A 144,179-nucleotide genomic window follows, 5' to 3' on the forward strand; every position below is an offset into this window, starting at 1 on the left:
TCCTACTTCTAGTACCTTTAAACTAAATCAGCAAATGGCTCTAATAATAATTGTTAGAAATGCTTTAGAATAATTGAGAGGGGGGGTGAATCAGTTATTCAAGGTCCAAATATCCAATTAAAAATTTTCATCAAGCAAAGTGAGCCTATTAAACTATTCATTCATCCAAGCTTAAGCTTTCCTACTTAGCAAGTTATTGTAAATCAACATGCAAGCATAACACATGAAAAGATCAACACATAACATAGTGATTTATCTGGAAACCCCATTTTTGAAAAACCACCAATAACATGCTACTCAATTCTCACTCTTTTGAAGTGATGCCCTGTGAAAGGCCTGCCCTATTAAAGGCTACAACAAACTGTTAAATGTGACCTAGTTAAAGGATTTAACCACATTGTTAGCAGTGGGCCTAGTTAGAGGAATTTTAAACATTCACTTGGAATGTCACCCTATTAAAGGATTTACAAATGGCAATTAGACCAACCTAATTCCATAGGACTTTTACCCTAGCTTGTACAATTGTTAGAGAGTAACAAAAAGGGCTTTTGACCTGATACAACTCACAACTTAACTTGTAGATTTCATATCACAATTCAGCTCTTCACAATTTTCTTGGCTTTAAGTCTCTACAACTCTGATAGCTTGTCCTCCTTTCAAGCTTTGTCTCCTTGAGTCTTCATGCTCAATGTACTAGTGCAATTTTCTTTCTGACCACTTATCGAAGCAAAGTCTTTGTGCTCTGTTCTTCCTTCTCCTCTTGATGTCTTCTCCTTGACACCTTTCAACCACTTCACAATTTTTGGCACCCTAGCAACTCTTACTTCTTGGCTTATGACTCCTTAAATAGAAGTCTGGAATTGCTTTTCTCGCTCAATTCTTCCCTCCTTTAATCTTAGTTCGAATGGATAGGTAAGATTAATTGAATCTAACCCATATCTTATTCCTTCTAGAGACATCATGAAGAATCCTCTTGAATTTGCTCAAAAATGGTTTACATAAAATTTTGTGCCACCAGCTCATCATCCTTATCCTCGAACTAGTTCACAAAATTTAAGGTAAGAAACTTGTCGACTTAGATTTGGTGAATCTTTGACTTTTCCAATAATGTAGCAACTCGACACTATTGAAATTCTTGTGCTCAGCACATACTGTATTACTCAGCATCAACTACATTTTACTAATGCTCAAAACCTACTATGAATTCACTTGACGTCCTCTAAGTTTTACTGATGCTTGGCACCTGTTACTTTTCTCGGTACCTAAACATGCTCGGCTCCTTCTATATCACTTGGCACACACTAGATTTTTCATTTTCTTGCCACTAACTGAAAATCTACTTGGCTCAATGTAGCTTGCTCGGCACTCACTAATGAACTTAATTAAGCTTTCTAGACAACCTTCTTGCAACTTATTCTTCCAATGTTTCTAAGTGTGGCCAGCCTTTGTATCTTCAAGTATGTTGTAAATACATCATTTTACCATTATCTTAACTGATCATTGCACTTCATTACAAAACCATAACTCAACCTTTCCCTTAGGTACTCTTGTTACATCTTGTTGATTAAATCTTCTTCATCAATCATCTAAGTGATAGTACTTGGATCTTATAAGCAATTGTCATTCCAACAAACAATAGGTTTGACATCAATGACAAAACAATGATTGAAAATATTCTTTATCAACAATCTCCCTCTTTGCAACAATCTCCCTCTTTGATAGTATTCATTTTCAATCACATTTCCAACATATATATGGATGATTCACAACATTTGGAGTCACCTTTGAAGAAGCCTTGATGAATCTTGAAAAGTTTCTTATCTGATGCAAAGAACATAATCTATCACTTAATAGTGAGAAATGTTTCATGCTCACGCAGGAAGGAGTGGTACTTGGTCATTCCATATCAGTTGCAAGAATACAAGTGGATCTGGCTAAGATACAGATAATTCTAGCATTGCGCATACCTACAAAATCAAAGAATGTAAGATCTTTTTTGGGTCATGCTAGCTATTATAGGTGTTTCATAAGATATTTCAATAAAATAACTAGTCCCTTATATATATTGTTGACTAAGGAATTTGAGTTCATTTTGACACCCAAATGTAATAAAGCCTTCATGTAGGTTAAGAAACTCCTTATAATAGCACCAATTCTAAAGGGATTGGATTGGTTGATTCCTTTTCATACTCATGTTGATGCATTAGACTATGTTATAGGTGTTGTACTAGGACAAAAGCTTGCTAATCTTTAAAATGCCATCTACTGTATTAGTAAAAGCCTTCATGGACCTGAACTAAATTACATAGTAACTGAAAAAGAGCTTTTAGTTGTAGTCTATGCATTGAACAAGTTTAGACATGTAATTGGATATCCTATTTTTGTTCATATTGACACTCAACTATAAGGTACTTCATGAACAAACCTGTTATAACTGGTAGATTGGAAAGATTCCTTTTGTTCTTATAGGAGTTTGATATTACCATTATTGATAAGCCAGGCAAGTCCAACATAGTTATTGATTATATGTCTAGGTAATGAAGATCTAACTCCCATTGAAGATACCTTTCCAAATGGCAACTCATACACCAAGGTATGCAGACATAGCAAACTATTTGGCTGTAAATAGAATGCAGGAAAGAGAATAGCACAAAAGTAACTGACTATTGGATATTATTGTCCAACATTACATAAGGATACAGTAACTTATACAACCAACTGTGATAAATTCTAGAGGATAGGTCACACAACTAAAATTGTTGAGGTGTCACTCAATTACAGATTGTAGTAACACCTTTTGACAAGTGGGGTATGGACTTCATAGGTCTAATTGACCCACCATCAAGTGGAAAATCCTACATCTTAGTATGTACAAATTGTGTAACCAAGTGAGTGGAAGTTTGGGCATTGAAAAATACAAGAGATGATAAGGTAGCTAAATTCTTATGTGAAGAAATATTCACCCACTATGGAGTTCCCAAAGAACTTATCACAAATTAAGGAGCCCAATTTACATCAAACTTGATCACTAAAGTTATGAAAGAATATAGCATAAGGCATCGCAAATCTAGTCCCTATCACCCTCAAGAAAATGTGCAAGCAGAGGTCACCAATAGAGAAATTGAAGCCATTTTGACTAAGACAATGCACGTACACGAGAAGGATTGGAATAACAGATTAATTGAAGCTGTATGGGCATATCGAACTACATGGAAGACAACCACTAGCTTTACTCCATTTGAACTTGTGCATGGAAAAGTAGCAATGTTTCTTATTAAATTTCAACATAAAACCTTGAACACTACTTTGGAAGTAAACATTAGTCTTCCTACAACACAACAAGAGAGACTTCTCCACTTGAACTCACTAGATGAAATGAGAAAAATAGCATTAGAAAAAATGGAGATCATTCAGCAACAGTGAAAGAAGTGGCATGATGCACATATCCGTAATAAACAATTCCAAGTAGGAGATTGGGCTCTTCTATATGATTCTCATTTCAAAGAGAATCTAGGGAAGTTACAAACTCAATGGTTAGGGCCTTATGAAATTCAGTATGTCTTTGACACTCGAGCAATCCAGCTGACAACTATTGATCTTGTCCATTTCAAATTGCTTGTAAAAATTCATAGGTTGCGCCTCTATCACAAGTCACAAACTAAAGAGGAGTTTTTCCAACAGTTCCAACTACACAATTTCCCAACTAACACACTTCCTACAATAGAAGGTTTTGACCTCTTGCCTGCAACTCTTCAATAACAACTCCTTCGAGCATGCCCATAATAAACACTTTATGTCCACATAAAGTTCAAATTCTTCATTCACCTTCTAATTTCTTCTTTTTCAACCCATCTCATTTCTTTCTTCCATCCACCCATCTTCTACATCATCATTTTGCAACATTTTCAATAACACTATGAGTTTGCTAACGGATGTTGTTATTGTTGACCTCCAACTCTTGCCACCTTTTGACACGTGCAATGATCAATTAAGCAGGTATAATATTTTCAAAAAATTATTCATTTATAGAACATAGATTTTTTTGGTTATATTTATTACTCCCTTATACATATTATTGTGACATTATGCCAATTCCATACCCTGTGCCAATCATGAAAAGTGAGGACACTTGTCCATATTTCATAGGGGGCAGGGAAGGTTACTTATTCCCAATGGTATACTTATTTATTTATTATAGATCTTCATATTTGTTCATCCTCTTTAAAACCCAATTGCCATAGTACACAAGTGTAATGTGTTGTACTCTTACTCTTGAATAATTCCTTACTTTAAAGCTATGATATGACCCAAATTCAATTTTTATGTGAACGAGTTTAATTTTGGGAAGATTTTCATGTATCTATGATTTATTTTCATTAAACCCACATTATTATTACTCATGACGTATTGTTCATGACAGAAATTAGTAGAAAAGAATGTGAAATGTGAAAAGGTATGTGATTTTGAAAAACAAAAGGAAGCTTGAATTTATAGAAGGGAAGAAGGTAATAGTGCAAGTAGAGCAGAGTCTAAAATTGACAACGTACAAATGGGAGGACAATTGCAGCGACGTGAACTGGTGGAGCAGAGTGCTTTACTTTTAGATGTGGAGGTAGTGAGAAGATTTAATGCATGTGGTTGGTTAGGGTATTTTCTAAAGCTAACAGAGTTTGATGATGAAGCAACCACTAAATTTATATGTACATTTGAGGAAGGAGAAGCAACGGCATGGGGATTGATAGTTGTTACAATAGAAGAATGGATAGCAAATGTAACCAGCTTACCAGCAGTAGGAGAACACTACCCTAATGCACATGATGCAAGGTTAGCTAGGGCACAATTTTTCATACCAACTAACCCTCCAATGGATGTAACCAAGCAGGGTAACAAAAGAATGTCTCTTCTACCACCATACAATGAGTTAGTTGTACACATTATCAGGTATTTTACCTTCAAAGGAAGATTTTCATATTTGTATGCACATCATTTTAAGTTGCTCAGTTATCTACGGCATAATTTTCCAGTGAATGTTCCCCATTTCTTGTACAATATGTTATGTATTAGTTCTGAGGAAACCTAAAAAGGGAAAGACAACTATTTTACTCACCATGCCCTAATCAAATTTCTTATAGAGAGATCTCTTAGGGATGCCTCTCCTATGTCATGGGCCAAATTTTTCCAGTGTAAAACCTTGCAACCTCAGGCTACCCCTAATGAGCATCCCAATGAAGAAAATGTAGTCCATATTGATGCAACTATTGAGCAAAGTAGTCAAGATGCTAAAACTATAAATGTGCAAAATAATGTTTCCTTACCCACTCAAAAGAGAAATGTACCTACCTCCACTTGAGAAAAGAGGAAATGGAAAGTACAAGAATAAACCTCAGCTTCAGTAGCACAAAAACAAAACCCCTTTGCTAAAATAACAAAGAGAAAAAGGTATATTCCTGCAACAACCAATCCTGCAGCATCTACTCCAATCATGCCTAAACCAAAATGGACCTGTAAAATGGTCAAATCTAAGGAGGTTCTTGTGCATAGAAGCCCTCACATGCAAGGTTGACTATCCCTAGTTTCCACTAAAAAACCAAATGCCCCAATTTTAAAGTCTCATATAGAATCAGTAGTTGAAAATATTCCAGATGACTCTCCTATGCAATTGGAACCCCAAAATGTGGAAACACATGAAAAAAATTATCAATGAGATACCACAAGAGAATCAGGAAACGTATAAATCAAACCCCACTATTGTTCCAAGAAAAGTCCCTAGCAATGATCAACCCACCATGCTTCCAGTCCTTGTATATTATAATGTCTCTCTTATACCTTATATGTTAGAAATGCTTTAGAATAACTAAGAGGGGGGGTGAATCAGTTATTCAAGGTCCAAATGTCCAAATAAAACTTTTTGATCAAGTGAGCCCATTAAACTATTTATGCATCCAAGCTTAAAATTTCTTACTTAGCAAGTTACTAAAAATCAACATGCAAAAATAACACATGAAGAATCAACACATAACAAAGTGATTTGCGTGGAAACCCAATTTGAGAAAAACCATCAGTAACATGCTACTCAATTGTCACTCTTTTGAACTGATGCCCTGTGAAAGGCCTATCCTATTAAAGGCTAAAACACACTGTTAAATGTGACCTAGTTAAAGGATTTAAATACCCTATTAGAAGTGGGCTTGGTTTGAGGAGTTTAGAACATTCACTTGGAATGCCACCCTGTTAAAGAATTTACAAATGGTTGTCAAACCAACCTAAGTCCATAAGATTTTACCCTAACTGATACAATTGTTGGAGAGTAACAATAAGGGCTTTTGACCTGATACAACTCATAACTTAACTTGCAGATTTCAAATCTCTATTCAACTCACAACATTGACTAGCTTTCAGTCTCTTTAGCTCTGATAGCTTGTCCTCCTTTTAAGGATTTTCTTCTTGAGTCTCCATGCTTGATGTACCAATGCAATCTCCTATATGGCCATTTAACAAAGTAGAGTCTTTGTGCTCTATTGTTCCTTCTTCTCGATGCCTTCTCCTTGACACCCTTCAACAACTTTGACCTAGCCACTCTTTCTTCTTGGCCTGTGACTCCTTAAATAGAAGTCTAGAATACTTTTCCTTCTTGAATCTTCCTACTTTTAATTTCAGATTGAATGGATTAGGTAGGATTCAATGAATCTACCCCATATTGTGTTCCTTCTAGAAACATCATGAAAAATCCTCCTGAATTCGCCCAAAAATGGTTTACCTAAAATTTTGTGCCACCATCTCATCATCCTTATCCTCCATCTAGTTCACAAAATTTAAGGTAACAAACTTGTCAGCTTAGATTTGGCAAATCTATGACTTTGGAAATAATAATACAGCTCGGCACTATTGAAATTCTAGTGCTTGGCACATACTGTGTTACTTAGCACCAACTATGTTTTACTAATGCTCGGCACCTACTATGGATTCACTTAGCATCCACTAAGTTTTTTTGATACTTGGCACCTATTACTTGCTTGGAACTTGAACTTGCTCGGCTCCTTCTATTTCACTCAGCACACACTAGATTTTGCATGTGCTCAGCACTAACTGAAAATCTGCTCGGCATGAACTAGCTTGCTCGGGACTCACTAATGAACTTAGTCAAGCTTTGTAGATAGCCTTGTTACAACTTATATTTCTAAAGTTTCTAAGTGTGGCCAACCTCTGTATCTTCAAGTGTATTATCAATACATCATTTTACCATTGTCTTAATTGATCCTTGCACTTCATTACAAAACCATACCTCAACCTTTCTCTTAAGTACTTTTGTTACATCTTATTGATTAAATCCTCTTCATTAATCAACTAAGTGATACTACTTAGATCTTATAAGAAATTGTCATTCTAGCAAATAGTAGGTTTGACATCAGTGACAACAATGATTGAAATCAACAATCTTCCTCTTTGGCATTGATGGCAAACCAAACTAATCAACCAAGTTATCAAAATGATAACTAGGTTAAAATAATAAATCAAATGCCAAAAAGAAATTTTGTTACCATTTCTATTTTCATAAACTTCACATCTCCCTCTCTTATCTTCTATCTTGATTTCTTTGCTTCTACTTCTCCCTCTTAGTTGTTTTTGTTTCCTTTCTCTTTCCTTTCTACTATTTCTTCTCCTTTTACATGTCTAATCAATTCCTCTATGACTCCCTCCTTTTTGTCGCTTACCACTTTGATCAACTTTTCTCTTCTTAACTACTATTTCTCCCTCTTACATTCTGTTTCTTTAAATGTGCCATGCCATTTCTCCCTCTCCACAGTATTTCTTCCTCTATATGAATTGATCAGTTTCTACTATTCTAGTATCAGCTACTTCTCCCTTTGTCCATTTGATTCTGTAGATTTGATCAGTTTCTACTATGCTTCCCTCTTTGACAACAATGCCAAAGACATATTATTTTAGCATCTTAACATGTAAGTATAGCATCTTCAAGAACTTCAATGTCTCCCTTTGTCACTTTGATTGTGACTAATTTGAAACTTCAACACTTTAGTTACTTCAGGCAAAAACCTAAAGTATCCTCTGTATCAATTTGTAAAATTTAAACATACAATTCGCTTGATGTAGGGTAATTTTCTTATTTCTCAAACAACCTTGGATAGGGGTATCACCCCTAACTTACTTCTAAGATACTCAAATGCATCTTTAGGAAGTGCTTTTGTGAAGATATCAGCAATTTGTTCCTTTGAGTTGACATATTCCATCCTTGCTTGTCTTCTACCAATTCTCTTATGTAGTGATACTTAATTACAATATGCTTTGTTTTGGCATGCATCATAGGATTCTTTGATATTTTGATGGCATTTGTGTTATCACAATAGAGTATCATAGGTTCTGTCATCTCTTCCTTCATACCTTGCAATAAATTTTTGATCCATACAATATTGGTGCAGTTGATAGCAGCAACAACAGATTTAGCTTTTGTTGTGGAGTGTAAGGTGCAACTTTGCTTTTTGCTAGTCCAAGTAACCAATCTTTTACCTAATAAAAGTGCTCCTCCATTGGTACTTTTTTCTGTCATCAATATTACCTCCCTAGTCGGCATCAGTGTAGGCTTTCAACTTAAACTTTTCACTCCTCTTGTAGTATAATACAAAGTCATCTATTCCTTTTAGGTACCTCTATATTATTTTTACTGCCATTAGATGATTTTCTCTTGAGTTAGTGGAAATCTTGCCACTATTCCAATAGCTAATGCAATGTCTGGTCTACTATGCACAACATACTGTAACTTTCCAATCATTGATCTATACATTGTTTGATTTACTTCAACTAACTCATCATTCTTGGATAACTTATGTCTTGTTACCATTGGTGTACTAACTAGTTTTGAATCTTCTAAATCAAATGTCTTGAATATCTCCTTAATGTATTTTGATTGGGTCACAAATATGCCATGTTTATGTTGGTGTACTTGCAATCCATCAAAGAAATTGATTTTCCCAAACATTGACATTTCAAACTCATGTTTCATTTGATCAGCAAAATCTTTGCATAGGGCATCGTTTCCTCCAAATATTATATCATCAAGAAAGATTTTAGATATCAGAATATCATTGCCTTTTTCTGCCTTGATATACAGTTTCTTGTTGTCATCTATTCTCTCAAATCCAATCTTCACAAGATATTTGTGTAGTTTCTCATATCATGCTCTAGGTGCTTGCTTCAAACCATAGAGTGTTTTATGTAGTTTGTAAACCATATCCTTGTTGTTGTTATCAACAAATCCCTTTGGTTGTTCTATGTAGACTTCCTCTTCCAGTATACCATTCAGAAAGGTAGATTTTACATCCATTTGGTAGACTTTGAAACCTTTGTAGGCAGCATATGAAAGTAGTGTTCTCACTCCTTCCATCCTTGTAGCAGGGGCAAATGTTTCCCCATAGTCTAGTCCCTCTTCTTGTGCATAACCCTTGCAAATTAGTCTGGCCTTATTTCTTGTGATCTCACCATTCTCATCTAGCTTGTTTCTAAATACCCATTTGGTACCAATCACATTTTTATCAACTGGTCTTGGAACTAAGGTCCAGGTTTTGTTCTTCTCTATCTGATCTATCTCTTCTTCCATAGCTTTATGCCAATTATCATCTTGTAGCACATCTTTCAATGTTTTGGGTTTAATCTTGCTCAGCAGACATGATTCATTTCTTAGTCTATTCCTTGTTATTGGCATTGCTTCCCCTTCACCAATGATTTTTTTAGTAGGGTGATGTCTTCTCACATACTTGGACAGTCTTGGTTTTGTCCTTCTTTCCATTTTTGATCTTTCAGCTTCAAAGTCACTATGCACATTTCTTTCAAATATTTCATCATCTCTTTCATGTGTACTAATTTTAGAATTAGAATGTACATTATCTTTATTCTACAACTCAACTTTTAAATGCAGCTCGACATTTACTGGTTGTGATTCGGCTAATACTGAAATTTGTTACTAATTCCCAACCTGATTGGTAGCTTCTTCTTCAATAGCCATCCCTTCATAGAAGTATACAAAGGATTTGTATTCATCTAGTTTATTGATTTCATCAACTTGAGCTTCTGCATGTTCATCAAAATTTACATTTGCACTTTCCACAATCTTGTTAGTGTTAGTATTTAAACGCTTATATGCTTTACTTCTAGTGGAATATCCAAGGAATATGCCTTCATCATTCTTTGCATCAAACTTGTCATTTCTAGAATCTTTAAGAACATAGCATTTACAACCAAATACTTTGAAATGTTTTACATTGGGTGAGTGACCATACCATAATTCAAAAGGTGATGCATTTGTACCTTTCTTGACTTGTACTCTATTCAGGGTGTAGATAGTTGTACTTACAGCCTCTCTCCTATACTTCAGAGTAACATTTTTCTTCACCATTAATGTTTTGGTACAATTTATCACTGATCTATTCCTTCTTTCTCCAATACCATTCTAAGGTGGAGTTCTTGGTGCTGATGTTTGTCTTTTAATTCCTTTTTCAGTGCAAAATGTCTCAAACTCTTTTGATGTGAACTCTCCTCCTTCGTCTGATCTTAGGCACTTCAGACTCTTTCCTGTTTCTTTCTCAACCTTGGCCAAATACCACTTAAACATTTGAAATGCATCATATTTTTGTTTTAAGAACATGGCAGTCATCATCCTAGAGTAGTCATCCACAAACAACATTATGTATCTGTCTCCTTGGTAGCTTTGCACTTCTATTGGGCCACATAAATCAGTATGCACTAACTTTAGTACTTCTTAGGAAGTGTAGGTTTTGCTTTTGAAACTTATTTTGGTCATCTTTCCTAGTTGACATTGTTTGCACATTGTATTTTCAGGCTTCTTTAATTTAGGCAAACCTCTTATTTTCTTCATTTTACTAATGCTAATCAGATTATCAAAGTTAACATGACAAAGTCTTTTATGCCATAACCATACATCATCAAATCTAACAATAAAACTAGATGCATCTTCCATATCTAGGTAAAATAGATTACTCCTAGTTTGTTCACCCTTTCCTATCAAATTTTCATCAATGTCATAGATTTTGGCAGATTTGTTTCCAAATTCCACTTTGCAACCTATGTTGCCTAATTGTGACACACTCAACAAATTGTAGTTCAATCCTTCAACATAATATGCATTATCACATAAAAAAATTTCTATAAGTTTAATAGAATCTTTTCCTTTGATTTGACATAGAGCATCATTTCCAAATCTAACACTATTTCTATCATATTGAGTAAAGGTAACAAACTTACTTTTGTCTCCTGTCATGTGATGTGAGCATCCACTATCTATGAACCATTTGTCATTTTTTTCACATAGGTTACCAGTGTTGTTGCCTCATCTTCATATGACTCATCCTTCATGTTTAAATAGACTACGTCATCATCATTTTCATCAAAATCCTCTTCTTCAACAATGTAACACTTTTTGTCTTTGTCTTCATAATCTTTGTTATCATCTTCTCTTTTGTTCTTGTTCTTGTTGCCTTCTTTGTAATTATTCTTCTATGTACATCTTGTTGCAATATGTCTTACTTCGTTGCAATTAAAAAAAAAGATAGGAAGCTTACCTTTGAACTTACCTTTGCCTTTGTGAAATCTTCTAGCCAGCAATGCTTCCAATTGTTCCACGTCTTCTTCATTTGTGTTGTTATCACTGGATGCATACTTTACCTTTTTCTTCTTCTTCTTTGGTTTCACCTCCTTAGTGTCTTTCAATGATAACTTAGCCTTGAAAGTAGATTCAAGATTTTCAGGTCTATATTTTTTTAAGTTGGACAACTCAAATGCAGTGAGTCTTTCTACTATACCTTCAAAAGTTATAGTGAGTCTTCCTACTATACCTGGTTTTCTATTACACATCTTAATTCTTGTATGGTTGAAACTCTAATAGCATAGATGGGGAGCAAGGTTCTTGAGAATTTTCTATTGATAGTATCATCTTCTAAATGACCACCCAAATTTCTTATTGCCCTAACTACTTCTTTCATTCTAGAGGCATATTGAGCAGCCTTCTCACCTTCCTCCATTTTCATGTCATCAAACTTTCCTCTAAGGCTTTCTCTTTTTTCTCTTTGAACATTTTGATCTCCTCCATACATATCAGTCAAGGATTTCTATATTTGGAATGTAGAGTCACATCCCTTGATGTCATCAAATTTAGCATAATTGGGAGCAAAGGCAATCCCTAGCATTGTTTGATTGTGCTCCTTCTTTTTCTTCATATCTTCTGTAGTGGGTACAACTAGATCAACATGTTTTACTTCAATTGAGGTTTGTGCATGATCACTTATTGATCCAAGGTGCAACTTCATCAAATTTTGACATGCAGTGAAGTTATCTCTGTTGAGCTTAGAAACTTCTCTCTTGGACATCTTTGATCTTCTTGCTTCTAGTAAATTTAAACCAAATCAATAGATGGCTCTAATACCAATTGTTAGAAATGCTTTAGAATAACTGGGGGGGGTGAATCAGTTATTCAAAGTCCAAATGGCCAAATAAAACTTTTTCATCAAGTAAAGTGAGCCCATTAAACTATTTATGCATCCAAGCTTAAACTTTCCTACTTAGCAAGTTACTGAAAATCAACATGCAAGAATAACACATGAAGATTCAACACATAACACAATGATTTACATGGAAACATAATTTGGGAAAAACCACTAGTAACATACTACTCAATTCTCACTCTTCTGAAGTGATGCCCTATGAAAGGCTTTCCCTATTAAAGGCTACATCACACTATTAAATGTGACCTAGTTAAAGGATTTAACCACCCTATTAGAAGTGGGCCTTGTTAGAGTAGTTTAGAACATTCAATTGGAATGCCACCCTGTTAAAGGATTTACAAATTATTGTTAAACCAACCTAAGTCCATAAGATTTTACCCTAACTGATACAATTGTTAGAGAGTAACAACAAGGGCTTTTGACCTGATACAACTCATAACTTAACTTGCAGATTTTAGATCTCTGTTTAGCTCACAACATTGCCTGGATTTCAGTCTCTTCAGCTATGATAGCTTGTCCTCCTTTCAAGCTTTGTCTCCTTGAGTCTCCATTCTTGATGTACTAGTGCAATCTCCTATATGGCCACTTAACAAAGTAGAGTCTCTGTGCTATGTTCTTCCTTCTTCTCGATGCCTTCTCCTTTACACCCTTCAACAACTTTGACCTAGCCACTCTTGCTTCTTGGCCTATGACTCCTTAAATAGAAGTTTGGAATATTTTTCCTTCTCGAATCTTCCTACTTTTAATTTTAGATCGAATGGATTAGGTAGGATTCAATGCATCTACCCCATATCTTGTTCCTTCTAAAAACATCATGAAGAATCCTCCTGAATTTGCCCAAAAATGGTTTATCTAAAATTTTGTGCCACCAACTCATCATCCTTATCCTCCATGTAGTTCACAAAATTCAAGGTAACAAACTTGTTGACTCAGATTTGGAAAATCTTTGACTTTTCAAATAACGTAGCAACTCGGCACTATTAAAATTTTGGTGCTTGGCACATACTGTGTTACTCGACACCAACTACATTTTACTGATGCTTGGCACCTACTATGGATTCACTCAGCATCCACTAAGTTTTTATGATGCTCAACACCTATTACTTGCTTGGCACCTGAACTTGCTCAACTCCTTTTGTTTCACTCGGCACACACTAGATTTTGCATTTGCTCAGCACTAACTAAAAATCTACTCAGCATGAACTAGCTTGCTCAGTGCTCACTAATAAACTTAGTCAAGCTTTGTAGACAGCCTTGTTACAACTTATACTTCTAAAGTTTATAAGTGTGGCCAACCTCTGTATCTTCAAGTGTATTATCAATACATCATTTTACCATTGTCTTAACTGATCTGTACACTTCATTACAAAACCATAACTCAACCTTTCCCTTAGGTACTTTTGTTACATCTTGTTGATTAAATCCTCTTCATCAATCAACTAAGTGATAGTACTTGGATCTTATAAGCAATTTTCATTCCAACAAATAGCAGGTTTGACATCAATGACAAAACAATGATTGAAATCAACAATCTCCCTCTTTGCAGACAATCTTCCTTCTTCAACAATGATCTTTTCAATCAGATTTCCAACATTATAAATCCTCTTGGTACACCCAACATTTCTAGCAAGTTGCCAAAGAACAAAAGATGAAATCTAAGGCTCAAGAATTTCCTTCATCTACAATTCAATTGATATTATTTGGTCTATACAATCATTTTATTTTTCAAAAAGCTTTGTGGGGCCAAGAAAGAGATCAAATGTAGAAGGTAATATTTGATAGAGATGAGAAAATTGAATCATTGAAAGAGCAACTTGAGAAATAGAAATAGCAGATGAATAAAGCTTTAAATTTAGTTGACCAGGTAATGGCCTGTAGACCACCACCAAGAGTGTATGTCATTTGTTTGAAGGAATGGTTTCTCTTATTTCAATTAATGATGACAATAAGAGATATTGATTGTTAATTTAAAAATGCTCAAGATTTTTATAATGTGTACTAGACTTTTCCTTCATGGCAAAAGAATTTTTTGTGTGAACTCTATTTGTATAATTTCATAATTCCACATGAGACAAAGTGGAACCCTCTGCTTTACATAGGGGATATTCACCTTAGATCTTTAATGTCCTGGATGCATAATGAGGCAAATTATGATAGGTAGTTGGATACCTATAGACAACTTGAGAAGTATAAACCATTACCACTATGGGTTGAATCTCATAAGCCTTATGACCTTTTGAGGGATTGGTTTAGATTAAACTGTGGGAGACCAAAACTAGAAATCAAGGAGAAAGTGTTTGCAAAAAGGGAAAAGGTTTATAGAGAATACCAAACACTTCCAAATTTTGCACAGCAAAGAGCAATTGCAGGGCTTAGAAATTGATGGAATCGACTGCCAGAAGCTTTCAAAAAGGTTGAACCACATAAACCTATCAATTATGAGGCAGCAGTTAATGGGGTGGCTAAATATATGCAATTGGGAAGGAAAAGTATAAAAGATTTATAGATGTCATTAACCTTTCAGCCTCCTACCCTTCGTTGGCCTTTGTATGAAAATAATGCTACCAGACTAGACCCATTGGTTGAAGAACACTTAGGTGAACATTGGAGATGCACTAGAGGATATTTCTACAATTTCAGAAGTGGGAAGCAGGGGAAGACTATTGTGGAATATTTCAGAGCCATGGCAAAGAAGTATAATTCTTGAGGACAAGCATCAAAATTATTAGGGTGTAGATGATGAGGCTAATTATTGCCTCTATTTTATGATAATTTTAAAATACTTTGTTTTCATATTGCTAAGACATTTGTGAACTTGTGTTTAGCTGAACCTGTGATTAAGTCCAGATAGAACCATTAACCTATATGTCATCTATTGCCAATATTATATATATAATGTAGTATTTCATATAATCATCAAAATGTGTGTTCTAATATTTGAATTTAATTTGATTATTCTTGTTTGCAAATGTTTTTGCATCATAAATAACTTGATAGGAAAGAAGGTAGAGATGGAAGAATCATAACAATATTAGAGGACATGTCTGCTACAAAGGAGGAGTCATTATTTCATGAATGCAGGAATGAAAAGTTGCTATATTTGCTCTACGTTTACTATTGTGTTGACTTGGTTATTTATACTTTATTGTTTGTATCATGAACTATTATGTTTCCTTCTTTTTCTCTGGCAAATTTGCAATCAATTTATTTTTGTTTCAAAATAAGTGTCGATCCTCTATATATAGTGATTGGATCAATAATTTTAGAAGTTGGAAAAAGTTTATGAAAAGAAACTGTTGACTTTCATGGTGAAATTTTTTCACAGTTTTTATGTATTGTTCTCATGTAAGGAATTTTGGAACATAATGAAATAATCCTTGGTTTACATTCTATGTCAGTAGCTTAGAAGAAGTTGACCAAGGGGGCTCACTTGGGAGGTAGATTAGACTAGAGTAGTGTAGATTTACTTCCAACATTTTCAGTATTTCAAGTAGAATTTGTAAGTTTCTTCCTATAGCATCATACTTTGTGAGTGTTTCTACAACATCTGTGAGAATAGTTATAATGAATGGTCTGAGTTGGAATATAGGTTAGCATTTAATTGCATTTCTAGTATTTATTTCAGTGAAGATTTAAATTTGTTAGTTTCCTACAGCACTAGTGTAGGTTGTTTCCTTGCATTTGACTTTCCTACAGCATAAGAGAAATGACTCTTTAAGAAGCCTAGTGCACATACTGTGTCAAACATTTCAAGTATACGTCCCTAGGTTGAGAAATTAAATGCACCTCATGGTAGGGAGAATAATCCTTAGATTGAATATACTATTCCTACGTAATTCCTTGAGCATGATTATCACACACCTATTGTGAGGCAAACCGTCACCATCTATTAGCCCTTGTTAGGCCTATTCACCCATATTGGTAACCTTGAACATTTTGATATGTTTTTTATTCAAACTTCATTTAAATGGCTCTACTGGCCATGGTTACTTTTGATCGCTTTTGTAAAATGAAAGGGATAGATCACTCTCCCCATAAAAATGTTGAAAGCACCATCATTGCATGTAATCCTGTCTTTAATCGATATATCAAAGAATGTGTGGTGAGTCATGTGTTGCTTCTTAGACCCAATTGCATTTTTAAGGAGATTGCATTTAGATGTTGATAATTTTGTCAAGCAACATTGAAAACTTTTTACATTTTACAACGAATTGCACCCAAACCATTTCAAACCTCATATAATAGGTCCAATATGACTTGAAAATGTTCCCAACACCTAAGAACACCAAATTATACCCTTACCCCCTTGTCTAGTTTGACCATGATGGCTTATATATGCAACTCAGGCCAATGGTTTTACAATTTGGGTCATTATTACATATCACTTGTTCTATAAATCTATATTTTGGATTAATTTGTGATGCAGGAGCATCTTGCATCCAAAATAAAAGGGGCATGTTGAAAGTAAAATTTAAAATAAAAATAAATAAATAAAATAAAAATTGTGGACTAGAGAGAAAGTGACAAAAATTAGAGGAGAAATAATTAAAAAAATAAAAAAGGGGAAAAAGGAGAAAAGAAAGAAAAAAAAGAATCTCTATTTTCGAAATGCATAGGTGGTGTAATAGAAAAATAAAATAAAAATGGTTGTCATTCCATTTACCGAGTTGTGTAGGTGAAATTCTAGAAGGTTGTGGATATTGTGTAGGTGGAATCCTAAAAGGTTGTGGATATTGTGTAGATGGAATTCTAGAAGGTTGTGGTAAATCATGCATTGGGTGGTAAGTGCCTATTTAAGCAAGGCATATGAGCATTTCTAATCAATCTTTGGAAGGTCAAGCTTCAAGGTGTGCAAGCTCTTACAGTGTAGCTCTTCAAGTAGAAGTTCTTGGGTGGAAGCTTTGGAGGTGAAGGCTCTTAGTTGGGAAGTTCTTCTTAGTGAAGCTCTTGGCGTGAAGAATTTGTAAACTTCTTTTTGAAGAAGTCATATCTATGATATCATCTTGTGGATGTTGTAAGGATTTTCAAGTATAATAAAATTTCTTGGGAAGCATTTCATCTCTTTTTCTCCATATTGTTGCATTTTTGGTTATGAGTTGGTAGGGTGGTGTGGCCCCTGCATCAATTTGTTTCATCTATCTTAGTTTTAGGCAATGCAGAAGGAGGCCCTAGGTCAATATGCAATCTCAATTGATATGCATAGGACAATAGGTAGAGCTAAAAAATGCAACATGGTTGCATTTTTTATATAGGTCATTAAAGTAAATGTGTTGCAATTTTTCAACTCTGCCTATTGTCCATGCATATGGAACATTGTTGCACACACATTCTCGATTTAGAGTGGTTGAATCCTATTTTAAATGAGAGGGAGAGAAACCAAAGACATATGGATGCTTAAGTGGCTATAGATAATGATTCTTTACTATTTACATTCTATCGCTAAGTTCCTTTTTGACTATTTCTACATTCTACATTTTGATGTTGTTAAAAGTAATGTTTTGTTTCCTTCGTTGAAATGTTTCATGCCTTCATTCACTAAAATTGATCTCTGCTAATTGCACCCATATTGGTAACATGTTGAGCTCAGTTTTCTCCAAGTTGTTGTTATAATGCTAATAGATCATGATTTTGTTGTTTTTGGTTGCAGGGTACTGAGCAGCAGAACTGATAAACTTAAGCTGGAGTGCCCAAGTTTGACAATATTGATACTTGAGGTTTGTTACTGCACTAACAATCCCTTTTATTAATTTATGATCTAGTTAAAACAAGTATGGTTTTAATTTCCCTGTTAAAAGGATTCTAGTTATAACTTATTTTTGTATCATATCATTATTGTCTCTCATAGGCATTATTGTCATTATTGTAGATGGGGATGCTCAAAATTTGAAGTCTCCAACATGGTTGGATTGCTTTTTTTAAATGACAGGGATCGATCACTCTCCCCATAGATATGTTGAAAGAACCATCATTGCATGTAATCATGTCTTTAATCGATATATCAAAGAATGTGTGGTGAGTCATGTGTTGCTTCTGAGAATGTTTGTTTCACTTACTCTTTCATAGCAATCTTAGTTTTCATTGGTAAAAAGAAATTAGATTGCAATATGTGCAAGATATTTTTAAAATGACAAGGTGAATAGATACTTTCTTACTAACACAGGCCAAGTTGGAAGAAGCTACCAAAATATATTATTTCAAGAAGATTTTTATTCATCCTGATTCTTCTCAAGTTTCTGTTATGTACACTAAATATGAAACTCCAATATTAATTCAAACTTTCACTTTTCTTTTCCTAGGTTTCCCTTTTACTCCTAGGGTTTGTCTTCCATGATAGTCACAACAACACTCAAAGTGATGACTCAAGTCTAAGGGCACTCTATACTTTTTCAAATGATGGATTTATCACAAATACTAACAATCAAAACTCCTTGCAAATTTTGGACACACAAACTGCAATTTTGTGGCTTTTAGCCTTCTTTCCAACTAGGTCTCTCTTAGCAACTTTTCCTCTAAAATAAGGGTAGGTTGTGAACTTAGAAACTTTTTTGGTTGATTTAACCTACTCAAGTGCAACACTTTCACTTCCCCAAATACCAAGAACCAATCTCACTCCTACAACACAAACACTTACAAACAACACTTTAACCTAATTGTTCATGTTAAGCTAGGGCTTGATAGAAATGTTTTAAATTGGGTGCATGAAATCAAACCATTGGCTTGGTTATCTTCTACAGAATTAATTTGAGCCAATACATCTGAAATATCAAGTGTAATTAAAAAATAATAAATCAAATTGTTCAATTATCAACCATTAGGTATCTAGCTACATTCGAGAAACAAAATAACACATTGACATGAACCATGAAAATCAACCTAGGCTGGCTTATGTGGTAAATGTGTTGTACCTTGATTCATTCCCTTAACTTCCAACTTAGTATCCCATTTTATGAATTCCATTAGATCTCTCTCTCTCTCTCTCTTCATGGAATGAAGCCTTCAAGGTATTGGGGTGTGTTGGTAGCTCCAACAGTTTCCAAGGTCTTCTCCTTGTGGGAATAGTCATACGGGTCTTAACAAGGGCTAGGTTGGAAGAAATTGCTAGAGCATGAATTATCATGAAGGCCAAAGAAATCAGCAGATGTGGTGGACTTTGATAAGAATGTCCTTAGAGAGAAGCATCGGGAGAGGTTCTGCTTTGAAAGTTTGTCATTTAGCACTTACTACATCTAATTGATGCTCAAGGGGTAAAGGATGTCACTCAAACAAAGACTACTATAGTGGACTATTCATTCTTATCAAAGATGAGTTCATGTGGTTCATTTGAACTTCTATTTATGAAAATTGGGTCAACGAATTTGACTTATAATTTGAACAGTTGAATCCTGATAGAAACGTCTACTTATTCAAAGCAACATTCTTTAGTAGAACACTTGGCTAGATCATATTTTAACTACTCATAAATATTTCACTTTATTTGACAATAGACTGTCATAAACACTCTCTTTTTTTTACTTGTGGTCAACCTTTGTTAAACCCTTTTAAGAAATAGACAATGTGGATGTGCTTGTGAGTGCTCTTTTTTGGTAGAAGTAGAGAAGTTAAAAAGTGTTGTACTGTTCGATATTGCAATAATGTAGAGGCAATTCCTTTTGGTTCCTCTTTTGGGCATCCCTAGAGAATTATAATTCATTCATCTAGATGTTACATTGAAATCCTGATTAAACTCATAAATGTAGCATTGTGGTAAAAAATAATTATCCATTTCTTAATGATAAAAGAATTGGATGTGAATTATGAAAGAGAGCAAATCGATAAGGAGAGAGGATGAGCCAAAAGGCTGAACAAAAGAGATCAGGTTGTGTTGAGGCTGATAGAAGAGAGATTAAACAAGATGAACACAACTAAAGGAGTTGAAATGAACTCATAGATAGATGGAAGCCAAACCCCATGATTGAAGGGTTTGTGGAGTATTGGCAATGAAGCAAACAAAAGAATCAGTTAGTGATCAACAATGAAGCACAAAAAGGCACAATTTAGCTTCATTGTTGTAGTCTTATCTATTCATCTTCACTATTTTGGATGAAACAAGGCACAATATACATAGGTTAATTGCCTTAACCAAACAGTACTATTGATGACTATGATATACCAATAACATATGTAACAATAATATGATTCCCAACTCAATAGGAACCAAGGGTTTGGACTCATATGAATTTTATTAGCCTAATACAGTGAGCCCATTTAGTGGCAATATTATAGTCATCCATGCTTGATACAATGATAAGAAATCACAACATATTTGGTGAATATACAATTCGATCTAATCATAGACTATTTTATTTTATTTTTTAAACTATGGTTGTCAAAATTTTGACTCCTAATAGTTGCTATTTTGACGACGCCTATTGTCGATTGCATGAAAAACTTGTCAATAAAAATCTCAATGTTGTTGATATTTTGACATTGCTTTTTGTTGAGGGCATGGAAAGCTCATCAATAGAAATTTCCTAAATGTTGATCTTTCAACTAGAATGGTTGTCTATAACAATTTCATAATTGTCAAACTTTCGACATTTTGTACTATTGGTCTAATGCTAATGTATGACAGAGATTGGGATGATTTTTGACTGAGTAGTCGATCAATATATCAACAGCCCTAGATTAAGTCAAAATTTTGATGAAATCATAGCAACAATATTTGTTGACCTTTGAGCATCGAAATATCGACCAATGCTCGTCAAAAAATAGGCTCAAATTTACTAGTGAAACTTTGGCAACAAGTCCTTAAGATACTTAGTTGGTGATATAACAATCTTGTCCTTATTTTGTGTTATTTACAAACCAAGAAAGAAATCCATTTCTCCTATCATAGAAATTTCAAGTTCACTCTTCATCTCTTCAAAAAACTTGTTACTCCTTTCATCATTGCCACTAAAGATGATATCACCAACAAAGACTTCAGTATCAAAATACCTTCAAGATTAGTTCTCAAATACAAATTTCTATCTACACTACCTTTACTGAAAAAGTTGTAAAAGATATAAGTTCAATTTTGCATACCAAGCTCTTAGAATTTGCTTCAAGCTAAGACATACAATGCTTTCTTCAACTTGCATACCATATCTTCAGCTAAGACATACAATGCTTTCTTCAACTTGCATACCATATCTTCAAGTTCCATCAAAGGAAATTCATTAGTTTTCTCTATGTGCACTTCTTCCTCAAGTTCAATGTTTAGGAATGCATACTTCACATCTATCTAATTGACCTTAAAGTCCTTATGAGTTGTATAAGCTAAAAATTAATATTATTGCATCAATTCTGACCATACAAGAAAATGTCTCCTTAAAATGTATGGCTTCCTTTTACAAGTACCCTTTACAAAGTAATCTCGCTTTATTTCTCACAACTTCACCTTGTTCATTCATTTTATTCTTGAATATCTACTCGGTTCCTATAACATTTTTAATCTTTAGGCCTAGGAATCAATTCCCATGTATTGTTCTTTTAAATTTGTTCCAAGTCTTCCTGTACTGCTTCAACTCATGATTCATCTCTACAAGATTCATCAACACTTTTAGGCTCAACTCATAACATCAAACACCTGTGTCCTTTCTCTAGTCATCCCACCACTACTTGCATTACCAATAATTTGATCCTAGAAGTAATCCCAAAGAATTTTTCTTATTCTTGACTCTAGTTTTGATTTGCTTCATTATTCGAATCAGTCAACTGTCCTTTCTTGTATCTAAAATCTATCATCAATTTTCACATTAGCACTTTCAATTATCTTTCTCAATCTTAGATTATAACATATATATTCTTTTATTTTTGTTGAATATGCAAGGAATATACCTTCATTACTTCTAGAATCAAATTTTCCTATTTTGTCACCTCTTCTGATATAACACTTGCTACCAAAGATTCTAAAATACTTAATTGATGGTAAATAACCAAACCAAAGTTCATAAGAAGTTTTACTTGTACCATGTATAATCTATACTCTTTTAAACATCTAAACTATTGTGGTAACTGCTTCTCTCCAATGAACATGAGGCACCTTACCTTCAAGCATCATAGTCCTTATAGTATCAAGTATTGATCTATTTCTTCTTTCTGCAACCCAATCTATTGTGGAGTCCTAGGAGCAAGTGTATGTTTAAAAATTTCATGATTTTCACAATATGCATTGAATCTATCTTATGTGTAATGAAAGGTACATTGTGGATGTCATAATGAAGAGACTTCTCCTTGTGGGAAGCTATAGTTCTCATAAGTCTATTTTTAAGAGAAGATGGTTAAATGAATTCACCCAACTAGATAGACAACCACTCTTCTTGCCTTAAAATTGTTTAGTGGTCACAACTTTTCTTCGGTGTGTCAAGAGTTACATTTCTCACTTTAGTGTTGATGGCTATGTGTATTTTGTTACTATTATAGGGGGAAGCTACAACCCCATTGAGTTGAGACAATTAGACGACTTCAAGAATATGCAACATTTGCAGGGAGGATGGATTGATAGACTTGATGAGGGGGTTTTTGCATAGTTTGCTAGTTCCTTGGATGAAATAAGGGTTTCATTTGGGGGCATTCCTTTTGAAACTAGTGAAGAGGTCATTGCTAAAGCTAGTAGCTTTCTACAGAGAGTATAGAATGGAATAAGACTAGTATAGTGGACAATGATAACCTTAACATGTTATTCATGGGAAATGAGGCTCCAATTAAGAGGTAGGGCATATATGATAGGTTGGAGCTACCCTCTGCTTTGAACAAGGTAAATTATTTATTATGAGTTATTTTACATTGCAAGGGCATTTTAAAGTTTACTATTATTACCATATGTTGCTTCTTAATTGCTTTAGGAATTATTGTATCTCTCTTTTTAATTTTTCATGTTGAATTCACTTAAGAACTTTGTCTCTAAGGTCAAGGACAATATCCATCAGTATAAGAAACCAACTTACACCCAGAAAGGTCTCATTTTTAGGCTTTCCAATTTTCACCTTTTCATTTTCTCTCCTAAACCCATCATTGTCTATGAGGCCCTTATGTCACAGTTCCCCCCACCTACTCGCATTATTGACATGCCTGACCAAACTAAGAAAAAAGGTATTGAAAAAACAAGAGCTAGGAAAATTGCCTCCTGCTTGAGCATCACTAAAACTCTCAATTTTGACTTTGTTGCCCATGAGATTGGCCTAATGGACAAAGATTCCTCACCATCTACCTCTAAGAGGCAAGGTGTGAACTCTTCCCCCAACCCGAAATCCAAATTCTTTGTTCAGAAGGTTAGTTTATATGGTGATGAGGAAAGGGAGGAGCATGATATCCCTTGTAGATCTAATATATTGGCTAATAGTTTTGTAAAGAAAGGAAAAAGCTACTTGTGGAATACAATTCTAAGAAAGACACAAAAAAGGACTAAGGTTGTCGATGATGGGGCTAAGAAAATCAACAACATTAAGGATATTGATATGGAGACCAGTTATAGTAACAACTACAATAAATCTATGTCCAATGCTCAACTTGTACCTATAAAAAAATGAAGGATGAACCTATTGATCTTAGTACCAATATGCCACCCAATGAGGAGAAATCTATCATTTCTGCCTATGATGTAGCTTCACCACTTATTTGGCAAGCTTTCATAAGGAGGTGGATGGTCTTAAGAACAAAGTGACTGATTTTGAAAGGAAGCTTTGAAGCATCTCCAAATTCAATCTTAGTGTTATGCACAACTCAACAAACTCTACATTTGTTGCAACACAATATGTTGGGCAAAGAGTACAAGAGGAATGTCTCTACATGGATTTGTTTAAATTTACCATCAACAATTGGTCCAATATGTTGCATCAATCAGACAGTGATATTAAATCTCATAGGGTTTGGACCCCTCACGATTTCTTAGGACTTTCCTCTATATTCTTGGTTCTAGCTAGAGTGACTCTTTGAATTCTAGTTTCACTACAACTTTGATTGTGCTAGTATGTTTTTAGATAGTTTATCAATTTGTTCTCTTTTAACTAATAGTACCCAATAGAATGGTGCTAACTTTCATGTGCATAGGTTATTGACCTATGGCCATTATTATCTTTTATTAATTCCATTATAGTCATCTTTTAATGTTTATCAATTGTGATTGTATACCCTTGGGTTGTTGAACTGTGAGGGGTCAACACCTTAATTTTTGCTACTAATAAAGATTAAAAATATATTTATCATTATTAACTTTCTCATAAATATTTGATATTAATAATAATTAATTTAACGAAGTAGAAAGAGAGATAATTTTGTTAAAATAGTTGGTTGAAAGAAATTCATAAATTCATGCCTCAAAAAGAGAACACAACGATGACCATGGGTGCCCCTTTGAAATCCTTACGGACATTAAAAGAAATTAGGCAAACATATAGAGTTCCAGTCTTAAGAGAAGACATTTAACAAACGTCTTAAACAAGAGCTTTTTTTTAAAAAAATTATATTTATAAATAATTCGTATGCATATTTTTTATTTAATCAACATCACAAGATATAGCATTAATATTTTATAATATTGATGTAATAGTTTTAGGAAAAACTTGTTATAATAATTATATTTTTCAAATAAATATAATTTTTTTCAAATAGTTCTCTTACATATAATAAACCTCCTTCCACTTATTAAATTATTTTAATTTTCTCATGTTTATAATAATTCCTCAATTTGAATTTCCTTTGTTAATAGATATGCAACCATATTTTAATGTCATTTTAGAAAATTAAGTAATTCTAATTTTATTCCCGAATAAATAGCATTGCAATTACTTTTTAATATAATTTTCTTCCATTTCATTATGGCTATGAAATTATAATGTTCAATCAATTATCATATCTTGTTTTTTATATGAATTGTCACCCTCTGTGTTATCTTATGCTGCATAACCAATGAAGGAAACTATGCTGAGACAACTTCAAAATCTAGATTATAGCCTTCAACCAAATATCTGTTTTTGACGCCTTCTTATGATTGGCTGATGAAATTATACTCTCGGGTGCATGAGCTCTCTTTAACTATTTCTATGTTGTAAATACCACATCCATAATAGACCACATAGTTCAATCGTAGACTAGTATTTGTTTTCATCCTATCCTAGTAAGTGCTGCTCAATTCTTGAAGCCATAAAACAGCTTTCCGACTTGTTCTAAACCAATTACTTTATTAGGAATCTCAGCCTTCGTAATGAGAAGTAGAACCTTAAAAAAAGCCTCTTGCTTATCAAATATAAGAACCGTTTCCAATAATAATAAAATAAAATTTAATGATTGTGACTTTAGCATTCTGACCGACATTTGCTCCTTCACAGTACAGAAAAGTAGGGACAAAGGAGACTGAAAAAAAACAATTTAAACCTATATTTCCACAAGGATTTCATATACGTTCAAAAACCCTTCTTGCAGCAGCTATGGTGAAATCTATATCCTGTTCACTGTGGGCTAGACTGGTAAAACCAGCTTCAAATTGGGAGGGAGCAAGGTATACACCTTCTTCCAACATGCCTCTAAAATACCTTGCGAATTTGGCAGTGTCGCTCTTTTTAGCATCTGTAAAATTGTGTACAGGCCCCTCAGTAAAAAAAATGCCAAACATTCCACTAATGTGTGCACCACAGACTTCGTGACCTGCATTCCTCCCAGCTTCAACCAGACCTTGTACTAAACGACCGGTAATTTTATCCAAGTACTCGTAACAACCAGGTTGTTGCAACCTTTGAAGAGTGTTTATACCTGCAGTCATTGCAAGTGGGTTTCCACTTAATGTTCCAGCCTGGTACATTGGGCCTGCAGGGGCTACCATCTCCATTATTTCTCTTCTGCCTCCATATGCCCCAACAGGAAGTCCTCCACCAATTATCTTCCCAAGTGTTGTAAGATCTGGAATGATGCCAAAATACTCTTGGGCGCCTCCGTATGCTATTCTGAAGCCTGTCATAACCTCATCAAAGGCCAGAAGTGCTCCTTCTGCGTTTGTAAGCTCCCTCAGCCTTTCCAAGAATCCCTTTTTCGGAACAATAAACCCTGAATTGCCTACCACAGGCTCAAGAATCACAGCAGCAATTTGTCCGTTGTTTTCACTGAACAGTTTCTCTACAGCTTGTATATCATTGAAGGGTGCAGTAAGAGTCTCATATGTAGCAGCTTTTGGGACACCAGGGGAGTCAGGGAGCCCAAGAGTTGCAACACCGCTGCCTGCTTTCACCAAGAAAGGATCTGCGTGACCATGGTAACAACCATCAAACTTAATTATCATCTCTCTCCGAGTAAATGCCCGTGCCAAACGTAACATGCCCATGCATGCTTCTGTTCCTGAATTGACAAACCTGACCATCTCTATGCTAGGGACTGCCTTTATAACCATCTCTGCCAGAATATTTTCTGCCACACATGGTGCACCAAAGCTGGTTCCCTTCTTTAGGGTTTCAATCAGAGCAGCATTCACCTGCAAAGAGAAACCGTAGTATGAGAACAATGGCCATTTATAATGCTTTTTGCAAAAGGGAAACCTAATCCAGAAAATAGTTTTCTCCATTTCAATTTTATCAATTAGTCTTCACTCCATAGAAAACCACCACAAATGTGAATAGAAACACATCCCATGATCTAATCCATACCTGACAGACCAATATACATTTTAACAGAGAATAAACACTTCTAAAAGATATCTAGAACACCAAAAGTAAGTATTTTAACAGAGAATAAACACTTCTAAAAGATATCTAGAACACCAAAAGTAAGTCTAGTCACAAACAACTTTTGAGGGAGGTACCTGAAAATTCACAAAACATGGCTGGAAACAAAACAAAAAATTTAGTATAGCAATTATCTTGATAGCCCAGAAAACATGTAACATTTGTAGAGGGAAAGGAGAACATGTAAGATTGTAACAGAATATCAATGGGTAATAATTATGACATGCTAAGCTTCTATCATAAGATGATGTTCCCGATGTTTAGATAGCAATTATATAAGGATTTCCACATCAGCCACGCTCCCACATGTTTCTGGAACCTGATCAGTAGCAAGTCCACATTCCCTATCAACAAACAAAGCAATTGATGCGGCAAAATCATTCTCACTAATTTTAAAATCTGAATCAATTTCTCTCAACATAGCTTTAATGACGATCTTCCCAAATAATAAATGCAGTTATTAGAATATCTAAACACACGGAGATACTACCACTCTTTAATCTGCTACAAACAACCCTCATTGCCTCAAGTAGTTGTTGGCATTAAGATTCAACTTTTAAGATCAAACTCATCACAACCGCAAGAGGCTCACCATTCGAGCCCATCAACAACTCAGTAGATTTTAATAGAATGTGTTTCCAAACATCACTCCCAACATCCAGTTGAACTAATGACCCCAAAATAGATAGACGTAATTCAAGTTCTGTATCTGGATTCTGAAGGCAATCCAACAATGCATATGCAGCCAAAGAGTGCTCAAAATAATCTACCAGCTTTGATGCTAGTAAAATACGATCCCAACTCCAAATGTTTTGGAGCTCTTTCCAAAAAGAAATGTTTTGTGGTGACTGGAACCTTGCAGAACTGCTCCATTTAGTGCCCATCAATGTACAACCTTTTGCAAATAATTCGGCATTGTCAAACATATGATGAATGATGCCTTGAATCCTATGCTTGTTATTCCAACTCTATGCAAATCTAACTCCTCACAGAAAGCTCATGGTTAAGGGGGAAAGATATATGCCAACACTTCAGAAACCTATGATTGCAAATAGCCTGGATTCCAATCATGCCAAAGTTGTGCGGCAAAATGGAGATTTTGTGCTTGAATATTTTTATTTATTTTACTTGCATTAAGGAAGTGGGCCACACCATAAAATGATATCCATGCCAAATGTACTCTCCTGCTATTAATTACTTTCACTATCCTTCAAAGCAACGATCAACACAATCCAAAAATAAATCAGTAAACATTAGATTATTGGAATCTCTGATAGAACGTTAAACAATGTTGCCTATGAGACATTTGCGGTAACTACGATTCAAACCATAAGACATTCAACTGCCTCAAATATGTTATTCCCCACTTTAGTGTTTGATGATCTGTCTGTAATGCTCCCCATCAAAATCTGAATACCTCAAAGGCTCAAACAACACAACCTATGTATTAGAATATTATTGTTACAATAATCCAAATGTTTATGCCAATTGAAAGATGAATGGCTTGATGTATGATCAGCAATATAATCTCACAAGCGAGATATTTCCCGTCCCAACACGATAGCTCTGATTTGTATAATAAAATAGAAAATCACATTTTTCTTTTTGATGTCGTCTCCAGTTTTGATGATTGATCTCCTATCCAATTCTTGTGCCTGAACCTTTGACCCTTAGATATACCTCCGTTTTGGGGTTTCATTAACCTTGCACTTTCATTTACGGCAGAGATACTTAGCAAATCTGCCAAATTAGCTCACTGCATGGAATTTATGTAAATATGATGGCGGTCAGCAATGACCCATCGTAAACAATAGTAGTAGCCACATGGCTGAATCAAAGGCCTCTCTTTACGTGCTCTTGAATTATTCTGAACAACAAACAACGAATCTGTCTAGGTTTTAGTCGAAGACCTACTTTTGATGCTGATGGCCTTCCAATATACAATGACATTTTAAGACATTTTCATCTTGACATCGTTTCTAGTATATCTGGCAATACCATCACTTTTTCTGTAGACCCTTTTCTTTAATCCAGTTTGTTATGGCTTTTTATCAAAAAAATATTGTTACCAATTAGAGTTCACTATCATTAAAGTGCACAACTGCTACAAAATGTAGATGAAGAGATACCAGTAAATTTAGCCTAAATCAAAGCACAAATGTTCTTCATGAAAATGTATCTCTTTCAATACTCCCGACAACATATATCGACTCACCAGCAATAGTGCAAAAAAGAATATTGAATATAAATGTCAAAGATATCATTGTCAATACTCAATGAGTGATGTAGTACTTCCCTTCAAAAGTATGAAACACACATATACCAGGTTAAGCTGCCAATATGACACGAGCTGCCAAGATAAAGATAAATCAGCTAATTTGATATAAAAATATGCCTACGCCTAGGTTGGAGCAGTCCCAGGTCTTTGATAAAAATGTGACCAAATACAAAGAGGCTCCAAACAATAATAGTGTGCCTTCGCAAATTGACAAGAGAGTATGTTGCTAAGGTAAGAAAGATTGACAAGGGCAAGAAGATATAGAATCAAAGTATAAAAAATCCACTGCCGATACAGATCATACCTTCATCCAATATTGCACCATGGACATTGATGGTTAAGGCCACTGCCTTAATGTGCTATTTGTCCACTTGACAATTTCAGAAGCTATTTGGATGGATAGTTAAGCAACTTAAATTTATGGCCAAGAAATCAGTAATTGGAATAGCAACATTATCACACCATTTCATTGCCTCTCCTATTGGGTTGAATCCATCTTACAAAAGATTAGGTCCATGAAATGATCTTGCACTGATACCAAGTTTTAAAAATTAGGATCTTATTTCAATTCTTATTAAAATCCATAAACTGATTCTTCCTTCATATTTGTGGATGGTGCCCCATTACCACGGGCATTACTTTTTCATAAAATATATATTATTATAATAATATAATATTGAACAATATAATAATCATATTATTAATAATTAATATAGTATAATATAACATAATATAATATAATGATTATTATATTTATATAATATTGTGGGGTCAGAAAATGGAAGCAAACCAACCCCACGTGAGTGAAAGGGGGAATATCAAGATCCACCCTTTTGACTAGATTTGATTGATACAAGAGGAAGTACCAGTTCAAAACCTAGTGGACAAGAGGATGAATAGCTCGGGTTTACTTCCCTCTCACCCCTATCTTAAGAGGATTTTTAGGAAAGATGTAACAATAAAGCAATGCTGAAATGGAAAGTATGGAAATGAAAAGGGGAGGATAATATCTTATGGAATACAAACCATAAAATTTGTTTTCGACTGATGTCAAAAGTTGTTGTAATCCAAGATCTAGGCTGAAAGATGCAAGGCGGACAAAGCCGAGAAATCTTTCGACAATCTGTTAGGGGCAAAATTCTGCATCAGGGGTGAATTTGGCCCTAATGGAACGTGTCCAATGCTGATTCTGATTTTGCAATTCTGCTAAACAGAAAAAAGAGTACTCCGATCTACAACTTGTTTGTCAATCCGGGATCCGAAACCTGCAAAACCAAGGATTTGTTTTTGTTGTTTGTTGGGGGATTTGCCTCAATCAAACCCCAGTTTAAGAATTAACCTTGAACTGAGATAATTGAAAAGAAATGTTTGCAAGTCTTAATGATAGATCTAACATGAAGCAATGTAAATCTATGAATATGCTTTTGAATTTGGAATGTAATTAAATATGTCCATCTAATAGCCTCGACTCAACTTCAAAAACCTTAGAAAGGAAATTTTAAAAAAAATGACAAAACCTTCTTGAATGTATGTGCTTGAAGTCCGCCTTTGTAGATCTTGAAAGGATGGATGTGGAAGATTGAACGAAGGATCTTGGATGTTGAAAATGCAATAGAATATCTAGCATAAACTCCTTCAATAGCTTGAATACATGAATCCTTGATCTTCAATAGAGAAATAGCTTGAACACCTTGAATGCTTGAGCACAGGTGCTTGAACTTGTGAATGCATGATATGATTGATAGATGCTTGTGATATGAAAAATAGAGCAAATGTAAGGGTTTATAAAAGGCTCGGAATTGACTAAATTGACTAACTCCCGCAGGCTGACCAACCTAGGAATTAACACCCAAACGTCTCTAAACACGGGATCTGAAGGTCAGAACCAAAGTGGAGCCTCATCATGGGTGAAATTCTCCCCTAATTGGGTCCATCAAGGGCGAAATTTCGCCCCGACGATCAGAAGCAGAAACCCCTGGGGTTGTCTCAGGGCTCTAAAACAAGTCCGAAAATTCCAAAATCAAGTCCAAATTCCGAGGAAATTCTATTTTGGTGCAAGGAGAAAATTTCAAATGGATGAATGCATGAAAAGGAGGGATCTAGGATTAATAGATCCTACCTTGGACTTAACACTATGAAAATAGGAGCTTTAAAGAGGATCTATTAGGTTTTACCCCAATTCCACCTAGGGGGAAGGACGAAAAAGAGAAGATGAGATGAAAGATAAGAGGAAATTGATGATATCGCATTAAACAAGTGTTAAACCTTCATTAAATTGGAGTGTTTCCAATTTAAGATGGTACAATTAGTCCCCACTTTAGCAAAAAGTGTGGCTCAAACCACGCTTGTGGTAAAGTAGAGAGCAGAAGAAGAAGAAGAAGAAGAAACCCGCAAATCTCAACAAGATAGGACATCACTTAATAAAAGAGAACAAGCCACCAAGGCTAAGGGTCCTAACTCCACATACATGCACGAGGATACAAAGAAAACAATACAACAAAAGACTAAATCACAGCAAAGGAGTTAGTACTAAAAACAATCCCAAATCAACTAGTGAGAAAATTCTCAGCTAAAGAAACATCTCTCCCACTAATATCATATTTGGAAAGCCATTACAAGAGCATAAGTGATGACATAAGAAGTGCAAGAGCAATATCATTAATCAAAATAGCTTCTCGATCTATCTCTACTAGCATGAAAGCAAAAGAGATAAAAAAGAAAAAAAGAAAAAAAGTGATTACCTCGCCCAGTAGAGTGCCCACCCCACTGTGAATCACCAAGAGAACTATTGCAAAAGATGGCGTTGAAACAGTCTAACAGGATGGTAACCCACTAGTCAACCCACCAAAGTTTCATCCATAGATTAACATCCATTGTATTACCATGGTATGGTTATGTGTAAAAGATGCATTACCCATGTATGGGACTTAGCATGTTGTGTTTGAATGTGTTACCTATATTGGGACTTAGCAAGTTGTTATGCGTTACCCAAATATAAGATTTAGCATATATGTCTGTATACGTTACCCATGAATGAGATTTAGCAAGTTTCTCTGCATTACCCAGTATGAGATTTAGCATATGTGTATTTGTATGTGCAAAAAGGTATGAAGTAGCAATGCATAGCTTCAAGAATGACTTAAAAAGCATACCTAGCATCTAGGGCTAAAGTACTCTAAGCCATGCTCATTATCCGTATTCGCCACCTCATGCAAGAGGAACTATGTAAAAGGAAGGCATATATATGCCCCCCTCCTTATCGTGCCTATGTTAAATAGGTATGAGAAGGAAGAAAAAGAGAATACCTGCTTGCACAAGGTGATATCCTTTTAGCAACAATGTGGACTATGTTCATAACGAAGAGTCGTGACTCCTACCATTTATGAACATAGACAATTGTGAGGAAGATATATCGCTTATGAAAAGAGGATCCTCAAAAAGAAGAAATCTTAATAATAGGACGTCCACTTAAGAGGAGTGTTTGATTAAGATAATGTCTCCAAGAAGAAGGGAAGAAGAAGAAGAATGCACCTATTCAGCCCCTTATGTGTATATAGGTGAAATAGGGATCCTTGGATGAAGGATTACAATCTCCAAAGAAGGGAAAGTGTATATAATGGAAATGGCTTTGCTTGATAAAGAAGAGTTGATGACCTAGGACATGCACCTCTTGTAAAAGAGAGAATCCATAGTCAAGCCACAATTCTTCATAAACAAAGAACAATGTCACATAAACAAGTTCCACATAAGCTTGAAGAAAGTAGATCCATAAAAGAAAGAGATTAAGAAAATACAAAGACCCTTGCCCCCCGAGCATGAGACAAGGAATCCATACTAGATTATACATTCAAATCTTGAAGAACATAAGAATGAGATAGGCAAAAACCGATAGTCATGCATAAAATGCCAACATCTAACATCCAACAAGAGAAATATAATAGCATACTATAGAGCACCCAATTCTAAACAATATAAGAATAATTAGAAAAGAGGGATAAAAGGGAAACTATAGAGGATAGGAATATGAGAAGCATTAAAATCATAAAAATGAATTATACTTTGCTAAACAAAAACACATAGCGATGCATATAGCAAAGAGAACATACCTATCGATAAAAACGTCTCATAAAACAATATCCATATGTAGGAAAGAGAGAAAAAAGGAAGAAGCCATTATAAATCTAGAGAGCATCTTACAGAGATAAGGTACCATGCGAAATAAATGTGAATGTACAAGAGATGGCAAAATCTTCTTTTCTTATAAGATTTCAAAGAAGCTGATGGAGAAAAAGAGGAAAGGATCTCACAAGAAAGAATGAAACCTTGCCCCCCAATGAAGGACAAGGGAAGGAAACCTATTAAGAGATTCCAAAGACACATTATTCAATATAACAGGTAATCTACACTGATAGGTGAAGATCAAAGACCAAGTGAAATCATGTAAAAATCGTAACACCTCACGTGTATAAGGAATAATACCCATTGAAGCCTTTTCTTTAACATATAAGCGAAAATGAAAATAGTCGGTGATATTGTGATCATTATTGTAATGAAATGGACAAGAATACACAAAAAGGCAATCTTCAAGAGGTATAGCAGACTTCTTGGATTCAGCAATAACTATTTGAATGTACACCTTAAGCCAAATCTTGACGAGTATCAAGATAATCAAGATCTGGACTAGGTAAGAGAAGATGAAGAGGAGGTTGTCCAGTATATTCTTGCACTATATCAGAAGGAGAGTATCCAAGACCATGCTTGTTCAACTTAGAAGACACATGAATAGGATTTTTAAGACACTATTCATTAATACCAAGTCCTAAAGCTCGTGTAACCCTGTTCAACAACCATGTGATAACCTTTAGGATAGTTATTTGTCAGATCTTCAACAGGAGGAGATCCCAGGAGGAATAAAAGGGTCCTTATACTTAACCCTATTACAAGTAACAGGAGGAGAGATAGGCTCCTCAAGGAAAGTAGAAACATCCTCATCATGAACTAAAGTTTGAGCTTGAACATAAGTTAAAGAAGTGCTAGGAGAAGAGGAAGGAGAAGAGGGAGAATTAGCCAAAGGATTAGGAGGGTTACGATGAGGATGAGAAGCATCCTCAACTAAGGTTCTCACATAATCCAGAAAGGTGATAAGCCAACCAAGAAAAAATATCCGTCAACTACATAATAGCATAAGCAAGGAGAGTATGAAGAGCCATAAACATTATAAAGTGCATTAAACTCTCATTAACATCATAAGTGCTATAAAGAGATGCCAGATATAGAGTATTGAAAAAGATAACCATACACCAAAATATCTTCATAATGAAAGATGTATGCAAACAAAGGAATAAAAGGACCTAACTCCAAGGAAAGAAGACACAAGTTGGGTTCACCAATAAATGTGGAGTCAGTAAATGGAAGCAAACCAACCCCACAAGAGTGGAAGGGGGAATACCAAGATCCATCCTTTTGACTAGAGTTGACTGATACAAGAGGAAGTACTAGTTCAAAACTTAGTGGACAAGAGGATGAATAGCTCAAATTTACTTCCCTCTCACCCCCACCGTAAGAGGATTTAGATGTAAAAACAAAGCAATGCTGAAATGGAAAGTATGGAAATGAAAAGGGGAGGATAATATCTTATGGAATACAAACCTGAAAATTTTGTTGTCAAATGATGTCAAAACTTGTAATCTGAGACCTAGATTGAAAGCTACAAGGCGGACAAAACCGAGAAATCTTTTGGTGATCTGTCGGGGGCAAAATTCTACATTAGGGGTGAAATTCAGCGCTGATGGAAAGTGTCCAACGCTGATTCTGATTTTGCAGCTTTGCTAAACAGCAAAAACAGTACTCCGATCTGCAACCTGTTCGTCAATCTGGGATCCTAGACCTGCAAAACCAAGGGTTTGTTTTTGTTGTTTGTTGGGGGGGTTTGCCTCAGTCATGTTGGGTAGATATTTTGCAACCAATAGTTTTGAGTAAAATCAAGTCGCAAAATAAGATGACCAGCCATAGCGTGTGAGATAGAGTCTCTCCTACCTTATAGGGAAGGCTCCCCTTCTCACTGTTCGTTGGATCAACTCAAGGTAAGCAAGAAGTTGAGAGATTTTGTAAAGTGGTGTTCCCAATATTCTTTCCTCTTAACTTTCAAGAAAGAATCCACTTACCCGCGGTGCGAGTAATGGGCAAGATGAAACCTCAAACTACACCTCTATCTAAAGTTGTAAAAGGTGATACCAATAAACCGACACTAACTCAAAGGCTAGCTAAAAGCATACCAATTTGGCTCTAAGTCCTATTTTAACCTATTCTATAAGAATAACCTTTACCATTGGGGCATAAAGACTTCCAGAAGTAGGGAATTCTAACTACTTTTCGTAAATTTGAGATGGTAATACAAGTTATAGTCAAAGCTCCTAGTCTATGTATTGCCACAACCCCTCCTAGTCAAAGCTTTGGCTTTGATTGCTTCTTAAATCACTATGCTATATTATTGAACAAACAATAATAACATGAATCAAAGACAATAGGCACAAATTACAGTCAAAGCTTCTAATGTGCTCTATCACAATTGCTTCATTTATTCACTTTTCTCATAAATTTGTACTACACAATCAAAGTTACGCTTGCACAAGTCTGGTAGAGCTTTCTTGCATACAACAAAAGATGATTTTAAAATGAAGGGACACTCCTTTATATAGGCAAAGGAGTTGATAAAAAAATGGAGGAAAAAGTGGAAGCAACTCAACAAACTTTGACTTGGTCTAACTAAGAGAGAAATTATTGGGTTGCATGCAACTACACATGCAACTCGCATTGCATGTAATTACATCCTTTCATTCAATACATCCTTTTCAATTACGAACATGAAAGAAGAAGAAGAGGAAAGACGAAAAAGAATTGAACCAATCCTAGGGATTGTTCTGAAGGGCCTTGTACTTGGCGATGCAATCCCAAATGATAACAAGATTGGGAGTTCATGTATTTTGTGTCACTGCATTCACCTTGATAACTATGGTGTTGCATCTTTTGATAACCTCTGACTCTCTTTGATGAATTGTCCATTGTCATTTGAAAACTTGATGTGATTAAGCTTTTTCTCGTTCAAGTTGTCGTGAATTCTCCTTTTATAGATCAGCACAAACTGGAGTCTCTGACACTTTGAAAACCTTCTTGACAATGTCTAGATGTAAACTCAGAATAATTTTCCATCAGGACATTTAACTTTTTTTTTTTGAAAGAAAGTACTTAGCGCATTCCCACACGAACTCAGGTTCTCAGACAACCATCAGGAAAATGGAGACCAAATGAATTAAAAAATTTTGAAGCACGCTTTCTTTACTGGATGTCTTCATTCTTTATAGAACCTCTGACATATCTTGACTTGTTGCAACATGAAAGTTTCAATGGGATTGAATCCTTGAGAACTTTTGGGATTTGAGTTACAATGACGAATCCATGAGTGGATATTCTAAGTATCGATTAGACACTTATGGAACACATGTGATGGCTGTAAATGAACCGGAAAGCATATGTATTTGGATGGAAAGGGCCAAAGTCAGACTTGGAAGGATGAATATGCTTTGAAACATGAAAGTGGAATGCATGGGAATGTGTGTAAATGAAAATTCTTGACTTTTTAAAAAGTTACTTAGGCTTTCAAAATGTCATTGTGCGGAAAGTGGATTACATGGATATGCAACATGTAATGAAGAATGGAAAGTGAGATGACATGCGAATGCCGATGATAATGAGCTTGCATGTAAGTGCGTGTGAAGGATGAGATGAAAAACATGTAATCGCATTTGATGAATGAGATGCAAAGTGTTGTGAAATGAAAGGATGGAAATGGACCTTTTTTGTGTGATTACATGTTTTAAATATGCAACATAGACCCAAACGCACCTTTTAGAGGCCATAAAACATGTAATGGGCTCTCCCAAGGGAAAAATGCACCTTTTTGGTGCATATGCATGTTTTAAAAACATGTTTTTTTCCCAAAAACGAGTTTGGGGAGTGCAATTACATGTCTTTGGTGCAAAAACTCAACTTTTTGGTGCAAAGACATGTTTAAGTGACATGCATATGCAACTCAAGGCAAAAGCTCACCTTTTTGGTGCATATGCATATAACACATGCAACTCATCTTTTTGATGTCATTGCATATTTTAAGTGAGTTTACATGCAATGGCATAAAAAAGGTCCACTTCTAAGTGATTTTACACTTTAAGTTGAGTTTTACATGCGATGGCATGAAAAAGGTCCACTTTTTAGTAATTTTTACACATTTAAATAATTTTAATAAGCATGTGACAATTTAATTTTGATAAAATATTACTTAAGTGAGACATAAATTATATTTACATTATCATATTAACAATATAATGTGTAAACATAATTTAATAAGTAATATTTACTAGAGCATTTGATTTAAATGTCAAAAATTAAATTGAACTATATAGTTAATATAATCACTTAAGTGAAAAATCAAAAACCAACTCAACTTAAAAATATAACATAAAGTGCACTATGGTTACTTTAAGTGAGAATTTCATTGATAAAGTAACTTAAAAATATAACATAAAGTGAATTTAAGTTGTATTTTTTCAAAAAGTGAATGTCAAATTAAAAATATAATATGATATTTTTAATTCGTGGAGTTGCATCAAAAAGATCCATTTTTTGGGCACTAAAATGACCATATATTTTGAGTGACAACTCCAATTAAGCCCCAAGTTAGAGCAAATCAAAGGGGAAACCGAAAGCAATGAATTGAGCAAAACCAAAGGACTAAAAATCAAGAAACGCACATTCAAAAACAAAAGAAAGGACGTTGAGGGCCTAAAAAATAAGCATAGGCTCAACAAACAGAAAAACGAATAAAATTTGACAAAAGCCTTCGGTAAAATGATTCATTATATTAATTGGAGTTGATTGGTTGATCAATACTAACCAATTAAATAACGAACTAAACTCAAAGAAATGGGAAACTAAGTTGAAAAAGTTTGGTACTGTTACCCGCATTTTGTGGTGACAAAATGCAGGACAAGTCAAACCCCAATTTAGGAATTAACCTTGAATTGAGATAATTGAAATGAAATGCTTGCAAGTAGTAATGACAGATCTAACATGAAGCAATGTAAATTTATGAATATGCTCTTGAATTTGGAATGTAATCAAATATGTCGATGTAATAGCCATTACTCAACTTGAAAACCCCTAGAAAGGACATCAAAGTAGCCCAAAACCTTCTTGAATGTATGTTCTTGAAGTCCGCCTTTATAGATCTTGAACAATGAATGTGGAAGATGCAACAAAGGATCTTAAATGTATGAAGGGAGATCTTGAGTGTTGAAAATGCGATAGAAGATCTAGCATAAACTCCTTCAATAGCTTGAATGCATGAATCCTTAATCTTCAATGGGGAAATAGCTTGAATGCCTTGAATGCTTGAGAACTTGAATGCTTGAGCGAGGGTGCTTGAACTTGTGAATGCATGATATGATTGATTGATGCTTGTGATATGAAAAATTGAGCAAACGGAAGGGTTTATAAAGGGCTCGGAATTGACTAACTCTCGCAGGCTGACCAACCTAGGAATTAACACCCGAACATCCCAGAATATGGGACTTGAAGGATAGACCCAAAATAGGACCTTATCGGGGGGGGGGGGGAAATACGCCCCTGATTGGGTCCATCAAGGACAATATCTGCCCCTAATGATCAAAGGAAGAAACCCTCAGATGTCTTGGGGGTCCAAAACAGATATCGAAATCTCAAAATCAAGTCTAGATTCCGAGGAAATCCTATTTTGCTGCAAGGAGAAAATTCCAAGTGAATGAATGCATGAAAAGGAGGGACCTAGGGGAAATAGATCCTACCTTGAGCTTATCACTATAAAAATATGAGCTTTAAAGAGGATATATTAGGTTTTAACCCAATTCCACCTAGAGGTAAGGACGGAAAAGAGAAGAAGAGATGAAAGAGAAGAGGAGATTGATGATCTCGCATTAAATAGGTGCTAAACTTTTATTAAATTGGAGTGCTTCCAATTAAAGACAGTACAAAAATAGTACATATAATTATATTGATATAATAATTATATTTTCAATTCAATATAATACAATTAATATTAATGCAATAGTTATATTATCACAACCTTTATGTTATCTATGTTGGCCTAAGAAATCCGACCATAGCTACACTAACATCAACATTCACTCTTAGCTAGGGAGGAATCCTTAGATTGATAACTACTACTTCGTCCTCCTAATGCTATCTTCAACAACTAACTTAATTAATTAATTAATGTCTCAAATAATACTTCATATTACTTGAGACATCATTGTGAATCAGATATGTAAGTCTCATAGAGCTAACTTCAACAGCTAGTTGCATTGGTGCATTATCAAAATGACCCTATCATATGGCTCTCCGGTGGGTGATACACAACTTGCCACTTATATTGGTGTGTTATCATTGGTCTTTGTTTACAAGTTGTCTTCGTCATTTAGCATGCTCGCTTACAACTTGTTTGTGGGATGCAATTCAACAACAATTTAGGGTTTTCTCAGTAGGGAGAATCCCATGTGGACAAAACTCCCACAAGCAAGCCATGTAATCTCTCTCTACTTTAGCTTGCATTCTCTTGTCATGATATGCTCACTAAAGTGGGGTGAAATGTAATGTCATAAATTTGCACCCTAGTGTAATTTGACATTATATAGTTTATGTAACTTAAAATATGATGTTCCACATTAACCTTTGCACCCTTCAACCTTGTCACCACCCATTTAAAATCTTGGCCACATGACATAGACAACCCAGGATGCACGTGCACTGCAAAGACGTCCACACGGCACACACTCATCCTATGATTGCAGTGTACAAAGAGTCATTGAGGCATTGCAAATTGCCACCCTTGTAGCATAACACCCATTTCCACCCCCCACTAATGACCAAATTCAACCTCGGCCATTATATCTCCATTTTGAAGCTTCATTTTTCCTTCTTCGGAATCTCTATACACTTGTGGACCCACTCCTTGGCTTCTTTCATTGTCCTTGGCTCTCCAACTTTACGTTGACTCTCCTACAAGCTTATGATTGCATTGGAACAACTTGCAATACTTTGGCTTCGATTACTCTTGTTGTTCGACCTTCATTCTACTAGGCTCCAGCTTCGTCCATAGCTTAAAATATGATATTCCACATTAACCTTTACACCCTTCCATTTAACCTTCTCACCAACCATTTAAAATCTTGGCCACATGACTTATACAACCCACGATACGTGTGCACTGCAAAGACATCCACAAGGTGCACACTTGTCCTATGATTGTAGCGTATAGAGTGTCATTGAGGCATTACAAACTGCCACCCTTGCATTGTAATACCCATTTCCATCGCCCATTGATGCCAGATTCAAACTCAACCATTATATCTCCATTTTGAAGCTTCATTTTTCCTTCACGCTCTCTACACACATATGGATCCACTCCTTGGCTTCTTTCCTTATCCTTGGCTCTCCTACAAAGCTTATGCTTACGTTGGAGCAACTTGCAATACTTTGGCTTCGATCATTGTTGTTGTTCGACCTTCATTCTATAGGGCTCTAGCTTAGTGATTTTGAAGGGAGTCTCTATCTCATTTATCTTTGTATTATGATAACACATCATAGCTTCTTCACCATTTCTTGCAATATTGTGTTCATTGTTTTATCTATCTTATCTTTAGAGTTATCTAACACCATTTTATCTTGTCTATATCAGCTTCTATGGAGGTGAAAACACTAAAACAGGGATCTAATTGAGGCAAGTCTCCAAATAACCACCCAATATTTCTTTTTGTTTCATGTGTGCAAGTTTTGTAGGAAAAGCAAGAGGGGCATCTTATCTCCCTTGTCAAATTTCTACATCCGTGTATTTTTCTTTTGCATCACCCCATTTCATAGTTAAATTGTTTTCTACATTTTGTTAATCTCGTAATCTATTTTCTAATATTTTAGATTTTGTTCTTTTTGTCAAAACCTTTGTACTCTTCCCATTACTAGACAAAATATGTCATGCATGCATCTTACATGCGTGTTATTGTACTTAACCCATGCACATGTCTAGGTAGTGAGCTTGCAAAATTAGATATTAACCATGGTAGCTTTCTTTTTTGGTTTCCATAGTAAGAATATTATTGTTTTGTAGTACTGAAAAGTTATTTGGGTTTCTCGCATTTCATGTCTTAATTGTTTTAGGTCTCTTTATCATATTGGTTTGTTTTGATACCCTAACTCACTAGAACACTAGCAAAAGTGAGGTGGTGCAAGGGATAGTTCATATGTTGAGACTTTAATTGGTCTTGGGGTTGGTGAACTTTTCCTTCACAAATAGAGAAAATGGAGATTTCAAGGCAACCGGACACAATCAACTAGAGATTCATAGCTTCAAGAATTTTAGTAGTAACTTCAGCTTAAAAAGCTCTATTGCTGACCAAGAGAGCGTGAGTTCAATTTGGAACCATATCTGAAACTACTTAAAGTAAAAAAAAACTCAAATGCTTTTATAGTTGATTCAGCAATGCAAAATCTCAATGATTAATCAAAATGCATATATATTTAAATTTGTATTATTAGGCCTATAATCTGTCCTCTTTATCTAGGGAAGGATGAAGCAACTTCCATTTTCTCTTGACCTACTCTTTTGCCTAATAATTATGGAGCTCTCTAGCAACTAATTCATCAAGAAATGTCAATGAACAAGGATCAAGAAATCATCAAAGCAACCACCTAAATTCTCTTTTGCGCACCTCTACAAAGTGGTATCAAGCAACCCAATAATGGTCAATGTGGTAGTTTTCAAACATTAAAAAAAATCCATCCTCAACAATTTTGTAAAAGGTATTGCTTTGTGCACATAGTGGCCAAGAGTATCGTGTCATGGCTAAGAATCCTCTTAAATCCTTGAAGTTTTTGGTAGTGACTTGTCTTTAACAAGTGAGATCCTCTTTGGGTCAACTTTTGCACCCTCATGCAATACATGTCATAGTACTTGATTTCTTTTACTCAAAATCCGTGTTCTGTGGGGACATGTCTCCCCTACCCCCCTTCCCCCACACAAACACAAAAAAAAAAAAAAAAAGTCCACATACCCTATATGGGAACCTTTCTAAGACTTGGGAACTTGGGGGAAACGTCCCCCTACAGCAACACTATTACCTCCACAGAGGATGCTATTGGGTAGCATGCTATTATTGGCATGAATGTCTTAGGGAGATTGTAAGGGATGTTTTGGAGATGATTGAGTGCTTATGTGATGCATTCATGACTTGGTTTGTCAATAATGTCAACATATCAGCTTTCTGTTGCAGAGACAATTTTATTTGGCAAGGTTTTTGGTTGCTGATTTGCTTTCAGCGAAGTTAACAATGTATTTTCGGATGCTTCTAGATGCTATGGTTTAGTTCGTAAAAAGAGTCATGAAGTTTTCAGTGAGTTTCAAAAGAGTGGTTGTAGGACAATTTGTAGGAAACTGCATTTTGTTGTTTGTGTTGTATCTTTTTGGTGAGTTTGAAGCTTGTTCAACAAGCTCGGATATTTGTCAGAGACATGTTGCTGAAGCTATGTTCAAGATGGAAAAATTTAGTTTTCATTCTATGAAGACTTGTGAAGGATAATGTGCAAATCATTCTTTGGAAACCGACTATATTTTGTAATTGATGTATTTTGCTTTATAACGTGTGGAACCTAATTGTAATATCTTATGATGGTCTTATATTATTCATTGTACATTGGGAAAGCCTTAAGGCCGTCTCAATTAGTTATTAGGACTTGGTATAAAGGAAAGATGTTTCCTTGGTTGTAAGTATCTTTGTTGGTCAGTGAGATCATATTATTACGATAATAGATAGTCATCTATTATTAGTTAAGGGTAATCTATTGTAAATATCTAGTTAGCTTTAGTTTTCTTTTGTTTTTTTAGCTTTCTCTGTTAGAATAGAATGTTTCTATTATTTACGATCATTTCCTAAGGAAACATCGTTGTATTCTTTTGTATATATTGACCTTTCGACCTCTATTAATAACAAGCGAAGTATTTTACCAATTACTTCTATAATACATATGCAGTCATATGTATGTTATGCAAGCTTTGGATGTAAATTTGTTGAGGTCAGAGTAGAGTTTGATGCTGAGGATAAATGGTGAACTTCAAAGGAACTGCATTGGCAAGATAAGTTGTTGTTTCAATCAGTTCGTTTTTCTTAGATAGGTTATCCTAAATTGTTTAGTGAAAATAGTTCTAAAGCAATTTGGATAGTGGGTTCAACTATCTTCTTATTAACTCCTAACAAGGTTGGAACAACTCCTATCAATGTTGGAATCTCCTAACAGAGATTCAAAGTCTCCTAACAGGGAATCATATGTATTGATTGTGATTCATTTGACTCCTAACAAGGTCACACCCTTTCACAAGGAACTTTCTATATTAGTACGTCATCTTGTGGGCATCATTTCCATCGGGGTTTTCCCTCTGATCAAGGGTTTCCCTAGTTAACATATCTTGTGTCACTTTGCATGGTTGTCTTCTTGTGGTTATTGCATCTATTGTTTACATATTTCAGTTTGGTTAAAGTTATTTAAAGTGCATAACTAATTCACCTCCCTCACCCCCTCCCCTCCCCCCCCACCGCAATTATATTGGTGGACTTTACTTACTAACAATTGGTATCAAAGCCTTGAGTCCTTGAAGGAAAAAGTTAATAGCTTAAGGAGCTCTATGGCTACATTCAAGAAAGAAAGTCCAAAATTTGATGGAGTGAACTATGAAAACTGGAAGGAAATGATGAAGACTCACTTGCTATGCATGGGAGCAGATTATTGGTTGAGTACAAGAGAAAAGAAGAATTTGATAGAAGAGAAGGATTTGGCATCTTGTTTAGAATAAGACAAAGATCTATTCATGTAGAATATGTATGTTAAAGAGGCATTGTTATCAGATCTTCCTAAACCAAAGTATGTTGAGGTAAAAGGTTTATATCTTGCACATAAAATTTGGATTAAATTACAAAATATGTTTTGTAATAACCGTGGCCGGTCATAACCTTGACAAATACTAATATTCTTTGCTAATCAGTTGTTTGACATTTTTTCAAACAGTTTGCAAGCTAGCTCTCCAACAAGACAATTAACGGTTGCGATTTCAAGCTATGTAGTTGCCAAATGAAGCAGTTTCTTAATTATAAATAATTTCCAAAAGGAAGAGCCAACTCTATGTCTAATAAAAAACCAGCTCAATGTATTTTAAATTTAAATAACTTCACTTATTTCTCAAAACCTTCAGCACTTATTACATTCACAAATTTTAATGCTTTATTTGAAGCACAAGTATCAACACTGGAATAACAATTGGAACCTGATTTAAGCAATTGAATAACTTGACTTAGTGTTATGAATTCCACCTTGAATCGTGGTATCAAAACTCAGGAAAAAGCCACAAAGGCACAAAAAGCAAATATATATTCAAGTGTGTTTTCCCAATGAAATGAGCTCTCATTTATAACTTTCGTTGGCCAAAGTTTCCTAAAAAACTCGACTTTAGAAATTGTGGAAGTTTCCTAAAAGAACTTAACACTAGAAACTTTCCAACAGGCTTTTTAGAAACATCTCTTAAAGTCATTATTATAATAATGCAACTCAATAATAAATAAATAAGAGCTCATGCAATTATTAACTTAATTTACTGCAGGTGACGACCAATTGCCAAAGCCACCCATTGCACTGCCAAAAATAGACCTACTAAAAATAATAAATCTACAACTGGGACCCCCAAAACACCTTGTCAACTCAAGAGGGTCACTGTGATGAGCTAACTCCATCAACTGCATAGATCTGCCAAAAACGGGGACATTACATGTTTGAAGGAGATAAATTTGCAAATAAGTCTAGATTACAGAACTGGAAGAATCTGTTGAGTAATGCTAGAATAATGGAAGATGTATCTATTAGAGCATATTATGGTATAATATTTGAGACTGTTGCAGGAATCAGGAGTTACGAAGGAATAATGACAAAAGATGAAGTTGTATGGAAGATATCGAAATCTTTGACCCTTAAATATGCACACAAAGTTGAGATCATTGAGGAAATTATTTCGGTGACTCCTAAATTCACCAGAGAAACATTACTTGGGAAGTTGCAAGCATTGAACAAGCTTTGAAGCAAAATCAAGGAGTGATGAGGACAAAGACAGCCTTTAGTGTATAGAAAGACAAAGTTAAACTTACAAGGAGTGCATGCACTAGTTGAGATTATGCTAGAGAGTGGATAGTGAGACAAGAAGAAGATAAGAAGATTGATGAAGGACTTACATTGCTTATGAAGAGAAAGCCTATAGGTAAGAAATTTTTTGTTTGTTGTACTTGCAAAGAACTTGGTCATTTTTCATCATAGTGTCCTAAGAGAGTGAAGAAGATAAAACCTAGGAAGCCTTATAAGTTGAGGTTTACACAAGATTGCTTCTATGTTGATGAGGATGATGAAGTCAATTTTAAGATGGTAATTTTTTTAGAAAGTGATGATAAGGATGGTGAACTTGGATTTGTTGTTATTGAAGAAGAAAGCCCTGAAAAAGAAGTGAAAGAAGTAGTAGAAAAGGAAGCCTTAGTATTACATGTTGAAAACAAAAAGTCCGATTGGATAATAGATAGTGGTTGTTCTCACCATATGACAAGAGATATGAATAAGATTGTTGAGTTTAACAGTTATGATGGAGGAATAGTTAGAGTTGGAAATATCACACCATTCAGAATAAAGAAAAATGATCCATTACACGTAATGGGAAGACTAACACTAAGGATGTTTACTTTGTTGATGGCTTGAAACATAACCTTTTGAACTTTGGACAGCTTGTAGACAAGGGATATCAGTTGCAATTCACAGAAAATGCTTGTGTAATCAAGGATAAAGATGGTAAGCTGATTGGTACTAGTACAAGGACAAGAGGAAATGTATTTAAGTTGAACCCTACTGAGATGACATGTTTGGTTGCAAAAGTGGATGACACATAAGAGATTTTGTCACATTAACTTTGATAACATTGTGACGATTAGCACTACACGTGCAGTTAGAGATTTGTCTAAGACTATGAAACCTTTTAACATGATTTACACAAAATGTGTGACTGCTAAACAGAAGAAGAGTTTGTTTTCAAGCAAAGTATTTGCTACATCAACAAAACGAGAGATTGTGCACACAGATTTGAGTGGTCCTACAATACAAGAGCATTTTATGGAGAAAGGTACTTTATGCTTTTTATTGATGATTTTACAAGGATGGTGGGGGTAGCATTTCTTAGAGAAAAGTCTGAAGCTTTTGACAAGTTCAAGATATTTAAGAATAGAGTAGAGAATGAATCTAGATTGAAGATTAGATGTTTGAGATTGAATAGAGGAGAGTTTATTTCAAATGAGTTTAACATCTATTATGAGGATAATAGAATAAAGAGACAGCTTTCAGCCCCTAAGACACCACAACAGAATGGGATAGCTGAAAGGAGAAACAAATCAGCTGGAGAAACAACTAAAGCAATAATATTTGAGAATAATGTTTCACATATCTTTTGGAGAGAAGCAGTGAACACCACATTATACACAATGAACGAAGTACAGATTAGACAAGGCACTGATAAGACACCCTATTGTTACATCCCAATTTTTGACCTAATTTAAAATATCTCCGTTAAGGTTCACATGAAGTTAGTTCACAGTTGAATTTATTATAATCCTACGAAATGATAAGTCATTATAATTTCATGTGAAGATAACATGCTAGTTGATTATTTATCACGAATTCATAAAATTCAATAAGCGGTTAGCCGTTATGATTATTTATGATTAAATAACTTGTCATGGAAATATGATTTAACTGTGGAGAATTTCCTTGTAAGAAGCACATCGAAGGGGTGGAAACATTGTTAGAAAAGAATTGAACACAGGAGCATCACCATCACTAGGCAAATGGGTATGAATCGTGAATCAGCATAGTTGAGGATTCAGTGACTTAAACATCAGGATACAACCGATGAAACCGCATGAGCTATTAAATAAATAATTTAATAGAAATATAAAATATACCTCAAAGGATTTAAAATGATCTTTCACCATATTATTATAATATATATATACGTACATATAAATATAAAAATGAAGTGGCACCATTATATTATTTTCTTATAATAAAACGATGGCATCTCACTAATACATTTACATGTACATATATAAATATAAACTAGAATAGCTACAATGACGAAAAAGACAAAATTTCAAACTAAACTCAGTTGCCCTATTTCAAGATTTGCCTCTTTCAAGCAGAAGCCCTATCCGCAGCATCCCTTGGAGACCAAAAACAAATTCGCAGCACTTTCACAGCGAAATTTGGATCAAAGAGTAACTCACTATTCCGATCAAAATAAATTCGATTCGACTGTCAAGCAAAACATTAGGCAAAACTGGGAAATTCGTGATAACCAAACCCTAAAAAAAGATGGATGGCATTTGGTGCGTAGGAGACGAAAGAGATCCCAAATCAGGCAGGATCAAAACGAACTGGGAGAAAGAATTCAGAAGCAAAAATCCTTTTATTCTCAAACCAAATATGCGTTAGAACCTGCAAATAATCATAAAGCCAAGTCAGGAAAAAATTGAATCCAAAAGGAGCAACCAGAAAGGCCACGATGGATCTCAGAAGTCAATGCCATCCCTCTAGGGCAAGGCATGGATAAGTTTTCTAAAAAAATGAAGGCCCCACCTAGGCACGCATTGGACAGAAAACCACGAATTAACAATCCTTCTGAAGAGAAATTACTGTATATCCCGCCGTACCGGAAATCAAGTCAAACAGAACTCCAAGGAAGAACATTAGAAAGGTCTCAGCAACGTTTTCTAGAAAAAAACACAAAATGGGATGAAGTAATCATCAGCAATTCACACAGTGAAAAAAGTTGGGCGGATTGCAAGGATAAGGGCATCTACATGTATTGGAATGGACCGTCAAGGAAAAGTTCTAGGTTGGTGGGTATGCTATCTAAGATCTGGGGCAATAAGGTAAGTACTCTTAACCCATTTGCAAATAAATTTTGGTTTATTTTATGTCAAAATGCATAGGACAAAAAGGATATTCTGGAAAATAATCTCCTATTTTATAGAGGACACCCTATTAAATTTCTAGAATGGAAACCAAACTTTGACAAAAACCACATTAAAAATATTGAAACTATCAAATGGATGGAGAGCAAAGAAATCCCCTCAGAATTAATGGAGGAAAACACTATTGAAAGAATCTGTAATTCGTTAGGTACTGTAATTGGATTTGAAGAAAATCAAAATAAAACCAATAAAATCAAGGTGTTGGTTAAAACTGATCAAAATAACTCGGTCAGCAAGAAGATCATCACAAACAGATCCATATACAATTTAATCTTCAATGAATACTCAGGAGAAATACTAAAAATTGTAGATGCAGACTTCACAAAATCTGGTATCAAAAATAATATCAAAAACCTAATTACCATCAAAAGGAGACCAAGTAAAAGCGAAGAAAGAAAGGATGAGGATATTAAAAATTCCCCAAAACTAAAAGAAGCTCAGAAAGAAGAAACAAAAGCAAAATCTCCTGAGAAAAGGGATGCAGATTTCAGAACAGAACCAATAAATAATGAAAAGGAACTAGAAGAAATAAAGGAAATAGGAGGGAAGGAGAATATAAGCTACCAGCATTCACTTAACAAATTTAAGAGATGTAAGGATTGCCAGCTGGAAAAAGAAGTCATTAAAGAAATGGACTTGAATATCTTCAAATTAAATAAGCTCCTACATGAAACACTCCTGATTCAAAACGATTTAATTGATCAAAGTATAATAGCAGAAGAAATGCATAAGGAACATAAAGGGAAAAGAATACTAAACATATAAACAGGGGAGACATCAGGAATTTGTGGAAATCAGAATAAGGAACAGAATCAGGTGGCTGAGATAAATCACATTTGGAATAACAAAACAATACAAACAGAGCAAAGATCAAACAGAAGGAAAGAACAAGAATTAGAAAATCTGCAAGAAAAGGCTCCCTATGAAGAAGTAACAAAGCAGGCAGTCATGATCCCACCAGCAGACTCTACCCATTGGGGAAACATCACCATCAGGAAGAAAAGGAAAAAGAAGAGTTATAAGTTCTGGCAAACACCTAATGATGGGAAAGACATGTTTTCTATAGAAACAGAGAACAAGGGAACAGCACTAAAAGAATCTGTATTTTCAGCAGAATTAGATCAAAATTTGGAGAGCGGGTTAATGGAGAGTCCAAACAAACAAGATTGCTATAAAAGGATCGAGTCATTAGAGGACAAGGAACAGCAAATCAACAAAAAGTTAATCGAAGAGATTATCATGGAAGAGAGTTAGGAAGATGAGGTTTCTAATATTGCAGAAAAGATATTAGAAGAGAAAAATCTTGAAAAAATTGGTATAGCTATGAATCAGGAAGGAATGAAGACTCCAATTTGTGGGAAACTAAAACAAAAACGGGGCAGGAAATCTTTAAAAGAACTTAGAGAGGCTGCAGGGCAAGTAAAGGATCAGACTAAGATTATTGATGTTCTTTACATTGGGAAGGGGAGGTTCCTTCCCAAGGAGCAATGAAGATCACAACCTGGAATGCTAGGGGCCTTAATGCCCCTAGCAAAAAACGCTTATTAAAGCGTAATCTTACCTTATTTGATTCAGATATTACATTGTTACAAGAGACTAAATTAAATAAACAAGAAGGAATAAAGCTGAACCAAAAACTAGGAAAATGGAAATCAGAATTTCAGCAGGCACAGGGGGCCTCAGGAGGTCTGGGTATAATATGGAATCCTAGATCAATCAATATCGAAATATTCCCACCACAAACAAATTGGATGGGAGCTAGAGTAGTCGGTACAAAATCTAACTTACAAATAGTTATAATCAATGTTTATGGACCGACACCTACAGAAGAGAAACTTGCAGTCTGGAATGCAATCAGCTCCTTCATGAATTCTTTACCCCTTGAAATAGTCATAATAGGAGGAGACTTCAATGCAGTATCAAGTAAGGAGGAAAAACAGGGAGGTAATAACCAAAAAAACAAAGCAATGGAAGATTTTAAAGATTGGATCCAGAAAGACTCTCTTATGGATATAAATACAAAGAATGGCATATATACTTGGAATAACAGAAGAAAAGGATATTGTTATATAGCAGAAAGACTAGACAGATTTCTTCTAAGAGGAGATCTTAGCACGAATAATTTGGTTAATGCGAAAATTCTACCTATGGCTGGTTCAGACCATTTCCCAGTGCAAATGGAAATCAAAGAGCAGTTTAAACCTAGCAGAAACCCCTTTAAATGTCAAAAGATGTGGTTCATGGACAAAACCTTTGTGGATCAGATTAGAGATTGGTGGCAGGAGGAAGAGTTTGAGGGTTCTAAAATGTTTTGCCTGGTCTCCAAACTTAAAAATATAAAACAAAAAATTTTAAAATGGAATAATCTACATTTCAAAAACATCTTTAAAGAGAAACTTGAATTAGAGGAAAAAATGAGTAAATTAAATGAAGAGATTCTAACAAAAGGTATGAATAACGAATCATATCAACTGGAAAAAGAATACCTCATTAAACATGAAGAAATTCTAGCTAAAGAAGAAATATTTTGGAGGCAGAAATCCAGAGAAAAATGGCTCCTAGAAGGAGACCGGAACACAAAATTCTTCCATAATAGCACTATAAATAATAGAAACTATAAAACCATTTCTAAAATCAGGAATCCAGAGGGGAAGCAAACCGAAAACCCAGAAGAAATTGTTGAAATATTCACCAAGTATTTCTATGATACTCTCAACAATTTTGAATCATCAAATAAAGCTGCTCAAGAAGAGTTGTTAAGATATATCCCTAAGATAATATCAGAAGAAGATAACAAATTTCTTAACAAGCCCTTTACCCTTCAAGAGGTGAAATCGGCACTTTTCAGTATGAAACCAAATAAATCTCCGGGTCCAGATGGCTTCCAAGCCTTCTTTTTCCAACAGTGCTGGGAGATTCTAGGAGAAGAGTTGTGGAAAGCTTTAGAAGCTACACATAAGGGGGGAGCAATTTTAACAGAAATTAACCATACGTTTTTAACTCTCATTCCCAAAAAAAAATGAAAGTGTAGTGCCAGGGGATTTCAGACCTATCGCGTTATGCAACACTATATATAAAGTATTTTCAAAAATCCTAGCTATTCGTCTCAAAAGCTTCCTTCCTAAACTCATTTCAGAAAAACAAACTAGATTTGTCCCTGGCAGATCCATTTTAGATGGCATATCAATTATACAAGAAACTATCCATTCAGCAATTAAAAATAAGGAACCTTGCATGTTGCTTAAACTAGATATCCAAAAAGCATATGATAAGGTAGATTGGAGATTTCTCTGTAAAACCTTAGAGGCTTTTGGCTTATCCAAACAATGGATTAAAATGATTTTTCAATGTATATCAACTCCTAAAATTTCGATTCTCATTAATGGAACTCCGGAAGGATTTTTTAATATCTCTAGGGGTATCAGACAAGGAGACCCAATATCCCCATTCCTGTTTGTCATAATGGCAAAAGCATTTGGAAGGGCAATCAAGGTAGCACAAGATGAAAATGAAATCAAAGGAGTGAAAGTCACAAAGGATGTCGATGATACTACACATCAACAATCTGCTGACGACACTATACTTACTGGAACTAGCACTTTACAAGAAACAAAGCAAATAAAAAACATCTTGGAAACATACACCAAAGCATCAGAGCAAATGATTAATGCTGAGAAATCAGAAATTTCTTTCCTAAATACTACGAAGTGGAAAATCAAATTTGTCAGAAATTAGGATTCAAAAAAGGAAGTTTACCTTTCAAATATCTAGGGATCTACCTTGACAAGAGTATGTTTTCAAATCAGGGATGGGAACACATTCTTAAGAAAATTGACAACCATACTGAATCCTGGAAAGGAAGATGGTTAACTAAGGCAAGAAGGATTACAAAGATCAAAGCAGTCTTCGCATCTACCTCATCATACCAACTCTCGTGTTCACATCTGCCGAAAAATATCAACGCTAAATTGGAAAGTAAACTACGAAATTTCTTTTGGAAAGGATTAGAGGACAAGCAAAAAGCAGCATTAGTTAGCTGGAATAAAATATGCAAACCAAAAGATTTGGTGGTTTAGGAATAAAAAATCTAGAGTGGCAGAACGAAGCACTAGGAGCCAAACAAGTTTGGAGACTCTACCAAGAAAGGGAAAGGAAATGGGCTAGAATAATTTATAACAAATATCTTGATCCCCTAGATAAAACATCATTATTCGGAATCAAAGCCCCCCCCCCCCAAGGGTTCAGCGGGATGGAATTTTATTACACACAATCGTAGTTTGATCTCCAAATATCTCACCTGGGATATAGGGAATGGAGACGAAGCTTTGTTTTGGGAAGATTCATGGGATGGTAACCCCCCTCTGATAGGGGCAGAAATATCTCAAGAAGCAATATCTACCCTTAAAACTTTATGGGGAACAAAAGTGAAAGACTATTTAGAGGAAATTGACTCAGATATGGGTAAAAGATGGAAATGGAAACAGTTATCAAATTGTGATATTAACCAAGTAGACAAAGAGAAACTGGTAAACATACTAAAAAATAGAACCATTATACCAAAGAATAGGGAGGACAAGCTAATATGGGCAGCCTCAAAAGATAGGACATATAAAGTAAAAGAAGGATACAAAATGATCACAAATTCGCAGAAATGGGAAATAAGCACCCTCCCCCTGAACCTATGTTGGGACACAGCCGGTCTTCCTAAAGCAGGCACGTTTCTATGGGAAGCCATGCAAAAGAGGATACTAACAGCTGATAGAATTCGGAAAATGGGATTTGAAGGGCCATCTAGATGTATTCTTTGTAAAGAGGATGAAGAAACTGCAGAACATCCCTTATATACATGCAAATTTTCTCAAGAATGCTGGCGGTGGCTTCAAAGTAAATTTAACTGGTCCTCCCCGTTAGCAGGAACATGGATAGATCACTTACTGGGGTGGCCTAAAGACAACCCAATGAAAATTTATGGCAAACTTTGGAATATCTCTCCGGCCATTATTCTCTGGGAAATTTGTAAAGAACGTAACCGTTGAATTTTCCAAGATCAATGTCTATCAAAACAAGCCCTATTTACAAAAATAGAAGTAGCTATTTCGGAAGTAATGAACAGTGACCTCAAAAAGAGACCAAGAGAAGAAGGATCTTTTTCTAAATGGGATGTAGAAATAAAAAAAAGATGGCCTTTACTAATCAATCCTCCCCTCTATTACAAAAAAAAGAATGATTTAGCTAGACGCGAATGTAAATGGGAACCTCCCCCACCAAGGTGGATAAAGCTGAATTTTGATGGGGCTTCCAGAGGAAACCCTGGGAAAGCAGGAATTGGATGTATTATTAGGGACGAATCAAGTAATTGGATTGTCAAAAGATCAAAGTCTCTAAACATGGTATCAAATAATATTGCTGAACTTGAAGCAGTAGAAGAAGGAATTAACCTATGCATTAAACTTAAAATTAAAAAACTAATCATAGAAGGAGACTCCCAAATCATTATAAATGCTCTCAGGAAAGGAAGTACCCCAAACTGGGTATTAAACTCCAAACTAGAAGCTATTAACAAAGCCCTTTTAACATTTGAAGAAATAAGATATGTACACATTTATAGAGAAGGCAACAAGGAGGCGGATACATTAGCCAACTTAGGCACAGATGGCTTTAATACACTAAAATTTAATCATAACTTTAAACCGCTTTCGATAGGGATATAATCATTTCCCTTCAAGTTACTACGAAGGTAGTAATTCCACACGTTTTGGGGTAGAGTACCAAGATCGCAAAATCTCTCACTTAAGTATTTACATCCTTTCTAAATGATGAATTAGCAAGGAAATGCTTTATTCATTCGAATGTCATCACCATTATGAGGTTTCCAGAAATTTCGACCTCACCTATTTATTTAAGGAATAAGGGTTACTTTGCCATTCACCTTAGTTTGTATTTAGTCCTTTTCAATTGACAAATAGCAGTCTGGTCTGGGTGTCATGGATACTAATATAAGTCTTTTACATGCTTTTGAAAAACGCACAATGGCCTTCTATGGGCCGGTTACACAAGAGCGTTGAAATCGTTTGTTAAGGCCCATAGATGATATGAGTCGTGTAGCAGTCAGTCGTGTCTTAGGAGAGGGGGTTTTTAGTTACGAATACTCATGGAGGACTAATAGCGACATCGTTGGGCTCTGGGTAGGATGTTTGGCTAGAGCCGGAGTAGAAAAATGGGATATCATCAGGATTACCCATAATATTTTCAAACCCTGTTGGTTAGTTGGGTTGGAAATTGCTGTTGCAAATATTGATGCCCGGCTTCGTATCCCTCTTCCTGAAGCTTACATGGAATTTGATGTGAACAATCCTGAAATTGGAAGAAGCCCTAGACGCCCTTGCTTGGTAGTCAGAGACAATGTCCAATTTTTTAGAGAATGGCTGCAAATGGTGGCGAGTATCAACTTTCTGTTAAGATGGAGGGGAATTGTTAAAGATCATGAAAGAAATTGGTTAACGAATTACCTATGGATGTATGATGCCTATATCCATCTAGATGTTGACTTTAATAATCTAGAAACTGTGGAATTCTACTTGCCAAACTATGACAGGACTAGTAGAGGAAGATCAACATTCGAGTTTCCGCCAGGATCCAAAGCCACCAACCTGCATGAAGCTACATAAATCATTATGGTTTTTATGATAGAATAATATTAAGATGATATTGGGTCTTTTGTATAATACTTTGACCCAAATTTTGGAGTCATGCGATATTTAGTTATGGGTGTTCAGTAGATAGTAGATCTAGCGGTTATTTGGTCTAAATTGGTCGCAGGGCATATTTTCAAAAATGTCCATATCAAACTTTTCGGATACACTTATGTTACTATGTATATTAATCTATAGTAATGAAACGACTGTTAGATATAATTCGGCTTCAAAATCTGGATTGATTTGATTGCAATATTTTGTTATCCTTTTGGATCTATTGATTGAGCTTTCAATCTAATTTTGTTTAAATTCAGTCTTCTATTTCCTGGTCTCTCATACATGCATAAATTTTGAGGCATAAATTTCAAAGATTGGGTGTCCTTCAACAATCTTTAGATCATTATGGCTTGCCCCTCTAGATTCGGCTGGAACTATCTGACCTAGCATTAACAAATTATCCTTGGTTAAAACCTCCATAAACTTAACTCTCGTTTAGTTTAGAGAATTTATTAAAATCTAAACTTTAATCATTAATCATTACAATTCTATATTAATCAACTGAAGTTAGAAGTAAAACATTTCAAAACATAACAGGAAATATTATCTAAATTTAATTAGTTTCCTATTAAAACTTAATTTTCAAGTTATATTTACAATGGGCCCTCTTGGTTGCAAAATGAGATAATAATTATGTTGGTTTTATTAACCCTTAACGTTTGATGATTATGGTGTCTGAAGACAGATATTGTTAACATCTTCACCAATTTGGAGCTTCGACGGAAAGGCAGATTTAATATATGGATATTATAATGAAGCTTATACTGGGGTATGCCCCTTTTATTAATGTATAATAAAGGACTGAAGTCCCGAGCAAGACTGGAGGTTTTTTTTACCCGTTCTTTCCTACCAGTGCCCGTTAGAACGGGGGATCTATTTGTAAATTATAATTTTAAATTAATAAAGATAATCATGGCTATGGCCATTTACCGATCAATATATATATATAAACTAGAATAATATTCGAATTATAACCTTCCAACTCTTTTCCCTCTTTAATTCGTTTTCTTATTTAAAACCAATTAAACACTTGGCGTTTTAAATGGACAAAATACTCTTAAGTTACGGAAGCCAAGGAGTCACGTTTTCTTTCCTTTTAATAGAAGTCGTGGGTGACAGGCTGGTATCATTTCCAAGCACCCGACTACCTTTCTCAAGATCGGCTTCCTTTATCAATTTTGACTTCTCCATTAAATTTCTTCTTTCTTTTGCTCATAGTTTTCGGCTTGATTCACCAATCGAATCTCTGCAACTCCAGTCAAAATCTCTGCAATTTTTAGCAGCGTCTTTCTTGTTACAAGTCGGCTATACATTGTTCTTCCTTGCTAGAGTTGATGGTTTCCTATGCACACTGTGATTACGCCTGGTTGTTACCAATCTATACCATGGCAGTAATCCTTCGCACAATTTCATGCCCATTCAAACAATCTACCAGAAATCACGAGTTCTCTTTTGTTGGAGTTGTCTTAGATATCTTGCAAATAAAGGTGTGGCAAAGTCGCTAAGTGTTCAGCAAGACATTATCTTCAAAATGTCCAGGTTATGTGAAACACCTGAAAATAATATTTCCAATTTGATTTCGTTGAATAAAAGGTACAATAACATCGAATTTCTTAGCAGCAAATTTCGGCATTTATCATGATGATAACTTGTTTGATTTTACAAATTGAACTTCTTTTAATATAGCTTTGTTCACGGCAAGTGATAGCCAAGTAACCATAGTATGGATCCATAAATCATTATGCCAATGGATATTAGAACTAAACAATAAATTCTACAATCTTTAAGAATATAATCTCTCAAATCATAGTTTGTAAAAGCTAGAAGTATATAACCAATCATGTTTCAAGAATAGTTGTATACTTATCATTTCCTACTGGTTTCCAATTTTCCATAACAGCTAAACTATAGTTATAATCATCAGATAGAACCGCTTGAGAAAGAGTTATTGATGATGCAATAAAACCATGATTTAAATATTCAATTTGGAAATAAGAATCAATGATATTGTGATAAGCTAGACACATATAATATTCTTTTACCAGTTAAGGATCAATAGAAAGAGCAAGTTGCTCTAAGATTCAAAAACTTGGGACTCACCCAGCTGTATAGCCAAGGAAAAGAATGAAGAGGTGAGAGAAAGGAATCTACGATAACATGAAACAAAATCAGTTATGACATAACAATATTTATCATTTTTAAAAAGAATCATTTAATAGCTTATGCATGATCATGTTTACTGTATTCTCCTACTATCAAGTCGAGTAGTGTGATTAGATACCAAGATGCTCAGTGGATGACAAGATGTTCCATGTCTATTCTAGGTAGGGAGGCCTTTCTCGTTAGAGATTGTGTGGGAATAAGTTATGGTCTGAGGTTGGGTGGTTAAGCCCCTGACAATGTTTCACCTCTCCGCAAGTTGTCGGGCGTGCAACAGACAAAGATAAACTATGCATTCAAACGTTTGTCGGAAACAAGTATTTTTACTTTTATGATGTACATTCAACTAGAAGGTAAGACTAATTGAGTTGTATCATCATTACAGTTATTTCTTTAAATGAAAGCAATTCTTATCGTCAATATAATTTGGCAACCAGTTAGATCGATTGATCTTCTAACTGAATATGGAATACATCTATAAGATTGTTATTTCAGTTTTTCATTTATAAGAATAATGATTATGAGCATATTTTCTAATCTTATGTTAATGCCACAGTTAAGAAAATCGGAAGGAAAGGAATGATACAATGGTATCTGAAGCCTTAAATGGTCTAATGGTAATTAATGCCCTAAATGATCCAATGGTAATTGAAGCCCTAATTGATACAGTGGTACGTGATGCCCTAAATGATATAGTGGTATTTGATGGTAATTGTCATTTGATTTCGATATAGTGGTATTTGTGGACTAATTTGGGTGATTGCAGAAGTAACCCTACATTGATATTCGGTTCAAAATTCCATGGTACGTAGATTTCAATTTCCATAGTAAATTCATTGATGGTGCTTTCAAATTTTAGTTATGAGTTTTCCGTTTAAGTAATTGTAACTGTTAATCTCTTTCACATGAACATAACTGATATAACTGTCTTCCGATGAAGTAATAACTGTATTTCTTCGATATGATAGTTGCTAATTAAGACCCGAGAAAACTAGTTGTTACACCTATGAACTTTGGTTTGGACATACACCTACTGCGAAATACTTAAAAATCTTTGGAAGTGTGTATTATATCAAAAGAGACGATGATATTGGGAAATGTGACTCTAGAAGTGATGTAGGTATGTTCTTTAGATATTCATTGAAAAGTAAGGCATATAGATATTTTAATCTGAGATCGAAGACAATTGTTGAGAGCACTAATGTAAAAGTTGATGAAAAGTTCAGAATTCAGGAGAAAATAATTGATTATGATTCTAATGATAATACTAATCAAAGGACTAACAATTAGAATGCTGAGCACGAATTATTTTATGAGACTGACACTAATTTGCAAACTGAAATTCCAAGAGAAGAACCTAGAGCAGAAAACATAACAAAAAGAGGAACTGTGAAGTAATAACTGTATTTCTTCGATATGATAGTTGCTAATTAAGACCCAAGAAAACTAGTTGTTACTCCTATGAACTTTGGTTTGGACATACACCTACTGTGAAATACTTAAAAATCTTTGGAAGTGTGTATTATATCAAAAGAGACGATGATATTGGGAAATGTGACTCTAGAAGTGATGTAGGTATGTTCTTTAGATATTCATTGAAAAGTAAGGCATATAAATGTTTTAATCTGAGATTGAAGACTACTATTTAGAGCGCTAATGTAAAAGTTGATGAAAAGTTCAGAATTCAGAAGAGAATAATTGATTATGATTCTAATGATAATAGTAATCAAAGGACTAACAATTAGAATGTTGAACACGAATTATTTTATGAGACTGACACTAATTTGCAGACTGAAATTCCAAGAGAAGAACCTAGAGCAAAAAACATAACAAAAAGAGGAACACCTGGTTCTGTTGCAAGGAATCACCCTGTGAATCAAATTATTGGAAGTGCAAACAAAAGAGTAATGACAAGAAACAAGGTCAATGAAGAATCATGTTTAATATCTCAAGTTGAACCTAAGACTGAAACTAAAGCTTGTAAGGATAAATTTTGGATAAAAGCTATGAAAGGGGAACTTGAGCAAATTGAAAAGAACAAGACTTGGGAATTAGTCCCAATGATCTAGAGAAAATAATGTTATTGGAACTAAGTGGGTATTCAGAAACAAGATGAATGAGAAAGAAGTAATAAGGAATAAAGCAAGGTTAGTGTGCAAAGGTTATTCACAACAAGAAGGAATTGATTTTGAGGAAACTTTTGCCCCTATTGCTAGATTGGAAGCAGTAAGAATGTTTTTGGCAAATGCAACTAACAAGAATTTTAAGGTTTATCAGATGGATGTTAAGTCAACTTTTCTTAACGGAGATCTTGAGGAAGAAGTCTACATTGAACAACCTGATGGATTGGCCCTAACAAAAGACAAAGATATGGTTTGCAAATTGAAAAAAGTGTTGTATGGATTGAAGCAAGCACCTAGAGCTTGGTATCGGTTGGACAAACATTTATAGAATTTGGAATTTAAGAAAGGTAATGCAGATAGTAACATGTACTTGAGAAAAAATGATGATGGATTACTAATTATTGTTGTATTTGTTGATGACATTATTTTTGGAGGAAATGATGAAACTAGTAAGAAATTTTCTGAAGAAATGAAGAATGAATCTAAGATGAGTATGATTGGAAAGATGAGATATTTCTTGGAATTGCAAACAAATCAAAATGAGGATAGCATTTTCATATCACAAACTAATTATTTTACGGGTTTGTTGAAGAAGTTTGGTTTGGATAATTGTAAACCAGTATGAACACCTATGGTTACAGGATGCAAATTGGATAGTAAAGATGAATCTTCTAGTGCAAAACAAACAAGATATAGATCTGTGATAGGAGGATTGCAATATTTGACTCATAAAAGACCTAAAATGCAGTTGGGATTGTAGCAAGATTCCAAGCAGATCCTAAAGAGACATGTAGTAATAAAGATGATATTCAAATATTTGAAGGGTACACCTAATTATGGCTTATGGTATGACAGATCACTGACTTTACATTATGTGCATACACTGGTGCAGATTGGGCAAGAAATGTTGATGAAAGAAAGAACACAAGTGGTGGAGCATTCTTTTTAGGAGGAAGATTGGTTTCATGGCTTAAATAAGAAATAAAATTGCATATCTCAGTCTACGGCAAAAGCAGAGTATGTAGCAGTAGCAAACAATTGTAACAGATTATTTGGATGAAGTAGATGTTACAAGACATTGGTATTGAGTTTACTGAACCTATTATCATTCATTGCGATAACACAAGCACAATTAATATGTCAAATAATCCAGTGTTACATTCAACAAACTAAGCACATTGCAATAAAGTATCATTTCTTCAAAAAAAAGGTAGCAGAAAAGGAAATCAGATTGGAGTATGTTAGCACAAAGGCTCAAATAGCATATATTTTCACAAAACCTTCAGCTAAGGATGCATTTGAGTACTTGTGAGGTATGCCTGGGGTTATGCCCCAGCCCTCTTCAAAGTAATTGAAGCAGGATTGCATCAGTGCAATATATTCAAAGCTTATTTTTACACCTAGATTGTATGTTGGTGATACTTCCTTGGGGGAGTAGTCACTTTTTGGGCAGTTACTAAGAACTCTTTCAGCATTGTTTTAATAATATTTTTTGACACTTGGTGAGCGTTTTTAGATAGTTTTTGAAATGATTATTGTTGGCATAATGGCACCTCTGTCATTGATGTCAATGGGGAAGAGATATACACGAAAAATATTGTCAATAAATGGGGGAGATTAGAACATGGCAACCTCTTTACAACCTATCTATATCTATGGGAGAGAGATATGTCTATATGGAGAGATTTGCATTCATGAGCAGCATGAATGGGGGAGTGTTGGGTTGATATTTTGCAACTGATAGTTTTGGATAAAAATTCAGTCACAAAATAGGATGACCAACCACGGCATGTGAGACAGTCTCTCCTACCTTAAAGGGAAGGCTCCTCCTCACCGTTCCTTGGATCAACTCAAGGTAAGCAAAAAATCGAGAGATTTTGTAAAAAAGGTGTTACCAATATTCTTTATTCTTAACTTTCAGGAGAATCCACTTACTCATGGAGCGAGTAATGGGTAGGGTGAAATCTCTAACTACACTTTTATCTAAAGATGGGAAAGGTGATACCAATAAACCAACGCTAACTCAAAGGCTAGCTGAAAGTGTACCGGTTTGGCTCTAAGTCCGGTTGTACTTCTATATGAAAAAGCTTTACTAATAGGGCACAGACTTCCAAAAGTAAAAATAATTTAACTATTTTGCGAATTAAGAAAGAAATATAAGCTACAAACAAAGTTCTAGTTATATATTTTCACAATTGCTCTTAGTCAAAGCTCCGGCTCCAATTGCTTCTTAACTCTTTTTATATTCAATTACCAAAAACGCAAGATAACATGAATCAAAGATAACGTATGCGAATTACAGACAAAGCTTCTAATTCACACAAGTAACAATCTCACTCAATCAAAGTTAAGTCTAAATTGCTCCTTTGTATTCACTTTTCTCTCAAAATAGTGCTACACAAACAAGGTTTTGCTGGCACAATTTCTCTAGAGTTCCCTTGCATACTATATAAGATAAAAGATTATTTTACAATGAGGGAGGGCACTCCTTTATATAGGCAAAGGAGTTGAGGAAAATGTGGAGGAAAAAGTGGGAGTAGCTCAACCAATTTTGACCTAGTCTAACTAAAAGAGAAATTATTGGGATACATGCAACTCGCATTACATCTTTTCATGCACATGTAATGCGTATTTTCATGCAATGCATCCTCTTAGACCTATAAATAGAAATAAAAACAAAAATAACAATCTTAAAGATTGTTTTTCAGTGCCTTGAACTTGACGATGACATCATGCACTGTAGGAAGATCAGCAATTTCCATTGTCTTTGATATGGCTTCAATCCTCACTGTATCTGCATATGCTGATTACACAACCTTGGAATTTGTTGCCAAAGAATCTAACAAGTGCTTTGTCGAGGATTTATACAAGACAAACTTGTTCATTGTGTACGAACCAAAGTCTTCAGAATCCACATCAGCATTGATCCTAATTGTATATTCTGAACTTGCCCTTTCAACTGCAATGAAATTACCACGTTCATCAAGAACCTAACATCCCATTTGTTCCAAATCACAAGTGACGTCTGTTTCAATTGCTTGACACAAGTGACGTCTGTTTCAATTGCTTGACAATCTCCAAGGGCTGCCTACAACTTTGTAATCAGCTTCTTCAATGTTTCCTCTTTGTAGCCTATATGTCCTTGAAATTTGAAGAACATTTCACATGACAGAAGAATGTCACATGAGATCAAGGCATCTAAATCAAATTTTGCAATTTCATCCCAATCATTGAGGATTTCCTTCAAGTCATCTGCTTCTCGAGTCAAAGAAGAGATCAAGTTTCGCTCCATTTCATTCATCTCTTTGACACACCTAAGAACTACAAATGTCTCTGTGATGGCTCGAACTCCTTCGGAGATGATTTCTCCTATCCAAGACTTGGCAGATTCAGTCAGCTTTCTTTCCTTGGATATCTGAGACATAACAACAGCACTTTGAGAAGACTGTTGCCAAATGACTTCATTTAGGTGAGAAACCTCGTATTTGAGTTGATTTTTCTTCTCCCATAATTCGTGATTGTTTTTCAATACATTAGCTAATGCATCTTGAGCATCTTGTAAACAACTCAAACGTGATTGTTTCCTAATTTCAACCTTAGTGAACTTGTAGTTAGAACGAGAAAGTTCTTCAACATGTTTATCCACCAGTGGTTCAGCAACTTCTACGAATTTGGCTTTCTCCGAATCAACCAAAATCCTTGAAACAATCTCATCTTTCAAAGATTTGAATTTGGTTTTCTTGACAAGGAGATTATCCGGAGGTACAACCACTTTTCTTCTCTTTGTTTTTATTCTGCTCAACCATGCAAGCAAGCTGAAACTTTCATCCATGGAAGCAGGTACAGTGGAGACCATTGGCATTGATCTAGATTGCATCTCCATTGTGACTGAACAAGATTCAGTCTGCACAACTGATTTCATTGGTGCATGATGAGAGGATTTCGTCATGAAAAGCTCAAAACCCATCAAAGAAGTATCAAGTTAGGAAACTTGACCACTTGTAAGAATTGAATAATACTCAAACACATTTCCCAAATGCTCATATCGTTCATTTGTCAGGATGAGAGGGCCAGCAAAAGAAATAGGAAGAGCCATTGTATTGACTTCTAAAACTGGAATAGAAGGTGAGAAAATAGTGAAGAACGAATCCACATCATCATCTACTTCATCCAGAAAGGATGTTTCATGCACAGATGGTGCATGAGTCTGTGCAGGCCTTGGGGGAGATATGATCATGACTTCCCCTTCTTCCTCCTCATCTTCTTCATCCGATTCTATCTCCAGTTCCTTCTCTCATTCTTCCTCTGATTCTTGAACTGATTCAGAGATCTGAGATGACTTAGATCCTTTTCCACCCTTTAACTTGAATTTGAGGGAACTCTTCACATCAGAAGAGGAAGGACCATCTTTCCCTGTAATTTCCAGTTGAGACTTCCTTCCAAGAGGGCCAAAGTTTCCACAATCCAAACCCAACTTAGGACTAACTCTTTCTAGACCTTTAATTTTCACTCACTTGTTGGTGTTTGCCAAAATGGATTAAGATCTATCCAAGATAGATGTACCTTCTTTGTGCTCCTACTAAATAAGAAAAGGGTACCTTTTATCAAAACCATCTTGATGAAATTCCAGATCAAGAATGTTGTCAATGTCAAGATTGATTATCTGCTGTAAAGTTAATCTGCTGTGGTCCATCTTCATTATATCCAGCTTTGTTCTCATATCAATCCAGATGTTCTCGATGCGATGCACATGTGTGAAAGCCCTTTTGATTTGAGAATTCATTTCTCGATAATCAAAGTCGAATCGTGCTTTGAACTTCTTCAAGGTGATCAACTGCAACTGTGCTTCCATATTCTTTGCTTTGTGCACAGAGTTGATCAAATAGTTACCAATTGCCAAGGGTTTGGCAGAAGTGATACCGAAATCAAGCCTATGCAAAGTATGTTGATCACCCTAAACTTTCATGAGTTGTCAGGCTAACTCCATTAAGATGATCCTATCAATAGCATACCTAGGTAAGGTATACGGCTTGCCTTTAAAGTATCCAACTCTCAAGTATGTAAAAGTTGGAAACTAGATGAAGATACAACCATATTGATTTACCCTTTTCCAGGCTGCATCAGATACCCTCTTGATAGATAATTGGCTATCGAATAAACACTGGAAATGACCAAAGAAAGCATCTTGGACTCTTCTATAATGAAATTTACTATTAGCCAGAGTGATCTAGTCATAGTAATCCCACAGTAGAATCTGAAGACAATCTCCTTAGTTGGAAGACCACAGAAAGATCCCATAGCAGCAGCAATGTAGATGAGGTAGGAGTTCATGTAAAAAGGCGCCGAAGATCCTACATTAAGCAACTGTTGGCAAAGTGCAATGCTAATCAACTCTCCCCAAAAGATGTGCTCTCTATTTTCCATGATTTGGAAGATGAGTTTGTACATTCATGGCTCAAAATTAGTGGAATCTTTGAGACCGCAAACTCTGCTAAGTAGAATGATGAGATCTTTGTATTCTTGTTTGAAGTTAGACCGATGAACGGTCTTTGGGAAGTTATTTTTGTTGTCTAACCAATATTGGTTAACGTACTTCTGATAATCACCTTTCTTCTCATTCCAACTTGCCAAAGATGATCCATTGGTTAGGTCTGCACACTCTGCATTATGTGGTACCTGGAAGATTTGCTCAATGACCTCTTGATCAAGACTGATGACAACCTTGCCGTTAGCGTCCTTGATTGTCTTTGATTTTGGGTTGAAACGTCTTGCACTTCCAAGAATGAAATCAAGTTCCATGGCAACCATAGGAAATGCAAACACCAAGTGAATGTGACTTCTTTTGATGCGCTACATGTCATGGCCAACCGGAGCATCTACTCTTTGCAAAAAATCAGCCACGTCCACATGACCAGTCTTTGTGTCCAGCACGTTATCAAGAATAGATGCAACTAATGATGGAGTTACATGAGCCAACTCTTTATCAAATTGATACTTCATCTTGCCTTTGGATTTTAAAGGTGAGGGCATTTCTTGCGCTTGTGCTACAACACAAAAATCTCAAAACATAAACACATCATCAAAGGAAATCACCATACAAGTTGATTTTCAATCAGCAACAAGAGTTCAAATACGAATTGGAGACTTTGTAGATCTGGCGAAATGATCTCAAAGAGAAATCATATACATACGTAGTGAACGGAGATGAAATGTGAATGAAGATGAAATGTGGAATGAAGTGTTATGGAAGTAGAAAATGGAAGATGGAAATGAATATGTGGGAAGGTGAAATGCATGGGAATGCGTGCAAATGAAGATTGTTGATTTTCAAACGTGACTTAGGGTTTTAGGGACATTATTGCATGAAAAATGACTACATGTAAGTGCAACATGTAACAAGGGATGAAAGATAAGATGAGATGCGAAGGTGGATAGAGGATGAACTTACATGTAAGTGCAGATAACGGATGAGATGCGAAGCATGTAAAGACGCGGAAAATGAAAAAACATGTATTTGCTCATGAAGGCGTGAATGCATATGGAGAGATAGAAATGGAAAATGGAAGGGGGAAAATGAACTTTATAGCCATCTTTGGTGAAAAGGTGAAGTCAAAGTAAATGGAAAATGAAAATGACATTTTTTGACTTTTCAAATGGTGACTTTAAGTCAAAAACGGGTTTTGGAGATGCAATTACACACAAAACTTTTTCATGTAATTGTGTCATGCGAGTGGATACGGAAAGTGAGATGATTGAAAATGGAAGCGAAAAATGAGATTACATGCATGTGCGAATGGTGAATGCGATGGAAAACATGTAACCGCATTTCTCGGATGAGATGTAAAGTGTTGTGACATGGAAGATGGAAATGGAAAGTGATGACGCTTTCACATGAAATGAAACAAGAACAAGTTCTTGGGAAAGAACTTGTAACTTCTCCAAAGTGAAAAAAATCGGAAAGCAAGCACACAAAACACAAAAACTTCAAAAGAAAAATGTACCTTTCGCAAATGACTCAAACATGTCATCAAGCAAAGCACTTCAACATGCAATTTCGAATTTGGAGTTTGGGGAAAAAACCTAAAACTTGGAAATGAACAATTTCATCATTTAGAAGGAAAAATGCACTTTCCATGATATCAATTTCAACAAGTGGCAATCATCAAGCAATAATGTGCATAAAATCAGCAAGATAAGCACAAATTAAAAAGCAAGAAAGAAAATGTCCACTTACATGAGATTTAGATGCCAAAAATGATGGAAAGAGAAGCTCCCAAGTTGAAAATTTCTTCAAAAACACTTGGACTCTTTCAAACTTTGCAATTTCGAATTGGAGAAAGCAGCAAATGAGGCATTTTTAATGGTAGATGCCAAAAACGTGCCCTATCTTTTCTCTAAATCCCAATGTTTTTGGTTGCATGCACGAGACATTTTTGGTCAAAAATGTGATTCTTCAAGGTGAGAGATCAAAATGTTTTGGCTTCCAATAGCCAAAACGTGTATCACAATGCAATGTAGAACACTTAAAATGCCAAATCGATTCCTCTTTGGGCCAAAACGTAAGCCAAAAATGGAGTTTTTTGAAGATTTTTCCCAAAACGTGCCCTTGGAAGGAGTTTGAAAAAATGTTTTTTAGCAAGATAAATCAATTTTCATTGCTTAAAAACCCATGGCTAGGCAAAAACGACCCTAGTAGAGAAGATTTCGTGAAAAACCATGAAGTAAATCTCCCACAATCTTCAAAAACAGGTTCTTGGAGGCTCTTTGCATGTGTTCTTCCAAAAACGGGTTTCTTAAGGGCAAGAACATGAACTTTTAGTGCAAAATGCATCTTTTGGTGTGCAATGCATATATTAAAAACATGTCAAGATGCAAATCACACCTTTTAGGAGGCATTGCATGTTTTATAATATGCATTTAGCTTGAAAACTCACCTTTTTGGGATGATTGCATATTTTAAGTAAAAGCTCAAATTTTAGATGCAATAGCATTTTTAAGTTATAAAACTCACCTTTTTGATATCGTTGCACATTTTAAGTGAGTTATATGCAATGGCATCAAAAAGGTCCACTTTTGATGACTTTTACATGCAAAGACATGGAAAAGGTCCACTTTTGATAGATATATGTTTCTAAGTTGAATTTTATATGCAATGACATGTAAAAGGTCCACTTTTGATGGATTTTACATGTAATGACATATAAAATGTCCACTTTTAATGACTTTTAAGTGATTTAATAAACACGTGTCAATTTAAATTTATTAAAATATTACTTAGGTGGGACATAAATTATATTTACATATCATATTAATAATATAACATGTAAATATCATTTAAAAAGTAATATTTACTAAAGCATTTGATTTAAATGCTAAAAATTAAATTGAACTATATAGTTTATATAGTCACTTAAGTGAAAAATCAAAAAGTACACTCAACTTAAATATATAACATAAAGAGCACTATAGTTGCTTTAAGTGAAAATTTAAATGATAAAATAACTAAAAAACATAACATAAAGTGAATTTAAGTTATATTTTTCAAAAAGTGAATGTCAAATTAAAAATATAACATGATATTTTTAAATATATTTTTAATTTGTGTTATTGCATCAAAAAGGTCCACTTTTTGGGCACTAAAACGGCCATATTTCTTGACTGACAACTCCGATTACGCTCTAGGTTAGAACAAATCGAAGGGCAAACCGAAAGCCATGACTTGAGCAAAACCAAAGGACTAAAAACCAACAAAAGCACACTCAAAAGCAAAGAAAAGGATGATGAAGGCCTCAAAAATCAAGCATAGGCTCGACAAATAGAAAAACAAAACAGACTTGACGAAAGCCTTCAGTGAAACAATTTGATATACGAATTATTGTTGATTGATCGATCAACATTAAGCAATTGACTATCGAATTCAACTTAGAGAGATGCAAAACTAATTTGAAGAAGTTTCCTATGGTTACTTGCATTTTGTGGTGACAAAATGCAGGACAACAGGGAGTAAAGGCAGAGGAGGAAGAAATATATTTTGGTATCCATGGTACTTTGATGTTTTTCATCATATGTTGCCATCAATGCCAAAGGGGGATATTGTTGGCATGAATGACTTAGGGAGATTGTAAGGAATGTTTTTGAGATGATTGAGTGCTTATGTGTTGCATTCATGACTTGGTTTGTCATTGATGTCAACATATTAGCTTTCTAGACAGTTCTAACAGAGTTGCAGAGACATTTTTTGTTCGGTGAGGTTTTTGGTTGTTGATTTTCTTTCAGTGGGGTTAACAATATATTTTGGATGCTTATAGATGCTATGGTTAAATTCGCGGAAAGAGTTATGAAGTTTTCAATGAGTTTTAGAAGATTTTCAGAATACTTGTTGCAGGACAATTTGCAGGAAACTGTATGTTGTTGTTTGTGTTGTATCTTTTTGGCAAGGTTGAAGTTTGTTCAACGGGCTTGGATATTTGTCAGAGATATGTTGGTGAAGCTATGTTCGAGATGGTGAGATTTAATTTTCATTCTATGAAGACTTGTGAAGGATAATCTGCGGAACATTCTTTGGAGGCCAACAATATTTTGTAATTTATGTATTATGCTTTGTAATGTGTGGAACCTAAATGTATTATCTTATAATAGTCCTATACTATTCATTGTACACTGGGAAAGCCTTAAGGATGACTCAATTAGTTGTTAGGACTTGGTATAAAGGAAATATGTTTCCTTGGTTGTAAGTATTGTTATTGGTCAGTGAGATCATATGTGATCATATGTATGTTATGCGAGCTTTGAATGCAAATTTGTTGAGGTCAGAGCAGAGTTTGATGTTGAAGATACGTAGTCAGCTTTAAACGAACTTTGTTGGTAAGATAAGTTGTTGTTACAGTCAGTTCATTTTCCTTGGATAGATTATCCTAAATTGTTTTGTGAAAACAATTCTGAAGCAATTTGGACAATGGGTTCAATTGTCTTCTTATCAACTCCTAACAGGGTTGGAATCTCCTGACAAGGATTCAAAATCTCCTAATAGGGACTCATATGTACTGATTATAATGCATTTGACTCCTAACAAGGTCAGACCCTTTCACAAGGAACTTTCTATATTAGTAAATTATCTTGAGGGCATCATTCCCACCGGGGTTTTCCCTTTGATCAAGGGTTTCCCTAGTTAACATATCTTGTGTCACTTTGCATGGTTATTATCTTGTAGTTATTGAATCTACTATTTACATATTTCAGTTTGGTTAAAGTTGATAAAAGTTCATAACTGATTCACGCGCCCCCCCCCCCCTCCACCCCCCCCCCCACCCCACAACCCCATTATATTGGTGGACTTTACTTTCTAACAGTTATATCATGTCGTTACATATTGATTGCAACCTTTAACTTTACAAAAACTAGTTTTCCTTTCTTGGGGCACTCATAGAGATGTTAAAGAGGTTATACTGCAGATTTTTCCTCGAAGATTTCAATTCACCTCAATTTGTATACTGTGTTGCTCCCCCCCCCCCCCAACTACCACTTTGTCATCTCCTTGCCTTCCCCAAAGTTAGGCCCTTGGTCCCCCCATCTCCAAAATTAATCTTTGCCTCCCCCCATTAGGAAACTTCATAGAACTATGCTCAAAATCAACATCTAGATCTATTGCATTGATTGTCTTCTAAAACCTACAATAAATTTTCTAGATGTTGCAAATGTTTTTTCCTGTGACTTAATTTCAATTAGGATGTCATCAAAGATGATCAAAGTAGTTTTTCAAAAGCAATTGACGGAATATAGATTTAAGAGGTATGATGTGGTATTAGTGAGACCAAAGGGCATAACTGTTAGAATCTGAAAAGATTAATAACTCAGAAAACTAGTGCAAAGAGTAAATATCTAAACTATGAATACAAATAATACAAAATCAAAATAACATCATAGAGTTAGTCTCCAAGAGAGTAATGCAAATGCTGAAAGCAAAATAGCATTAAGAGGATGCAAAAACAAGAGATGCAAATACAAGTCAGGTAGCATGCTTATATAGGCTAGGAAGAGGGAGGAGGTGGCAACACCAACCAATGAGGAGCAACCATCTATCGGACTAAAGATAGCAAAGTATCTTCCCAAGATAGCTAATGGATTCTCACATGTAGGAAGGTGACACCTCACAACCATTCACCTAATAAGACATGCTTTATTAACCTAAGCGAGATTATTAAAAGTGTAGGAAAAACCTAGCAAAATAGGAAAAATAAAAAAGTACACTAACACCCCCCCATAAGCGAAGCTTAGGTGGATGTAGAAATGGGTCCCGGCAAGTCAAGCCTGATGAGGTACCCATGAACATAAGATTTCCCAAAAGAGAGAGAAAAGAGACCCCCCCACACAAAAAAAAAGTCAAGACTCCGAGTGAGAGGAAGAGGCCCCCCCAAAAGATGAAGCATCTGGCACCCCCAGCAAAGCTCACAAATGAAGGAACTTGCTCTCAATGAAGGGTTTGGTGAAGATATCAGCAAGTTGCTCAGAGGTCAGACAATAGCGAAGGTCAATGACATAACCATGGATGAGCTCCCGAATGTAGTGCATGTGGACCTCTATGTGTTTGGTCCGTTGATGATGAACTGGATTTCGTGAGATCTGAATGGCACTCTGGTTGTCACAAAATATGACTGATGGCCGTCTGATCTGGATACCAAACTCAGTGAGAAGATGTTGAAGCCAAATGGCCTCAGTGGCGGCATTTACAGTCCCCCGATACTCAGCCTCAGTAGAAGACAGAGCAATAGCAGACTGCTTTTTGCTCGACCAACAAACAGGACCTGACCCAAGTGAGAAGCTATACCTTGAAGTAGACTTGCGATCCTCAGAATCACCTGCCCAATCTGAATCTGTGTAGCCCACCAAATCAAGCTCAATACTTGCTGCGTAGTGAATCCCACAACTATGAGAACCCTGAATGTAGTGAAGAATCCGCTTGGCTGCTTTCCAATGTAACTCATGGGGCTCCTGTATGAATCGAGAGACCATGCCTACAGCATAGGAGATGTCAGGTCTCGTATGAGTCAGATAAATGAGACTCCCAACAAGTTGGCGGTACAAAGTGCCATCAACAAGTGGAGAAGAACATTGAGCCTCAAGTTTGACTCCAGAAAGGAAGGGGAGTCAGAGCAGGCTTATAGTCAGCCATATGAAACCTCGAGTGTAAATCTAGAGCATACTTGGATTGTGTGATGGTGATCCCAGAAGGAGACTGAAGGATCTCAATCCCGAGAAAGTAATGCAACAAGCCCAAGTCAGTCATCAAAAAACTGTCCTGAAGGGCCACTTTGACAGCCTTAATGGTGGGTGAAGAACTTCCTGTGATCAACAAGTCATCAACATACAAAACCAAAAATAGAAGTGAATCACCCTGTTGCAAAATGTAGACATTAGGATCAGAATGGCACCGAGTGAACCCAACTGATAGAAGGAAGGAGTCCATCTTGGCATACCAGGCCCGAGGAGCCTGTTTGAGGCCATAGAGAGACTTTCGAAGACGACACACAAGTGAAGAATCCTGAAGGAAGCCTTGTCGCTGCTCCATGTAGATCTCCTCATGAAGGTCACCATGAAGAAAAGCACTCTTCACATCCATTTGATGTACTTCTCAACAATTAGCTGCAGCAATGGCAAGAAAAATTCGAATGGAATTCATTCCGGCAATTGGCGCAAAAGTCTCAGAGTAGTCAATCCCAGGAACCTGGGAGAATCCTTTGGCGACCAAGCGAGCCTTGTGTTTGTCAACTGACCCATCTGTTGCAAATTTTGTCCGATAGATCCACTTACATCGAACAAGTTTTCTTCCTTTAGGAAGAGGGACAAGATCCCAAGTGTGGTTCCTCATCAAGGAACTATACTCTTCCTGCATAGTTGTATCCCACTCAAAAATACCAGAAGCCTCATGAAAGGACTGTGGATCTGAAGTAGTAGCAATGAAGACATGTGGAGCATCCTGAAATTGTGAATGAGTTCGCCTGGTGTCTGATGGATCCCCAACCCAATCACCTGCAGACAGCAAGGTCTGTCTAGCCCAAAGTGGACAAGAAGATGGAGAATCTGGAGGGGAATCATTAACCTCTGAATGATGACTAGGAGAGGAAGGAGGTGAGTTCTCTTAATCACTTTCTGCATCAGAAGTAGAGGTAGAAGATTGTTCAGGTGAATCTGAAATGTCAAGGTAGAAGGAGTTGGAGAAGTGATAGAAAGTGAGCTTGAAGATCCCTCCTCAAACTGAACACTCCTCTCAATGAATAACTCATGTGTAGTAGGGTGGAGCAACCGATAACCCTTCACACCATCAGGATAACCTACAAATATGCAAGGTCTGCTTTGCGGATCCAAGGCCTTATGTTTCTCTGTAGGAATGTGGGCCCATGTAGGGGAGCCAAAAACTCGAAAGTGCTTAACTGATGGTTTCCGACCGTTCCAAGCTTCAAAAGGAGTAACTCCCTTCAAGGCTCGGTGAGGAACACGGTTCTGGATATAACAAGCACAGTTAATGGCTTCTGCCCAATACTGTGGTGCAAGAGATCTAGAGTGAATCATACAGTTTGCCATTTCCTTCAAGGATCTATTCTTCCGTTCTGCAACACCATTTTGCTAAGGCTTGTATGGAACTGAATGCTGTAAATCAATCCACTCTGAAGTGCAAAATCTTTCAAACTGATGGTTGACATACTCATCACCATTGTCTGTGCGCAAAACCTTGATGGCTTTGCCAGATTGCTTTTCTACAAAAATTTTGAAATCTTGAAAATGATCAAATACCTCTGACTTCTGTTTGAGAAAGTACACCCATGTATATCGAGAAAGGTCATCAATGAATGTGAGGACATATCGGGCCCTGCTGAAAGAAGGATGTTGAAATGGACCAGCCAAATCACTGTGAACTAACTCTAGTATCTATGAAGCTCTCCATGCCTTACTTTTGTCAAACTTTTCCTTAGGATGCTTACCAAGAATGCAACCTTGGCAAACACCTCCTGAGAATTGAACCGAAAGCAACCCTGTGACCATGCTCTGCTGGTTGAGCTGATGCAAATAGCGGAAGTTAAGATGGCCAAATCGCTCATGCCATAATTTACTCACATCATTAGAGTGAGTGAGCAAAACAGATGAAGGAGGATCAGGAACAAAGTGAGAAAACAGATAGAGCCATGACTGATGATCTGCTCTCCCAACTGCAACTACAGAATCACTATGCAACTCACGTATCTCCACTGAATCAGGAGTGAACTCAACCCGCTTGCCTAAACCTGTGTGAGTGATTTGGTATATTGATAGGAGATTAGTTGATAATGAGGGTACACAAAGAATATCATGGAATGTGCCATCCCCCACATCAACAGACCCTCTCCCACACACCTCAATAGGAGTGTCATCACCCATCAAAATAGAAGGCATAGTACATGGCTCCAAGGATGCAAGTTCTTCCTTAGATGAAGCCATGTGGTGCGAAGCACCCGAATCAAGAACCCAAGTGGATGGTGAGGAAGCGACTGCAACAAGAGCCCTGCCCTTTCCTTTCCCCTTGTTGTTTTCTTTTGCCTTGTTAGACTCTTCATTAGAACTTTGTTTGATAGACTCAGAAACACTAATATTATTCTTCTCAAGAATGTATGTCAAGTGATCAATTTGTTTCTTCAAACATTTATGTTCATCATGACCGAGTCTTTTATAATAGGCACATTTAACCTTTTCTTTCTTAGGCTTATTGCCCTTAGAGGATGAGGTATCAATAGTTGCTTTTGAAGCAATTGGTATCTGATCCTTCTTTTCCTCACTATTACTTTGTTTCTCATCCTTACTATTGTTGTTACTACTTTGTCCTTTTTGTTCTTTTGTGCCTTGGTTGGTTGCTAAGGCATGTGACTTAGAGGACTTAAGAGTGCCCAACTGGATAAGCTTGTCCTGTTCTCAAGTGAGATTGACAGCAAAATCATCTACAGATGGCATGGTGAATTGAGTACCAAGTGCACCCTTAGTAGCATAGAAGGTAGAGACAAACACAGCATATTCTGAACTTAGCTTAGAGAGAATACTCAGAATCAGTTGTTCATCTTTCTTTTCAATTCCACATTGTTTTAACTACAGCCTTAGTGATTTCAATTTGGTGAAGAAATCTTGGATTGTGTTGAAATTGCCTGGACTCAAACTAATTAATTCATTTTCCAACATATGACCCCTCATTGAATCTTGTGCGCCAAATAGTGTTTCTAGCTTTGTCCATACTTCATTTGGTGTATCCAAAGACTCAATGTGAAATAGCAAGTCAGGAGAAACAGACAAACACAATGTTCTATATGCCTCATCACATTTGTTAAACCACTTAGGCTTGTCTTCATCTTTAGCAGGTTCAGTTTCAAGTCCCATAGTTATCCTATTTAATCCAGCTTTCCTTAAGTGAATTGTCATGCGTGATTTCCACTCAAAGTAATTATATGGAGTTAGAATGGGCATATTTGTTTGATCCATGATGAAGAAATGCAAAGAAATGCTAAAAAGAAGAGAACCCAGCCACGACAATGCCCCCCCCCCCCCCCCCAAAGAAATATGATTTGGCACTTTATTTTAGTGCGTTTACAACTACCACTAGAAAGAAATACTTAGTGGTCTTGATTTCAATGCATTACAAACCCTCATGAAGAGCATATTCTAAAAGTGAAACTTGGGCACAATAATCAAGGAAACAAATAGCACCACTGTGATCTACTCGAAAAATCATGCACTTTCAAAAAAAGAATCGCCTCGATACAAGGTCGTATGAGAAAGTTATGATCCTCCAAAGTTTCCAAAACGAGAACTGTGCACAGTCACGATTGAGAATCTGCAATTTCTGAAGAATTCATCCATGAAAATCAAAAAACAACTCCACTAGTGGATAGAGCACAAAAAAATAGCCAAGTTCATAACAAGAATCATCAAAATCGGAGTTCGTATGAGCAAGAACGAGACATTTGAAAACTGCATTCAAATCTGCGACTGCCAACGGAGAGGGGTATGGCTGTAGCCTTTCATGCTCGATTCTGCAAAATATATAGCTTGCATGCAAAATCTAAAAGATACCCAGATGGTTTTTCGGGGCTGCGAACAAAACCCAGAGAGCCTTTTTCTTATTGATGTACAGAAGATGCTATTGTAGTATAAATTAGACGCCTTTAACAGTAAAAAATGGCTCCAAAAATCAAAAAACGACTCGAGCAACCAAAATATGACATGCAAATGCTAGATCAGCTTCCTAAGTTCATCAATGGCATGCTGGAACCTGCAATACTGATTGAAAACTCCAAATATGCAAGTTGGTTGTCAGATTTGAGATTGAAACCCTAGAGAAAAACCGTTTTTGTCAAAACTTTTCTAATTCTCAGGATCATCCAAAGATGCAAGAGAAGAGCATACTTCGTTTTTCAAAAAACTACAATAAAGTTTATTAGCCCCCCCCCCCGAATCTCTCAAATAAGGAAACTAAAATCTACTCTTGCACATAGAAAAGCTCTGATACCATGTTAGAATCTGAAAAGATTAATAACCCAGAAAACTAGTGCAAAGAGTAAATATCTAAACTATGAATGCAAATGATACAAAATCAAAATAGCATCATAGAGTTAGTCTCCAAGAGAGTAATGCAAATGCTGGAAGCAAAATAGCATTAAAAGGATGCAAAAACAAGAGATGCAAATACAAGTCATGTAGCATGCTTTATAGGCTAGGAAGAGGGAGGAGGTGGCAACACCAACCAATGAGGAGCAACCATCTATCGGACTAAAGATAGCAAAGTATCTTCCCAAGATAGCCAATGGATGCTCACATGTAGGAAGCTGACACCTCACAACCATTCACCTAATAAGACATGCTTTATTAACCTAAGCGAGATTATTAAAAGTATAGGAAAAACCTAGCAAAATAGGAAAAATAAAAAACTACACTAACAATAACTAAGAATTCATAATGTCCTTCACATGTCTTCAATGCCATCTCTTGGCCTCCCCTTATAATTCATACTTGATACAAATGTAAATCTAAATTAGTGAAGAGCACTAAACCATTTAGCCCATCCAATTTTCATTGATATCAAGAATACAAAATTTATTCTTGTGAGTGAATTTGTTGAGATTCATGTAATTTGGCCACATTTCCCATGAATCAACCTTCTCATTACCCATGACAACCACCAGTGGATGAGCACTTTTGCTGCTTTAACATTTTCTTGACCAAATTTTCAATTTCCAATGTTTGTTCAAAAAGGTAGTGTTGATGTGAGCTTTGTGACCAATTCAACATGTAGGATGAAACACTTAGTATTTTAGGATGAAACATCAAATATCAAATCTTCCCTTTGAATAAAGACACTATGTATGCCAAAGATTACAAAAAATCGCAACTCCCAAGGTTCCTATTCTTGTTGAACACAACTCAGTTTTATGATGTGGTTCAGTAGTAACCATGTGGGGACTTATGCTATTCATTCAATGGATGTTCTATCAAATTTTGCAAATGTGAATGATTTGGCAGCGTAAGGTCTTCAACTTTTTCTAGCAAACAAACAAAAAACAGACAAAGGGTTTAGAAAGCTAGGCTAACTCTACAACGTAAGAGGCTAATACTGATGAGGCGAGACTCTAACCAATCTTTGCTTTGCCAAATCAAATACGCAAAGGAGGGTGCCTGCATTATTGCTAGCATTTCCTTGTCATAAACTGAATAGCTCCTCTCAATTTCCTACTTTCATATGCAATAGGATGTTTGTTTTGTGTTAGGACAGCACCAATCACCTGATCCATCACATTCCAGCTCAAAAGATTTGGTAAAAATCAGGTATAGCCAACACAAGACATGAACTTAACTAATTAAAACATTTTTGCGCCTTATCAGACCATGCCAAAGCTCTCTTTTTAGTTAAATTAGTCAATGGGGCAGCAACTTGGGATAAAACTTTAACAAATCTTCTATAAAACCCACATAATTCAAAAAAAAACCTTTGAGCTGTGATAGATTTGTTGGAGGAGGCCAATCCATGATTGCCTTAATTTTTTTAGGATCAATAATAACTCCTCTAGAGCTAATAATATGAACAAGGTACAACAGTTCTGCAAGACCAAATTCACATTTAGACTCCTTTGCATAAAGACTCACTCTCAAGAATGTTGAGCACTTCTTCTAAGTATTTCAAGTGCTCTTCCCATGTTTTACTATATATCAAAATATCATCAAAAAGTATTACAACAAACTTATGGATTTGCCTAATGAAATTCGGTTCATAAAAGATTGGAAAGTAGTTGATGCATCAGTCAGCCTAAATGGCATGACTAAGAACTTGTAGTGCCCAAAATGACATCTAAAGACTGTCTTCTCCACATTCTCTCTTGAACCTTGATCTGATGTTATCCTGATCTCAAATCTATCTTCAAAAAGAACCAAGCTCCATGCAATTCGTCTATCAACTCATCAATGCAAGGACTGGAATATCAACTCTTTATTGTTCTCCTATTCAAGGCTCTATAATCAATGCACATTTGCATACTTCCATCTTTTTTCTTCACGGGTACTACTGAAGAGGGAAAAGGACTCTTGCTTGGTCTAATGTGTCCCATTTCCAACAACTCTTTGATGGCTTTTTCTATCTCATCTTTATGTCTTTTTTGAATGCCTACAAGGAGTAATTACTACCAGTTTGACACATTCTTCTAGTTTTATTATGTGTTCAATACCTCTATCTGGTGGGATACCATGCAGAATGTCACTAAATACCTTGTTGTACTTATCCAACAACACCTTTAATCTCACGCTGAAAACTCCTGTTTTTTCTCTCCTAATTCAGTTGTGATAACACACTCTGTTGCCCACTCCACTTGATCATGCCTCATTAAATCTTTCCATTCTTTTGAAGGACACCATTTTGGGACTACCATTTGTTATACCTATAAGGAGAACTTTCTTCCCTTTAACTTCGAATTTCATTTCCATTGTTTGCAAATTCATCCTAAATTCACCAAGTGAACAGAGCCATTGGATGCCAAGTGTTGCATCAGAATCTCTAATACTAACCACATAGAAGTCATCCTTCATTTCATAATCACCTAAATGAATGCATAAGTTTGATATCTTCCTTGTACATGTAAATGTAAAACCATCAACAACCATGACTCTAACGCCCTCGTGTTCTTTAGTCCTTAATTCCCTTCTTGCCACAATACCTTCATCTATAAAATTGAGTGTTGCACCCATGTCTATAAGTGTTGATTATTTGTTGTCCACACAACACACGTCTAACTCTGAAAGAGCCTATTTTTCACAAGATGGTTAATTGTGCCATGCAACTCTTTTTCCCATATTCCTTTTCTAACTCTTCTTAATAGGAGTCTCCTTCATTGGCATCAGATTCATTCTGTTGTTTTGAATTTTTTGAGCTTGATTCAGGGGTTGTAAAATACTCCAATAGTTTTGCTTTAGCTTTCATAGCACACTTATGAGTTGGGTCCCAAGGTTCTTTATGTTGAATAAAAAAATTTCTTCTCTTTAAGATCATTTAATTGAGAACATCAATTTTCCACAATCCATCTGATTTATTTTTAGTGTTTCTGGTTTCAATTGTGTCAAGTTTTTTACTTTTCTTCCTGATCTCTCTTACTGTGGTATATTGATGATGGATCGCAAAGTGTGATCCAAAACATTGATTCAAAACTTGACACAATTGAAACCAGAAACACTAAAAATAAATCATTTAATAGCTCATTTAATCTAGTCTGCACTTTCTTGGACTGATCACAATCTTTATGTGAGTGTTTTTTATCTTTTTCCTTTTTATAATGAAGTTTTATAGGGAAGTACTTACTCCTTGATGTTGATGCTTCCATTTCCCTTGCTCTTTTAATATCATCTTGCAAACTTGTTGCCTTTAAGGCCTTAACCCAGCCTATCAAAGGTTCCATTAAGTCATCTACAAAAAGTTCCACTCTCCTTTCAGAGATATCATTTAATAAAATTGAGATCTTTTGAAAATCTGAAATGAAATTCTCTACAGTTTCCGATTGTTTCAACTGAGCCAGCTCCTTGAAATATAATCTTGGATCTTTCTTATCAAAATGATTTATAAGTTTCACTGTAAATTCGGCATAAGATAGAATCTAATCATGGCCTAAGGTAATCAATCCATGATACCACCATTCATAAGCACTTCCTTCCAAATGCAAGGGTGTATATTTTATGGTAGAATCTAATCATGGCATAAGGTAATCAATCCATGATACCACCACCATGAGCACTTCCTTCCAAATGCAAGGTTGCATATTTTATAGCCTTGTCTTCTGCCATTGGTTTGAGCTAAAGAAAGTGTATAATTTTTTTACCCATGATCTCGCTGTAATTTTTTGTGCTCCATCAAAGAAAGGAATGGTTACCTTACCAACTTTTTGTTGCAATTCTTGGTTCTGAAATTTTCCACCATTTCCTCTATGCAGTCTATTCCTTTCTTTCAAAGCTACGTAATCCAGAAAGTGCATTTCATCATGGAAATCTGCTCCCAATGCTTGCCAATCAATCCAAACCTCACTTTGAAATTCTTGATCAGTTTGCTCATTCTCAGCTGGAAGGTTGTTGGCATTTTAAAATGTAGGCATTTAAGATCTTGAATGGATAGCAGACCCAAAAGCTCCTTGTCATTCATGTCCATTTGTAGTTGAACTTTGTCCCTGATTTCCATTGTTTCCTTGGTTCCCAATATTGCTAATATTTCCATTGTTTACTTTCCCTTGATTCTCATTGTTCCCATTGGTCCCTTGTTACAATTCTATTGCACTAATTGATCTAGCATTTGGATCATTTGTTGTTGGGATTACGTTAACATACTCATCATTTCCCTGTGGTTCCTTGCCAACTCCCCTAAAAAACTTTCAATTCCACCACTATTATTAGGATCTTTGTCCATTGCACCTGTTTGAAAATCAGATTGTTCAATCTCTGGTTGTTCGTCAAAATTGGGATTTGACCTATTCCTTCAAAGATAACAATGATGTGTTGATGGACACAATAGCACCCAGTCATACAAGAGCTTAACAAATCTCTGATACCACTATAAGATGCTGGCCTATTTGTCTCCCAATCATTTGATCAACAGGAAGAAATAAATCCTTGTCCATACCTGATCCCGACTTAACAACCATGGATATTCATTCAAACCTCAGATTTGTTTTCTAAAGTATCAATAAGCTCAACAATATTTCTCAAGAAAATAAGCTATTACAGAAATATCTAGATAACAATCATCATTGAGAAATAACAATAATTTCCAGAAACATAAGCTTTGACAGTAAGTCCCAGATATTATTCGTTTAATGAGTTTCACACGGTAACTTATACGAAAAATTCTAAAATGAGTCCTACAATATTTTTTCTAGAAATAGTCTGGTAATTGCTTAAACATTAGTTTCCTAAAATGGAGTCCCATAACCTTATTCCTATGGTTGCATGCTGACTATCTTCTCAGCATTGTCGGTCTCACATGGGGTCAACATCCACATTTAGTGCTCTTTGTATCTGCTGGCAACTGGTCTTCAACAAAGACTTCCCATCAATCTTCTAAAATTGTCCAGACCTGCAGTATTTTCTGGAATGTGTTATTGGGCACAATGGCTCTGCTAATTTTGTGAGTATCCCCCCACCATGATTTCGTGACCCTCCCAGAAGTTGTAACAGACGGTTTTCTCTAACTCTTTCTATCACAACCTTCTCGTAATCTTGGGACGATATCACATGCATATCTTACTGATATCGATCAAACATTTAGTCCCCTCCTTCGTATTCACTATTCTGTAAACAAGATTAATGTCTCATCTGTCTTTCAAGCCAACGCATTTGAACAATGATCTCCACTTACTTATTATCCTCCAAAATGTAGCGCCATCTGCAGTCACCTCACTCTCCATGGTCCATGTGGCTTAAATAAGGCATGTCATTTCCTCCTACGCACACCAATATTTTCACCTGCACTCTACCAACCTCTGTTCAAGAATGATTGTCAGTCAGTCACCCAACATACCTATCCTGAGCATCTATTTTGATAATGAAGATAGAAAATGTTCCTGACAAGACTCTGCATTACACAGAAGTTGGGCCAGTGCTGATAATATTCAGAACTTCTACCAACTTCTTCTCCCTATCTCAAACACCACCATTCCTCTTCTTTTCCCATCATTTCATAACTGCTAAATCTTCTTGCCTTCCAGCCCTCCACATAACTCCCTTTTGTCTCCATTTCCCCTTTTATACAATACATATACTTATGTGTATTAAAATGTAAATCTTTTCAAAATGCACTATATATATAGATAGATAGATAGATACAAGTATATGTATACATATATGTATATGTACATGTGTATATATGTGTGTGTGTATCGTTATGTATTTATTAAATGCACAAGGGAGAAGGCATTTAATAAGTTGATTTGAATTTAGAGAATGATAGGGGACATTACACAATAACTGATCAATTGACCATCAAACATGCACTGAAACATTTCTAGAACACAATCTGCATCAGTTATGCTGACAGAAGCATCTCAAATACCAATGACTTGTGCATCTTTGCAACCATATCTTAACTCTTGTTATGGTGTCCCCCATGGCCACTCAATTCACCCAAATCATCATTCATCCCTAAAACATGCCTAACTTTTCACCTAACCTTTCTATGTATAAATGGCTCTAATACAATAAACAGCTTGCTGTCCATTGGGATACTTGTTTCCAAGCTTAATAATGATAGTGAAATTACACATCTTAATCCTTATGGAAAGTACCAAAGACAATTTAAAAATTGTCTACTTATAAAAAATAAAAAATATATTATTGACCAATCTGTCCACTACAATGCACTCCCTAGAGCTTTGTCTTCATGTCACTTTTTGGGACACTATTAAATAGATCATGTGTAATGTCCAGATGACAGATGGTCAGTTGGATAAACAGTACTCAAAATATTTTCCCGGAAAAAGTTCCATTTTAATAGGTTTTAAGGGCAAGATCTAAACAATGGAGAGAAAACAAAACCCTACAGACTCACATTTAATGATTCTCCTCAATTTAAGCAATCATCTACATCCCTGTATTCAAACCTAGAACAGGCAACAATCCAAGATGCATTCTCCTATCTTCCATGGTGTGGACAACCCAAGTTTAATATTATGTACTAGATAAAGAGTGCACAAAACACAGTCAAATCTTCTAGTAGACAAATCAAGAATTAAGTTTAGCTATCACAAAGGGGCAGGTGGCTATCTTCAAAATGCTCGATAAAGAAATGCTTTTGGGAGTCAGTTTACCTTCTATAACTACTCTTCTCTAGAGAGGATGAGTTGATTCCTCAATGGCATATAAATATCTAGTTAACACATGGATGGCAACTATTTATTTATTTTATAACCAAGTACAATTAACTATTCATAGCACATGCACAAGAAATCCCAACTTTGATGCCCTAGACTAAAATAATTATGCACAAACAAACAAGAGATAGTTGATATCAAGTTACAAACAGACCATCAAATCACATCCAAAGTTGACCTCGTTGCACTTGAACCTGGATACATCTTTTGGAATGTAATTGGCATCATTTAAGGGAGAAAAATATAAAATGTCTTTATTTCTCCTTGAGCACCACTCTTTCCTTGCCAATCATATGATTACCATAAAGCAAGAGACAAATAATGTAAACACTGGGTTTTTTCATTGTGAACTTATAGCTTAAACCATCCACCATATATAGTTAGTATCGGTCAATCATCATGTGCAATATGGTACATGATTCAACCATGACCGTTGTATTTGGATGCCCCTAATTGATCCTAGGCCTCTCTCAACCACCTACAGGCTTTACATTTTACCATAGTATTTTAGGTAACTAATCAAAACCACTAATAAGTATCACAATTTTATTAATGCATCCTACAACAGCTTTACAATGAAAAATTTTCTGACCACTAATATTTTGTGAAAAAGAAGTTCAGTTATGAACCCAATAGTCCATCATGATTGAATCTAGTAGGCATTGTCAACCTAGGGAAATTTTATCTTTGGAAGAGAATGAAGCTGACAATTTTGTAATATCCAACCAAAAGTCAAGTATACATGTTCAACAACTAAAAGATTATATCCACTGTGTGACTCTGTATAAGAGATCACTGAACAAGGTATTAAACGTTTTCTAATGCTTTATAAAAAAAACCGGAACCTAGTTGACCAAATTAATTAGATCAATTATTGTTAGCTCCAAAGCTTTGTGGCCACTATGCCTCTTTTTCTAATGTTCCCTTTAGTTCCAACCTTTGTGCTTTCTTTATTTACTTTACCTAACAAAAGGTCTAGCTCCAAGGTATAAAACAATGCATTAACAATTTAACGCACAAGTAATTAACCCCAGAAATGTGACTTCGGAAGCATGTGGAAACATTTCTAAGTGTGATGAAATAAAATTTGGCATAATGAATCAGTGCATAATTGCAAATAGACTGTTCAAAGTGACACAATTAAAGAGTTTCTTGGAGTTGATGATTGAAAGAAAAGACTGTAGATCTTGGAAAGTGTACCTTATCATCTGCATGACCAATGATTGCTGGACCCCAAGTGCCAACATAATCAACATATTCATTTCCATCTACATCCCATGCATGTGAACCTTTCACAGAATCAAAAATGATTGGTTGTCCACCAACTGATTTAAAAGCCCTCACTGGGGAGTTTACACCACCTGGCATCAATTCCTGAAGAAACACAAGACAAAATTAAACTTTAAAAAAAACAGTAAAAGGCATCCACAGAGGTCGTTATATGATATATGCATATAAAATAATTGGTTTTGTAAAGATAAAATGCAGAAAACTGTGATGTGAAATGCCAAGGTATATTGACAAGAAAGGAGTAGCTATAAAACTTCTAAAGTTTTAGAAATTAATAACTTCCCACGATATTTGGCATCCTCTTGATTGTAAGGACTAACATTGAACAATCAAAAGAAAGCATGAACTCCTGATTGTCATGCAATAAAACTGTACATCTGGTTGTATTGATTTCAATGTAAACAACATAGACTTTCCATTCATATCTGTGATCTATTGTGATATTTGTTTTTATCAGAGCCTGTGTGGACAGTTTGAGATATGGTCCTATTGAAATTCTGTTTGATGAAATCTGATCATTGGAATTACAGCTGCAACTAAATTTGTTGTCAGATCTGCAGCTATTCTGTTTGGTTATTTCATGCTTCCTCCCTCTTCAGGACATATTTTTGAAGTTGAATCCACTAACAAAACTAAAGAGAGCTAGGTTGTCCAAGGCTCGCTGGTACAGGATGATGGTTGGCAAAGTTTGTCACTTGAAGAGGATGTTTTTCATCAACACACATGCTTGATAATGATCTAATGCTTGAAGATTCAGACCTAGATGGGCTATCAAGCAAAGGCTCAACAAATGGAAATATGTGAGTGTGGCAGGCTGTTAAAATATATATCATCGGTCAGATACAGGGATCACATCAATGACATACATGCATACATACACTTGCACATAATTCCTGAGCTAAATCAGAATTATTGTTCATTCACCTTGGTAGAATCCTTACACCTAATCAAAACCATATATAAGTTAAGTATAATGAAATCTGCACTTCCAGATTATCTCTTGGAGATCGAGTAAATGATCTATCGTTCAATATCGATCAAGTGTTGTCAATATATAGCAATTGGATCAAGCATATAATCCATTATAGTAGATACAGATCGAAGGTCTTATAAAGAGAGTTTGTTTAACGCTTAATCACAACTGATTAGTATCAGATCTATTAGAGACTTCATAATGAACCGTCATGTCTCTTCATGAGCAGACGTGTCCGCTCATGACATGTTCCTTAGTGGCATTATAAATATAGACCAAAACAAAAGAGATGAGCATTGAAATTAATAAATGCTCTTCCTTATTTGGAGTTCTGAAATTGTGCTTTGATATTCAGTATTTGTTAATACTGAATCTATTTCACATACTTAACTGACAGTGCCATTACATATGGATCCTTCAAGAATAACATGGTATTAGAGCCATGATGAAGATCCTTTGCATCAGGATAGGTTACATTTAAGGATCGACAATGGCAATGATAGCATTGAAATGTCCAAACATTAAATTATGAGTGGAAGCTGTGTAATTGTTTTTTTAAAGAATTTATACAAGTAGAGGTCACAAGAAGACATTTCCACGGGAGACTAAATCAGATATAAAATTGAGAAATTTGAATCTGTAAATAGAAATGTGAAATTACTTACAAAGATACTAAATATTGATGAACCTTCCAACATGGTGTAAACGCATTGCAAGGCACTGATACAAATGATGATAATGGCATCATGACGTGTCTGTAGTGCCTGCCCCTAGTTCACATTTTTGCTATCATTGCTTAACCCTTTTTAGGCCAATTTTATGTTTGATGATTATTCAGTGTTTTCAGTTTTCAATGATGATTAGTTAGATGGATTATTATGTGTTTTCTTATGGATACTTACCCCATACTTGTATGTGTATAGTGTGCGTGTTTGTTTTCTTTATGTATGGTGTTTCTGATGTGGTTAAGGAAGGGAGTCGTAGTCACCTGCTAGTCGGGCTCTACACGATGCACCACTTCCTGCCATTGTCTGTTTAGCTTAGAATATTGTATTTGTACATGCGTGGATTTTATGCAGGTTGCAAGTACCGGGTATCGACTTCCCTAAATTGCCAGGATAAGCGTACCCTATCGCATTATCTCAATGGTAAGAGAGGGGAGATAAATTCTTAAGTCCAAATCCTATACCTTTAAGCCATTTGTCCTAGTTGATAATTAGGACAATTATCTAAGTTGAGTACCCTCCGAATGCGCCGAATGACTTTAATTCGTGATTATAACCCTTTTTGTTTGATTTAGTATGTGTTTTGCTATGATGGGTTTTCGTATGTTGTTTTATGAGTCCTTGATGTATTTTCTATCAATTAAGTTTAATTAAAAAGATTAATTAATGATTTAATTTAATAGAAGATTATTATGACATTTTAACATTTAATTAATTGAGAAATTAATTAAATAAAAAGAATTAAATTTGGAGATAAAAGTTATAAGTTTAAATTTAGAATGTGTTAATATTTATTTAATTTAATAATAATATATTTAGAGTTTATTTTTAAATAAATGCTAAATATTATTATTATTTGAGTTAATAAATATTTTATCAATTAAGTTTCTAAAATAAATTAAAAAGTGAAAATATAATTATTTTAATAAAAGATTTTAGATTGCATGAGGTGTGCATGAGTTAAAAATAAAAGAAATTAATTAAAAAGATTAAATAAGTGAAAGTAATAATGTTATTTTAATTTCATAAAGTGCGCATGGGTTTAAAAGTAATAAAGATTAAAATAGAAGTCAAATGGAATATTAAATAAAGTTACTTAATAATTCAACTTAATGTGCATGAAAAGATTAATGCAAGATAAACAAAGATAAATAAAGTTAATTTGGAGTTTTGAGTCGGGTGAGCAAAGAGTTCTCTGGGGTGAACACACAATCAGTGCCCCGATTTGAGGAGAAAACTCCTTATCACAACTTTGGGGTTCATTTTTGGGGGACCGCAGATTTTGGACATGAATTTTGAGAGACACGAATTTTAGGAACGAATTTGGTGACAGATTTTGGACATGAATTTTGGGAGACACGAATTTGGACGGGAATTTTTGGGAGACAACTTTTGGAAGCGAATTTCAGAAGGCGAATACCAAGAAAGATTTTCGGAAGAAGGTTATTGAAGAGGAGCGAATTCTCTTACAGTTCCTAGGGATTGCATAATAGCATCAGGATCAAGTAGGGTCTTGTGTTTTGATCGCTGATTATTTATGCAATTTTTTTATTTCCTGTCTTCTTCGTGTCTGTGGATTGTAGACCTGAATTCTCTATGATGAATGTTTAAACATTACAATATTGAAATTTATCAGATGCTTGTCAATTAACTTCTGTATACATAGGATTTAAATAGGAAGGGTTGAATCTAAGACTGAAATTCTAAATTAGAAGTTCAGATGGTTGACTATATTTTCTCTATCAATATAAAGAAGGAAACAATTTTTCAATATATTTATATATATTAAAAGAAATTATTTTAACATATTTATAAATTTATATGTATTTAACAGATTTGAATATCAATAAAATTTTATTATAAAAATTGTATTTAAAAAAAAAATACATATATGTAAATTTTATTTAACAAATCTATTTATATAACAAAGTCTTATTTAAATAAAATATTCTTTTTAAAACAACAAAGAATTGGGGAGGGGCGGCTTAACCACCCCCTGCCCCCTTAGTTATTTACAGCAGGACTGTTGTACGCAGTCGTACCTGCTGACGCAGGATGACTACGACAGCAGTCCTGCACTGCGCATACGGCAAACAGTGATTATTAATTGCTTTATGTTATGTTTTAATAAAAACAACTAGTATATGCCATTTCGAAATTCGGGTTTTGTTATGTGAATAATTTTTAATATTATAAATTGTAATTAATTTTAATAATTTTTAATTAAATTAAATTTATGATATTATTTATTATTAATTTCATTATTAAATTTCATTAATATTTTATAATTTGTTATATTAATAATAAATGTAATATATTTAAATAAAATATTGATTAATTTAATTAACTATGATTTAAATAATATTTAATTAAGAATAGAAGTTATTATCATTGAGGACTTATTTATTGATCTGAATAAAATCGTAATTATTTTATTTAAATCATTAATGGATATTATTTGAAGATTCGATTGAGATTATCTTTATTCAATAATCAATTATTATAATTATTATTATTTAATAAATGATTATTAATACTTTTAAGTCATGATGCAATTTCTTTTATTATAAGAACAAGATAGGGTTAATTAAACGGGATAATTTGTAAAGGTGAACTATAGATTCTACCTGTTTGAACATACGTTAATCTGCAAGCTGAATCCTCTACTTTTAACTCAATAATATACTTTCAAATCCAATCTGTGAGACTTTGATGTTTTCTATGTATTCTCTATGTTTTGGGGTTGTTCTAGTATTGACCAGTTTAGGTTGTTACCAGAAGCTCGGAGTTGTGAATGTGATGCTATGGTGAGTTGTTCTCGATCTTTATACCTGACCTTGGTAATGTGATGCTATGCTCTATTATGGATGTCTTTACTGGTTGTTATTACTTTCCAATTTCCTTGTGTCAAGCTGAGGTGTTTTTAAGTGAATTGTTCTTGGTGATGTCACGTTATAACATGTTTTGACTTGACCATTTTGGAGTCTTCGATCAGTATTGTGATTTATTATTGGGATACTTGTTGGTTGCTCGTTGGAGAACCATTGGATATTGTGACTTATTATTGATGCCTTCAGTTGCTGATAGAGAACTGTTGTGATCATTATGATTATCATTTGATGTTTTCCAGTCGCTTGTATAGGGCTGAGATGATATTTGTGATTTGTGATTTCATGAGCCTAGGGTAGGTTATCTATGTGTAGTGTCGGGAAGTGGCTTGTGATGGGGGTCGGGGCCCTAAGTGGCTGCCAGGGTAACTCATTGTAAGTTGTTTTAATAAGTGGAAACATCTCATCTAAATACTGACTTAAATGAATCTAATAAGATAACTGTATGTTCTCTCCCATGCCTTGAGTGCTAGTATAGACTAGGATGGGGTAGAGAGAACGCTTGGTTACGAGTCACGACCTTGCATTCTGTAGTATGCCTCGTCAATACGAGAGGATACTAGTGGCCGCAGGATCACAGGGGACCTGGAATTCCTAAGGGATTGCTCGGATAACTTCCGACGTGACTTTTGCGATGACACTTTCCCGCTTGCATAGTAGGTTACCTACGTGTCTGTGTGGTGCCTCTGGGTTTAGATGTCGATCTTTTTAGGAACCCTTGAGTTAGCATACTTATAGGTTTTCTTGGACTTAAAGAGTATTCATGATTATAGTTTTGTTATCCTATTTGGGACTTGAGACTATCTCCTCAGCGTGGTGGGAGTGGACCATTTAGGTTCCATGCGGTCGGGTGGTAGTGCTTTTTACTCTTACTATTGAGATCCGTTCCGTGGTCACCGTGATTGGAGTTTTCTTAGTTGGCATTTACCTTCATTCTGTTCATGGATGTTTTATCATTATGGATGTATTGATGTATCATGTATGGTGGATGATTTCATTTATTTTACTGTACTTGGTATCATGGATTCTTGGAGGATGATGTATCTTTATTTCTATTTATGTATATTCTTTTAGCCTTTCATACCCTGTGACATGTACCGTGTATGATTGAGCATTCCGAATTAATTTGCCAAGGGGCATTCGGAACAAATGTATATTATGGACATTGGACTTTCTTATTATTCTTTCATGTGGATGTGGTAGTAGTTAGACTTAGAATTAATTAAATTTAAATGTGACTCAACGTCTTGGGATCCTTAAGGTGTAACTTGTGATGTATGTTTGTTGATGATTACATGTTATTGCTTCCGCTACTATGTGTTTGATGTGTATGTTATACTTTTTTACTTTTAAAAAAAAAAATGTTTAGCAAACTTAGTGAAACTTTAGGTTAATTCTTTTGAATCCCTTGGCGAAGCATTACATCTGGTATCAGAGCTCGAGTTTCTACATTGGGAGCTCTGGGTATATTGGAACGCCACTAGTGTTAACTAGTTGAGCAAGAACGAAAACTTTAAACTATTATGTGTATTTTTTTTTAAACTAAAACTTGAAATAGTTGAACTAAAACATAACTTAAACTTTTAGTTGTATATTTTTCATACTTCAACACTTAGACTTTAAAGTGAAATTATACGTAAACCTAAACATAGGCAAAACTGAAAACTGAAATTACTATTTTTAAAACATGTATCTTTTATCTATACATCATAACTTGTATATTTTCCAATGAATTTGGGATGTTGATCCTTGTTTAGAATGTTTTAGGGAATCTATTTTAGTATTTGTTAAAGGATGGGAGTTGGATCAATGTGGTTTTCGGTTTACTATTAAACCAGAATCATATTGCTCTAAGTGTGTTGTAGTATTTTTAGTGGAGTCATATCCTCCTACAAGGGGGAAAGGGTTCAATGGGACCCACACAGTGAATTCTTAACTTTACCATCCTTGTAGGCTTCCAAGAGTAAGCCTAAGTCAAGGGGGGTTGGATGTAGTGCCTGCCCCTAGTTCACATTTTTGCTATCATTGCTTAACCCTTTTTAGGCCAATTTTATGTTTGATGATTATTCAGTGTTTTCAGTTTTCAATGATGATTAGTTAGATGGATTATTATGTGTTTTCTTATGGATACTTACCCCATACTTGTATGTGTATGGTGTGCGTGTTTGTTTTCTTTATGTATGGTGTTTCTGATGTGGTTAAGGAAGGGAGTCGTAGTCACCTGCTAGTCGGGATCTACACGATGCACCACTTCCTGCCATTGTCTGTTTAGCTTAGAATATTGTATTTGTACATGCGTGGATTTTATGCAGGTTGCAGGTACCGGGTATCGACTTCCCTGAATTGCCAGGATGAGCGTACCCTATCGCATTATCTCAATGGTAAGAGAGGGGAGATAAATTCTTAAGTCCAAATCCTATACCTTTAAGCCATTTGTCCTAGTTGATAATTAAGACAATTATTTGAGTTGAGTACCCTCCGAATGCGTTGAATGACTTTAATTCGTGATTATAACCTTTTTTTGTTTGATTTAGTATGTGTTTTGCTATGATGGGTTTTCGTATGTTGTTTTATGAGTCCTTGGTGTATTTTCTATCAATTAAGTTTAATTAAAAAGATTAATTAATGATTTAATTTAATAGAAGATTATTATGACATTTTAACATTTAATTAATTGAGAAATTAATTAAATAAAAAGAATTAAATTTGGAGATAAAAGTTATAAGTTTAAATTTAGAATGTGTTAATATTTATTTAATTCAATAATAATATATTTAGAGTTTATTTTTAAATAAATGTTAAATATTATTATTATTTGAATTAATAAATATTTTATCAATTAAGTTTCTAAAATAAATTAAAAAGTGAAAATATAATTATTTTAATAAAAGATTTTAGATTGCATGAGGTGTGCATGAGTTAAAAATAAAAGAAATTAATTAAAAAGATTAAATAAGTGAAAGTAATAATGTTATTTTAATTTCATAAAGTGCACATGGGTTTAAAAGTAATAAAGATTAAAATAGAAGTCAAGTGGAATATTAAATAAAGTTACTTAATAATTCAACTTAATGTGCATGAAAAGATTAATGCAAGATAAACAAAGATAAATAAAGTTAATTTGGAGTTTGAGTCGGGTGAGCAAAGAGTTCTCTAGGGTGAACACACAATCAGTGCCCCGATTTGAGGAGAAAACTTCTTATCACAACTTTGGGGTTCATTTTTGGGGGACCACAGATTTTGGACATGAATTTTGGGAGACATGAATTTTAGGAACGAATTTGGTGACAGATTTTGGATATGAATTTTGGGAGACACGAATTTGGACGGGAATTTTTGGGAGACAACTTTTGGAAGCGAATTTCAGAAGGCTAATACCAAAAAAGATTTTCGGAAGAAGGTTATTGAAGAGGAGCGAATTCTCTTATAGTTCCTAGGGATTGCATAATAGCATCAGGATTAGGTAGGGTCTTGTGTTTTGATCGCTGATTATTTACACAATTTTCTTATTTCCTGTCTTCTTCGTGTCTGTGGATTGTAGACCTGAATTCTCTATGATGAATGTTTAAACATTACAATATTGAAATTTATCAAATGCTTGTCAATTAACTTCTGTATACATAGGATTTAAATAGGAAGGGTTGAATCTAAGACTGAAATTCTAAATTAAAGTTCGGATGGTTGACTATATTTTCTCTATCAATATAAAGAAGGAAACAATTTTTCAATATATTTATATATATTAAAAGAAATTATTTTAACATATTTATAAATTTATATATATTTAACAGATTTGAATATCAATAAAATTTTATTATAAAAATTGTATTTAAAATAAAAAATACATATATGTAAATTTTATTTAACAAATCTATTTATATAACAAAGTCTTATTTAAATAAAATATTCTTTTTAAAACAAAAAAAAACAACAAAGAATTGGGGAGGGGCGGCTTAACCACCCCCTGCCCCCTTAGTTATTTACAGCAGGCGACTGCTGTACGCAGTGGTACCTGCTGACACAGGACGACTGCGACTGCAATGCTGCACTGCGCATACAGCAGACAGCGATTATTAATCGCTTTATGTTATGTTTTAATAAAAACTAGTATATGCCATTTCGAAATTCGAGTTTTGTTATGTGAATAATTTTTAATTTTATAAATTGTAATTAATTTTAATAATTTTTAATTAAATTGAATTTATGATATTATTTATTATTAATTTCATTATTAAATTTCATTAATATTTTATAATTTGTTATATTAATAATAAATGTAATATATTTAAATAAAATATTGATTAATTTAATTAACTATGATTTAAATAATATTTAATTAAGAATAGAAGTTATTATCATTGAGGACTTATTTATTGATCTTAATAAAATCGTAATTATTTTATTTAAATCATTAATGGATATTATTTGAAGATTCGATTGAGATTATCTTTATTCAATAAGCAATTATTATTATTATTATTATTTAATAAATGATTATTAATACTTTTAAGTCATGACGCAATTTCTTTTATTATAAGAACAAGATAGGGTTAATTAAACGGGATAATTTGTAAAGGTGAACTCTAGGTTCTACCTGTTTAAACATACGTTAATCTGCAAACTGAATCCTCTACTTTTAACTCAATAATATACTTTCAAATCCAATCTGTGAGACTTTGATGTTTTCTATGTGTTCTCTGTGTTTTGGGGTTGTTCTAGTATTGACCAGTTTAGGTTGTTACTAGAGGCTCGGAGTTGTGAATGAGTTGTTCTCGATCTTTATACCTGACCTTGGTAATGTGATGCTATGCTCTATTATGGATGTCTTTACTGGTTGTTATTGCTTTCCAATTTCCTTGTGTGAAGCTGAGGTGTTTTTAAGTGAATTGTTCTTGGTGATGTCACGTTGTAACATGTTTTGACTTGACCATTTTGGAGTCTTCGATCAATATTGTGATTTATTATTGGGATACTTGTTGGTTGCTCGTTGGAGAACCATTGGATATTGTGACTTATTATTGATGCCTTCAGTTGCTGATAGAGAACTATTGTGATCATTATGATTATCATTTGATGTTTTCCAGTCACTTGTATAGGGCTGAGATGATATTTGTGATTTGTGATTTCATGAGCCTAGGGTAGGTTATCTATGTGTAGTGTCGGGAAGTGTCTTGTGATGAGGGTCGGGGCCCTAAGTGGCTACCAGGGTAACTCATTGTAAATTGTTTTAATAAGTGGAAACATCTCATCTAAATACTGACTTAAATGAATCTAATAAGATAACTGTATGTTCTCTCCCATGCCTTGAGTGCTAGTATAGACTAGGATGGGGTAGAGAGAACACTTGGTTACGACCTTGCATTCCGTAGTATGCCTCGTCAGTACGAGAGGATACTAGTGGCCGCAGGATCACAGGGGACCCGGGATTCCTAAGGGATTGCTCGGGTAACTTCCGACGTGACTTTTGCGATGACACTTTCCCGCTTGCATAGTAGGTTACCTACGTGTCTGTGTGGTGCCTCTGGGTTTAGATGTCGATCTTTTTAGGAACCCTTGAGATAGCATACTTATAGGTTTTCCTGGACTTAGAGAGTATTTATGATTATAGATTTTGTTATCCTATTTGGGACTTGAGACTATCTCCTCAACGCGGTGGGAGTGGACCATTTAGGTTCCACGCGGTCGGGTGGTAGTGTTTTTTACTCTTACCATTGAGATCCATTCCGTGGTCACCGTGACTGGAGTTTTCTTAGTTGGCATTTACCTTCATTCTGTTCATGGATGTTTTATCATTATGGATGTATTGATGTATCATGTATGGTGGATGATTTCATTTATTTTACTGTACTTCGTATCATGGATTCTTGGAGGATGATGTATCTTTATTTCTATTTATGTATATTCTTTTAGCCTTTCATACCCTATGACATGTACCGTGGATGATTGAGCATTCCGAATTAATTTGCCAAGGGGCATTCGGAACAAATGTATATTATGGACATTGGACTTTCTTATTATTCTTTCATGTGGATGTGGTAGTAGTTAGACTTAGAATTAATTAAATTTAAATGTGACTCAACGTCTTGGGATCCTTAAGGTGTAACTTGTGATGTATATTTGTTGATGATTACATGTTATTGCTTCCGCTACTATGTGTTTGATGTGTATGTTATACTTTCTTACTTTAAAAAAAAAAAATGTTTAGCAAACTTAGTGAAACTTTAGGTTAATTCTTTTGGATCCCTTGGCGGGGCGTTAAAGTGTTTTCACAATTATGTCCGATGACTGTTGATATTTGGACATATTTGTTGATGAGCACTTGTGTGTATATAAGATTACTAACAAACTTATATATGCTGGTGCTACTGGTGCTCGGGCTGATTGGTATCTATACTACTAAGCTGCGTGTTTCCAAATCACTGTGTGCCCAGTACAAATGTATGGACCATCATTATAACATCTGTGTTTCCAATAAAAGCTCAGTTTATGTGATCTTCTATCCACTAAAAGATATGAAAATGTTGATCGCTGCAAAAGCTGAGTTTCATGAGTATAATAGTCACCAAATTGAACTATTAATCCATGATTAATCATTGCTGTGTCTGGAAATTGCTCACACTATGTTAGTAATCATGCGCAAATCACAGACTCCATAGGTTTGATCGAGCAACAACTGTAATTAGTGATGCTGGATATATATGCCCAGGTTTGCCTCCAACGTCATTATACATATGGTTTCACATAGCAATTGAAGATATTTAAAGACTTGGGATTTTATACAAGCACATACTCCACCTGGGAGACCGTTATTGATACAGTCTAGCATGTTACGGTCAAATTTGTCGCTTCGTAGAGACTGTGTGGCATGGATGATATGGCAACAAAAGACCTATTTAATGTCAGCATAAGGCACAGATGGAAAATACCTTCTATTAGATGGAAAATACCTTCTATTACTTAATAAAAGAATGATATTAAAAGATGCCTCCCTTATTGAGCTTCTCCCGCTGGCAGGAAAATGAAGCTTGTCCAAATGGCTGATGTCAGTGAATAGCTAGACAGAAATTTGGTATAAAGTACAATAGGTTTGTATACTACCTAATAATGATGGACCAGCCACAACACATTGAAATGAAGATATAACAGAGGGGTCGAGTCATTTGTTTATATGCTGGTATGAAATAAGGTGCTAACAAGGTTTTGTTTGTATCATCAGGAGTTTACAGCTGCACACATTCATTTGTAGCAGGGACAAGATTTGTAATTCTGTAATAATGACAGCCCAATCGGAATTAGTTCCTTGCAGAACTCCAATATTCATTTTGATACTTCTATCCAGTAATGTACATGAGGCCCATTCTATCTAATGAGTGAATGCTTATATTGTCAGGAAAGAAGATAAGATTGTTCCTCATCAATACAAATAATAGTAATGCCCTATCTATCACACAAAGTGAGAAGATTTCATAAGAGATACTTCAATCCCTTAAAAGCAAGATGCGGAGCACTATGATCAATCTAACTCATAAATTGGACTCGAAGTATCCTTGCAAATATGCACTACAAATATCCTTGCATGAACAAAGGAAATTCAAAACTGTTATTGTGAGAGGCCGAAGAAGCTTTTGAAAAGCCATTCTGACCATCAGTGGCTCTCTCTTTGATGAGAAAAGCTTGGAATATAAGTCACAGATTCATCTCTATGACATGGACATTCTCAGTCAATGTTCATGGAATAGAGTGTCAAAGATCATCATTTAGCTTCATTCTGGACTGTTGGGTGAATTAGAAAACAAGTGCTATTAAAGCTTTAAGGATTTTTGGACATTTATTGGATTAAAGGACCAAACTCAAACTTGGAGGAAGACTTATACTCAAAGAATAAAGAAGCAATGGTCCATTAGGAAGGATGTTAACCTTGAGATAAGTATTGTTCGTTATTACCTCTTGTGTATTACTTTTATTTGCATATTGTAGTTAATCTCTTAACTATATCCATGTATGTGATATAAGAGTTATTTGTTTTGTTATACTCTTGTTTTTTTTCCTTGATACCCAGGGACAATTCTTTCAATAGATGAACAATGTTTTTTTTTTCTTGATCCCCAGGGATGATTCTTTAAATAGAACAAGAATAGAAAGAAGATCGCCATATTTGATGGGAAGCAAAATTGTTCGACAATATACAGATGGGAATTTTACATTGAGCGGGGGAATAACAAACAATGTTTTGAGCTATCCTTAGAGGGGATATGTTAAAAAGAACCATCAAACATGTGCAAGGATGTTCTTCTAGGACAAGAAGATTGGTACATTAGGCATGCTACCAAATATTGTGCAGCCTCATGTCATGCTAGATAATACATGATTTTGAAGAAAGATAACTTCTGTGATTGGGATCGTGTAAGGAATATTCTTCTGTGATAGATGAAGCATCTAGAGGATTTGATTAAAATTACCATCAAGGATTATAATGGTTCAAAGGGAGTTTGATAATCTACCAGAGGAAACCTTAGACGAGGAGGTTAGATGGTTGATATCTCATTTAGAAAAAATCTAAGGCAACTATGGACGAGAAGGTCAAGAGGTTGATGCATGTACTTCGAGCTTCAAATAGAAGCCACATTATCATGGGTGTTTGTGTTGCCAAGCCTAGAGATAAATCTATAGTTTGTCACATTCACTCATGTTACTATGAAATCAAATAAGTATGTTTGTGTACGAGAGACTACTCCTACGAATAATGTTGTGATCAGAATAGAGAGAGTTGCTAGAAGATCTGCCAATTAAATCTTTGATGATAGTGATTTAAAGGTAGTAGACCATGGAGATGGTTTCTAGACAAGGTACATTATCACTAAAGAATGAACGGCTAATAATCTCACCAAGTCTCTCACCAAAGTAAAGTTTGTGCATTTGGAGACTAGCTTGGAGTTGTGAAGAATGAAGCCCTTGCTGATAGAGGGAGTCTTGGCATCAATGATTTCTCAAAATGTACTTTATTGGATTCTTCTCTATGAGAGAGAAGCTTAAAGTGGAACCCTTGTTCCAGCTTCTGGGAGTAGTTGTAACCTGTGATAGATCCACCCTTTGATATGGTTCATGGTGGATGTCATGCATGCGATGCCATGACAACACCACATGAGAGAATCCGTGGTGACTCCCTGTAAACACTTTAGTCATATGTGTGACTCTGTGACTTTATGGGATTCCTGTGTACATTACTAAAAGGTTACAATCATTCTGATAATGTACACTTGTATTCAACATTGTAAAGTGGTGACTTAACAATGTTCACTGTCATGATGAATATCATGTTGACTTGATATTCATGGAAATGTCTTCATAGTTAATATCTCTTGGACTTATCGATAGATATCATGTTGACTTGATATCGATTGTGTATCAATATGTTCCTAATGATAGAATCATAGTGGATATTATGTGACGTAATATCCGTGGACATGCCATGATATGTTATGGTAGACATCATGTGATGTGATGTTAGTGCACATACCATAACTAGGATATAAGAATGTCGTGTGACTTGATGTTCTCTATATTCCTTGATATCACGAGTTAGGTGATATATAAACTGATGTATACTTAACTATCTTCCCTACCTAAGAGGGAGTGTTAATATATGTCGCTTCAGCGAGATACAGGGATCACATCAATGATATACATACATAATTACTGTGCTAAATCAGAATTATTATTTATATAACTTGGTAGAATCCTTGCACCTAATTGAAATCATATATAAGTGAAGTATACTGAAATCTGCACTTCCAGATTATCTCTTGGAGATTGAGTAAATGATCTATTGTTCAGTATCAATCAAGTGTTCTCAATATATTGTAATTGGATCGAGCATATAATCCATTATAGTATATACAGATCGAAGGTCTTATAAATAGAATTTGTTTAATTAATCACAACCGATTAGTATCAGGTCTGTTAGAGACTTCATAATGAACCTTCGTATCTCTTCATGAGAAGAGATATCATGAGTGGGCATGTCCGCTCATGACATGTTCCCCAGTGGCATTATAAATATAGACCAAAACAAAAGCGATGAGCATCTAAATTGATAAATGCTCTGCCTTATTTGGAGTTATGAAAATATGCTTTGATATTCAGTATTTGTTAATACCAAATCTATTTCACATACTTAACTGACAGTGCCATTATATACGGATCCTTCAACAATAACACCGGCAACCCATAGCCTCACTAACCCACGTTGCTATAAGGAAACCCGATGTCTGTATGAAAAATCCTAGGCAAAATAACATTTTAGCCCTTCCATCAATCCTTAGAACAATGCAAGGCCTTCCACAATCAAACACATAGTGATACTGTTATGCATGTTTACAACTGTGTTGAGTTTTTAGCTCAGGTAGGAACTATTGCACAGGCTCAATGGAAAGTGCAGGAAAAGTTCAAGTGGTTCAAGAGTCTATTTTGGATTTCAGCTTTGAAGAACCATAGTTGTAGTCTTTCATTTAGCTAAATAAGTATAATTACGTGTAGAAAATCACCAATGAAAAAGACATATCTTCCACTTATAAGGATATTTTTTGCAAATAGAACTGTTTCTTTGGAGATTAGATTTTTAGCTGAATCAGAAAAAAGATAGAAGCAAGCTAGAAGTTAAATATACAGATTGTCTTTCAAAGGTATAAAAGACTAAATTTTTCGAATAACTGAAAGTCTGTAACAAAATACTTCATGTTGTTGAATTCCTTGTGATTGTGAGTTGTATCAGTTGTGGACATTTCCTTGAGAGAATGAGGTCATGCCCCCAAAAAACTGAGAAATTATTTAATTTAAGGAAAATAATAATTCATTAAATTAAAATAAAGAAAACAGATCAAGACAGAAATTTCCTAAAATAAAAAATAATAAGAATGCAGTTATGGCTCATGAGTTGACTCTTTCAAAAGTGCAAAATAACGAAAAGGCATGAGGCCTCTCTCATATGGAAAGATATAGAAGGGACAAGGATTCATTTGAAATGGGCATCCAAAGAGGATCAAGGAAATAAATGTTTGTTCTGTAATCAGAAAAGGAGAAATCAGAAGTATAGATCTGATTTAAATAAGAAGTGCAGTTGTGAAAGGTTGTGTCCCTTTCAAAGGGCAGAAACAATAAAAAGATGCACTTTCTCAAGGGTGTTAATGGTCAAAGGTTGTCTGTCTTGCCAAAGGGCATTTTATGATGACATCTCCCTCACATTGGGAGATATAAAGGGAAGCAGGTTCATTTGAGGAAAGGGGGATATGGAATGGAAAAGGAAACTTATCTCTTCTTTTAATCCATAAGGATCAATATTTAAGAAGAGAGAAATAAGATATTCAATCAATCAAAATAGGGGATGGTTATCTGAACATAAGCAGTAGATCAGACTCCTATAAGGCTACAGAAGATGTATATACTGTTATAATGCATAATGATTTAGCTGATTATGATTGGTCTCTCATCTGTTCTGACATAAAATATTACATTGCTACTCATATATGCGCACATATGTATATGTGTGTATATATATACGCATGTATACATATATGTGTGTGTATGCATATGTATGTATGTATATAACATAGTTACACCGCCTAGGGGAACGAGGGGACGGCGGAATGGGGGGACAAGTTTCTGAGATGGGGGGGCACAGAGGGGCCTTAATTTGAGTTGTATATACTATACATATGATAGTTAAAACGCTAGTTTTTAAAAGATGTATTGCAATATAAGATATAAAGATGTAAAGGAGTAAATACTTGAACACTGCATTGAAATGAAACATCAAACATTGAACATAAATAGTCGAATCAGCAAATAGTCAACACCAGGACATCCCCCCATTCTCAGCGGAGGTGGTGAAATCTAATGCACTGTTGGGGACGAGGGAACAGAGTCCCCAAGTCCCAAGTGCATCCCCATCTCCGGGATGTGGGGCAAATGGGGGGGACATGTCCCCGTGTTACTATGGAATGTGTGTGTGTGTGCTGATATAAATGTGTGTACGTACAGACACACACACACACACGTGTGTGTATATATTTCACAATACAAGAGACATTAGTATACTCTTGCCATTCCTTAATCACTCACTGTAGCCCCTTGAGGATAGGTTGGCGTTGTGTAGGAAGAGGCAAAGAAATTCCTCACAAGACAGGTAAGTCCCAAGATAGTAAGGAGTAGAACATGTATTTCCAATGCCTTGAGGGAAAAGCCCCGAGATGGCTATGGACATGCATTCCCAATGCCTTGAGGGAGCCTGCTTGTAGATGGTTCCCAAGTGCCTATGACAAGTAAATCCCCATCCTCCTTAGGGTTGATGTTTAGGAGAGAAGTAAGGAATTGGAACTTAAGAATGTTAACTATGAAATGTAATATGAATAATTTGATTTGATTTAAACGCATACTGATGTATGTTAATCATTGGGCATTGGCAGCTTCCTAGTAGAGAACATTATGGAGACTAAGTAAATTGCCATTTCCAAGTGAAATCAAAACCCTAGTTGGCCATTTTAGGGTAAATAAGTGAAGTCCTAATAGGGGACGTTACATTTGAAAAACAGGTTTAAGGAGTAATTATCTGTTTATGCTTCCACATTTGAAGTTTCCATTATTGTATGATTTTTGCAATCTTATTTAGTATTTGAAAATAGACAGCAGGTATTTTTTAAATTCTTCTAACAGATTATTTGTGACAGTGCAAAGTAACTTCTCTTGAGAGGCTTTCTTCAATCAATATATATACTTTGCATATTGCCATTTATCTGGATGTAGACTGTTGGAACAAATACTAGTAGACAAAATTCAAATAGTTGTATTTCTTGTATTTCCTTACAAACCTTATGGAAGATCCATAATAAACAGTGACACAGCCCTCTGTTAAGTTTTCCCGTTAAGTTTAAAGTTGGCTAAGTTTACCTGAATTTTGCACAATTTAATAGATCTTATAAATACCTCCCAATGTGAGCAGTTAATTAATTCTAGCCTATTAATTGTACTTTTCTTCAATTAGAATAGAAGCCTGTGTAAATTCAACTTAGAATGACATTGTCTGCAGTGGGAAATGCTCTATAGATCGAAATGACTTTCATGATGACGACCTAGATCCAAGCCCGTGCAAATTCAACTTAGATTGACATTGTCTGCAGTGGGAAATGCTCTACAGATCGAATGACTGCCATGGTGATGACCTAGATTCAAGCCCTTTTTAAAAATGTTCTCTGTATTAGTGCAGCCATGACAATGTAACCTAACCCAAAGAGGCGGTAATTTAAGCTTGACATTGAACTACCCGTGAACTAATAAGACTCAGATGAATGTCTGTTGTGAAAGTTATTATGTTTTCTTTGTGTGGTGTGGTTTGAAATTCGACTAGGGCTACCTAGTGAGTTTAAAAAGGACCCAATATATTAATTGAATTGCTTTTTAAATTGGGACTCTATAGCTCAATAGTCATCTTACTAGAAAAGCAATGGCCGGTTGTACCATCCTTGGGATTGAGTATTCTACCAGTCATACATTCATTTAGAGCTGGAGGAACTTCTCAATAAAAATTAGATCATTGTTTACTACAGTAATTGAAATTCTGTTTCAAACTCGCCGTTCTTTATACATTCTTATAAAATATCTTCATGTGATGGGTTAAGATGTATACTTCCATCTGGATCGCCATGTTTTAGTTACTTCTTAGACCTACAAAAAATTAGGAGTCGATAAAATCAGAATATACTAACCGCTGGCAAATATCCATGGGATCAAAATCTGCAATCTGCAACATCTAGTGTGAAGTTTTGAATTAATACCCATAACATTAGTGAGCTGTAGAAACGGCACCGTATCATACAGAAGAAGATTTTCTGACGTGAATCGCGATTCTTATTGTCTATGTCGATGATATTTATTATCAAACACTGTATAGCCACTACATTACAGCGAGCGACCTCAAATTATGTCCCCTACAGCATTGCTTCGGTATAAAATTCTAACGAAATGGACATCTCATGTTCATGGCTGCGGTTATGTATGTGTGTCCATCGAATATTAACATAAACTATGAAACGTACATAAGCAAAGAATGAAATTGACAAATCCAACTAAGGCAGAAATACTAACCTTGGCGGCAGTAAAGATCTGTTCAGACTTTTGAGTGGTGTATTTCTTTTCAACAGAAACAGCCATCGTGATTACCCTGCTACATCTAGATTTACTGGTAGATGGACTCTGTATAATTGAGGTCGGTATTCTAATCTGGTTTTTCAGACTTCTACTTGACAACCCAGACCATTCTCCATCAAAACAGGGAGGCCTCTGAGTAGCACTAGTAACTGCCATTGTTGCTGCCATTGAATTAGATTAGGTTAGATTTGAAGACAGAAAGAAAAGCCCTTTACCCAGCTTCAGGGAAGAACAGGAAATATAAAATCTTATCTACTGGTTGTAGAGTAAAAGTACATCTCGCATGGCACTAATCTTATCTTCTGATTGTAGAATCAACAATCAGAAATTAAGACATTGGGCCTTATCAATGTTAGAAACGTTTTCAGACAAGAGACGTGGTGTGTTATAGTTCTGCCTAATGCATAGTGGTTGTAGAGGTGTAGAGGAGTGAGAATAAGGTTAAATAGTTCTAAATTAACATTGTGAATATATTAATTTTTGCTTAGAAATGCACTTGTGCTCTGATAAGATGGCTCATATTTTGTTGTTAATTCTCAGTTAAGTTCAACGAAGAGTACATTGAGCAATTGGGGGGGCTCATCATTAGTCTACACAAAAGGCAAACAGCGCTACTTAAGTCTGCTTGAGTTGTCTTGCTGTCCTATAGGCTATTTTTGGCCTCATGGACGTTAAAATTTTATCTATCTATCTATCTATCTATTATTATATATTTGGGCATTTAAGCCCAAGAATAAGAGGCCAAAGTACTCAATATGGCACTAACTACCTAATATCATACTACGATCAATACATATACTTTAGACAAATTTGCACCTTTACATTGACAACTTAAAATATGTGCAATGAGGAAAGTTATCCATACCAATATTTGAATTATAGAACTTGAAGAAGTGATGAAGCATTTGGAGTATCGCATTATATGTTTAAGCATGTTATGCATGCTACTAGAGAACCATAAGTAGTTGGAAAAACTCCCCCAACGATCAATACATATAAATTTGATATTGATGAATAAATATGATGTAATAAATAAGAAATAGAATATAACGATTTAATTTTAATACATAGTTTATAAAAACTTAATAATAATTTACATATCTTTTAGAATTGAAATTTTTTTTTGTGGTTATTTCCTTCAGTATATTTTTTTGATGTAAAATATGATTATTAATTTAATATTAAAATATTTATTTAAGTTTTAAATATATTTAAACTAAATGATAAATTGTTTAAATATAAAATATTAATAATAATAAATGATATAATTTACAAATTATAACACTTATCAATTATACATATTACAAACACTATTATAAAATATAATTAAAAAATAATATTGCTTAATTTATTTTTACAAAAGCAAAATAATAGTAATAATTTAACTACTTCTACTAAAAAATCAAAGTTTTAAAAAATTTAGAAATTCAAATACAAAATATAACATATTGAAATTATTTTGTTCTTGAGAATTAATATTGATTAGACATGTTGTGCGAGGTGGAAGATAAAATGATTGGAAAAAAATCTTATCAACTTGTCACAAATGTGGAAAAGATAAAGTGGTAATTAATGCATTGAAGTTGTTAGAAAATATTTGTATTTTTGTGGAAGAAAATTAATTTTCTCCCCCACCAAAAATAGTATGGACCAATAGAATGGATGAAAAATGTGATTTATAAAATAATGAAAAATTAGAAAATGATATAGACATTTGAAGTTTCATATAATGTTTTAAATTCTTTGATTTGATTGGCCAGTGTTAATGTCATATTAAGAGTGACATGAAGACATGAATGCATAAGAGACGCAATGCGTCATAGTTTCTACCTAACGTATAATGGTTGTAGAGGTGTACATGAGTAAGAATCTAAATTAACATTATGAATGCATTAATTTTTGCCTAAAAATGCACTTGTGATCTGACAGGATTGCTCATATTTTGTTGTTAAATTCTCGTCCGAGAAATGCACTTGTGATCTGATAGGATTGCTCATATTTTGTTGTTAAATTCTCGTCCTAGAAATGCACTTGTGATCTGATAGGATGGCTCATATTTTGTTCTTAAGTTCTCATGCTATATTATTATATCTTTGGGCATTTAAGCTGAAGAATAAGAGGCTAAAGTCCCCAATATGGCACTAAGTACTTAATATCATACTACGATCAATACATGTGCTTTAGACAAATCTGCACCTTCTATATTGACAATTTAAATTATGTGCAATAAGGAAAGATATCCATACCAATATTTGAATTATAGAACTTGAAGAAGTGATGAAGCATTTGGAGTATCATATTATATGTTTAAGCATACCATGCATGCTACTAGAGAACCATAAGTAGTTGGAATAACTCCCCCAACTATGTATTATTCTCATCTTGATTATCAAATGAAACTCACACTATTTTTTATCATTAGTACTGGACAAAAACTATGATAGAGATATAGATAGAGATAAATAACAACATACAACAATAACAACATAAACATATATGCAGAGAAAAAATGATAGATAATATAGAGGAAGAGGAAGAAAGATAAAATAGTAAGATAGAGTGATACTAACATAAGTTGTGTGTGTGTGAGAGAATTAAATATAATTATTTTTCTTAATGAAAAAATAGTCAAAATAAAATCATGGTCATAATAAAAAATTAAAATATATTATATTTTAATTAATGAAAGTAAAAATTTAATTTTTATATTAAAACTCACATTTCTATGAGAAAAAATGAAATGTATTGAAATATAAAAATATTTTATAAGTAAAACTAATTGTTTAGTTTTACAAAATTAGATAACGTTTACTATTTAATGTTTTATATTTCCAAAGTTTTCATTTTAATTATGAAATAATATCTATATAATTTAATAAATATGATGCAATAAATAAGAAATAAAATATAACTATTTAATTTTAATACATAGTTTATAAAAACCTAATAATAATTTATATATCTTTTAGAATTGAATTATTTCTATTTTGTGGTTATTTCTTTAATATTTTTTTTGATCTAAAATATAGTTTTTAATTTAATATTAAAATATATATTTAATTTTTAAATGTATTTAAACTAAATGATAAATTGTTTAAATAAATAATAATATAATTTAAAAATTGTAACACTTATCAATTATACATATTACAAATATTATTATAAAATATAATTAAAAATAATATTGTTTAATTTATTTTTATAAAAGTAAAATAATAGTAATAATTTAATTACTTTTATTAAAAAAGTAAACTTAAAAAAAATTAAAAATTCAAATACAAAGATATAACCTATTGAAATTATATTAAAAAGAAATATATATATATATAGAGAGAGAGAGAGAGAGAGAGAGAGAGAGAGAGAGAGTTTGAACTTATGCATTACATGAAGTTTTAAGAACAAGTTATACCAAATAGTAAAAAATAAACATCAATGTAAAACTAATAATAAATATATTTAAAATTAAAAAGTAAAAATATTTAATAGATTGTGATCATTAATATTGATTAGACATGTTGTGTGAGGTGGAAGATAAAATGATTGAAAAAATAAAATCTTATCAACTTGTCACAAATCTACAAAAGATAAATTTATAATTAATACATTCATTAATGCATTGCAAGATGAAGTTGTTAGAAAATATTTGGATTTTGTCTTGAAGAAAATTAATTTTCTTTCCCACCAAAAATAGTATGGACCAATAGAATAGATGGAAAATGTGATTTATAAAATAATGAAAAATTTTAAAAAGATATAAACATTTGAAATCTCATATAATCTTTTAAATTTTTGAGTTTGATTGGTTAGTGTTAATGTCATATTTTGATTGACATGAATGCATAAGTATTCCTGCCTTGGCAGGAACTAAAAATGGATTTGAAGCTTTATAATCTCTGTTTTAATTACTGGAATGAATGTAATGACATTTAACTGTGTTTTGTCTATTCATACCTGCATATAACCTGGAATTTGATGGTCACTCACACTTATCCTATAAATATGACTTTGTGATCAATTGAATGCTTTTACTTTAAACAATGGTTACCTAGTAGTTGTTGTTTAAGTATAATTGTAGATTTGAATTATATGATAGGCTAGATCGAAAAAGTTATGTAGTATAAATGATTTTAATATTAGGAAAAAAATAACATTGTATTAAGATATCTTGTAATATATTTCTAATTATATTCTATTAGTAATAGAGAATTAAATTATATAACATTGTATATGATATAGTATTATTATTATTATATTATAAAATTATATAGATTATATTGATTAGCTTTTACAATAGGGTAGAATTATAGGTAATGATAGAAACTTAAATAGTAATTAAACTTAGTAATAAAAGGATACTTTTTATGTTTCAAAAATATTTATACTATCACTTGCATTTAAGGAGGAATTATTGATAAAATTTAAATTAAAAAATAAAATAATAAGACATGTATATAAAAACTAATACATTTTATTATTATTTATCATTTTATAAAAATAATTAAAGAGTATGAACAAAATAGATTTACAAAATCATATCGGATGTATTCAATCATTATGAGAAACTTTGATATGGCCTATATTATATATGTGTGTGCGCATTAATAATAATGAATTCAAAATTATTTATAAATTATACAATATTAATTGAAGAGTTCTATGTGTATGTTATATTTTATATATGAATATGCACATGCATATGTATATGTATATGTATATCTCTTTGTTTGTGTGTGTGCTTGTTATGGAAGGGATAAGGAATCATATATATTACTAGCAGCAATCATTTAAATATTGTTGATAATATTATACAAGAGTGTTATTAATGGCATATACATACATACATACGTATGTATGTATGTATGTTATAGTATTAACATAAATTATAATAGTATATTTCATAATCACTCAACTAGTGTGAAGTATAGTTACAAATAAATTAAGAAGAATACACATATATACATATGTTCAAAATATTTTACTATTTTTGCCTAAGAATAAAGGGGCTAAAATATTTTGAAAGAGGGGCTTGTATAAATCCAATCAATGGTATTGCTCCCAAGACAAGATAGGGGTCAACATCCTAAAAGCCTTGAGGTAAAGTCCCAATATTGGATATGGGCTTGGACCCTTAAACTTTAAGGGAGCCTATTGCAATTGGTCTCTAGGCACCTTGGTTGCACACATAATCTGTCCTCCATCAAGTTGCAATAGTAATAAGGTCGATATAGATATTATATATATATATATATATGGGTAACTTAAGTTGATTAATTGAATGAATAATTTTCATAATTTGAATATCTTAGATTAAATTATTATATATTTATCCATTTAGCCTAAGACATTTTTGGTAAATAGATTTGTCACTATGATATTATCTTCAAAATTGACCTTGTTAGCCCTATCAATAGTGGCAATTGTGGCAAGAATTGGAGAGGTTGTAATCAGATCACTATCAATACAATCTTCCTTTGTGTTTGAGAGGGGGAACGCCCTCATATGATTATTTGTGGTTTTGTGTACTTTTGATTTGAAAGTACAAAAAAGATACAACACAAAACTAAAGAAAATAGACAATAGAAACCCCAACAGTAGACATACAAATATCATCTAAGTTTCCAGATGGACAATAGATTACAAGGGGATTCAAGTGCAAAATAAAATGATGAGAAAATAAAGATAAAAGATCTTAACATGTGAAAGTACATACTATTCTAATGCATCCAAATCAAGTTACCAATAAATGAGTGCATTTTACCTCATTACTTACATAGATTAGAAAAGAACTAGATTTCACCATAACACAATGAGATTACTAACTCAACATATGAAAAGTTGGTAATAACAACTCACAAATACATTCAAAAAATAGGAATGAATGCATTCTTTATTATCTCCTTGAAGATATACAAATTTAATAACCCTTTAGTACAATGCGTAAATCCAAAAATTCTTTAGAGATTTCTCCAACATTTCTCCTTCATAAAAGTTATCCCCCCTTGTTTACATTATAAAATATCTCATATTTGTAGGCTACACAAGGCAAGTACCTTCTATTTTGGATTCACTACTAACTTGCATCTTTTATGTATTTTGAATGAATTTAATTAATCTTAAAGTTTTACGCAAAATAATGCAACCAATTAATGACCAAAGTGACAAAAATCACTACTTAAAAAGATGTTAAATTAAAACTTATTACATCATAGAAAGGACAAGATATTTTTCTTGCCTAAATGGAAAATCTTCAACTCCAAATTGTGAAATTGTTCCTCCTATGCAATCAAATATCACCTTTGTAGTTAAACACATATAACCACCTAGAAGATTATGATGTGAAATTCAATAACTCAAATAAGTTATTTTCTTCTATATTCTACAATTGTATATCGCTATCACAAGGCTTCTATTTGGGCATAACTAGGCCGATTCTCTCAAGAGTTGATAGGAATTAACTTTTTGAACTTGCTAATTTTATTTTGTTCAAAGATTCTAAACCTTTTTAATGAATAGATCTTTGCACCTCTTGCAATCATTTCATTTCATTACATTGGGATGACATCATTTTCTGCATTCAATAAAAGAAATAGTTATTTTCTTTCTCATTTATCTTTCATGTTTCCCTCTAACAAAGTTGTAGCTAAGATTTTAACTATGTCGTCATTTCCATCTATTTCTTTAGCATTTAGTAAACCTGATTTTGGATTTTCCTCATTAGTTAAAACAATAGTCTAGTCTTTTCTAGTTTTGAATCCATGTTTACATTGATTTTTAAAAAATGATCAAATTGTCTTATCCTTGTTATATCTTACATAATTTTCCCCATCATTTTCACTACTTATTATTTCCATGTATGGATATGATCTACCTTGAAGGAAGAAAATATCTCTATAGTAACCATGATTCATATGGTATTTAATAATAAGGATGTGGATGTCTCTATGAGGGTCATCGTGAGAATAAATGCCAACCACATACACAAGTATATTGGAAACTAAAATTAGAATGATTTTTATGTTGTCATTAATGTAAAACCTTATTGGAGAGACATTTACTACTTGTATTGACTATCATATCTGTTGATTGATGAAGAGGATTTGAAAAGAGAGATAACTAGATGAACTAGTGGTGTTGATGAGTGATAAGGAGTGAGTATGATGGAATTACAATCGACATTTGATCATTTAATCTTTGACAAGATAATATGTTATTCAATCATTATATGAAGTGAAGAAGACTGTTGAAGTTGATGTTAAAAGATAAGACAAGCAAATTGAGTAAAACACTAAGCTTGACTAAGTGACAGTTTCACAAGGTCAATGAAGCAAAAGATTAAAGAACTTAAGAGTTACCCAAGCAAATAGTATTAGCTAAGTGCTAGTTATAACTGAGTGAGCCAATTGAAGCTGAGCGGCAATAATAACCGAGCAATCTAGTGATGACCAAGTAGAAGAATATAGTAATGGTCGAGTATCAACAAAATAATAGTTTGTGAAAGAATCAAGTTTTGAGGCTGACATATTTGGAATTTTGAAATGGTTAAAATGCATAAATATTTTTTTGCATGAATTGAATTTTGTATGTGATCAAAGGAAAGGATTTGATTAGAAGTTTCTAAAAGTATTGGGAAAGGAGAGGAAGAACAAAATGATGGAAGGATTCGACGAAGCTAACTTAACACTAAGATATATGGTGATGTTTGAGTAGGAAAAGATTAAGCTACCTATTTAAGGAGGTATAAGGGTTGTATTCTAGGGTTGGTTCATTGTTGATTGGAATTTTTTGTGAAGAACTTATGAAGAACATAGTAGTAGAAGAAAAGTGTGAAGATTGTTGAAGTGTGATTGCTTGAAGGGTTTCCAAGAAGATCTGACAAGGAGAACATGATGGAGGCCAGTCAATGAACTAGCATGAGCCAAAAGGAGATCTAAATTTGCAAAGTGAGTTGTGTTTTCAGATCAAACTTGTTGTTACTTTCTAATCATTGTGGCAGTAAAAATCCTTTAACAAAGGTTGACCTAGCATTCATTTGTAAATCCTTTAATCAAGGTGAAATTCTAATAGAATGATCCAAAGTCCTCTAACCAGGTCACTCCTAACATGATGATTAAATCCTTTAATAAGGTCACACCTAATAGTGTGTTATGTAACCTTTAATAGAGTTGGCTCTTAACTAAGCTCACTTCTTAAGAGCAAAAAGTTAGTAGCATGTTACTTGGTGGTTTTTCCCAAATTGGGTTTCCACGTTAAATCATGGTGTCATCTACTTGTGTGAATGTTACTTTATGCATGCTATTTTACAATTGCTTATTTTACTATTATTTGGCACATATAGAGAATGAAGAGTTAAGAAATGAATAGAAGATTAAATTGCTAATGAGATGTTATATTGACCAAGTTGTTAAATAAGTTTCAATAAGTTGTTTGAAGTTAGTAAAAGAAGAATTGGTACATTTAGACCCAAGGATAACTGATTCACACCCCCCCTCCCCCTGCCCCTCTCGATTATTCTAAATCATTCTAATAAAGTCATTATATGAGCAGGCATATATATATATATATATATATATATATATATATATATATATATATATATATATATATATATATATATATATATATATATATATATATATATATATATATATATATATATATATATATATATATATATATATATATATATATATATATATATATATATATATATATATATATATATATATATATATATATATATATATATATATATATATATATATATATATATAGATAAGATCTTGATTGCTGAAATAAATGTTGATGATATTATATTTGGAGGACAAGAACTAATGTGTAGAATATTTGCTAATGAAACGAGGAAAGAGTTTGAAATGTCTATGTTTGGAGAGATTAGATTCTTTATTGGAGTGAGAGATCAACAAGTGAGGGATGATATTTACATAACTCAATCTAAGTATATTAAGGAGACCTTGAACATATTTGGCATGGAGGATTCAAGACCAGTCGGTACACTGAAGATCACAGTGTATATGATATCAAAGGAGGATGATACTATTGAGGTAAATGAGACACTTAACATATCTATAATTGGAAAGTTGGAAAGTTGCACTATGTTTTCATAGCAGACCACATATTTATCATGTTATATATATATATATAGGATACTGCAATGTAACCACACCAAAAACTAAAATATGCCAAGAATGCTCAATTCATATCTAATTCATCATAGATAACATCAAATATGTACCTTGGCCCTAATCTAATATCCCCTAATCTTTTTTCTACATTTTGTTAATAATAAAAAATTGTTGTGTCATTTGTAGTTGAAAAGTTACTATATTTATCCATTCAATCTATAAAGTAATTAAATTATTCAATAAACCATCATTTATTTTTTCGATTCTTCATCGTTTATGCAACTTATTCTAAGGCAAGAAAATAAGAGAATAGAACAATAATAGTTCTCATACAATGGTCCATACTTAGCACATTATCTTATCATGAAAGAAATCTAATAATTTCCTCAAGATATTCCATTCTTAAAATGTAAATCATTTACTTATTTCTCCATGCTATTACTACTAAAAAATAGAATAAAACAAAGGAAGATAAGATAATGGATTAACACTTTTTAATGGAACTAAGTCATATTTCTTGACACAACATATCTATTATTTACAGATTCCAATTTTGAAATGAGATACAACGCAAAAGATCAGGAAAGAGAAAGGATTTTTCTCACTAAATCATATTTATAGATAACTAATTTTCCATATCTTCTTTGTGCATATGTAAAAAAAAAAAAATTTAATGCATTCATCAAATTAACAACCATAGATAAAATAATTATTTTAATTGCAGTAACTAAAACAAAATTGATTGCATCAACACCTAAATTTTCACAATCTCTTAAACAAAAATAAATAAGCATATGATGAGGCCATATAATGAGTAATGAAATTTCAGTTTTTGTCATATGATCTTTTCTCCATATATATACCTCAAGTATGAAATGTATTAATTAATAATTTTAATAATATTTAATACGTGAGTGTATGAACTTCATTACCACTCTATAGTTTTACAAGGTTAGACTACCTCTGTCCAACAATATTCACTCTTTCTTATGATGTGTTGTTGATGCAGGAGAATCTTGGAGTAGTTGGCAATCATGTATGCTAGAGTAGTTTTAAACTTGTAGTTGATGGACTCGGTTGAAAGTCAACCATTTATTGGCATAGATTTTGGTTGTAGTTTCACCCGAGGAACTCGGTAGCTATAGGAGCTTAGTGAATCTTATGGTTCTCGGTTGATATTTTGCTTAGTGGAACTAGTGCTCAGTGATTCATGTGGGATCTTGGTGGGTGTGTTTTCTTAGTATGCTTAATGTATACATGGTATACTCAATTATTACTATTGATGCTCAATGGTTTGGTTCACTGACTGAATGTTCTTGGAGATTCGATCAGCTAACTTGGTGCATTTAATATATGTAGTGTGTGATCGTGACATGGATCAATCGTGGGATGTGTGAGGAAATATTTGTGGTCTTGGTTCTTTCTCCTATGTACATTTAATGATTTTTGTAAGCTAACTATGGCATAATGGGTTTATTATTGGTTCTAGATTATTCTATTTGCAACATGTCGACTTTTGGTCATGCAAGTATAAAGGAGGGATTTGGGTAATTTTTTAGATAGTGGAGTCAAGGGTAGTAGCAAAGATATAGGAAGGGATCTAGAGTTATGAATTGTGAGTAGAGCTAGTAGTTGAGAGTGGGCTTAGGAAACAAGAAGATTGCTTGGTAGCTTACGAGCACAAGTTTAGATCTTACTTGAGGTTTCCATTAGATTGATGTGCTATTATAGATTTGGGCTAGCTAGGGTTAGGATTATTTGGAGCTTGTGATGTCTTGAAAATTTGTTATTGCAATTGCTTTTTTATTTGGTCATAATCGAAAAGGCCTTACAGCCCAACACATTGCATGTAATCAATAATCAATGAATAAAGAGTTGGTTCTCTATCAAGTCTTGTATCTTGTGTCGTGTTTTCATTGTGTGGTTGTTTTTTGGGGGCTTGGTCATCTCCATTGAGGGTTCACTCAATCGTGCACTACGTTAGGTGGTATCATAGTGAGGTTTGATCTAGTGGGTGATTTGTTGCTTTGGGTTTTCAAAGATCTTCGAAGATGCCTTCAAGAATATTGGACCCGAGGGAAATTACAAATCTCTATGATGTTGTGGAGACTAAACTTTTAGAGAAGGTTAGATCAGATTTCAAATCTAAGATGGAATTGATGAAGAATGATATGGTCATTGAGATCATGAGAGCTATAGCCAGTGTACCAAGGAATGTGGTTACTGAATATGGTTATGAAGAAGTTTTTGAAGACTTTGAGGTTGTTGGATCTAGGGGTGAAGATAGGATCGATTAGATGATGAGGTCTATGGAAGACAAAACTAGTCAATTAGATAGATCCAAAGCTCAGTTGAAATTGAAGCAAAAGATGGAGGTTTCTAATTTCTTAGTTACTTAGAATCATGAAGACCTGATTGATTGGATTGGTGAGTTAGAAGATTACTTTGAGTTCGAGAATATTGGTGATCTACTCAGAGTGATTTTGGAATAGATTAAGTTGATAAGACATGTTGTTTATGGTGGAAAGAATCATAGAGAGATAGAGAATAGGAAGGTGAAATGAAAATCACTATGTGGAGATTGATGGTGATCAAACAAAAGGTTAAATTCATTCATGTTGATTATGAACTTGAGTTGTTTAAGAGATTTCAAAATCTGAAATATAGGGATATAACTACGAAGAATTATACCAAGGATTTTTACAAGTTAACTATTTGGTCTAGGCATAGACAAATTTTGAAGGAAAAGGTGGCTAGATATATTAATGATTTGAGATTCAATATTTAGGATGAGATTGGTATGTTGATGATTGCTTTGATTGAGGATGCTTATTAGTATGCTCTAAAGGCAAAACAATAAGTTGAAGAGGAGACATCAAGGTAATTCCTGAGGGGAGGAGAAGCAAGAACACATGGTAAAGGATAAAAAAATTGTTGAAGATGAACCAAAACCTATTGAATAGAGGAGAAGAATGGGTAGAGGTAGATTTAAAGGTACTTTCTATTGATCTCATGAAGAAGGACATAGACCTTTTGAATGTTTTAATGTTGATAGGGAGGTTGGTGATAAAATAGCTATTGTGGTGAATGAAAGTGAGGACTTGGTGAATGAGGTCAAGGTGGAAGATAATTTCTTTTCTCAATGAGTATTGTTTGTTAAAAGGATGGTAGAATCTTGTCAAATGATGAATTTTTCAGGACTCGATGTAATTCTGGAGGTAATTATTGGAATGTGATTGTGGATAGTGGTAGTACTGATAACCTTATTGTTGAGGAGATGGTTCAGAAACTTGGTTTGAAGAGAGTGAGACATCCTTGTCCTTATAGGATCAGTTGGCTGCAAGATGAACATGCTTTGGAAGTAAGGGAGTAGTGTCTTGTTAATTTTTAAGATTACACACTATGTGGGTCAAGCATTGTGTGATATTGTGGACATGAGTAGTTATCACATATCACTTTGTAGACCTTGGCAATATGATTGAAAGAAAGTGCATGATTTTTTCAAGAATGTACTTACTATTGAGAAGGATGGCAAGAAGTTTTCCCTTATTCCTTTGTAGAATAAAAAAATTGGTAGGAGGAACTTGAGTTTTGGTAGGTGAGTTGAGTTGAAGGGTTCTGAAAGGGGTAGATATCAACATGAGAAAGAGACTATGGTACACTTAAGAAGTGTTGGTCCTAAGATGGTTTTAACATTTGAGTGTCAGCACATTTAATCACTTTCTACATTGAAGCCAAGTACACTATGTATGCTAAGCCATAGTGTGTGTCGAGTTAGGATTTCAATAGGTGTTGAGTGACTTTAGGTGTTGAGCAGTATATAAGTGCCAAGTGACATTTAGGTGATAAGTCACAGTTGATGTTGAGCAAGTCAGAATGCTTCATATGCCAAGTGAGCCAGAATCATATATGTGCCAAGCAAGATAGAGTGTAATAGGTGCCGAGCAATCCAGGATAGTATATGTGTCGAGCACCAGTAGTCCAGTATGTGTTGAGTAACACAAAATCAACATATAAGTTTGTGCCCTCACAAACTCAGATGTAAACTATTTTTGGAGCTGACATAGAATGATTTTGAAAGAGAAAAAGGATAAGAACAAATCTTTTATGTTTCCTATGTGATCAACATGCAGCCAATCAGAAAAATGAAGAAGGCATGCAACCAATGATAAAAATGTAAGGAATGAGTGGGAACTTGAGATTCAATATGGATCGTAGATCCATACCTAACCCTAATTCTTCACAATCTTTCAAAGGAGGTAGAAAACTCCATTAGTTATGTGGTAGAGAATAGTGTATGGGGAGACTATAGTGAAATTCAATGTGAAGAAGGAAAGACTTAGAGGAACATAGCAACAATTTCATATCCAATTGATCAGAACAACACAAGGGACAAGGGACACGATCATATATCAAATCTTTAAGGATCAAGATCAGAGAGAGTAGATCAAGTGCCTAAATCCAACAATTAGAGATTGCATACTATTAGATTCATTATTCTAATACTTTCTTGCTATTGTATTAGAAGTTGGAAATCCTATATTGATAGGTTAGCTTAACAGTTAGGTAGGAGAACCTTTGGAGAAGGTGATTGAAAATCCTATTGTATTAGGTGGGTTTAACAGCCTATTGTAAACCCTTTAATAGGGTGACACTTCATGTAAAGTGTTTGTAAATACTCTAATCAGGTCACTATGACACAATGTAAAGCCTTTAACAAGGCAGGCCTTTCATAGGGCAAACCATCATAAGTGGTCAAATAATTATTGTTGTAGTAATTTTTGTGGATATCATCCCCACCCCAGTTTTACCTTCTTATTCCTGGAGGGTTTTTGGGTTACCAAATCTAGTGTTATGTGTTATTGCATGGGTTTACTTTATGGCTATTTAATGTATTTATATGCATGCAATTTACTTTCAGTTATTTGATTTAAAAGACTAGAAAAGGTTAAAAGTTTGGTACTTCAGATTCAACCCCCCCCCCTTTCAAAAGTATTCTTCCCATTTTGGACACTCCAACAATTGGTATCAAAGCTACTAGTTCTCACAAGAAGCTTGACAACTTAGAGAAAAGATCTGAAGATGGAAGTCTTCAAACTTGAGAAGATCATAGACAATCGGGTGATTGATATGCACCTAGCTCTACACAAAGTTGAAGAAACTAGAGAAGAATTAAGAAAGTCCTTAAAAAGAAGGAAGGAGATAGCCATAGCTGAAAATGACATACACTACAAGGAGATTGATACCACACAAGTGTTTTCCAATGGAGATTCCAAGGAATTTGATGTAGCAATAGCATAACTGATGGAGAAAAATAGAGCACAAGCTAAAGAAATCAGATTACTCAAGTTTGAACAAGAATCACAAGCTATAATGCTTTGTGAAGTGACTAAACAAAATAAAAGAGCCATTGAAGACAAGGCCATGATAGAAGATGACAAGAGAAATCTTACCAATAGATTGGAGGAGAAGATAATTGAATTTGAAAATATTTCAAACATGCAAATAGACACCTTAAGTCAAATGATGAATGCTCATCTTGAGCTAAACATGAAGAACATTGAGATCTTCACCTTGAAGATGTAGAATGAACAATTACAAAATGAATTGAAGAGAGAAAAGGAGATAGTAGAAAGCTACAACAAACCCAATGAGGCTATCAAGTACTTTGAACAATTACTAAAATCACCATGGGCTAGTAATGATACTTCATGACTTGGTTACATCAGCACTGAACAAGGAGAATCATCCAAAATTACAGAAGAAAGGAATAACAAAGGTAAGAGCACTAAACTTACTTGTCATTTCTATGGTAAAAAGGGACATACCTCTAATGTGCGCAGGAGCAAGAATAGTCATCAGCATGATAAGCCTACAAATGCAAGCTTTTGTCACAAGTGCAAAAAATAAGAACATCAAGCACATGAATGTAGAACCAAGACCATGAGGACATCAAAATTTGAAGGTCATTGCTACAACTACAAAAAGTATGGACAAAGAGCATTTGAATGTAGATCAAAGCCTATGTGGACACCTAATCAGCCTGCAAGAGGAACTAAACATGCACATTACTACAACTGAGATTACAATACCAAGTATAGCTATCACTATTGTCAAGAGTATGGACACATCCCTTAGAATTGCATAAGAACACATTTTAAGGGGAGTTACAACAGATGGCTAAGCCAAACTACATGTTTCGATTGCTTGAAGACTGGACATATCAATAGGAATTTCCCACAAAGTCAAAAGCACCCAAGACAGAAGACAACAAAGGAAAAGAGAAGGTTGATGTTGAACAAATAAGAGGGAAAATGAACAAGAATTGGAAGAAGAAAGATGAGTGCAACACATTTAATGGAGGGATCACTTCACCCAAAAGGTCAAGTGATCACACTTCATCCAACTAAGCAAAAGAAAGGTGTATGGGACTGATATACAAAGATATATTATACATCAGTCCCAAAGAACAAAAGAGTACTACAAAGAAGAAATTTGCATGAGCAAGATGCCAAGTAAAATTTTGAAGAAGCTACCAAGTTACCCTTGGATGTTGAGTAAAGCTCCTATGGATGCTAAGTTTCTAATAGCGACCGAGCTGATAGTTGAAGCCAAGTGAAGTAGAAGTCCAGTGGAGGCCGAGTAAATGAAATACAATGGGAGCCAAGTCATATTGAATCCTTCAAGTGCCCAGTTTATAGTTGTATGCATGAAGCATTTAATCATAGGTCTTTGACAGGTATAAGGTTGATTTTAATTCATTTTAACGCCATTCAAACATAGAGCAAAGTTGAGAGGAACGAAGAAGCAATCAAGCAGCAACTTAACAACCATTTGCACATATCTCAACAATAATTCAGAATGAACTCATTGATTCAAAGGTATTTATCAAGTGTCGAGCTACACAAAGTTAAAGTTTTTAATATGTTTAAAACCCTAGTTCGGTAAAATGGCCTCTAGCTCAAGAAACCCCAAAGAAAAGGAAGCTCATGAGATTTAGTTAGTCAGTAATGAAGTAAAGCAACCCAAATTTAGGCCAATCCTCAAAGTTTCCTACAGAAACAACCCAGCTAGTGCATTATCCATCATTCCACCTAAAGTAGTCATGATGCAAGATGTGAGAAAATGTTACAACTACAAATTGGTGCCATGGGTGATTTTGAAATATTCCAAGCTTATGACGAACTGTGTGAGAACAAGATTCTGAAAAAGGAGTTTGAGATAGTTGAGAAGAAGGGTTTGACCAATGCCTTAGTCTACCCTATAGGATTCAAAATTGAATGGATTCGCATTGTTTTGAGTTGAATTCATGTTGGTTGTCTATGGATAGAGACAGGACCTATTAAGATTACCAAGAGAATAGTTCATAAGGTTATGGGATTCCCAACCCTAGATCGATTAAAGACATTTAGAAGTAATAGAAAGGAGGTCATTGAGAAAAATACTGGAGAAAAATGGAACAATAGGGGAATGACCATTAATACAATAACTAATCCAGTTCTAGATTTTTTTGTGAGAATTATATCTCATAAATTTTATCAATCCAGCAGACTAAATAGTGTGCCATGTCTAGCAGTTGATGTAGCCTACAAACTGGTAAAGAAAGATCACACTTATGATCTGGTAGAACTCATGTTGTAGCAAATTAATGAGAACTTAGGAGCAATAAGGAGATCAAAGGGTGCACAATGTAAATTTGGCATAGAAACATCTCAATGACATATGCTTCTTGGTTGACATTGATTGCACCTATATTCAGAAAACAATACCAAGAGTAAGATGGCTAAGGCCATTGGGATATGATCTTGATATAGATGAAGCCTCAACATCAATCACATCATTGCTTGTAGAAGAAATAGATAAGGCAGATCATCACTTTGGGACATATGAGACTGAATTGAAAACAAATTTTGTCATCAAGAAGAAAGATAAAATGGTAAGGAAGATAAAGAAGACATTTGGGGCAATCATTGAGGGAGAAGCAGGTGAAGAAGAAGAAGAAGCAGAAGGAGATAGTGAAGAAGAAGGAGAGCAAGGGCAAGGCGTAGTATAGCTAACTTGAGGCTTAGGGGAAGACAAAGAGGAAGGTGTCAAGGGAGAAGAAGTCAAGGAAGCACCTACACCTACTGAGCAAAAGAAGAGGAAGGAAAAAAATTAGGCTACAACTTAGCCCAAGCCTAAGAAGGTCACTAAGCCAGCTCCACCTAAGCCAATAGCAATAAGGGCCACTATAAGAGCAACCACTCAAAAGGCCAAAGAGGCATCAAAGGAAAAGAAGAAAGCCATTGTACAACCAGCTGAAGAGCCTAAGAAGAGAAGAAGGTATGTGGCATAGCTAGATATAGATGATGAGGAGAGAAAAAATCTGAGGATATCAGCCAATTTAAAGTGGTAAGCCATCCTCCTAAATCTACAATTCACAAACTTTGTAATAAGATAAAAAATGCAGAGTGGAATGATTTAAATTCTCTTAATTTCAATAAGATCAGTAGGGAAGAACAGAATAAAGTAGAGGAATCTGTGTATGCCATGATGTCAGAATTTAAAAACACACCTCTAGAGCTTGACAATACCATGCCAAAGGAACTATATGAGATAGTTGAGAATAAATGGCATTATTGTCTAAAGATGGAGAGGGAGATTAGAGAATCTACCCTAGCACAAGTAAAGCTTGACATGACAGAGGCTCAAATAACAAAGGCAAACAAGAAACATAGTGGCAAGTTTGCACCCAAGTACAGAGCCTTTTGTATCCTTCAAAAAAATATTGAGGATGTTATAAATAAATCCACACAATTGTGGAAAACAATTTATAAAATTATTGATGATAAAGTAGAGGAAACCAATAAGGCAGAAACTAGTGCCAAAGATAAAGAGGAGGAAAAGAAAGTAGAAGAACAAAAAGGAGAGGCAGAGGCAAAAGAAACAGAAGAATTAAAAAAAGGAGAAGAAGAAAAGAAAGATGAGGAAGAGAAAGGAGAGGAAGATAATAAGGAGAAAGAAGAGGAAGAATCAGCTAAGGAGAAGAAACAATGGCAATAGCTTATCAGTAGCAAGAAGAAGAATAGAGTGTGCAAGACACACAATTGCCACCTCATGTAACCACTACACCTGCAGAGACATAATCATCAAGGATGTTCCTAACAAGTCAGCTCAGAACATCAATCTACTTACTGGAGAGGATCTCTCAAAGATCCTTCACCAATCTACTTTATAGGCATAGTTGTGTACAAGCCCTATATTGGTGAGTGTAGATGAACTACAAAGAGTAGTAGCAGAACCACAAAGAGAAAAGGTGAAGCCAAAGGATCCACTTTTCACATACACAGCTACTAGGACTAAAGTTTTGATGCTTCCACCACCACCTCCACCAAGTGCAACAAGTGATACTATCCAGATGCCAAGTGCAAAAGAAATGAAATTAGATGAGGAGGATACAACAAAAGAAAAGGAGTAGGCCGCAATTCAGACATTGGTAGAACTACCAAAGACTAGCACTCCTACAAAGACCATTCAGAAGTCAAGCACTGAATCCATCCCCTTGCAATTCTCAACTCCAAGCTTGAGTTCAACTAGAGTGGCCAGGGTACTTCATTATGGAGACCCTAAATTAGATGAAGATATTGTGATTCCTTCCTATGATTGCAAGACTATAACAATGGCACAAATGACTAAAATGCAAAATGCATTAGATAGAAGGATGAGGTAGGAAATTCTAAGGAAAGAATTCAAACATAAGCAAGCACTTCATGACATTAAGGACATCTTTATGGATACCTTCAGCTTGCAGTCACCAAATGAAGCTAAGCCAATAATTGAGCATCTATTAGACATAGTTGACCAGGTGCAAATGAAGACTAGGATACCAATGTTAAACTCATGGAATGGTTAGAGAGAAAATTTCAAGGAGAGGTGAATGAAAAGATATCAAATGGAATTGCACTTGAACAAGTTGAATTGGCAAAGAAAATAGATAAGGTCAAAGTTGTCCTTGAAAACATTTTTTCATAGTACAAAAAGCTGTGTGATTTTTCCAATTTCACACATGAAACAAACCAAAGAATAATGAGCCTAGAAAGAAACTTGAAAATCTCTAGCATGCAATTACGTAAAGATCTAGCTCAAAGTGAGAAGCATTTTGCCCAATCACTTCACACTTAAAGGGAGTTAGTTGTACTAACAATAGAGGAAGATAATATTAAGACCAAACTGATGCAAATTTAGTCCTCCATAACCCCTCATTTAGAAGTCGTCCATAAGGAACAAGTTTATGCTGAAACAGTTTTAAAGACAGATCCAAATCTTTCTACAATTGATGGACTTTTACACCTTGCTACAGAGACTGCCATCCAACACAAGTCACTTGACATAGCTTTAGAGAATTGGGATGTAGCTCTGAAAATAATAATGGAGGTAAATAGTAATTTTTTTGGCTAAGTATGGTATTACTCCTTAGAACCCTTTGACATAAGTGTCAAAAAGGGGGAGTGATAATAATAAGGATAGGGGAGATAATAAGATAGGGGGAGAAATAACAATAAGGAAGATATATCAAAGGGGGAGAATGCTATAAATTTTGTTTACAATCTTTCATTCATTATGATATAGTCAAAAGGGGGAGATACAAAATTTTGGCAATCATATGGAAAATAGCTCAGATGCAAAATGCAAAAATTCCATAAGCTATGATAAAATAGACATAGAGACATAGGTATAGGATAGAAGACAAAGAGTATTAGGCACATTCAACATAGAATTTTTATTTCAAGAATTTCAAGGCACAATAAGCTCAAGGGGAGTTAAGGTATTTTGAACAAATTTTGAAATTTTGTGGATAAGGTACTCATAAGAACAAGCTAGTAATGTCTAGTTAAGTGTTTTTGACACTCATGTCAAAGGAGGAGATTTTTGGTCCTTAGATGTTTTGACATTTGAGTGTCAACACACTTAATCACTTTTTACATTGAAGCCGAGTACACTATGTATGCCAAGCCACAGTGTGTGCCGAGTCAAAATTTCAATTGGTGTCGAGTGACTTCAGGTGCCAAGTAGTATATAACTGCTGAGTGACATATAGGTGCCAAGTCATAGTTGATGCTGAGCAAGTCATAATGCTTCATATGTCGAGTGAGCCAGAATCACATATGTGCTGAGCAAGATAGAGTGTAATAGGTGTAGAGCAATCTAGGATAGTATATGTGCCAAGCACCAGTAGTCCAGTATGTGTCGAGTAACATAGAATCAACATATGAGTTTGTGCCCTCACAAAATTAGATGTAAATCATTTTTGGAGCTAACATAGAAGGATTTTGAAAGAGAAAAAGGATAAGGATGAATATTTTATGTTTCCTATGCGATCAGCATGTATCCAATTAGAAAAATGGAGAAGGCATGCAACCAATGATAAAAATGTAAGGAATGAGCAAGAACTTGAGATTCAATATGGATCGTAGATCCATACCTAACCCTGAGTCTTCACAATATTTAAAAGGAGGTAGAAAAATCCATTAGGTATGTGGTAGAGAACAGTGTATGGGGAGACTATAGCGAGATTTAGTGTGAAGAAGGAAAGACTTAGAGGAATGGAGCAAAAATTTCATATCCAGTTGATCAGAATAGCACAAGGGACGAGGGACACAATCAAAAATTAGATCTCTAAGGATCAAGATCAGAAAGAGTAGATCAAGTGCCTAAATCCAAAAATTAGAGATTGCATACTATCAAGTTCATTATTTTAATACTTTCTTGCCATTGTATTAGAAGTTGGAAATCCTATATTGATAGGTTAGCTTAACAGCTAGGTAGGAGAACCTTTGGAGAAGGTGATTGAAAATCCTATTGTATTAGGTGGGTTTAACAACCTATTGTAAATCCTTTAATAGGGTGACACTTCATGTAAAGTGTTTGTAAATCCTCTAATCATGTCACTATTGACACAGTGTAAAGCCTTTAACAGGGCAGGCCTTTCACAGGGCAGACCATCAGAAGTGGTCAAATAATTATTGTTGTAGTAATTTTTGTGGGTATCATCCCCACCCTAGTTGTTCCTTCTTATTCCTAGAGGGTTTCTAGGTTACCAAATCTGGTTTTATGTGTTATTGCATGTGTTTATTTTATGGCTATTTAATGTATTTATATGCATGCAATTTACTTTCAGTTATTTGATTTAAAAGACTAGAAAAAGGTTAAAAGTGTGGTACTTATAATTCACCCCCCCTCTCAAAAGTATTCTTCCCATTTTGGACATTCCAACAATAAGGATGTGAAGAAGAAGAGTAATAAGTTTTCTATTGCAGGAAAGAATTTGTAGAAGTGGAAAAAAGGGATGAATGTTGAAGAATTGGAAGACATGTATGTGAAGAACTAGTTCGAGATTTATGTGTTGAATCTTAGAAGATGTTCTTCTAGTTATTAAGAACATATTTTAACATGTGGGGTGTCTGATACAGGAGCATCCTAGGGTAGATGGAAATCTTATATGTTGGAGTGGTTTTGACCTTGGAGTTGGTGGAATCAATTGAAAGGAGGTGATCCTTGGTCACTATTGGTGTAGTTCTTGGTTAATGTTTCACTCGAGGAACTCGGTGACTTTAGAAGCTCAGTGATTCTTATGGTGCTCAGTTGATATTCTTCTTGATGAAAATAGTGCTCAGTGATTCTTGTGGGAGATTGATGGGCATGCTTTCTTGGTATGCTTAGTGTATACTTAGTGTTTTCGGTGGTTGCTACTAAAGCTCAGTGGTTTAGTCCACTGACTAAATGTTCTTGGTGATTTTATTAGCCAACTTGGTGCATTTAATATACACAATGTGTGATTGTGATGTGATTTATCATGGGATATGTGAGGATGTATTTGTGGTCTTGGTTCTTTCTCCTATATTCCTTTAATAATTGTTGTAAGCTAACTATGATATAAGGGGTTTATTATGGGTTCTAGATTATTCTATAAGAGGTTGACTTGTGGTCATGCAAGTATAAAAGAGGGGTTTGGGTAGTGTTTGAGGCAGTGGAGTCAAGAGTAGTAGTAGAGATTCAGGAAGTAATCTAGAGTTGTGAATTGTAAGTGAAACTAGTAGTTGAGAGTGGGCTTAGGGAACAAGAGGATTGCTTAGTGGCCTACGAGCACAAGTTTAGATCTTATTTGATGTTTCTACGACATTGTTGTGTTGTTATAGATCTGGGATAGCTAGGGTTGGGAGTATTTGGATCTTGTGAGGTCTTTCAAAAATATTACAATAATTTCTTTTTTATTTGGCCATAACTGGGAATGCCTTACAACTTGACACATTGTATAATTAGTTATTTATGAATAAAGAGTTGGTTATCTATCAGATCTTGTATCTTCTATTGTGTTTTTGCTATGTGGTTATTTGTTGGGGACTTGGTCACCTCCATTGGGGGTTCACTCAGCCTTGCACTATGTTAGTCATTCCCCAACTATTGTATTCATAGGAACAACACCAAAATATCAGCCCATGGCATATCATAAATCAACTCAAATATCCAATGAAATATCAAATCAATTGTTTCATTATCTCAATGATTCTATAAATTAAGTTGTATAATACCTTAAAATCACATGTTAGCACACACATACCTATGCTTACTTACCATACCTTGGTATCACTTGGATTTGACCCCACTAGTAGATACTTCATAGCTACTTCCTATCACTCTCATACATACACTCATAATTCTTATAGTTCATCCATAATATTAATAGCTCAAGGAGATCAAATTTCAATTTAAATATCAAGATTCAACATTTTCCTATAAACTCATCCTTAATCACATATTGATTATGAGTAAGAAAAAAATCAATCATACATACCATCTAACATGTGGTGCTCGCTAAGTGAGTAAGTCATCTTGGTGCGCTCATTAATCATTTATAAAAGATTAATGGATCCACTATTCCCATTTATATGATCTAAGCCCTCAAGCCCATCTCTTCACCACAATATTTCAAAGGGAATTTTAATTTTTTTTTACATATTAACATAATAAGTATTCATAGTTCCATCTATATAAGTGTGCTTAATCCACACAAAATCATAAGATGTAATGTATGGCCTTCTCACTATTTAATCATCACTGGCAGATAAACACAAGACATAAAGAGATGGTTGAGGTACCTACCTACCCAACCATGAAGTCATACACTTCCTTGGGATTCTACCTAACATGTAAAATTCCCAAACCTATAATGCCCATAAGTCTCAACATTGCATAAAAGGCAGAAGTTATCTGATGTAGCTATGAAACATACCACTTTCCACATATGTCTAAGTAGATCTATTCATAGATGTAGTAGGGAGATGGGACATAGGAAGGAATATCAAAGAGACATACACACATAGATTTGGCAAAAACATTTTAGTACCGAATTTATATTGACAAGTAGAATGAAAAGGAAATCATCATTTCTACCCTTCCTTATTTATGCACATTTGAACCCATCACCAGAAGGTAATATTCTCAAATATCATACATAAAAAGAAGAAAATTTAATGTAAGGGGAAGAATTACATGTTCTTCACAATCTACTTCCTTATACATCTATTCATTTTTTCTACATTAAACATGATGGAGAACATCACTTCACATTATAAGACTAGCAACATTAAAACACACCCTAGCCACCTCAAGATCAAAGGAAATCTCAAAATCAATGTTCAATTCAAGTCCAAAAAGTGGAGAACAAAATCAATGGAAATAAAAGAGAACAAAGATCTCATGAGATATACCACATAAAATTTAGTGACTAAATGGTAACAAGGAACGTTATTTAAAAAAAATCAAGCTAGACCTTAATCACTTCAAAATTTCAAGAAAAAAAATATATAACATACCAATTGGAATCCAATTCACATAAAGCAGAATGATTCTCACTAGTTACCAAGAGGGAGTAGGTTCTTCATGATATCTTGCATCCAAGAAGTGCCAAAGAACAAGACCAAACTTCAAGAAACATGCATCACATGCAATACATCTTGATAATACATGTTTTCTTTTACAATCTCACACATTTCTAAATGCAAAATACAACATGCAATACTTTTGCAAACAAAATTCATGTTCTTTACATATCATTTTAGGTTATTCCAAGAATCTCATGGAATCTAGTATCAAAATTCTTGCATAATATATGAATTATGTGTCAGTTACATAATAAATGACCTATTTTTATTTTTATCACAATCAAAGTCTAGAATTTTGTGGGAACTCATAATCTAGTGCAAAAGTCAACCATTAATTAACCACCTTAATGAATAATGGAAATTCACATCTTTCTTGTTTCACACATGCAAAGAAACAAGTACTTTATTTTTAACTCTAATATAAACAATATGCATATTGTGCAGTTAGAAAATTCATGCAATCATATTGATGTGAGGTGCTCAATTTACCAATCATTTTAGATTATTCTCATTTGACAAATTTTAAAAGAAGGTGAGGCCAATTTAAAAGTATGACATACACAAGGAACATCATATCCTTTCATGTAAATAATAATCATAACTAGGAGAATCAATAATCAGCCCATATACGAATACAAATTAAGCTAGTTGACTTATAGTTATGTGGTCTAGTTTACAACCTCAAGGCTGTAATGTGGAACCAAGATCTCTGATAACATATGTAAAGATTACATCCACAAAATAAGTGCCACATCACCAATTTCCAAAAAAAATACTTAAAGGTCTACAACAATCATGGTCAATATGCACATTGATTAGTCAACAATTATAATTTCTTATAATTTTACAAGAAATAAATATACAAGTATGATGAAGAAGATAAAATGACAAGTTCTAAAAGATACCATGAAATAGTTACCAAATACCAACATGTTATGAACATGATGACTAAGTTTTCAGAAACTCCAAAACCTTCTCAAGAACACAAAAAGGGCAAGAATATTGTAGGAGTGTTTTACAACCCTACCACGAAATTGTTAAGCTTCCCCAAAATCTTTCCTAACATGAAAGATACCTAGCCAACATCAAAGGAGACTAACCCAAGAAAAACTAAGAGAAGAAATGAAATTTCTTACAACAAGTAAATTTATCTACTTTCTAATACATAATAAAAATCATGCTCAATGATAGAAGCATCCCAAGAAGTTTGTCATATCATGAAATCCTTTCATAAGACATGGTTAAACAAGGAGCATACCATGGAAATGAAAGCATCATTACTTCACACACACACATACATACATATATATCTTTATAGAAATAGGATAGTACAATGTAACCATACCAAAAACTAAAAGATGCCAAGAATGCTCAATTCTTATCTAATGCATCACAAATAACATTAAATTTGTACCTTGGCCTTAATCTAATATCCCCTAATATTTTCTTTGCATGTTGCTAATAATAAGAAATTATCATGTCATGATAAGTTGTATTTCAAAAGTTATTATATTATTCCATTCAATCTATTAAATATTTAAATTATTCAATAAACCATCATTTCTTTCTTTTTTACTTCATCGTTTATGACACTTGTTCTAAGGAAATAAAATAAGAGAGTAGAAAAACAATAGTTTTCATACAATAGTTCATACTTAGCACATTATCTTCTCATGAAAGAAATTTAATAATTTCCTCAAGATATTCCATACTTAACATGTAAATCATTTACTTATTTCTCTATTGCTATTACGATATATAATAGAATAAAATATAGGAAGATAAGATAATAGATTTAAAAAAATTAATAGAATTGAATCATTTATGTTGACAAAGTGTATCTATTATTTACATATTCTAGTTTTGAAATGAGCAACAATGTAGAAGACCAATAAAGAGAAAGTGTTTCTGTTCACTATATTATATCTATAGGTAACTAATTTTCCATATCTTCCTTGTGTAGTTGTAAAAGAATAATTTTTGAATGCATTCATCAAATTAATGACCATAGATCAAATAATTGATTTAATTGTTGTAACTAAAACACAATTGATTGCATCAACAACTAAATTTTCACAATCTCTTTAAAAAATTATATGATGAGGCAACATAATGAATAACAAGTTTCATCTCTCTCTCTCTCTCTCTCTCTCTCTCTCTCTCTCTCTCTCTACACACACACACACACACACACACACACACACATAGTTGGTATCTCTTACCATTGTTATCTATTAGTGTTAATCACTTAGTAATTTAGAAGGAAGATTTAGATGGTCATCATTACAATTGAGCTACTCTATATAGGTCGAGTCATAGACATAAGTAAGTATGCACCTAGCTCTATAGGAGCCAAGTAAGTTTTTGGGTCACAAAGTATTTTTGTATATGAGTGAAGCTCATTAGTGATTGAGCAAGTTTTTGAGAATACAAGTGTTGCATTACTTAGCATGTACTAAGCACAATGAAGGGTAAGGAACAACAATGTCGAGCATCAGGAAATAGTAAAGGTTGAGCTACGTAGAGTTTACATGAAAGTCAGGAATATAATAGAGTTTTAGGCAAAATGATTGACATGCCAACTTGGAAGGGATATTTAATTTTTGAATAGGTTGTTATAGAACATTTAACACCTTTAGAGGTTGTTACTAAACATTTACACATTGTGGATCATAGATCCCTATGTTGTGTGTTTGATGATTAGGATGAAGATGCAAAACATGGAATCATCCATAAAACTCTTCACAAAACTATTTATATAGCAAAGATCTTAACCTAGATCATATGCTAGTAGAGAAGGAGATGAAAAGAGTTTATGTGTGAATATGAAGCTATTGATAGAAAAGGATTGAGATCATATTAGAAGTCATTGAAGTGTTATATTATCATCTAATAGATTGAGTGACATAGTCACTACAGTGAAGTGAAAGGGAAAGAAAATCATATCGGATTAGAGGAGAGAACCAGTTAGCAAGGAGAAGACTCAAAATCAGCTTAGAAAGCAAACTAAGAGTTAGGTACTAAATCAATTTTAACAAACTTGAATTAGGGTAAATTTCTTAACAAAGTGGTCTTAACAAATCTTTGTAAATCTCCTAACCACTAGTACATTCGAGGTCAATTTTTGACCTTTAATTTTGACCAAGGCCTTTATTGCCTTGTTAAATTCATTTATTTTTGTTTATGAGCCTAGAGTCAGGTACTGAATCAATTTCAACAAACTTGAATCAGGGTAAATTTCTTAACAAAGTGGTCTTAACAAATCTTTGTAAATCTCCTAACCACTAGTACATTCAAGGTCAATTTTTGACCTTTAATTTTGACCAAGGCCTTTATTGGCTTGTTAAATTCATTTCTTTTTGTTTATGAGCCCAATTTGGTCAAAATTTTGACCAAATCGGGCTAAAAAACAAGCAAAAAAAGGTGCGAGCAAGATTTATTTCACAATTTGGGCATTATGGGCGAGAGCTAATTTGGAGGTCTGCAAGTGTGAGATTCAACTATGAATATAAGTTCTCATAGTCTCTCTCACTTGCTGGATGTTTTAACAATTTATTTCCTTTCTGTTAATCCCAACAGAGAAGACGTGAATGCATGCTTTATAGCTAGGTCTGCGAGTGACATGAGTTTGAATATGTTTGCCTTTAGACATTTTCTACATATTTCTTCAATATTCTTTTCTATTCATGCAGGTAAGGTTTTATTCTTGTTCTTTATATAATAGTAGAAATCTCTTTAAATTGATTTAGTTATTTTTCAAGTGCTTTGCATGATTGAGAACTTGCTCTAGTCAAGACTTTGTTTCTCTCCCTACATTGTTACAAGATTATATCTGGGATATCATTTTTTTATTTGTGTTTTATCATCATCACCAAATGTCAATTTATGGGCATATAAGGTCATAGGAAGTTGTCATAAAAGTCACAAGTAGGTTTAAATGTGTCACTTTTGGCTAGTGGGTAGGGGTATGGGATTACTAAACCCCAGCTAAGAAGGTTTAGTGACAACGTGTGGGTTTCTTGTGTAACCTAATGTCAAGTTAGGGACAATGAAATATAAGATATGATAAGTAAAGTAAGATAAAAAATGGAGAAAATGCTAGTATCACAAAGGAGGCCTACAAATACATTAAAAAAAATTAGTTAATTGATGACAAGTGAACCTAGATTATGAAGATAATAAGGAAAACCTTCATCATGGTATGATCCATGATAATGAATAGAGACAACACTTAATGAGACATGAAGATGAAGCTAATGTCAAGTACAAAGAGACAAAGGTGAAAACCAATGTATAAGAAATTGTTAGAATACTCTCACAAGTTATGATGAAGGCAGAGGTTTCATAAGAATGCTAGGATGAAGGATTGAATACAAAGTTGAGATGACTGTTGTACTTGTGAAAGAGACAAATAGAGAAAGGTAGTCTATTAAGTTGTTAACCATGTAATGAAAAAGAAATGAGAAGAAAAGGAGGAAATAAGAAGAAAATATTGTGAAGCTTTTCAAGGGATACAGTGATTGTAAACATGCAGTCTTCATTATCAAGTTTTACTAAACAATGAATAGTGATAACTTCTTATACTTGAGCGACAAGTTGCTAACCTTAAAAAAAAAGAATACATGGACCCATGTCATAAAAAAGAGAGTAAACCCTCTAACCATATGATAGTAGCATAAGAAGAGTTGATAAGGAAGTGTTGAAGTAATGATGTTCCAAAAAGGAACAATGACCTTAAGGGTGAGTTATAGTGTCACAAGGCATGGGATGAGAGAGATCAAAGTTTCAAGAAAGGATAAAAGCAATGTGATTTAAAAAATTCATAAGGTTCCATAGACTTTAGTGGGCTCCATACACCAACATAACAAATTGACCTAATAAGAGGCTCTTTCGTGTAGCCCTATTTGGGTTTTTATACCAAAACTCAAAAATCCTTAAAAAAAAAAGCTTGAATTGATGGAGGATTAAGACGCCTATTATTGAACCCTATTAAAATTCAAAAGAATAACTTCTAAACTCATCATTAAGGCACTCAAATACCATACCCTAGTTGAGGGCTAATAGGCCTAATTGGCACAACAAATTTCAAACTCACAAAAACTTCAAAGAACTTGAATAAATGAACTTCGTAAAAAATTTCCCTTATCAAATGCCTTCAAAATTCCAACTTTTGGGCTCCTAGACACTGTGGAGATAGCTGATCCTTCAAACCCTTGCTCCCATGAGGGTTTCATTACCATTTATAGCAATTGTCACCAAATCTTCATTATCTCACCTACCCAACTCTTCCAATGGGTTCTTCAATGTTATATGAGTGCATGAAAGTCCCTAACACACATGAAAACTACAAAAAAATCTCTATCATGTTTTTCTTGATACTGGCACATAGTATTCTTCATGCAATAGGAAATATCTTATAGGTTCTTGGCCAAATCCTTTATCAAGATCAGGGTTATTGATGTGAAATCTATAGGAAACTTCACAATCAATATTATAGGCTTCTTGGAAGATATAATGGGACTTTTTAATAATTCCCAAACCCTATTCAACATTCTTTACTCAACTTTGTAATGAGGTCTTATATGGCACCAAAATTGCCTATTTTTCCCAACATGGTTTCTAGGTGTTGATTTCCTTGAACTTGCTCATGGATTTGTAGGGTCTTAGATGAGATTAGGAAATGTTTCTCCAACTTGGTTTTGATCAATTTTAAGCAATCAAAACAAGTTCAAACTCTCTTTCTCCTTACACATTTGCTAGGCACTTTTTTTCAATACTTTCTAGCCAAATTCATTCTAAACGCACTTAGGGCTTGCTAACAAAATTCACAAAATTAGTTTCACTGACTACAACCTTTTGCATCATAAAGAATGGTAAGTCTAATATTTTTCCATAAGGTGTCATGAATTTTCAACTGTGGAAACAAGAGTTATGCTACATTTTGACAAAATCATCTAGTTACACAACAAAATTGATAGTACTTTACAAATTGGAATAAATATGTACACAACTTGATGAAAATCAAAATACAACCTGTACAAAAACAAAGATAACTACTGTATCTAACTTCCATTTAAATTAACCTTGCCCCATTAGTCAAGAAAAATGTGAACAACAACAAGAATGCAACAAATTCACTGGTAAAACTTAGTTTTGTAAAAACTTGTTCCCAGCCCATACAATTGCTTTTGAAAAGGCTTAAATAGGATTTTTAATATCATTAACACCTTAGGAAAGGTAATAATACCTCACATTTCAAGTATCTTACTTATTTCTCCAAGGTTGCACAAAGTTGCCACAATTTTGCAATTTTGTAATTTTTGCAAATTTTACAATTTCCCTACAACTTTGGGCTTCCTTGCCACCAATAGAGGAAATAATGAAGTCTTATGATGTTTCAAGCCTCATTACACCTCAATCTACCTTATTTCATGCCTTCTAACCATGTTGTGGTTGTTTGACCACCATTGACCGCCTAGAAAGCTTTTTGATGTTTTAACCAAGAAATTGAATAAAATGAATGCAAAATGAAATTTAAACCAAGAATTTAGGTAAAACTACACGCTTAGATTATTAAGAGCCTTTATGATGAAAACACAATCAAAGACCAAATGAAGACACAGGAAAAGGGAAATATTATTATTGATGCAAAATGCCCTATGGGCTTACAACAATATGATTCTGGAGAAAGAAATCCTCCACATAGTACCTTCTCTCTAACTCCACTAAGAGCTGCCTTATAATGCCAGAAATGTTCTTAAATAAGCCCCAAATGGTTTAGGGTTAGGAATACATTCTAGAATATGCTAGTTGGCACCCACCACCAAAATATAAGGTTCTAGTAATCATGTTAGAAGCTGGTGTAAAATTAGAAGAATCTAGGAACGGTAGTCGAACTTCTAGGAGGCATAACTCTTGAATCGTAGCTTCGATTAATGAACCGTTTATATTTCTAGAAAGCTCTCAAAGTTCTCTATAGCATTATAAACTAGCTTCACTTGTACCCTTTTTTGTTCCCTATACGAGGCCATTTAGTGCCCCATATCTAAATTTCAAGCGCTCTTAGGAGGCCTCCAAGAACTGAAAATTGTAATAACTTTCTAACCATGAAGCCCTTTGACCTGATTCTTTTTCTAGAGTGTTCTAAATTACAAATATAACCCTCTCTCTAATTTACACCCTCTAACTCACCATAATTATGGCTCAATTACATAGTCCTATTTTTTTGGCATTTACATGTATCCCAAGGTGCTTAAAAACTAATAAAACTCTAACCTGGAAAGCTAATAGTAGAACTATGAGAGTTGGAACCTTTATTTGACCCAAATGGGTATCTAGAAATGAAAACACATTAAATAGAAATTATCTCTAAGAATATTTTTGGGTGATACAGGATTGCCCTTACACCACTGGATGCTCCTGCATTAGACACCTAGGGTAGATTGAAAAGTGACCCTGTCACTTTATGGTAGAGGAAAACCTAAATGGGCAACCTTCACTACTGATATCCAAGTTGATTTCTCTATTGGTTGTCCTTTCCACTTCACCAGGTACTCCTCATATTGCCTATTTCTGGTACTCCTACCCACTCAACTATCCATAATCTCTTCTATCTCCTCCTTCTTAGAACTAGGAATTGGACATGGTTCTAGCATCAAAACCTCATTTGCGCCATCATCATGATATTCTGTTAAGTCTGCAATGTTGAAGACAAGTGAAATATGAATCCCATTTGGCAACTCCACCTCATATGCATTTCTGGACTCATGTTTCTTCAAAATTTTACAGGGGCAATTTTCTTCATCTTCAACTTGTTGTAAGTACCCACTGGAAACCATTCCTTTCGTAAGTGTACCATAACCATATCCCCTACTTGGAACTCCTTATGTGTTCTCATTTGATAAACTCTAGCTTTATACTATTGATTCATCTTGGTAATGTGTGCATGGACCTCCTCATGTAGGCGCTTGATATGTTCAACAAATTCTTCTACCTTGGCACTTGTCCTCTCCCCTTGCTCCATCTTTCTCAATTCTAGTGTAGTCCTTGGGTTACTCCCATACACAATTTGGAATGGTGATCTACTAGTAATCCTATTTACAAAGTTATTGTAAGCAAATTCTGCTTATGGTAGAATCAAATCCCACCCCTTGGGCTTATCTCCCACTAAACACCTCAACAAATTGCCCAAACTTCTATTACCACTTCGATCTGTCCATCAGACTATGGATGAAGTGTGGAACTATACCTCAATTCTGTCCTCAACTCCTTCCATAAAGTCCTCTAGAAATACCCCAAAAATTTAGTATCTCTATCGGAAACAATACTCTTTGGGAGACCATGTAGTCTCACCACCACTCTGAAAAACAAATTTGCAATATGTACAGCATCATGAGTCTTGTGGCATGGGATAAAATATGCCATCTTGGAGAACCTATCAACCACCACAAATATTGAGTCATTACCCCTTTGTGTCCTGGGTAATCCAAGAACAAAATCCATATTTATGTCCTCCCAAGGCTTTGATGGAATAGGCAATGGTTGATAAATTCTAGTATTGTGACTAAATCCTTTGGTTGGTTGACACACTTGACAACTCTGCACAAATTTCTCCACATCTTGTGACAATTGAGGTGAGAAATAATGTTATCTAAGAATGGAAATGGTCTTATCTCGACCAAAGTTTCCTGCCATTCCCCCACAATGTTTCTCTTTGATCAAGTTTTCCCTCATGGAGCTCCTTGGAATGCATAATTGACTGCCCTTAAACAACATACCATCCTAAATCAAATAATCTAGCCACCGAGTTCTATCTATAGAAATAGGTTCTTTACAAGCCTTCCATGCTTCAACAAAATTAGGATCCTCAGGGTATAGATGCTTGAGTTCATCAAACCCAATCACTTCAACCTGCATTATTGTAAGCAACAACTATCTCCTACTCAATGCATTTGCAACCCTATTAGACCTTCCACTTCTATGTTTCAACACAAATGTATAGCTCTACAAGAACTCTACCCACTTCATATGTCTCTGGTTCAATTTACCTTAGCTATTTAGGTACTGCAATGCCTAGTGATCAGTATAGGCAATAAATAATGCCTCCATTTCTTTAAGGCCTAAATGATTGCATAGAACTCCTGAACATAAACAGAATACTTCTTCTTTGCATCATTCAATTTTTCACTAAAATATGCAACAGGCTTACCTTCTTGGCTCAATACAGCCCCAATAGCACTGTCACTAGCATCACAATCTACCTAGAACACTTTACTAAAATCTGGAAGTGCCAACACAGGTTGCTCTGTCACCTTCTTCTTTAACAATTCAAAACTCCTTGTAGCTACTGTAGTCCACTTGAACTCTTTCCTATCCCCCCTTATTGTTTCAGTCAGGGGTGCACATATGCCACTGAAATTCTTAATGCACTTTCTGTAGAAACTAACTAGACCATGAAATGATCTCACCTCAGTAGTAAACCTTGGAGTAGGCCATTCCAAGATGGATTTTACCTTCTCTGGATCCATTTTGAGACCCTTAGATTATACAACAAAACCCAAGTAGACTAACTCCTTTTTTACAAAGCTACACTTCTTCAAATTAATCAACATTTTCTCTTCCCTCAACCTTTCAAGGACTCTATGAATGTGCAATAAATGTTCATCCAAAGTCTTACTGAAAATTAAAATATCATTGAAATAGACAATAACAAATTTTCCCAAGAATTTCTTTAGTACCTCATTCATAAGCCTCATGAAGGTGCTTGGCACGTTGGTCAATCCAAAAGGAATGACTAACCACTCATATAGACCCTCCTTGGTTTTGAATGCAGTCTTCCACTTATCTCCCTCTCGTATCTATATTTGGTGATAGCCACTCTTGAGATCTATCTTTGTGAAGTACTGAGCCCCACTCAAACAGTCTATAAGATCATCCATTCTTGGCAAAGGGAACCGATACTTGATGGTTATTTTGTTTATAGCTCGAGAGTCTATGCACATTCTCCACTCTCCATCCTTTTTTGGTGCTAGTATTGTAGGTACTGCACATGGACTCAAGCTCTCTCAAATCAAACCCTTCCTCAATAGCTCCTGAATTTGTCTATTTAGCTCCTTAGTTTTAGTAGGAGTCATTCTATGAGTAGCCTTGTTAGGTAAACTAGCTCCAGGGATTAAATCTATTTGATGACTAATTTGCCTTACTGGTGGCAATCCTTCTGGAACATTATCAGAGATGACATCTCCATACTCACTTAATAGGCCTAAAACTTCAGGTGGAATTTCACTACTACCTTCCTTATCTTTTCTAAGAATCAAAGCATAACACATACGTTGATGTTTCATACCATCCAAAAATTTTCTTCCATCAACAAGACATATCCTAGCACTACTACATACTTTTTCACCTTCCTTTATCATGGGCTTCAATTTGTGGTGAACTCCATCCTTGGTTAGAGAGTATGTATTTGCATGGCCATCATGTACATCATGTCTATCAAATTGCCATGGTCTTCCCAATAATAAATGGTAGACATCCATGGAATAATGTCACAGAGAATTTCATCATGGTAACTCCCAATCTTGAACTTCACCAAACACTGTTCACTAACTAGGACCTTATGATCATCCTTCACCCAAGAAATTCAATAGGGTTGGGGGTGTTTCTCCCTTTTGAGCTTTAGCTTAGAGACCATCTCCTCAGACACCAAGTTGTTAGTGCTGCCACCATCAATAATCACATCACAAAACTTATCCTCGCACTTGCACCTCGTATGAAACAAAGTCCTCCTTTGTCCTGGTTCAATCTCTCCACTTAGTAAGACCCTTTCATTTACAAGAACCTCTCCTCTTTCTGCATCCCTAGAATGCAATGACTATGCATCTTCATCCACATGAGCAACCCTTGCTTGACCATTAGCTCTCCTATCTATCCTTCCTTGTCATTGAGAGCATTCAAAGGCACGATGACCTTCTCCATTGCAATGAAAAAAGTACCGTATAAGCCTCCTCTTCTTGATCCTTGTCCACATCCTCTACCTCTTCCTCTTTGATCTCTAAAGTTTTGATCACAAGAATGGTTGAAACCCTCATTTCTCTAGTTTCTGCTAGTACCCACATCTTCATTTTTCTTTTGGGTCTCATTTCGGCCTCCAAATGACCTACTGCCACCCCTGCCTCTTTGACCATGCCCTCTTTACCTTCCTTCAAACCTTTTATTTAGCTTCTCTTCGACTCATAGGGCAAACTAGTATGCCTCTTCAATGCTAGTCATTCTAACCAGACTTAACTCCTCCTAAATGCTAGGTCGTAACCCAATGAGGTAATGGGAAACCTTCTCCTTATTTTCTTTTGCATGACCTACCCTAATAAGAAGCCAGTAAAATTCCTTCATATATTCCTGGACAGATTTTCCTACTTGCTTTAATCCTTGTATTTTCTTGAACAAATCAAGCTCATAGTCAATAGGAATGAATTGCTTCTTTAGTTTGTCCACCATGCGATCCCATCTTGTGATTTTCTCCTTTCCTCTTCTATTTCTTTCTAGCCGAATCTCTTGCCACCAAATTTTGGCATGGCCTTTCATTTTGGCCCTCACAAATTTAACCCTATATAGATCCCTGATATCCTCATACTTAAAATACTCCTCTAGTTCATTGATCCAGTCGATCAACTCATCCGGGTTTAGATTTCCTAAAAACATATCCACATCAATTTTAGGTCTTTTTCCAAGCTTAGAAATGGCCCTAAAAAGACTCTCCTTTGCCTGATTTAGGACTTCCCCTTCACCTTCCCCTTCCTATCCAATTTTTTCTTCTTCATTTTCTTCCTCACTTTCATTGGTTGTGGCAACATTTAGTCCTCTACGGATCTCCTCCTACAATGCTTGAACCTACCTCTGCAGGGCTCTAACCTCCTCAAGATTAACAACTCCAGCCCTTCCACCATGCTCTCTTTGTGGAGGCATCTTCTTGACTCAAACCCACAACCACACAGTCCTGGTGCAAATTGCCTCACAGTCGGCGCTTTGTCTACACACTCAGGAAAACCTGCTCTGATACCACTTGATGAAGACACAATCAAAGACTAGAATGAACACATAGGAAAAGGGAAATATTATTATCAATGCAAAATTCCCTATAGGCTTACAATAGTATGATTCTGGAGAAAGAAATCCTCCACACAGTACCTTCTATCTAACTCCACTAAGAGCTGCCTTACAATGCCAGAAATGTTCTTAAATAAGCCCCAAATGGTTTAGGGTTAGGAATAGATTCTAGAATATTTTGGTTGGCATCCACCAAAAAAATAGAAGGTTCTAGAAATCACGTTAGAAGTTGGTGTAAAATTAGAAGAATCCAAAAATGGTAGTTGAACTTCCGAGAGGCATAACTTTTGAATTGTAGCTCTAATTGACAAACCATTTACATTTCTAGAAAGCTCTCGAAGCGCTCTATAGCCCTATGGACTAGCTTCACTCATCTCCCATTTTTTGGCCATGTATGAGGCCATTTAGTGCCCCATATCTGAATTTGAAGTGCTCTTAGGAGACCTCCAAGAACTGAAAAATTGCAATAACTTTCTAACCATGAAGCCCTTTGACCTAATTCTTTTTCTAGAGTGTTCTAAATTAAAAATATAACCTTCCCTCCAATTTACACCTGTAACTCACCATAATTATGGCTCAATTACATAGTCCTATTTTTTTAGCATTTACACATATCCCAAGGTGCTTAAAAACTAATAAAACTCTAACCCAAAAAGCTAATAGTAGAACTATGAGAGTTGGAACCTTTATTTGACCCAAATGGGTATCCAAAAATGAAAACACATTAAACATAAACTATCTCTAAGCATATTTTTGGGTGATACAGGATTGTCCTTACACCACTAGATGCTCTTGCATCACTTTATCCCATAATCAAGGCCCAAATTTAAGTCTTTCAAGCCAAAAATGGGTTGCTCCTGCACCAGTTATGGTGTGAATTCGTGAGGTGGAAATATCAAAAAATTAGGAATACCTTTAAACCTTCCCTAACTCAACACAATGGGATCATACACTCATTGGGGTACTTCACTATAAAAATATACGTAGTTTTCTATCTAACTAGTGAGCAATGAGATCTTGACAATAAACCAATGATGTTAGGTACACCTTTAACATTAAAATTAGTTCTAGACTTCATTCAACTATATAGAAAACTTAAGAATCATCACATCTATGAGGTAAGGGAGAAAGTACCAAAATTGTAGTTAAATACAAGTACTTAGTTTGATTTCACCATAACCAAAAATTGCTAACTTATTAAAAATCACACCACACCCTTCTACCCCTCTTCATTACAATGGATTGCATAATATATGCCATAGAAAATAATTTTTCAACTTTCTAAATACTCCTATCCAAGTGTACAAGCTTGATGATCCTTCACATTCCAAAACTACCATTTTGCAAGAAAATGTTGTCAGCAACATTTTTGACAACATAGCAAAATTTTACAACTTTTTGTAGTTTTAACATTTTATGCTACCACATGCCTACTTGGCACCTAAAATAGGTCCAAAGTCTTACAATGATCAATTTAACATTAAATTTTAATCTATCTATGGCCTTGCATGACATTTTACACCTTTACAACCTTTGACTCACTTTGACCAACATTGACTGAAACAAAAAAAAATAGATAGAAGTGTTATCACTATGCCTTGATGAAATTATTTTAGTGTGTAGGTGGTGTTGATGTGGACAAGACCAAGCTTAGTTGAAGGTGGGTACACTATTTTAGGTGCAACTACTAGTAACTAGTAATCATGCATGAATAGGCCAATAGAGTGAAAGCAAAGCAGCTAGGTGTGGGCCAAGATGGTAGGTGTTAAGAGTAAAGGACAATGTTAGCAAATTGTTTGGTGCAAGTAGGGTGGGTTTTAAACATGTTCTTTTCACAAACCCTTCAATATGGCTTCTTCCAAGCCTCACCAAGCATATCACAATCAGTCCCTTGAGACTTCCACAAGGTTAGAGACCAGGTGGTTGGCCTTTTCTTCATACCCTTCTTGCCACACAACACCTCCACTCCCTTACACCCTCCAAGATCTTTCACAAAATCCACTCCCTAAATGCTTCCAAGGGGCTTAACTAATCACAAATAATGTGATTTCAACCATTCTAAGGTTTCATGCACCTTAGTGGGCTCCATATACCAACCTAACAAATTGACCTAATAAAGGGCTCTTCCTTGTAGCCCTATTTTGGGGTTTTTTAGGCAAGAAATAAAAGTATTTCAAAACAATCACTAAAACTAAACAAGGATTCAAATACCAACTATTGAGCTCTACTAATCTTCAAAATCTTAGGTTTCCAATTGTTCATTAAGGAATTCAAATTATAGGCCCTAGTTGAGGCTAATAGGTCTAAAATACACACTCAAACTTCAAACTCACAAAACCCTCAAAGAACTTCCACCATTTAACTTGACATCACATTTACCTTATCAAAAGCTTTCAAAATTCCAACTTTTGGGCTCCTAGTGGTTGTGGAGAAAGTTGATCCTTCAAATTGTAGTCTCAATGAGGGTTTCATTGCTATTTTAAGAAACTAACTTCAAACCTCCAATATCTCACCTGTCCAACTCTTCCAATGGATTCTTCAACATCCCATGAATGAATTCAAACCTTAAAACACACATATAGACTCTAGACAAACCTCTGTCACATTTTCTTGAGTGTTGGTCCACTATATTCTTCATGCAATAATAGATACTTATTGATTCTTGGCCAACTCCTTTATATGGATCAGGTGTGAGGCCTCACCCAATCCATCATAGTATAGATGACATAGTTGCATTATGATACTTCTAATTTGATGTTTTGATTACTTTTGAGACTATAGGATTATGTTATTTTAATAACTACATTTTGATGATCCCCACTTATGTTTGCACATTAAGACCCAAATGATATAATTAATGATTTTGTTCATGTACTAACCTTTTTCAATTGCTTTGATAGAAGTTGAATTGTAGAAATTCTTGTAATGTAATGTTTAAGTGGGGGTATGTTATTTGTTCTTTTTGATTTTTAGGATTTTGATATTTTGACATTATTCAAGGCTTAGTAGGACAATTTCTTATTTTGTCTATTGATTTTGACAATTACAACAGTGTTCTGCATCTATGATATGTACTATGAACTATTGAGAATGGTAAGGTCTAACACATATGGATGCAACTTTATGATAGGATAGAATTAGATTATGATGTGATGCAAAATGTTAATTTGATTATGATGATTATGATGATTATGATTTAATGTGGTATGTAGATAAATATTAATTTGATTATGATAATTTATGATATGTAGATTTTGATATTTTAACATTTTGAATGATTTATTTGAAATGATAGGGAAAAGAAATTTAATTGAATTATGTTGATATGATTATGTAACATTTGAAATTATATGCATTTATGATATAAATTTTATATGACCTCCTTGGACTACTGATGCTCGAGTTGAATGTGCAGGAAGTGGAACCATGGAAATTTTAGGGGGAGACAAGTTCCAAACCTATGTGAACACAGTTTAGCCAAGGTGAATCTTTGGAAGATTTGAAGGCCTTGTTGTGATGTGTTTTATTTTGTAAATGTAAGTTTTATTGTATGTGGAAATGTTTAATCTTAAAGATGCATTAGGAACATGTTGGGGTGACATGGAGTGTGCTTTTATGTATCACTTGACACTTGTGGATTTTGTGTGTAATGACATGTCAATCAGGGTTTTGGTCATGGTGGCATTTTACCCTAAACCTAATTACCTTGTTAATGAGTAAGTAAACCCACTTGCCAAGGGGTGGGATGGGTCACAATCAAAGGAAATTTGAATTTAGACTTGACTAGGGTTTTGAGGGGTCATTAGGTGGTCCCAGAGTAACTCTTATGTGAAAATGAGCTACCCATGTGATAGTATAACATGTTAGGGACCTAATTTTGACCATGATAGTGACTAGACAGCCTAGGGGGGCCCTTTACCCATGCATTCTCCCACCAATTCAAAATTTGAGTTGTCACATGTGTTCTCTTCCATGTTCCCACTAAGTCAAATATAAAAAATTTAGAGGAGACAAGTTTATAAGAGGGAGTGGCTTGGTGTCTTTGCTAAAATAGATAGTGGGAAGACCTTATTAGAGAGTCTTGGACAAATTAGTGGGGTGTTCACCCACTCTCTAAGTTTAGAGATAGTTAGGGTTTTGGAGGAAGACTAAGGAGCTCTACAACAACTATCATTGCCTTTAGCTTGGACTAAGGTTGGTGTTCAAACCATGTTCAATTTCTTTCTCTTAGTATTGTATCTACAAGCATGGAGTATTGTTATGGGATCATGCATTGTATTGTGAATCTTTGATGGTAGATTTTGGTATTGTGTAGTGCCATGGTGAATCATTGTATTATGTTGTGGTGGTGTGATTGTGCATTGTGTTTTATGAAATTTCTTGATTTTCTTCTTGAATCTCCTTATTTGATTCAAATGTCAAGTGTTGTTATGGGTGTGAGGGCTTCACTCACCCTTTAGGGAGGGAAGAGAAGTCCAGGGTGAAGAGCTTAGTTGGGCTTGAAATATAGTTGAGAACCTTGGAGTATGGGCTCCATTTTATGCCATATTCATTCATATCTTGATTTAGGGGTGATAAGGGAAAAATGGTGTGGAAAGGAATTTAACAGAGTATGGGCTTTAAGAAAGCTATAGCTATTGGTAGTATGTGTGGAGGATGTTTGTGGAAGCCCCAAAAGGGCATGTAATTTGTTGATTTGTGAAAATCCTTGAAAGGGCATCAGAAAAAATTGTTATTGTAGGTATGGTATGTTATGGCAAGTCTCCTTTTGAAA

At 34.6% G+C, this 144,179-nt stretch overlaps 1 protein-coding gene across 1 annotated transcript; it reads right to left on the reverse strand.

Annotated features, from left to right (window-relative positions):
• Positions 1-25,709: 25,709 nt before the first annotated feature.
• On the reverse strand, positions 25,710-103,555 carry LOC149540249 (glutamate-1-semialdehyde 2,1-aminomutase, chloroplastic-like). Its single transcript, XM_089801393.1, has 3 exons — positions 103,174-103,555; positions 84,362-84,535; positions 25,710-27,009 (listed from the first exon to the last, which is right to left on the reverse strand). The coding sequence occupies exons 1-3, from the start codon at positions 103,402-103,404 to the stop codon at positions 25,942-25,944; spliced, it is 1,473 nt and encodes a 490-aa protein (XP_089657519.1). The 5' UTR covers positions 103,405-103,555; the 3' UTR covers positions 25,710-25,941.
• Positions 103,556-144,179: the final 40,624 nt, after the last annotated feature.

The sequence above is a fragment of the Cupressus sempervirens genome, chromosome 9, assembly GCF_028749045.1.
Source record: "Cupressus sempervirens isolate cs-2001-9-10 chromosome 9, ASM2874904v1, whole genome shotgun sequence".
NCBI lineage: Eukaryota > Viridiplantae > Streptophyta > Pinopsida > Cupressales > Cupressaceae > Cupressus > Cupressus sempervirens.

Bases quoted from the DNA above. Each gene is read 5' to 3' on its own strand.
- LOC149540249 (XM_089801393.1), bottom strand. From the start codon at position 103,404: ATGGCAGCAACAATGGCAGTTACTAGTGCTACTCAGAGGCCTCCCTGT. The intron at 84,536-103,173 runs GTTAGTATTTCT...GTGTTTCTTCAG, and splicing joins AGATCTTTACTGCCGCCAAG to GAATTGATGCCAGGTGGTGT. The intron at 27,010-84,361 runs GTACACTTTCCA...TTCTCTTTGCAG, and splicing joins TTGGTCATGCAGATGATAAG to GTGAATGCTGCTCTGATTGA.